Here is a 144179-nt window from a genome sequence, read left to right on the forward strand (position 1 = left end):
GATAAGCAATGCTTACTGTCCACTAGGCAGTTTCATAGATATCCTATAGACCTTGTATTTGTATCAGGGATAGACATTGTAAAAGGAAAATTAGCTGGGCCCAGAGCTAAAAAGGAAGTGGTAAGCAGAATAAGTAGTCTTTGAGAAACTGGGCAGAGATTTTAGTAGTTCTAAGCTTCTTCCTGAAATAAAGATCTGTATTTTTGTTTTTTTGTTTTTTTCTCAGCAATGAGGGTTAAGTGACTTGCACAGAGTCTCACAGCTAGTAAGTGTCAAGTATCCAAGGCCAGATTGGAACTCAGGTCCTCCTGAATCCAAGGCCGGTGCTTTATCTACCGTGCCACCTAGCAGCCCCAAGATTTATATTTTTAACACCAACATTCTTCAAAAAATGTTGGATGACTGTGAGTTAGGGAGATAGGTCTTTGTTTCAGGAAGAAGCTTGGGGTCAGTAAAGCCCTGCCCAGTCTTCCCAAGACCACCTGGTCTGCTTATCTCTTCCTGTTCTACTCTGGGTCTGGCTCATTTTCCTCATTGTGGGAAGTTCCTTGATGGAAGTAACGTTTTAGGAAAATTACTCTGCTATGAAGGATTGATTGGACACGGAAGAGACTGGAGACTGGAAGACCAGTTAGTTCATTCCTTTATTCATTTGACAAACATTATTTACCTGCTTTGTGCAAAGCACTATTGAGACTAGGTAGAAGGTTAATCAATCCAGTTAATCAGTCCAGGTTAATCAGAATAGCAATGAAGTTAGGTTTGGAATAGGAATTGGAATAGGAATTCAATGATATAAAGTCCAGTGGACTCATCAATGAATCTATTGTTAAGTAACTACTAAAAATGCAGGGTCCTGTTCTTGGTGCCGAGTGGGAGGAGGGAGTAACACTAGAGAGAGACAGTGATCTAAAAAAAGAAAAGAGCACCAATAAAACATTTAAAAATAAGAGAAAAAGAAAGGATCTGGAAAACTCATTGTCACTAAGGTATATATGATTGATAAAAGTTTTTTTTCTCATGCTCATCCACTATCTTTCAGGGAGATTTGCATTTTATTTTATTTTATTTTATTTTGTTGTTGTTGTTGTTGTTTTGTGGAGCAATGAAGGTTAAGTGACTTGCCCAGGGTCACACAGCTAGTAAGTGTCAAGTGTCTTGGGCTGGATTTGAACTCAGGTTCTCCTGAATCCAGGGCCAGTGCTCTATCCACTGCACCACCTAGCTGCCCCTGAGATTTGCATTTTAAAAGGAATCAAAACTTTATGAGACAGAGACCAGAGGATCTTGGGATTTAGACATGGGAGGATGCTTAGAGATGATAAATGAATGAATAGGGGCAGCTAGGGGGCACAGTGGATAGAGCACCAGCCCTGGATTCAGGAAGATCTGAGTTCAAATCCGACCTCAGACACTTGACACTAGCTGTGTAACTCTGGGCAAGTCACTTAACCTCAATTGCCTCACCAAAACAAAACAAAACAAAAACCCCAAATAAATGAATTAATAAGTTCTTACCATGTTTCAGGCACTGTACTAATACATGGGAGTACAAAAGTTAGACAGTACTTGCCCACAGGGAGATTCTACTCCAATAAAGGAAGGTTATACATATAGGAGACTGGTAGCAAGGAGAGACTGATCTGGGGAGTCAGAGTGATGTTCCAGAGCCCTTTCCAGAAGCTGTAGTTGTACTATGTGATTCTTATTCCTAGAGCAAGAGGTGGAAAAATGGGGGCAGGGATGAAGGACCCAGCCCAGCAGGAAGGCACGGAGCATGATGACCACTATGGATAGCAGGATGGGGTGTGAAGCATGGTCTGGGACTGGCTAGATTCAGAGGGCTAAGCAAATTTGTATTCACTTGCTCTCTCACTAAACAAGACCTCTCAGGCCCAGGGCAGGAGTTCCAAAGATGAGTGGACTAATTTCCCCCAGGAATTCGGGGTCCAATTTCTGAAGCTGGGCCCAGTTGGAAGAGCACTGTGCCAAGGAGAAGTGGGCACCCTCCCCTCATTTTGCAGATGTTAATGCACATTGACATAGAACTTGAAAATTAGCAAAGAGATTGACTTACATGCATTATCTCATTGGATACTTGATACAATCTTGTGAGGGAGGAGCTATTATTATCCCCATTTCCTCATTTTACAGATGAGGAAACTGAGGCTGTCAGGCTCTGAGCTAAGCATTGGGGATATAGAGAAAGGTAAAAGTTCTCAAGGAGCTCATAATCTAATGGGGAGGGGGACAACGTGCAAATAATTATGTACAAACCAGCTATAAATGATAAACTGGAAATAACCAGTAGATGGAAGGCATTAGTATATAAAGAGGGAGTGGGAAAGGCTTCTTGTGGATGGTGCGCTTTTAGTCGGGACTTGAAAGAAGCCAGGAAAGGCTGAGATGAGGAGGGAGAGGATTCCACACATGGGGGACAGACGATGAAAATGCCCTGAGTGCAGAGGTGGGTTGTCTAATGTGAAGAAAGGCAAAGAGGCTGGTGCCCCTATATAGAAAAGTGTGGGAGGAGCAGAGAGAGAAGTCTGTCTATAAGAAGACTGAAGAGGGAGGGGGCAGGTTGTGAAGGGCCTTGAATGCCAACTAAATGGTGGATGTTTTATTGGATCCTGGAGGTAAGAAAGAGCCTCTAGAATTTAGTTAGCAGGGGAATGACATGGTCAGACCTGTGCTTTAGGAAGATCACTTGAATAGGTGAATGGAGAAGTTAAGTGACTTGCCTATGGTCACACAGATAATAAGTTCAGAGGTAGGATTCAAACCCAGGTCTTCCTGACTAACACCTAGGACTCTATCCATTATCCCACACTACCTATCTCAAGCAGGGACCTACTCAAACCCCAACCCCCCCCCCTTGCCTCTCCCCCCCACCAAGTCCCATCTAGCCATTTGGGCCCAGGGTCACACAGCTAGTAAGTGTCTGAGGTTGGATTTGAATTCAGGTCCTTCTGACTTCAGGGCCAGTACTCTATCCAATATGCCACCTAGCTGCTTCCCCATCTAGCCATTTGTGTAAGGATGGCCGTAGGGATGTACATAATCTTCTCATGAGATTCCCTTTTCCTGCCAGGATTACTAGTTCAGGTCTTATAGTTAGGGAGGGCTAGAAAAGGAAAGGCTGGGACTAGACCCAGAGAGTTTCTGGAATTTGAGAGAGAAGACACTAGAGACACACCCTGAACAGGCTTTGGGTGTGGGGCTATAGTACTTTGAAAGAATATATTTTTTTAAATTAGCTACTATAATTATAATCAGTCTTACTCTGAAAGCTCTGAGTACAGGAAAATACAAAGACTAGCGTCTTCCTCCAGTTCTTTTCCTCTGAGGCCTTCCAAGAAGCTTCCAGATGTTAGCTCCTTCCACCCTCAGCTCCCATGAGATTAGAAGTTATAGGTCACGGAAAGAGCACTGAACTGGGGCCGGAAACCTGGGCTTTCAGCCGAGTTCTGACATGAAGTCGTTCCGTGACTGGCCAAAGCTCCGTGGGTCTCAGTTTCCTCACTACAAAATGAGGGGCTCCTTACTGCTCTGACAGAGAGCAGCAGAGTGGCTGCCCCAGACATTCAAGCATCTTCCTTCCTCCTGTATAGTGTCAAATGAAGAACAGAATTTGACTATAGGTGGGAAGCAAATCCAGACCTGGTTCGGCAGAGAGACGGTGGGCTGAAGCCTTAGCGACTGTAGTCTGCTCTTCGACATACCAAACAAGTATTTAGACCCTATGGGGTCGCAGTTCTTGAGGTCTTGGGAGCTTTTGCTCAGATTCCCCCTTTAGAAATTGGAAGATGGGAGAAATCTGACTGCAGTCCATCTCTCATTTCCCCAGCCCCTAGGTTTTTTACCTGCCCCTACAAAGCATCAAAATACTCTATCACTCCCTTATGACTAAAGTTTAGCAAAATGCCTTTCACAGAATTGTTATTTAGTAAACACTTGTTGATGTTGAACCTGCCCATGCCCAGAAATGGTCTTCCTTTTTCTCTCCTTTGCCTACCAAAATACCCATTCCTTCAGGAAGCCAGCAGAAAAGAATGAGGTTAATAATGACTGGCATTTATATAGAACTTCAAGGTTTACATGGTACTTTACATACCTTATCTCATCTCCTAACAACAACCCTCTGAGACAGGTGTATTGTATTGTTCCCATCTTGTGGATGAGGAAACTGAGACCTGCATGGGTTGAATGACTTGACTAAAGTCACAGGGCTAGTAAGAGTAGGATACAGGATTTGAACTCAGGTCTTAACTGACTCAAAGTCCAACACTCCACCCACTGGCTATGTAGGGTCTTATGGACAATTTCACTAACATGCACATGACTAGAAGGTACAATTATGTAGTTTCACTAACATGAGAATAACTAGAACTAACTGAATGCATTATTCTTTTCAGGGTTTTTCTGATACATATATCTGATGACAGAAAAAGCAATAACATGTTTAATAATACAAACCCATTAGATTGTGAACTCTTCAAGGGCAGGGACAGTCTTTCGCCTCCTTTTTTTGTATTCCCAGTGGTCAGCATAGTGCCTGACACATAGTAGGTGCTTAATAAATGTTTATTGACAGACATGAGTTTAAACGATGTGCATATATACATATAAATTGTATCTATATCATTTAAGAATGAGCCATTTATGAAACCATTTATGGGACAGTTCTCTACATAGTAAAACTAGTAATTGCTAGTTTTATCCCTTCTTCCCAGGGATATTTGCATTTTAAAACAGAACTCATTCAGCATGAACATCTAGTGGGGATATTTCAGGCAATATAACAGGCAAGTAGGGGGAGGTTTGGGGAGGCAGGCAGTTTTCCCTAGCATCCTTCAACTTAAATCATGTGGCTACTTCCTATTCATAAATTTGGCTCTGACTAGAATACCCACTCACTCCTCTGTGATTTTATTTGTTTTAAAACCCCATAGACTGACTTATAGAGGTGGTCAACTCCATAGAAAATCAAAATGATATTTCATCAAAATGAGCCTGAAACTAGGGACTGAGAAGCTAGAAAACAAATCCTCCCTTTCCATTGTGCCACCTGGGACCCCCATTCTACAGTTAACAAGCTCCCCTTTATCCTAGCTTTCTACCCCTCATTCTTTTTATACTCATAGGTAGCGAGCAAGGTGGTGCAGTGGATAGAAGCACCAGGTCTGGAGTTCAAATCTGAACTCAGATACTTACTAGCTGTGTGACCCTGGGCAAGTCACTTAATCCTGTTTACCTCAGCTTCCTCGTCTGTAAAATGAGCTGGAGAAGGAAATGGAAGACCACTTGAGTATCTTTGTCAAGAAAACCCCAAACAGGGTCATGAAGAGTCGACACAACTGAAACAAGCTGGAGCAATTGAATCACCTCCTTTCCCCCCTCCATATATATAATATATTATATTCTATATTAATTAATAATATATATATAAATATATCCCTAGAGTGCAGAATGGTCCCTTCTCCATTACTTCTTCTCTGACTTCACTTTCTTCTCCACTTTTCCACCCCACAAATCTGGGTCATCCATTACAGATGCCTTCTCCATTCCTATAGGTTACAACTTTGCGGTCTGGATCTACTACACATTTAAGCTTTCTAATCTTAGGTGGGGTGACCTTATAGCACAGCAGTCTTATTCTTCCCTAAGTGACTTTCTCCCACATCCCTATAGCAATTGTTTCAAACCTCCTTCTCTCTCCTCAAGCCCCACAAGTCACTCCTCCCTTTTTTCCATAGGGAATCTAATTTTCTCCTTATTAAGACAGCTGCATAGAATGGCAAGTAAAGTGCTAGATCTGGAATCAGGAAGCCCCAAGTTTGAATCCTGCCTCAGACACTGGCTGGTTACATGACACTGGGCAAACCATTTAACCTCTCTGTGCCTCAGTTTCCTTACATGTAAAATGTTGTTGTGAGGATCAAATAAGATAACATATGGAAGACACTTTGTAAACTTTAAAGGGCTAGTTATTGTTATTACCAGATGAGATGCCACATTTAAAGTGCTTTATAAAATTTAAAGCACTCTATAGATGCTTGGCTATTATTTTTATAATATTATTTTCATGATCATTTCCCTGAGAAAATCATAGCCATCCATTGTAAGCTCTATCTTTTCCTAACTCCGCACCACAAAACCCTCTACTTCACTGCCAACTCAACCTTCCTTTGCTGCAGGTTGTGAAGAGGAAACTTTACCTTATCAAAACCAACTCCTCTATTTATACCTTTGATAAAAATCCCTTTCTAGCTCCTCTGAGAGCTTACCCTTGCTATCTCTTTCTCATCTTTAATCTTTCCTTATCCACTAGCATATTTCCTGATGCCTTCAAATAGGCCTAGTTCTCCTCTGTCCTAAAAACAAATAAAAAATTTTAAAAGCTTTTGCTTTAGCCTATCATCCTCTCAATGAACAGCTTGTATCTTTCCCCCCCTTTCACAGTCAAGTTCTAGGGGGGGGGGAAATGTCTACACTCATTTCCTGATCTACTGCTCACTTCTCAATCCCTCCAAGTTGGCTTCTGACTTTACCACTCTACTGAAACATCTCTCCAATGTTAGCAATTTTTTTTTTGGTATTTTTTCCAGTTACATGTAAAGATAATTTTCAACATTCATTTTTGTAATATTTTGAGTTCCAAATTTTTCTCCCTCTTTCCCCTTTCCCCTCCTGAATCCAGCAAGCAATCTGATATAGGTTATACATTACAATCATGTGAAATTTATTTCCATTTTTGTCATGTTATGAGAGAAGAATCAGAACAGAAAGGAAAAACCACAAGAAAGAAGAAACAAAAAAACAACAACAAAAGTGAAAATAGTATGCTTTGATCTGCATTCAGACTCCATAGTTTTTTTTCTGGGTATGGAGGGTGTTTTCCATCATGAGTCTTTTGGAATTGTCTTGGATCATGGTATTACTGAGAAGAGCTAAGTCTGTGATGATCTTTTAACTACTCAAATGTGATGGTCTGTTCTCAGGCTTTCTCCTACTTGACTTTTCTGAAGCCTTTTGCACAGATGACCCCACCCCACTTCCTAAATACCTTTTCCTCCATTGAGTTCCATGACACTGTTGATTTTTCTTTCTAACTAAGCATTCTTCCTCAATCCCCTCTGCTGAGTCATGTCCACTTCTCATTCCCTAGATTCTGTCTCCCCGCAGCCATCACCCCAAGGCTCTGTCTGGGTCCCTCTTCTCGCTACACTCTCTCCTTTAGTGATCTCATTCATTCCTGTGAGTTCAGTTTCAATCTCTATGCAGGTGGCTCTCAAATCTCTGTGACCATCAAGATCCTCTCCTGCACTTCAGTTCGGCATCACTGACTGTTCGACATTTCCATTGGAATCTCAAACTCCATGTGTCCAGACGGAACTCATCTTTTTCCTTAAACCTAGCTCTCTTGCAACATGGAATTAGGCTGGTGTCTTCCATTTCTGCCAACCCCCTTATCCAATTAGTTGTCAATCCTTGTTTACACACACACACACACACACACACACACACACACACACCAAAACAAACAAAAAAACAACTCTCCCTTGTGTTTGCTTCTCTCCTTTCACATAGAGAAGTTGCCCACTACCTTAGTTCATACTGTTATTGCCTCTTGCCTAGATTTTCACAACAGCCTCTTAATTCAGCTCCTGGTCTCCAGCCTCTCTAATCCATCCTCCACACATATACCAAAATAATCTTTCTGATTCATGTCACTTCTCTGTTCAAAAATCTTCTTGGCTCTCTACAGCCTCTAGGACAAATTATAGACTCTTTAGCTTGGCATTTGAAGTCCTCCATAATGAGTTTCTAACCTACCTTTCCAGACTTACTTCATGTTTTTTCCCTTCACTCATTCTACATTCCAGTCAAATTGACCTGTTATCTCTTCTTTGAATTTAGTAGTCTATCTCCCTTTTCTATGCCTTCATGTTCTTGTTGAATTGTTTCGGTCACGTCTGACTCTTTGTGACCCCATTTGGGGTTTTCTTGACAAAGACACTGGAGTAGTAAGCCATTTCCCTCTCCTGCTTATTTTACAGATGAGGAAACTGAGGCAAATAGGGTTGAGGGACTTGCTCAGGATCCCGCAACTAGCATCTGAGGCTAGATTTGAACTCAGGAGAATGACTCTGGCCCGACCCTCTATCCACTGCACCACCTAGTAGCCCCTAGCAGCTCTGTGCCTTCACATAGGCTATCTTGAATGCTTGGGCTGAGTTCTCACCTCGCTTCTTCCTCTCAGAATCCTTACCACCTTTCAAGGTTTAGTTCACATTCCACCCCCAGCAGGAAGCCTTTCCTGGACTCCTCCCCCCAGTTATTAGTGGTCTCTCCTTCCTTATCTTACCTTGCATGTATTTATTTGTAAATGTATTTTGTCTCCTCAGGAGAATGTATGTATGAAGGAAAAATATGTTTATTAAACTTTGTGTCAAATCCTGGAGATACAAAGACAATCTCTGCTCTCAGGGAGCCCACACTCTAGTTGGGGGAGACATGACACATTCAATAGTTTAATTGTGGGAAGGATGAGAGGCCCCAAAGTAGTCAGGGTTCACTAAGTCAAATGGGAGTGTCTGAGGGCTGCTGCTAAGTCTCAGAGAACTTGCAGTTATAGTGGCTAGACAAATGGTAAGACCTGGTGGTCCTCCATCCCATCAGAAGGACTTTTATCCTACCCAAATGCAAAAGAACAATCATTACAGGCCAGACTGATCAGCAATGATGGGGCCTGAACATTGGGATGGAGGGAAAAAATGTTCCCAATTGTAGGTCTTCCCACTGCCTGGGTCTGAACACTAGAGTTTGGGTGAAGGAAGGAAACGTGGGGAGATTAAAACTTTTTTTGTCTTTATATCAAAGTACAGTGACTTGTTTGTAGCAGGTACTTTAAAAATGTTCAATTAAATGCATGGAGTCACAGAGTTTGAACTGAGTTTTAAAATAGTGTACCCTTTAAGAAGGATACAAAACATTTATTTAAAGGAAAAGATGATTTCATGTGGTAATACCATCTGATAAAACAAAACCAAACTCATGTTGGACTGAAATCTGCAATTAAAAAATAGAAATGTGTGCATGTGCAAATCTATTTATGTCCCACTGCTTAGCTAAACTCATCCATTCCCCCATCCTGTCCCATCCCATACACCCCCTCAATCCACAGTAGTCAGTGTTCTGGGGCTCCAGGCATTGAAATGAATAAGCCAAAATTCAATTTACTGCCATGGCAGGAGACAGGGATAGAAGGAAGAATAATGGGAGAGAGGAAGTCAAAATTCAATACAGTAACATTCCAATTATTTAGAGGTCAGACTTCTAGCAACCTCCACTGTCAGGAAGCCATGCCCTCGAGTTTATGCAGTTTACTCATGGGAGAGGTCTTGGGCAATCATTGCCTCCTTAATAACTCACACTTGAGACATCATTCTAACCAGCTTGGTTATCTGCTTTCCGGGTGCACAGCAGATAAGAAAAAGCAAATTGGAAGATAGATAGGAAGAGCTACCAGAGTCAGGCACACTGACAGCAGAAGGAAATAATAGCAGACAAGGAAGAATGAAGAGATTGTCAATCCTCATGCTTTTCCCACAGTGCATTCCTGGAAACTACACCATTGAGCAAATGGTTGAAATGCAAATCACAGTCTACCTTAGAAATCACCTGGACCGTTGTCTCTCTGAGCTCAGCTAAGCTAATCCTTGGATGACCCACACTCAGTCCATTGCTGGGCCTGGATATAAATCTCTAACATTTTGATGGAATCTTCCACAGCATTAGCTGTTATAGCACTTCTTTAAAAACTCATCATTACCTCCATACCATGAAGAGGCAGTGGAAAAGGATGTTAATGCAGGAACCTCCTATGACCCAGCACCACAAGGTCTAGGTTTGCCTGGACTGGGTTCGGTCTCTAAATTCTCTCATTGGTGATCTCATTAGCATCTGTTGGTTCAATTATTATCTCTATGCAGCGGATCTATTTAGCTTCTCTCCTGAGCTCTAGTCCCATCTCACCAACTACCCATTGGACATCTCCAACTGGATTCTTGCAGGCATATCCAACACATGTCTAAATAAGAACTCATTACCTTTCCCCCCAAACTTGCCCCAAGTCTGAGCTTCTCTTCAAGTGCACCACCAACCCAGTTGCCCAGATTCGGAACCTCAGTTTCATTCTTGACTCATCTTTCTCACACACCCTACATGTTCAATCAGTTGTCAGAACTTGCAATTTTTTCTCTACCACATTTTTCATATACATTCCCTTCTTTCTACTCATTCAAATACCACCCTTATAATTTCCTGCCCTTACTATTTCAATGGCCTTCCCCTCTTCCTCCTTCCTTCAGATGAAGCATGTAGAAGGAGCACAGATGTTCCTCCACATTGGTGATCAACCAATTAGACCCAAGTCACCTCTACAGTCATTCTAAACAAGTTACAAGTATCAGACTTGAAATAGATGATCTCACCAGTCTCCAAATAAAGCCAAATGGTTTACTCTGATGAGAGAATCTGGGTATTGATAGATGCAGGCATCATGGTCATCAGATGGGAGATGCCCCCCATTCCCACAAAGATCTTTCTTATTGTGTGCAATTTCTTTTTTCTTTTTTCTCAGATGCAATGCAACTAACAACAGCAAAGCTGCCCTTGGTGTCACACACCAGTTGGAAATGTTCACCTGTTTTCTTAATGCTGATGACATCCATAATGGCAGCAGGTGAGGTCATATCCATGTAGACCTTACTTTCAATTTATGTTGATTTTCTTTTTTTTTTCTTTTTTGCAGGGCAATGAGGGTTAAGTGACTTGCCCAGGGTCACACAGCTAGTAAGTGTTAAATGTCTGAAGTGGGATTTGAACTCAGGTCCTCCTGAATCCAGAGCCAGTGCTTTATCTACTGTGCCACCTAGATACCCCTATGCTGATTTTCTTAATTAACCTCATATCCTCTCAGGGAATTCTTGAATCAATTTAGGGGGAAGATGATGAGTCCCCTGACTTTCTCAGTTTTGTGTGTGTATGTGGGGGTGGGGAATGTCTATGGATAGTGTAGAAGTAAACATTCCTATTAATTTGTCCAGAATATAGTCCTTGGAGGTAGCCATCAGCTTCAAGTGCTTCTTGGGACCATGAGACACGACTGCATCATGCTGGGGAAAAGGCATAACCTTTTCATTGGATTATGTGCCTCAAGTCTCTCCCAGCTGCCAAAATAATTTTCTTTAAGCTCTGATTGGATCATCTGACTCCCTGTACAATAAACTACACTTGATCTCTATTAACTTTAGCATCAGATATAAATGCCTTATTCTCCACAGATGCAGGTAATGCAAGTACTCAAGTTCAGTCCAAAGAAGTTGGAAAAAATATATAAAGGACTTGGCTGCCCATAAACAAGTGACCTAATTCTTCTACCCATACATTGAATTCCACCACCACTTCATGCCCCATATAATCCCCAGACTCTTTACACTGCTGTGTGGCTTGGACTCACCCTCCAAGGGAAATTAATTGGAGATAGCAGGTGGTACAGTGGATAGGGTGCTGGGCCTGGAGTCAGGAAGACTCATCTCCCTGAGTTCCAGTCCAGCCTCAGACACTTACTAGCTGTGTGATCCTGGGCAAATCACTTAACCCTGCTTGCCTCAGTTTCCTCCTCTGAAAAATGGTAAACTACTCCAGTATCTTTGCCAAGAAAACTCCAAAAGGGATCACAAAGAGTCAGACACAACTGAACAACAATAAAAAGATGAACAACTCCTTGACACTTGTGATAGAACCAATATCTATCAGGTTCTTCTCTCACCAACAAGGGTTAGGCTAGATTGTCCCTAAAAGGTAACAAAGGTGAGATTCATTTGGCCTAGGCGTGACATGTAAGAAGCTGTCTCCCTTGATGCAACTTTCTGGTGGCCTCCAGATGTGTTATCTTAACTACCTGATCCCTAGGGACATAAAAGATACCACCCACATAGAGGGCCATGCCTCTCTGACTTGGTGGATATCTGAAGACAGGGCTCTAACTGGACCTTGAAATGCTCAGTGTGATCATTTACACTTCAGAAATCAGCAATACCACAAATCAGGGCTTGATTAATTGTTTTGTTGATTGTCTGGACTGAAGAAAGTATTGCTAATGCAGAGTAAACTTACAAGTGCATCTGGTGCAGTGGATAAAGCACCGGCCCTGGATTCAAGAGGACCTGAGTTCAAATCTGACCTCAGATACTTGACTCTTACTAGCTGTGTGACCCTGGGCAAGTCACTTAACCCTCATTGCCCTGCAAAAACAAACAAAAAAAAAACCCAAACAACAACAACAACAAAAAAAGTGCATCTGCAACTATTTCTGCCCCCAAAGGATGGTTAAACACTTGCCAACACACCCGTATTGCTCTATAAGCATTCTTTGAACTCATTGGGAGTGTAGTAAATGGTTCAAAAAATGCAGTCATTACCAAACTGGAAGCCTGGGTGAATATAGGCCAGTAATGATGGTGGTGGTGGTGGTGGCGATGATAGTAATGACAATGACAACGATGACAATAAAAATTGGAATTTATGTAATACTTTAAGGTTTGCAAAGTACTTTAATCCAGTATCTCATTTGAGCTTCACAACAACTCATGAGTCACATGCTGCTAAATAGATGTGTTTCCCTATCCAGGCAAGAAGCATGGTATCCTTGTTGCTCATCTTTGCTGTATTAGGAGTAAGTAAACCTGCTTTTGTTAAATATTTAATGACCTACGAGCACCTCCTTTCATTTAACATCATACCAGGGTGCTGGCATCAGATCCACTCCTATGGACCTTTTAGTGAATCTCCACTCCCCTCTTCCCTCAGCCCCACTCTCCTAGGAACCCACATAGACCTCTGGCCTTATGTTACTATTTTGAGGGTTTGGCAACTACCTGGCAGGAAAATAAGCTTAACCACTTAGATTGATAGAAATCCAACTCTTTCCACTGAAACTGCACATTAATTGGAGAGACAAAATCCAAGTCTTTTGCTCTTCCATGTTTTGATTTAGCTCCATGCTGCTCTTATAACTGGTCCCATGAGCAAAATCTTCTCCCCAAGAGGCTACCAAAACACATGTGTGGTCTTGGGCAAGTTACTTGCCCTCTCTTGGCCTCAGTAAAATGAGGTTTGGACCAGATAGGTGCTTTTCAACTCTACATCTATGACCTTACGAATACATTTATTAAGCACTTACTGTGTGCCAAGCACTTCACAAATCTGATCTTATTTTATCCTTACAATGACCCTGGAAGATAGGGGCCATTACTGTATCCATTTTATACCCAATAGGCAGACCTCACCTCATCTTCAGCAGGAACAGAAGCAATCAATTCCTCATCTCTCAGATGGTATCCATATGTTTCAAATATGACTAACATAGGCAAGACATTTCTTATGTTCTTATATGTTATGGTAACCCAGACATGAACATGTATGTTCCTGTGGTGATGGACCAAAGTGTTATTTCAGTGTTTCTGTATTCCCCTAGATTGACCCTGGTGCTAGGTCTAAATACTGAGTTGGGATTGTGCAAAACTCACAATCTTCTATCCCTGGGGGGCTGGAAGGAATTAAAGGCATTTGTTCAGAATTGGGGGAGAATTTCTTGATCAATTTTTTTATTCACAATGCTTGCAGTTCAAGTAAGTTATTCTATTTTTTAAACCATAATATGAGATCTAAGTAACTCTTCATGGCTGGATTTAAGTATAAACTGTTTCCAGTGGGTGGGGCAGAGCCAAGAATATGAACCCAATCCCAACTAGACTCTTGGGGAATAATAGGAAGAGAATTCTAAAGAGATTTCCCACTAACACTACACTTGTTAAATAAGCATGCATGAAAGAATTCTTACAGTACTTAATTCTGCTGTTAAGTCACTCTTTCATACATGAATGTCTTAACTACTTCTGCAGAGTGCAGAACTTATTCATTTATTTATTCACTTGTCCCACTTTTTTTTTTACCTACGCTGCTGAAGAAGGTTGGAACAGACCATCATGTCAATCACTCAACAAGTATTTGTTAAGTACCTACTATGTATCAAGTACTGTGGTAGACACTGGAGATATAAATGCAAAGAATGAAATAATCCCCACTTAAAGTGACTTACATTCTAATGGAGGAGGGAATAAAGACATATGTAAGTGTATACATAATAAATATATAGAGAATAAATACAAAGTCATTGAATATATGCTAATTTGAAAGGGAGGGCACTAGCAGTTGAGGACCTTGACAGGCTTCAGGTGTTTATGCTGTCTTTTAAAAAAAATAATAAACATTTTTATTTAAAGTTTCGAGTTCCAAATTTTATTCCTTCCTTCCTTTCCTCCCCTTCCTCCCTCCCTGAGGTGGTAAGCAATCAGATATAGGTTATACACATGCAATTATGTAAAACATTACCATATTAGTAATTTTGTATAAGAAAACTTTAATAAAAGAAAAAATGAAAGAGTGAAAAAAATAGCATGCTTCAGTCTGTGTTCAATCAATATCAGTTCTTTCTTTGGAGGTGGATAGTATGCTTCACCATTGATCCTTTGGGATTGTCTTGGATCACTGTATTGTTGAGAATAGTTAAGTCATTCATAGTTCTTCATCAAACAATATTGCTGTCTCTGTGCACAATGTTCTCATGGTTCTGCTCACTTCACTATACATCAGTTCATGTAAGTCTTTCCAGGCCTTTCTGAAATCATCCTGCTTGTCATTTCTTAAAACACGATGATATTCCATTACCATCGTGTAGCACAGCTTGTTTAGCCATTCCCCAGTTGATGGCCATTTAAGTTGTCTTGAAGGAAGAGAGGGATTCTATGAGGCACAAGTGAGGAGAGTGTGCTTCAGACATGGGGAATAGCCAGTAGAGGATAGACATAGAGATAAGAGATGGAATGTTGTGAGTGAGGATGAGAGAAAGGCTGGTTTGACTGGTTTGCAAATTGGAGGAGGAAGAGTAATGTACAATAAAGCTGGACAAATAGCTTGAGGCCAGATTACATAGGGCTTTAGAAGCTAAGCAGAAGAGTTTGTATTTGATTCAAATCAGGATCAAATGAAATATTTGTGAAGTGCTCAGTACAGTTTCTGGAACATAATAGGTATTTTGTAATAAATGCTTCTTCTCTTCCTTTTTGGCTATCCCTGAAGCACCTTTTCTAAAAAATAAAATTACTTGGATATCGTTGAGGTGTTTCAATTCTTGGTGACCCAATTTTGGGTTTTCTTGGCAAAGATACTAGAGCGGTTTGCCATTTCTTTCCCAAGCTCATTTTACAAATGAGGAAACTGAGGCAAACAGGGTTAAGTGACTTGCCTAGGGTCACACAGCTAGTAAGTCTCTGCGAAGTCAAATTTGAACTGAGGTCCTCCCAGTGCTCTATCCACTAAACCACCTAGTTGCCCCAACATGAGTCATAAATTTTGATAAAGTGTCCTTTCTTCAGCCCACCCCTATGCAGCTCATAGCAGAAAGAGGTACATAACTGTACAATAGAAGTAACAGTATTGAATACATTGTAAAGAGCTTCATTGAGAAGCCTTTGGAAAAAATTAGCTGGTCATTAGATTGTATTTTGTTTGTTTGTTTTTTGCAGGGCAATGGGGGTTAAGTGACTTGCCCAGGGTCACACAGCTAGTAAGTGTCAAGTATCTGAGGCCGGATTTGAACTCAGGTACTCCTGAATCCAGGGCCGGTGCTTTATCCACTGCGCCACCTAGCTGCCCCCTATTAGATTGTATTTTTAAAAAGACCTTCAGAAAAATATCTTTCCTTTATATTTACGAGGACAAGTATAAGTCTGAATTCTTTAGGGGTTAGGAAGATGTTTCTTCATTATTCATGTGGCAAGAGTGGAGAAGTGAAATGCTAAAATGTGGAAGGGACTACTACTACCTGTATTGACTGAGCAACTACTTTATGCTTAGCCTTGTGCTAGCTGGTGTGTAGGATATGCGAGAAAAGAGAATTCCTAGCCTCAAAGAGTTGGCTTGGGGAGGATAAGACTAACACTATATAGTTATTGAATAGCCATGTATAACTAATAATATATAACAATATATTATATTTTGTGTAATTATCTATAATCTATAATATATTATGTAATTATCTATAATATATAACAATACACTGTATAATTATAATACATCATATATTATATGATATATCATTATATAAACTACATATTATATATGATATTACATATCATTTAATATGATAAATGTTAAGTTGTTCAGTACAAATAGAAATTAGGATAGGATATAGTAAGGCACTGACCGAGTGTTACAGAAAATCAAAGCAGAAGAGATTGCAGAAAAGAAAGGACAGGGGTTGATGCAGTCCAAGAAAGAGATGGTCTGGTGTTGTAGATTAAAATATCATTTATTGCTTTGTCTTTTCATGTGGGATCTGGTCTACTTGTATTTGGCCAGGTTTACAAGATTTAAAATTTTTAATTTTGCTTCATCTTTGGTATAGCCCAGTGACTCCATGGCTACAGGTAAGACAAAGCAGAGCTTACTCTCCTCCTTTTAATAGTTGCTGCATTTTGTGCCCAAGGCTTGATTTAGATTCTTCCCAGAGAAATCCAATTTTAGCATTTTAGAGTCTGTGGGGATGAGCATGGCAGTACGAAGAAAACCTTCAATGACGTGTTCATTTGCATGATTTTAATTCAACCTGTCAAAGGAAAGTGAAGTTTCCATCTGCTGAAATTTTTTTTTCACAGTTTTCCTTACTTATTTAAATCTTTTATTTCAAGACACCCATGTAGAGCTAAGTAAAGATACTCTAAGCTTAGTCAATTTTAACTTCTTCTCTATTATTAAACATGGACACATTCCACATTTAAACTTTAAGAAGGAGGGACCGTTTATCTGTAAATCTATTACATAGCTGTTTTTTGGTTTTTGTTTTTTGTGGGGCCAAGGGGGTTAAGTGACTTGCCCAGGGTCACACAGCTAGTGTCAAGTGTCTGAGGCCGGATTTGAACTCAGGTACTCCTGAATCCAGGGCCAGTGTTTTATCCACTGCACCACCTAGCTGCCCCCTACATAGCTGTTTTTTAACCTAAATAATTTAATGATTGTCTTGTTTGGAAGTAAGAACATGTCTATACTAGCATCATTTGGGAGTCTATAGGAGAAAGGGGCATGGGAAATGGAACTTGTTTCTAGTCTTGTCTTTATAGTTGATTGTCTGTGTCATTTTGCTTTTTAGTATGTCAGGACAGAATCATTTGGTCTCAGTTTCTTTACCTGTAGATAGCACAGATGTGCCCAGTGTGGTACCATGCCCTAACACTTTCTGAGTTCTCTCTTTTCCTAGCTTGGGGCTAGCTCACTCGTCCCACCATCTATGGCTAGTGGGTCATGATGGTTCCCTGGTGGGGTAACCATGAAACTACAAGTCATTCTCAGGATCCTAGTGGTAACTCTAGTTTGGGGAACATGCACCTTTATACTCATGACTGTAGCTCCTAAGCCACTACCAGTGTGCTTACCTTTTGTACAAGTCACAACATTAGTCCAGCCATTCTAGAAAGCTATTTGGAACTATGCCTCCTAAAGTTACTAAATTAAACTATTGCTGAACCTTTACTTCAGGCATCAAAGAAAAAGGAAAAGGGCCTGTATGTACAAAAATAGTTATAGTAAATCTTTTTATACTAGTAAAAAACTGGAGGGTGATCACCTATTGGGGAATGGCTAAACAAATTATGGCATATGAATGTAATGAAATATTGTTGTGCCATAAGAAATGATAAAATGGACAATCTCAGCAGAAACTGGAAAGATCTCTATGAATTGATGGAGAGTGAAGGGGGCAGAACTAAGAAAATAATTTATAAAATGAAAATATTATATAAAAAATTATAAAGTAAAACAATTTTGAAAGACTTTGGGATTCTAATCAATGAAATAATAAATTATAAACCCAGAGGGTTGAATATGAAACACACCACAGGCCTCCTGCCAGAGAGGTGTTGTGCTTAAAATACTGAATGATACATATATTTTTGGATATGAACAATGTGGAAACTGTTTTGCTAGCCTATGTGTAATTCTTATGAGGAATTTTCCTTTTTTAATAATTCAAATGGGGGGGCATTAAAAGAAAAAAATAAATGCTTTTAAAGTAAGGAAGACATTTAAAAAGCCAAATCAATATCAATAACATTCACTTAACATGAAGCACTTACTAAATAGAAGGCAAAAGCAAGGTTAACAAAAATATAAAAGTCCATCCAAAAACCTGAGCCCCACTCCCATCAAAGTGCACAGTATCTGAGGGAAGGGGAAAGCTGGCACAAACCTACAGAAACCTAAGAATGAGACACACAAATAAAGAAACCTATGTACCTGGGGCAATTCACAACACTGGACTACTAGCTGAATGTCTGTATTCTCTTTAGAGAACAGTCTGAACTAGGCATCATCTCCTGGGAAGGACCACTCCTCTTCTGGGTCTCTTCTCTTGCAGGATGATAATGCTTCTCTGCTATTCCTGTTGGCTGAAGCAGGGCTAAACTCTTTTAACTAATAGTAATACTAAGTCTAGGGTATGCCAAGCTTCCAAAGTCTGCTCCATTACCTGTATGTCAAAGTAGCCTTTCAGTGAAAACCAGTTCCCTTTAATTCTAGGATCTACTAAGTTATTCAGTTCTGTTCTCTGTGAGCTTGAATAATTTCCCCCTGCTACAGAAGACAGTAAAGGACAATACAGGCAAATCTCTGAGAGGTTTCCCCTCTCTTGAGGTAAAGATGGTGTAAGAGAACAAAGCAGCCTTGTTCCAGGTAGTTCTTCAAATAGGATATTGCTTTCTCCAATCAGCTCTCAGCATCAGGGATTTCCTCTAACTTGATCAACTCCTTACTTCTTCTGCAGAGTGTCTGTCACTAGTCATCTGGTCTGAGCTACACTCACCTTCTGTCAGTTTTTCAGCACCATTGACTTCTGTCACCTTCTCTCAGCTTCTCTTTTTCTGGTTTCTTGGCTCCATCACTCTCTGTGTTTTATCCTCTTTAAGTAACTTCTCTTGGGTCTCCTCAACCAGTGTTTAAGGCCTCAAATCAGGGCCTCCTCATATAATCATCCACTTTTTTTTTTGGCCAGGCAATGAGGGTTAAGTGACTTGCTCAGGGTCACACAGCTAGTAAGTGTCAAGTGAACTCAGGTCCTCCTGAATCCGGGGCCAGTGCTTTATCCACTGAGCCACCTGGGTTCATTTCTCTATGTTCCACACACACACAAAAAGGTCCTTTTCTTGTCCCTTTCAGTAAATAAAATGTCCACAATAATAAAGGAGCAGTACCTTGACTGTAAAATGGGAAAGAGAATTCATACCTTATACTACATGGACATTTTGTATCTAAATAAGATGCAGTTTATAAAATGCTGCAAAAGGCGAGAAAACCAGGGAAGATAAATCATAAATACTAAGTCTGGCCACAGAGTCTCTCTTTACATATAAGAAGAAAGCTATTCATGCAAGGGAAAGAAATAGTGAAAACACATGAAAACCTATGTGGTAGCTAAGTGGCACAGTGAAAACAGTGCCAGGCCTGGAGTCAGGAAGACCTGAGTTCAATATGGGCCTCAGACATTTCTAGCCATGTGACCCTGAGCAAGTCACTTCACCCATTCTGTAAAATGGGCTGGAGAAGGAATATATCCAATATCTTGGCCAAGAAAACCCTAAATGAGGTCACAGAGATTTGGACACGACTAAAATGACACAACAACTTCCAACAACTTTGGAAACACTAAACCATCAGCAGAAAGTAGACACCATTTGGGTCTTTCTCTTTTAGCATTAGGAAATCAAGAGGCAGATGCCTCAGCACAGCAGGGCTGATTCCCAGAATCCTGCTGGGTCTGGCTTCTTCCTCCTCAGTCCTGTTTCTGGAAACACTCATGGATTCCAGCAGCTCAAGCATCATTGAGACATTTTCCTTTTCCTTTCATCCTCAGAATCTTCTGTGTCTATATGGAGCAGGACAGAAGCAGAACATTCTCCACCAAAGCCATCAGAAGAGGCTTCTGGAAAAAAAAAAAAGATGCTTCTGCCTAATTATAATATTCTTAAGCTGGAAGTGATCTCCAAGTCCAAAACTCAATTCATTCTCTTTTCCCCTAAGCCCTTCCCTCTTCTTAATCTTACTGTTACTGCCCAGGGCATCATATCCTCCCATTCACCAAGACTCAACAACTTATATGTCATCTTCAACTCCTCACTCTCTCTCACCTTACCACCCCCCTCCTTCCAAATCTGTTATCAAGTCCTTTCAATTCTATCTGCCCAGTATCTTTAACACCTGCCCCCTTCTCTCCTCTGACACGGCCACCATACTCATCCAAGCCCTCATTACTTCAGTCCCAGACTATACATTACTGGTTGGTTTCCCTTCCTCAAGTCTCTCTCCCCTCTCTGCTTCATCCTCCACTCTGTTGTCAGATTAATCTTCCTAAGGTGCAGATCTGAACATGTCTCCTCCCCCCTCTCCCCAATTCAGTAAACTCCAGTGGTGTCCTATTGACTCCAAAATTAAATGTAAATTCCTCTGGCTTTCAAAGTCTATCATAACCTGGCCTCTTCCTAACTTTCTAGTCTTCTTGCATTTTATTCCCCACCAAGTAAGTACTCTTTTTTTTTTTTTTTAGTGAGGCAATTGGGGTTAAGTGACTTGCCCAGGGTCACACAGCTAGTAAGTGTTAAGTGTCTGAGGCCGGATTTGAACTCAAGTACTCCTGACTCCAGGGCCGGTGCTCTATCCACTGCACCACCTAGCTGCCCCCAAGTAAGTACTCTTTGATTCAGGGACCTGAGCCTTCCTGCTGTTCCTCACACAAGACATTCTGACTCCCGACTCTAAGGCATTTTCTGTTCCCAGTGCCTAGAATTTTCTCCCTTCTCATCTCTGTCTCCTGGACTCCCTGGTTTTCTTTGAATCCAATCTCACCTTCTACAAGAAATTTTTCCTAATCTCCCTTAATTCTAGTGTCTTCCTTCTGTTGATTATCTCTAATTTATCATCTATCTATCCATTGATCCATCCATCCATCTACCCACCCATCCATCCATCCATGCATTCATCTATCTCTTTTTTGTACATAGTTATCCCTTACACATTGCGACTTTCCCCATTGTGGTTTCAACATATCACAGGTGGGCATAAGAAATTAAATGGGACTTTGGGGGGAGTTTTGTGGAAGTCACAGATGACACCTGCAGGCCAGCAGACAACACAGAGCCTATGACCAAATTCTTAACCCAAATTTTACGATAAGGTAATGTAAACACCCCATAAAAGAAAAAAAAAATCCAGACTTCTCTGGCATTAAGAGAGGGCCAAAAAATTTTACCTAGGTTTTCCAGATCACGGGGCACCATGCCCATAACCCCCATGATGTGGAAGGGATAACTAAGTATTTACATGCCTCCATTATGTCTCCATTAGATTGTGAGTTCCTTGAAAGCAGGGACCTATCCCCGCCCCCCCCCCGCCTTTCTTTGTATCCTCAGAGCTGACACAGTGTCTGAAACATTGTTGTTGTTATTGCGTAGTCATTTTCAGTCATATTTGACATACTGTGACTCCTTTGGGGATTTTCTTGGCAAAGATACTGGAGTGGTTTACCATTTCCTTGTCCAGTTCATTTTACAGATGAGGAAATTGAGGCAAATAGGGTTAAGTGACTTGCCTAGGATCACACAGATAGTAAGTTTCTGAGGCCAGATTTGAACTTGGGTGGGTCTTTTTGACTCCCTAACCACTTCCTGGCACTCTAACCACCATACCACCTGGTTGTCACTTCCTGGAACATGTAATAAGTGCTTATGCTTTGTTTGTTTTTTCCGTCTCATTTTTCTCCAATAAAGAGAGGAAAAAATAGAGACGACAGGGAAAGGAGCAACAGCCAAGCCATCTGCTCACGACTTCGTGTTGACCATAGTATGGAAAGGAGGCCTCTGGTGCCGGTTCTGCCTCCTCACCTAGAGGCTTATCTAAGAGTGTGCTGGTAAATGTTTAACAACCAGTTTTCCACAGGGAAAGATGTATTCTTGGTGCACTTTTAAGTTTCATCTACATCATTAATGTGTTCTCCATCACTTTCTTAAGTTTAATCAATAAAACAATGAATTAGGCCCTGATTTGTAGCATTTGCTGATTTCTGATATATAAGTACTCATCCTGAAATTTAAGCTCTAGTGAGCTTATGCCAGCTAGTACCAGCACACCCCTGGGGAGAGCCTAGGTTTCATGCCCCTATGTATGTCTTTTGTATGACCATCTGGCATCAGCTCAGCAACAGATCCAAAAGGCATAGACTACCTGCAGGTGCTCCAAAGTGGGGGAGTTGTGATGAATGAACAAAACAGGACCTTTCCCTGATGCGTGCCCCAAAGCAAATTCACCTAGTCTCAATATACACACATGTACTTTCTTTCTTTCTTTCTTTTTTCTTTTTTGGGCAGGTCAATGAGGGTTAAGTGACTTGCCCAAGGTCACACAGCTAGTAAGTGTCAAGTGTCTGAGGCCAGATTTGAACTCAGGTCCTCCTGAATCCAGTGCTGGTGCTTTATCCACTGTGCCCCCTAGCTGTCCCCACACACATGCACTTTCATTGGCCATTTCCCCCATTGTAGCCCATTGCCTGGTCATCATTTGCCATGATTTCCCTCTCTCTTCTATCAAAGGCATTTCCCCCTTCTCTCTCCTGCCCCATCATGGTGTCAGTTCTTTGAGAGCTGAGATATGACATGTGTGTATCATGTCTGTCTTTGTACCCCTTGGTCCTTGTGCTACATATGGAGCTGTGGATAGGATGCAGCCTCTCTGGTCTTGGCTTCTTCTTCCTTACGATGAAGGCATTGGATTAGATGATCTCAGAGGCTCCCTGCAGGTGTAAATGCACATCCTATTACTTTAGTAAATATTTGTTGACTGGAACTGAGCTGATATATTTGAAGGAATATTGGACTAAGATTCAGACAACCTGGGTTTGTAGACCAGTTCTACTTACTGTATGAGCTTGGATGAGTTCCTCCAACTTCTCTGAACCTCAGTTCTTTCATCTATAAAATGAGGAGATGGGATCAGATGACTTATAGCCTCTCCCAGCTCTAAATCTGTTTTCCTTTGAACTGGAAGGGGTCATTACTTAGAGGCCATTTTCTCTCTCATCCCTTCATAGGACAGAGAAGGAAACTGGAGCTACAAGTGGTCACATGATCTAATCACCGTCAAATAGGATTCAAATCCAGTCTCTTCACTCTGAAGCCAGTGTTCTTTCCACTTCATCACATTGCCTTCTAACATAGGATGTTTTCAGTCACATCCTTTCAAAAGACATGAGGTCTGGCCAAATGCTTCAATGAGCATGGTCAGCATTAACTTACCTTTACAATTTTCACTTTTTAAAAGATTTACAAAATTCTTTTACTATTTGCTAATGGGAGCAATGGTTAGTGTGTAGATTTATGGCATTTATCCGTCATTCAGAAATCCCATTTTCCTTACTGCCACCCCCATCCTCCATGCTTTGAAAGAGACCATTTCTTTATATCTATATATCTATATCTATATCTATCTATCTATCTATCTATCTATCTATCTATCTATCTATCTATATGGGGATGGGGCAATGGAGGTTAAATGACTTGCCCAGGGTCACACAGCTAGTGTCAAGTGTCTGAGGTCATATTTGAACTCAGGTCCTCCTGAATCCAGGGCCGGTGCTTTATCCACTGTGCCACCTAGCTGCCTCGACCATTTCTTTTTGATACATTCTTCCCTCACTCCTCAATTCACAGCCCGTCGCCATCAATTTGTTACAAGAGAGGAAAGCCAAGCAAAATAAATCAACACATGGATCATGTGAAAATGCATGCTTTATTCTGTACCTCTGGTCCACCACCTCTTTACTAAAGGATTGAAGTATGTGTTACTATTACTCTCCTGAAATCATTATTGGTCCTTACATTAATCATAGTTCCGAGGTCTTTCTATGTTCTTTTCCATTATATTTGTGAGGTCCTTTGTGTAAATTGTTCTCCTGGTTCTACTTTTTTCACACTGCCTGAGTTTACACAAGTCTTCCCAAGTTTCACTGAATTTTTCAGACTCATCCTTTTTTATAATTTTATTTTTAATTTATGGAATAAAACAAGCATTGCCATAACATGGTACAGTAAAAAAGATGATAGCACAGGAAACTGCAAATCGACTACACACAACAATAATATCCCATTATATCCCTATATGATGACCTTTTCGGCAAAATGTATTGTATTTTTTTGCCAAACTCTTCTTTTCACTGTCCCCTGAATGCCACCATGACTTAAATCCATCATAGGAAGGTAGGGGTGCTTTACTGTCTCCTTACTTTTTTTTTTTGGCAGAGCAATGAAGGTTAAGTGACTTGTCCAGGGTCACACAGCTAGTAAGTGTCAAGGGTCTGAGGCCAGATTTGAACTCAGGTACTCCTGACTCCAGGGCCGGTGCTCTATCCACTGTGCCACCTAGCTGCCCTCCTTACTCTTTTTGAGTATCGACAATATTAGCCATTTCTGTTCTATTTCCAGAACAAAAAAAGGTAATTTAGACTTTTACCTGTAAATGTAATTTTCCTTTGCAGAAAAAAACAAACAGAAAAAAAAGAGTTGAGCTAAAAAAAAAAAAAGAGTTGAGCCATCCTTTTCTCTGTATCAGTTATCACCAACCCACTCATCCCAAGGTAGGATGCTCTTCTTTCCTTTTCTCCCAATACAGATAAAACAAAACAAAGCAGGGGGCAGCTAGGTGGCGCAGTGGATAAAGCACCAGCCCTGGATTCAGGAGTACCTGAGTTCAAATCCGGCCTCAGACACTTAACACTTACTAGCTGTGTGACCCTGGGCAAGTCATTTAACCCCAATTGCCTCACTAAAAAAACAAAACAAAAACAAAACCCAAAACAAAGCACAAAAGCAAAAACCACCCCATTTGTTGTCCTTAGCTTCCCTTGCCATTCTCATTTCTTTCTGCATTTTAGCATTCCTGAATATTTACATCAGACCATTCCACACTTTTATTCACCTGCTACTTCCTTTCTTCCTTCCGTTTTTCTGAACATTTCTCTTTAAAAGCAAAGTTGATTGGCAAGTTTCCCATGCATCCACATCTGGCTCTTCTGAATATTCCAGCTTTCCCTCCTCAATGGTATTGTCCCCTTATTTGTCTTCAGAATTTCATTCTTCAGCATCTTCCATCCTTCTTTTGCTGATTTCCCCCTGAAGCATGTTATATTATTCTCTCTAAACCCTTTGAAATCTGCTCTCTCTAAATCCAAGGTATGTGTCAAGCTATGCCTTGATTTCCTCTCCTTTATCACAGACTCTGTGATGGAATAATCCCTTCCATCCCTTTCACCAGGATTCCTATCATTTCTAGCATAACAACCGGTTCCTCCTGCTTAATAAGAAGGGGAAAATGCACACAGAGTTGTGTACAAAAATACAGTCCACTTAACAGGAAAACAAGAGGGGAAGCAGAGAAAGGAAAGGGGGAAATAAGAGGAAGGATAGATAGTCTTAAACAAAACAAACTCTAAGAATCTATAAAAATATTTATAGAAGCTCTTTTGTGATGGAAAAGAATTGGAAACTGAAGGAGTACCCATCAACTGGGGAGATATGTATGATGGATACCATTGTATATAAGAAATGATGAAGGGGATCATTTCAGGAAGATCTGGGATGACTTGCATGAACTGATGCAGAATGAGGTGAGCAGAACCAAGAGAACTCTTGATAGATGATAGATAGATAGACAGACAGACAGACAGACAGATAGATAGATAGATAGATAGATAGATAGATGGATATACATACATACACACACACACATATATATAATAACAATGATATTATAAAGACAACTTTTAAAGACTTAGGAACTTTGATCAATGCTGTAACCAACCATGATCTCATCTTCTGTAAGATATCTTTTCCAACCCCTCTCAAGTCTAATGCCGTCCCTCTCTTACTTACTTCCTATTTATCCTACAAACAGCTTGTTTGTACATGTTTGTTTGCTTGTTGTTTCTCTCATTAGATTGTGAGCTCCTTGAACTCTTTTAACTCTTTTTGTATTCCTAGCACTTAGTAAAACAATGCCTGGCACATAGTAGGCACCTAATAAATCTTTATTAACTAACTGACTGATCCCAGAGGACCAATGATGAAACATACTACCCACTTCCTGAAAGAGAACTGATGAAGTTAGAGTGCAGATTGAGATTTTTTTTTAACATGGCCCATCCAGGAATTAATTTTGACCGACTACACGTGGTTATAAAGGGGTTTTCTTTTTCTTTTCTTCTCAATTGAAAAAAAAAGTGGTGAGAGGTGGGAGGGAGAGAAGACAAATTGTTGTTTGAAAAATATTTAATTAAAATTGTCATAATTGAAAGAAATGCTATATTTTACTTAGAGATTAGTAAAAATAAAGATGTAGGGGCAGCTAGGTGGTGCAGTGGATAGAGCACCGGCCCTGGAGTCAGGAGTACCTGAGTTCAAATCTGGCCTCAGACACTTGACACTTAACTAGCTGTGTGACCCTGGGCAAGTCACTTAACCCCAATTGTCTCACTAAAAAAAAATAAAAAAATAAAGATGTAATTTTTTCCTATCAAAGCTCATGGACCCCTAGCAGCTATCCACAGACTCCAGGTTAAGAATCTTCTCTGTTGGGGCAGCTAGGTGGTGCAGTGGATAAAGCACTGGCCCTGGATTCAGGAGTACTTGAGTTCAAATCTGGTCTCAGACACTTGACACTTACTAGCTGTGTGACCCTGGGCAAGTCACTTAACCCTCATTGCCCCCCCACAAAAAAAAAGGAAGAAAGAAAAAGAATCCTCTCTATTGTATCTAACCTAGAGTATATACATAAGTAATCTCTATTCCCTTTTGATTAGATTTTTCAAGACACCTGGCAAATATATTCCTACCAACCTTTGCCAGGTTTACTCCGTCTCTGGTCAGGAATCTGTCAATCCTATTTTGTAAGCTATGATACAGAAATACAAATTCCATTCTCAGACAACACCTTCTTAGCCAGCTGTCCATTTCCTAAATTAATTTTTCTTTTCTGCATCTCTTACCTTCAGTGGGCAACAGTGAGGAGAACACAAACTGTATCCCTCTGGTCTTCAGTTTCCTGACCAAGATTTCATAATCATTGACAAGTCCTTTGTGCCCACATGCATCACCAGAAATGGATAGCTGTCATCCATTTGGGGAAGTTTGCTGATGTGTTTTAGATATATTCACCAGGAAGACAATCACCTACTCTATTGTTATCAAATCAATAGATAACTGCATACATACCCCCCTGATCAGGGAATCATCAAGTACCACTACTCTTCTCTTATTTCTTTGATGCTTATTAGATGACCTCTCCCTGGACAGTACTAATTGTATCGCTTCTCTTTCTTCTCATGATACCACTTCAGGTTGCTCCACCATACTGACAAGACACAAATCTCTCTTCTTCAACTTCAGATTCCTTTCTTTGGCATGGAAGCCTCACTTCTGTTTCCTTTAAGAAGTTTTCATTTTCCCTAACAACCTGGAGTGTGGAAAGGTATTCTTTGAATCCCTTCACCTTTTCATCCGGGAGGGAGAGCAGCCTACCCTTGGGACACAGATAACAGTCACCTGGCTGAAGCAGAAATACAAATTTCTCACACTCAATGAAAGCCATACACAATTTCCCCTACTATCCATAATGGTGGAGATTTTCAACCTTGTGAGTGTTTACAGCTCCCTAAGCACTTGGTTAATAGTTTTTTGCAGACGACTATACTCAGATCCCTACCCTTTTTTTCAAAGACTCCACAGCTACATAGCAAAACACTTATGTGTTTCACCTCCATGCCCCTTCCCCATCAGTTTATTAGGGGGCAGCTAAATGGGTTAGTGGATAGAATGGGAGGTCTAGAATCAGATAAGATTTATCTTCATGAGTTCAAATGTAGCCTCAGACACTTGCTGTGTTACTCTGGCAAAGTCACTCAACCTTGTTTTACCTTAGTTTCCTCATCTGTAAAATGGGCTGAAGAAGGAAATGGCAAACCACTCCAGTATCTTTACCAAGAAAACTCCAAATGGGGTCACGAAGAGCCAGATATGACTGAAAGAACTAAACAACAACAATGAATTATCCCACTTACCTTTTCTTACTTGCCTTGCCTTGTCTTGATTCTTCCTTATCATAGTGAAGTGTGCCTCTTCAGGTTCTAGTCCTCAAAAAACAAGAGGGAGTGGGGAGGGAGGAAAGTTTTCTACTTTGGGCCAGAATGACCTCCTTATCACAGGGCACACATATATTCTGTTTTGGACCATCTGTCACCTGAATCCACATCTCCCCATGGTCTTGCTTGGCTCCATTCAGAACACCCTCATAAGCTTCTGCTGCTTATTCTCCTCCACTGGAAAATTATTCACTCTCTGTTCCTCGACTATCGTTACCTGGAATCTCTGTGGCCACTGTCTCTTGCTGTTGCCTTTTTTTTTTTTTTTTTTTGCGGGGCAATGGGGGTTAAGTGACTTGCCCAGGGTCACACAGCTAGTAAGTGTCAAGTGTCTGAGGCCGGATTTGAACTCAGGTACTCCTGAATCCAGGGCCAGCACTTTATCCACTGCGCCACCTAGCCGCCCCGTTGTTGCCTTTTTTTTTTGGCTGAAGATGCACTCAAAGTCAAGCTCTTCCTTTCCCTTGGTGATGTTGGTAGTGGTCGTGATGGTAAGGGCATTTCCATCACCTTCCCCAGAACCACTCCAAGCCAGAAGTGGTTGCAGAGCAAAAGTTCATGGGCCTTGTCCCCTCTGCATTAAAGCCCTTGCCAGGCTCTGGAAAGGTTGTTACATAGATCAGCTTCTTCCCAGAGCCCTTTTCTCCCTTTAAGTTGAAGGGCAGTCAGAATCCTGTGTCCTCCTTCCAATCTGGAAACCAGAAGGCTTAGATCTCTCTTCTCACTCTTACCAACTCTCACCAACTCTTATTCCACAAGGCTCTGAAGCACTGAATAATTAATTAATTTCCTTCAGTGAGGAGAGTCCAGTGCAAATTATTTTTGAGGCAAGGGTTAAACATATAATACTAGGTACTAAGAGAGGAGAAATACACTTCTCAACTCCATTGGAAGAAAACATCCTTTAGTTTCTTCTAGACACAACTGGTTAGCTGTTCAAAGAGCTGTTTCTGAGTTCTTTATACTCTAGTTGATAATAATAGTCCCCACCTCCCAGGACTGTTGGGAGGATCAAGTGATATAGTATTTGTAAAACACTTAGCACCACATCTGGCATATAGTAGGTATTTAATATATGCTTGTTCTTTTTTAAAAAAATTAGAGAAGGGCCAGTTAGGTGGCTCGGTGGATAAAGCACCAGCCCTGGATTCAGGAGGACCTGAGTTCAAATCCGGCCTCAGACACTTGACACTTACTAGCTGTGTGACCCTGGGCGAGTCATTTAACCCTCATTGCCCCACCAAAAAAATAAAAATTAAATTAAAAAAAAAAACAGAGAAGATAAATGCAGTTTACTTCTCTAAGTGCCCCCCCCCTTGCTGGCTTTCCAAGGAGACAAATGCCGGTATCACCTATCTTAACAAGAAAAAAAAATGGAAGCAAAAGTGATCATAGGGATTCTGGTATTTTTCTATTATCAGTTAAGATAGGTCTTCCTTATCCAGCTTAGAAATGAGAAGGTAATTGGAACCTTTTTAGCTTGTGATCCAAACTTGTTTAATGGAAGAAAGGCAGGCAACAGTAGATGAACTCACTTAGCCTGAGGGAGGAGTGGCACAGGAAAGAAAACAGTGCTCTGGAAATCAGAGCCATGCATTATTAATAGAAGACTGCAGTCCTGGGCCTTAGGCTATAAGAAATAACTAAATATCCTGGTAGGAGCCTTATCCATAAGTCCCCTTAGTCCATGCCCCTCCAAATCTTCCCACCTGCTTACAGATGGCCAAAATTGTACCTGAGTGTCATCCCTTTAAGACATTGATCCTTGTTGAAATTAACACCCTCTTCCCCTAGTGAGAGTTTAAATTGTTATTGGACATCGAACCAGATGCTTTTGTGAGAGTAGGTTTTGAGAAGGAAGGGCATTGGATGCCTCAAGGAGAAGTGAAAAGGAAAAGGAAGAGAAAGTAATGGGGGAGGGATTGCAGGTAGAAGAGAGCAGGATCAACTTTCCTGGTTTGTTTGGTGTAGGCACTGAACTCAAAGAGTTCCACAAATGGAAAGGGCAATAGATTAGGTGTTGTTTGCTCTCCTTTTTGGGGAAAAAAACTTAATTCCTCAGGAAGACACCAAAGTCAGAGAGGAAAAAGCCATCATTGGAATATCCTTACTGAGTAGCAAGGAGGCTGTGAGTATTGGACTCAAACTGTAGTCAGGAAGTTACTGTTGTTCAGTTGTTTCAGACTCAGTTTGAGCTCATTTGGGGTTCTCTTTGCAAAGATACTGGACTGGTTTGCCGTTTCCTTCTCCAGCTCATGAGGCAAACGGGGTTAAGTGACTTGCCCAGGGTCACATAGCAAGCAAGTCTGAGGCTAGATTCAAACTCATGAAGGCAAGTCTTCCTGATTCCAGGCCCAGTGCTCTATCCACTGTGCCACCTAGCTGCCCCCCAGTCCTTAATTATGCACCAATAGGCAGGTCACTGAATTCTCGGGGACTGGTCAACTTTCTAAGACTTTATTATTGATCTATTGCTATTTGCATTTGCTTATAGATTAAGCTGTCAACAAGCTCACAAATTAAAGAAGTAAACTCAATTCAAGGAACATTTTTTTTTCAGGGCAATGAGGGTTTAGTGACTTGCCCAGGGTCACACAGCTAGTAAGTGTCAAGTGTCTGAGGCCAGATTTGAACTCAGGTCCTCCTGAATCCAGGTCAGGTGCTTTATCTACTGTGCCACCTAGCTGCCCCATCAAGGAATATTTATTAAACTCAAATAAGAAAAGGCATTCCTGCTCTCAAGAACTTGTGTTTTCCTGAAGAACTCTCCTTGGGAAGAAGGAATCAAAATTTTTTAAGTATTTAGTATGATTTTATAATTTATTATAAATATAAATTTATAAATTATAACTACGTATATCTTTATAATTTTGTAATTTAGTATTTTAGTCTTTGGAGTCCCTCCCTGCTCCTAAAACATTTCAGGGCAGGACACAGAACTATGATGGTTTAATTCAATCCAATGCAGTATAATAAATTTTCACTGAATACTTACTGTGTGCCTAGCCCTGTACTGGGCCTTATTGCGGAGACAATACAAGTGTGATGGGGATGGCAAGGTGGCGCAATAGATAAAGCACCAGCCCTGGATTCAAGAGGACCTGAGTTCAAATCTAGCCTCAAACACTTAACACTTACTAGCTGCGTGACTCTGGGCAAGTCACTTAAGCCTCATTGCACCCCCCCAAAAATTATGAGAAGTGGTCTTTGTCCTCAAGAAGTTTCCAGTCTAGCTGAGAGAAAAATAAGACTAACAATACCTAGATTTAAAGCTGGAATGGACCTCAGAATTCATCTAATCCAACCACCTCATTTTCTTAATAAGGAAACTGAGTCTGAGAAAGAAGAAACTTGTCCAAGGTGAAAAGGGGCCTGAAAAAAATTAAGAGAACAATACAAGGCAGTCAATGACTAACTGGCAATATGGGTGGTATGGACACTAAGCACCACAGGAGACCAGAGAAGGGACACACACACACACACACACACACACACACACACACACACACACACGCACAAGAATTGGAATCCAGCATGCAATCTTAGCAAGATGTTTTCAGTAATAGGCTCATGTGGTATGGATTTAACAATTTTATAGTCTGGCAGTGGGTATGTTTGTACTGGATGGATTTCCCAGATATATTTTCACATTCTCTATTCCCTGCCCTATTCTTAATGAAATGTTGCTCCCTTCCTTCTTTCTCCTGCTCCCTTCTCCTAAGCATCTCCAAACATTCTTTTGGTTATTTTAAGTCTCTGCCTGTGGACACACAGCTAATACCTGTAAAAGCCGGGATTTGAGCCCCGGTCCTCTGATCCTCAGGCCAGTGTTCTTTCTGCTACAACAAATATTTACTCATCTGACCGCCTTCCTTAAGCCACGTCAACTCAGTTTTCTCATTTAGAAAATGTCAAGTGATAGCTTTCCCTTCGATACTTCACATGGTTTCTGTGAAAATGCTTTGTAAGCTTCAAAAACAATGATCAGAGATGGAGTGGCTAGAAGTGTTTGGGGGGAGGTAGGGGAGATTGGGGAGGGACGGGAAAGTGGGGGGAAGTTATAGGAATGTACCACAACAAAATCAGGTCAATGAAGTTAAAAGAATATATGCGTGTATAAATATATACATGCATGTATACATCCACATGTGTAGACATGTATACACATGCATGTGTATACCTATACATGTGCATACATACACATGCATACATATATACATACACATACACATAGGGTGGATCAAAAGTCATGATGTTTCAATAACTTGGAAACTTTTTTCCTTTATTTTTTGCCATTTAGGATTTGATTTTTGATACATAATATAAATTCATTTACTATATATACTGTATATGATGAATTTAAAACAAAAATAGTTATAAAACCCCTTTGTGACTTTTGGCCCACCTTTTATGTGTGCATGTGTATATACACACATATACATACACACGCACACACATATACATACACACACATACATACATGTGTGTGTGCATACAGATACATATATACACATATACATACACACATATGCCTAGGAGCAGCCCTGTAAGACCTCTCTCAGTGATAAATTAATCAATTAATTGACAAGCATTTATTAAATGCTTACTATATAACAGACAATGTGCTCAGTGCTGAGGATCCAAAAAGTAAAAACAGGGCCTGCCCTCAAGGAACTTACATTCTAATGGGGAAAATAACATGTAAATAAATGTCTAATGATAGCTAGCATTTATAGGTTGCTTTTTAAGGTTTACAAAGATCTTTAAAAATATCTCATTTTATCCTCACAACCCTAGGAAGTAGGTTCTATTATATTTTCCAGATACAATAGAGTATTTTACAGATAAGGAAACTAAAGCAGACAGAAGTTAAATGACCTGCCCAGGGTCACCCAGCTAGTAAGTGTTTAAGGAGGCTGGATTTGAAGGGACTTAGTACTTCATTCACAAGGTAACCTCAGAGGGGGTGGCATCAGGAGCTGGGGGGTGGAGGTGGGGGGGTGGGATGGGAAAAGATCTACTACAAAAGGGGGAGCTCGAGACATGAATCTTGAAGGTTTCTAGGGCTTCTCCTGCATGAGAGGTAGTCATTGTAAAGACACAGGAGACGGATTGTTGTGTATGAGGAACACTCCGAAGGCCATACATAACATGAAGAAGAAAAGAAAGAGAGGGAAGGAAGGAGGGAGGGAGGGAGGAAAGGAGGGAAGTAGAGACCATATTAGGAAGAGCTTTAGAAGCCCAAAAAAGGGATTTAGGTTTGAACCTAGAAGGAACTACATTAGCACATATTCATTAGCAAATTAACTCACTCAGAGTCACCTTGGTCTAGGGTTTGAGAGAAATGATTATTAATTAATGATTGGGGAGATCCAGGGTTGTTTCCCTTCTTATTTCCTCATTCTCTCCTAGGTCAAGACAGCATCTGAAGGACATTGCTGATCATGAGATTGGATTGACTCTCTCCTCAATTTTATTCAGACCCCACCCAAGTAGGGAAACCCATTGTGTCCTACTCAGTTTTGGGGAGGGGGAAGATCCTTTGTCTAGATCAGGGCTTCTTAAAAATTTTCCCCTTTTTGCCCAAGAAATTTTTATGTGAATCTGGGTATAGAGATATATAAAATAGGCATACATAACCATTTACTGTTGCCAAATTTTTTGTGACCCCCACATTCAGTTACACAACCTCACATGGGGTTGAGACCCACAGTCTAAGAAGGTAGGGTCTAGATTGCTCAGTCTGGGAAAACTCTGAGAGCAAGAGTGATCAGTCACATCCTTCAGCCCCTCATTAGAATAGGTCCACCTCTCATTATAATATTCATTCTCTCTACTTTATAACCAATAAGAGTTGCTTTCTACCTTCAGGAATACCCACTCTTCCAAGGGCATATAAGCATTGAGTGGGTTCCATGAGGAGTCTTTGGCATTCAAGAGCGCCACTGACCCCTTTTATTAATTACTCACTAGCATAATTAATAAAATGATTAATTACCCAGAAACCATGTCTCTCAATTTTTTTTACATCACAGTTAATCCAGGTCTGCAGATGCCAGGTTTAAGCCCTCTGCCCATCAGACTACACTGTTTCCCCATTATGTCAACAAAGTGGCTCTGATTTTGTTACTCATTGTTATTGTATTATTGTTCATTTACTCCATTGGAGCCAGGGCTTACATTCTTGTACTGATTTTCCAGGCTGAGTTGTCTATGAACATCAGGAACAAAATGCAATGCAGACACAGTCATACTGCTCATGAGAATAAGCTCCCACTGCTCCCTCCTTTGATCTCCATCTGCACAAGCAAAACCAAAAATCTTAAAGAACTTCAAACTTCCAAGGAGACATCAATATCAAGAAATTTTCCCTAATCATCAAATGGTCTTTTCCTTCCTGACATCAACTCATCCTTTGTTACTGATGATCGTTCTCTCTTCTCTAGGTTTTCATGACATACTTTCTCCTGGTTTCTCCTCCTACCTTTCTCACGGCTCCTTTTGAGTTTCTTTTACTGGATCTTCATTTGAGTCATTCCCACCATCCATGAGTATCTCCCAAGGCTCTGGGACCTCTTCTCTTCTCCCTTTATTTTTTTCACTTAGTGATCTCATTAACTCCTATGGTTTCAATGATTTTTTTTTTTGGTGAGGCAATTGGGGTTAAGTGACTTGCCCAGGGTCACACAGCTAGTAAGTGTCAAGTGTCTGAGGCCGGATTTGAACTCGGGTCCTCCTGAATCCAGGGCCGGTGCTCTATCCACTGTGCCACCTAGCTGCCCCTCAATGATTATTTTTTATTCAGATGATCACAAGATCTATTTATCCATCCCTAACCTCCAGTCTTCAATCTCCAACTGGTTATTAGACATCTTGAATTGCATGTCCCATGAAGATTTCAAACTCAATATGTCATTATCTTCTCCCTCCATCCCCTGCTCCCTCCACCAACCCTCACACCTTCCTAATTTCATTATTGCTGTTGAGGGCATGGCTATCCTCCAAGTCACCTATGTATCCTCCTCAACTTTCTGTTTGTTTCTTTGTTTGTTTTTAGTGAGGCAATTGGGGTTAAGTGACTTGCCCAGGGTCACACAGCTAGTAAGCGTTAAGTGTCTAAGGCTGGATTTGAACTCAGGTACTCCTGACTCTAAGGCCAGTGCTCTATCCACTGCGCCATCTAGCTGCCCCCATCCTCAACTCTTTATCCTCTCCCAGATTGCCCCTCCATTCAAGCTGTGACAAATTCCTGTTGATTCTACCTTCCCAACATCTCTTGCATATGTCCCCTTCTCTCCTCTTACACTGACTCCACTCTGGTGAAGACCTCCATCCCCTCATGCCTGCACTATTGCCATAAACTGCTGGTTGGTCTCTGCCTCATCTCTCCTGCATGTGTCCATCCCCCACTTAGCTGTCAAAGTGATTTTCCTAAAGCATAGGTCTGACCATGTCACTGCCCTATTCAATAAAGCCAAGTGGTCCCTTATTACTTCTAGGAACAAATTTAAAAATCTTCTGTTTGACTTTTAAATCACCTGGTCCCTTACAACCTTTATAGCTTTCTTATACTTTATCCCCTACCAAGTACTTTGTAGTTCAGTAACACTGGCTTCCTTGGTGTTTCTAGCATAAGACACTATATTTCCCAACTTTGTGTATTTTCACTGCCGGTCCCTCATGCCTGGAATTCTCTCCCTTCTTGTCTCCACCTCCTGCCTTTCCTGGCCTTTTTCAAGTCTCAGCTAAAATCTCATTTCCTGCCTTTCCCAAGTTCCCTAGTGCCTTCCTTCTCTTATTATTACCAGTTTATCCTATACATATTTTGCTTATACATAATCATTTTCATGTTGCCTTTCTCATTAGACAAGATCCCCTTGAGGGTGAGGAATATGCTTTTGCCTCCCTTTGTAACTCTAGTGCAGTGTCTGGCATGTAAGAGTTTAATGAATTTCTTATTGATTTGTTGACTTAAAATTTTTTTTCAGCATCTCAGATATTATCTCTTTGAACCGAGGAACCCAATTTTTAAAACTTGCCCCTTCCCCAAATTGCCAATATTTATGAATAGGTTTATTGACATCAGAGAAGTGAAGTGCTTAAAAGGTAGGAGTAGCAAAATGCCAATTATTTAAATCCTTCAATGGATCCATGATCTCATGGATCTGGATTTTCTTTTCAGGGGTGCAGATAGCAACCCATCTACTCCTTATCCGGTGCAATGCTCATTCATGTCTTCTTGTAAATCTGCCAAAGGGGATCCACCCAAAATGGAACATACCTCTAGATCTTTTAACAATGTGTAGATACTAATGGGCTGTGTAAGCTGCCCGTTTGTTGTCTCTTACTCTCTTTCTTCTAGAAAAAACTTTTAAAAATTTTAGTTTATTCATCACTGTCACTTGGGGATATAATCCCACATGTGCACATCCTAGAATACAACCTATAAGCAGCTAAATGAAAATAACCAATATAATATCTGTTGCTGTATACAATCCTCTGCCCACATAGTCCTCCACCTATCTGCCAAAAGAAGGGAGATAGGTTTCATTAATCATCCAACCTCTGGGATGATTATTGAATTTTTAATTACTCAGAAATCAGCTTCCCCTTTAGTTATCTTTTCATTGTATTCATTATGTACATTGCTCTTCTGATCCTCACTCTCACTTTAGGACTGTCCACCTCTAAAATCAACACTTTAGTGGCCTGAAATCATGAAAGTCATAGTGTTATAACAATAACAACAACTCACCTTTTTTTGTTTTCGTTTGGTTTTTTTGTGGGACAATGGGGGTTAAGGGACTTGCCCGAGGTCACACAGCTAGTAAGTGTCAAGTGTCTGAGGCCGGATTTGAACTCAGGTACTCCTGACTCCAGGGCTGGTGCTTTATCCACTGTGCCACCTAGCTGCCCTTAACAACTCACCATTTAGAGTACTTTAAAAGATTTACAAAGTGCTTCCATCACATCAGTCCTGGGAGGAAGTACAAGTATGATTAGCCCCATTTTATAGATATGGAAACTGAAGTTTAGCAAGGTCATGTGACTTACTCATGGTCATAGTAAAATGTTGGCACCAAATTGAGTCCCAGTGTTCTCACTCAAAGTAAAGTGCTCTTTCTGCTATTTAAACTATTATATCTATGGGTTATATTTTTAATGATTAAAGTTACATTAATGGTCTTTGCCATCCTTAAAGTCTTTATCAATTTTTTTCAGGCCCTGAGTAAATTTGTGGATATGTAACAGAAGAAGGAAGAATAAGGTAAATTTCCATTTTTTAAATAAATATATTTACCTACAAGGTACATGTAATTATATAACCTCATTGCTATGTCTGAGTCTGTTGTATTCATCATAGTATCTCTAATACAAAGTTGATTCTATTTTTATCATGCTTCTGAGGTAAACCACTTGGAAAACATGTTTAAACTCCCCCTCTATTTATTGATTCACACTTTTAGATATTGCAACGAATGTCTGTCAACCAATAATCATCTATCCAAATGGACGATTAATTCTATAAGATGAAGAATAACAATATTTGCTCTACCTGCTTCTTAGAGTTGTGAGAAAAGAGTTGTATAAACCTTTGGTTTTGTAAAGCTACATACATGTCTTGACATTTACAACCTGTGTGTGACTTTAGGTGGTATAGTGTCTCTCAGTCTTAGGTTCGTCATCTATGAGATGAAGGGACTCCATAGCTATGACCCTATGTTTATTTGTAACTTGTAAAATTCTCTCTATATACATGAATAATAATAGTCTTTGTTAAAATTAGTAATTATGCTATTCTATCTCTTCCCAATCTCATGTTTTATTGAATTTGATGCTTTATTATTAGTGGCTCTTAGCACATCAAAAGAGAGGGCAAAAAAACCAATTATCCTGGGGAATACAAATAGATGCAAATATGCTTTTTCATTTTGTCAGAATAAAAACAAAATTTGAATGCCCAGCAGTTCATAATGAAAATAGCAATCATTAACTAAATGAACAGACCATCAGGTTGTGTGCAGGTATGTAGACACAGGCATAATCTACTCACCTGCTTATCATCGATCCACAGTAGTACTAGGGACATGAAGGAGGTAGAGGACAGGGCTCCACTCTTTGGAAGCCAAAGACCTAGGTTTATATTCCAGCTCCAATATTTCCAATGGTATAACTCAAGGTAAGTAGGATAGTAAAAAAAAAGTTTTCTTTCTCTCTCTCTCCTCTCTCTCTCTCTGTCTCTCTCTGTCTCTGTCTCTCTGTCTCTCTGTCTCTCTCTGTCTTTCTCTCTGTCTCTGTCTCTCTCTGTCTCTGTCTCTCTCTGTCTCTCTGTCTCTTGTCCCTGACATCCATAGCTTTCCCCTGGAGTAGGTTGCTTCTGTTCTCATTCCCCGCTTTTGTGGGAAACTGCTATTTTCCATGCTTACAAAGCCAGGGTCTCCCAGGCCAAACCCTAGTGTCTCCTTGGCTGCAAAATCTTAGAAGAAACCAATCAGAGTAACAATCTGTCCTCTCCATTGAAAACTCAAAGATTTCTGATTTCTTTGCTTTGTGGTGTGTGTGTGTATGTAAAGATAAAGGTATCCTACACATTGAGTAGGAATGATGAGAGCTAAGTAGACTCAAGGTGTACCAATTCAAAACCCACAACTAATGCCACCATTTCCCCACAATGTCACCCCCTATCCTGTTTTGACCTGAAGATCACCATCCCAGAGCACCTCGTAACCTCTCAGGTTGTATTCTCTTGATTTTCCCTCCTACAATCCTGCCCCTACTACCAAGTGCCTCACTTTAAGTCTCAGACCTAAAAGGAAAGAAAAAGGAAATGAAAACTATAAGCATATGCTTTGATTTCTTCAAAAGAAAGGTGATGTATGAAAAGAAAATAGATTTTTTTAGCTTTAAAAAAACCGAGCTCCATTTTAGGAAGTCTTTTACAATACTTGCCAGTTCCTTGCTATTCATAATGACAAAACTTACATATATAGACCTTTAAAGTTCATAATGCACTCTGCAAGCCCTTATAAACATTATTTTATTTGTTTGAGTTTTGTAACAGTCTTGTGAGGTACCTCATTTTATAGATGAGGAAAATGAGGCTCAGTAGAAGATACAAATACAAAGAATGAAATATTTCTGACTCTTGAAAAGCTCACATTCAATCAGGGGAGACAGTATGCATGTACCCAAGAAAGGAGGCAGCTAGTACAAGGGTCCATGCACCCTGAAGCATGGCCCCTTGTAGCAGAGACCTTTGCTAGCTATGAACACAAAAGAAGGATCGCCAGGCCCCTAAATTACCAGGGTTGTGAGGTACTCCTTTGTTACATATGCCTTCTATACATGCACCTTGCTTTTATTGTCCTTTAAGTCTGCCTTTTCTCTGGACACGTATTTTTAGGAGAGTGTAGGGAAAATGTTTTGTAACAACTATCCTTATTATACTATTTTATATTATCATTATAATATATGTGTATATGTATATATTATTGTTGTTTGACCTTCATTCTCAAAGAGGACCATGACATCAAGAGGTGATGTCATGACTTGCAGTGAATTGGATTTAAGTAAGGGGGTGCTGTGCAAGGTCACCAGCCTCGCTCTCTCCTCTGGAGCCATCTGGGTCCAGTGGCAAGATATACATCAGAATGACTAGAAATGGCCCCAGATGTTTAATGAAATTTGGGATTAGGTGACTTGCCCAGGGTCACACAGCTAGTAAGTGTCTGAGGTGAAATTTGAACTCAGGTCTTCCCAACTTCAGGGCCAGTGCTCTATCTACTGCACCACCTAGCTGCCCCATATGATATCATTAAATAAAAAATATATAGTATATATGTAACTACACACACACATATAATAAAAAGCACACCAGTGAGGGCTTATGAGTAACAATGCAAGAAACCCAGCATCTCAAGGTTACACCTAAACTCCTAAGAGCAGCAACTCCCCCTCTCAGGAACCCTAAACATAACTGCAAGTTCTGGGACCCTCCCAAAAGAGCTGCTACATAGGTATGTACAGAATTAAAACAAGGGAGTAGAGAGGGAAGGCACCAACAGCTCGGAGAATATTCAGAAAGGCTCCACGTAGAAGATGTTGCTTTGAGCTGCACCTTGAAAGAAGCAAGAGATTCCATGAGGTAGGAGTAAGAAGGAGTGCATTCTAGGAAGGGCAGGCCAGTGCGAAGGCACAGAGACAGGAGACAGACTGCCTCCTCACATCAGGAGGTGAAAGGTCAGATGATGGGAGCATTGAGTGCTTGAAGGGGAGTAATGCAAAATGAGGCTGGAAAGATAGGTTGGGGCCAGGTTTTGGAGGACTTTAAAAGACAAAGAGGAGTATATATTTTATCCTAGAGGCAATAGGAAGCCACCAGAGCTACTGAGTAGGGGAATGTCATGATCAGATCTGCGTGTAAGGAAAATCACTCTGATAATTATGTGGAAAATGAATTGGAGGCAGGAGAGAGTAGAGGCAGGGAACAAACTGGGATACCATGAGAATCATCCAGTTGAGAGGCAGAGGGAAAGAACTGGAAATCAAAGGAATGCCCATCAACTGGGGAATGGCTTAACAAGCTGTGGTATGTGATTGTTATGGAATATTATTGTGCTACAAGAAATTATAAGCAGGGTGATTTCAGAAAGGCCTGGAAAGAATTATATTAACTGATGTATAGTGAAGTGAGCGGAACCAGGGGAATGTTGTCCACAGTGACAGCAATATCGTTTGATAAAGAACTGTAAATGACTTAATTATTCTCAGCAATACAATGATCCAAGACAATCCCAAAAGACTAGTGATGAAGCATACTATCCACCTCCAGAGAAAGAACTGATATTGATTGAACACCGACTGAAGCATGCTATTTTTCACTCTTCCATTTTTTTCTTTTATTCATGTTTATTTATACAAAATGACTAATATGATAACATTTTACATAACTGCACATGTATAACCTATATCTGATTGCTTACCACCTCAGGAGTGAGGAAGGGAAGAGAGAGGAGGAGGGATAGAATTTGGAACTCAAAACTTTAAATATGCTTATTATTTTAAAAAAGAAAATAGAGAGGTAATGGGGGACTAAACCAAGGTAGTGACTTGTGGGTAGAGAGATGGGGTCAACTGCAAGACAGGGTACGGAGCTAGAAGTGGTAAGACTCGACATATAGGATGAGTGAAAGTGAGGAGTCAAGGATAAGGCTGAAATTAGGAATGTGGAGACTGGAATAATGGTGGTATCCTTGACAGAAGTAAAGAAGTTTGGAAGAGAGATAACTTTGGGACAAGGGGGTAGGTGGGTGGGTGATGAGTTCTGATTTAGACCTGTTGAGTTTGAGGTGTTTCCAGGACAGCCAGTCTGAAACATCTAACAGAAAGCTGGTGATGTGGTACTGAGGCTCAGGGGATTATGGGGATGGATCAATAGCTTTGTGAGTGATCTGCTGAGAGATCAAGCCATTGGGAGCTGATGAGGTCATCAAAAGGGTGTAGAGAGAAATGTAGAAAGGGATTATATGATCAGCTCATGGCCAAAGCTAGGATCAAAGGCAGGGAAAAAGGTTTTCCTGGTTCCCCTTAATGTTAGGACCTTACTTTTGTCAATCATTGTTGTTCAGTTGTTTCAGTTGTGTCTGGCTGCTCATAACCCCATTTGGAGTTTTCTTGGCAAAGATACTAGAGTGGTTTGCCATTTCCTTCTCCAACTCATTTTATAGATGACAAGGTTAAGTGCCTTGCTCAGGGTCACACAGCTAGTAAGTGCCTGAGACTGGATTTGTACCCAGGAAGATGAATCTCCCTGACTCCAGACCTGAAACTCTATCCATTGCTACCTACCTAGCAGCAGCTATCCTCTAGATATCTTGGTCCATACTTTTTTTTTTTTTTGCATGTCGTCTTTCCCATTAGACTATGCGCTCCTTTAGAGCATGAACTTCTATTGCCTATCTCCAGCATTTAGCTGAGTGCCTTGCATGTACTGGGCATTTAATAAATGCCTACTGATTGATGGATTTTGGGTCAAAGGCTGGTTTTGCTAGATTCCAAGGCAAGTAATCTTTTCACCATATCATTACATGTCAAACATCTTCTGTGTTTTCCACATGCCAAAAGCTTGCATCAAAACCTCACAATTGTGCAAATATTAGCACTGTTTTCTTTCAACAAGGTGTAGGGCATTGTAGATTAGATTATATTACAAGATTGCTTTTACTGGCTAGATAAAAGCTAGCTAGTTTCACAAACTCCAATTCATCTCTAACCCCATTGGGGTACTTGCCTAGTGGGGTTTTTCCATCTTTTTCCCCTAACACTATGTCTTCTTGGTTAAGTATTAGTCCAACTTCATAGTGGCAAAGTTATAGAAGTTGTGTCCTTTCCTCTTTCATAAAACTGCCTACATGGAACTATCATATAATTTCTTTTAGACATTCCTCTAAAAGATCCCATTCCTGCATCATATGCAATCATTTCAGCTTTATTTGTGGAGATGTCCAAGGTCCCCTTAAGTCTCTCCACATTTTAAAAGTGTGTGTATTAGGATCAAAACTACCTGTCCAGGGGCAGCTAGATGGCGCAGTGCATAGAGCACGGGCCGTGGAGTCAGGAGTACCTGAGTTCAAATCCAGCCTCAGACACTTAACACTTACTAGCTGTGTGACCCTGGGCAAGTCACTTAACCCCAATTGCCTCACTAAAAACAAACAAAAAAACCCCTACCTGTCCACTAGAGATTAGACATGCTTCTGACATGCTAGAATTTGATGAAAATGCAGATGCAAAAGTTTGCCATCTTGGTGGTAGGGGGTCCTTTATAAAATCTAAAATCTTGATCCCATAACTGTTTCCAAAGAACATCCTGAAAATTATGATGGAATTTTTTTCTAGCTTTAAAAGAAATCTATGACTTGAAAGTTCTATACTTTTAAAGAATTCACTTCAATGAAAACATGTATTAAATGCTTACTACATGTCAGGCACTGCTCTGGGTGATGGGGATGCAAAGTGAAAACTTCCTGCAGAAATTTAGATTCACATTTTCACCTACTTAATAGAATCTGTAGCTTCCTTCAAAGTATAGCTTAGATACCACCGCTATACTTTGAAGGAAGCTACAGATTCTATTAAATAGGTGAAAATGTGCTGAACTGCTGGGCAGAGTGGGACCAGTTGACATTGTCCATTTGGGGAGTAATCTTCCTGATAACAGTTTGCTCTCTTAAGAGCAATTTTATTTTTGTAATCCTAACAGTATATAAAGACTGAAACCTCGATCAAGGTGTCAGTACTACATATTTCTCAACACTCATACTGACTTCAAGACAAGGCAGTATTTTGGTATTGCCAGGTGAATAGAAACCAAGGGAGAAAAATGACATCAATTGGAAAAAGGCTTTTCTTTTGAGGTTTCATTTATTTATTCCCTCTTCTCAAAAAATTACTGAGAGTGTGAGGACTCCCTCAACCTATTGGTCTTAGTTATCTGAAATTTAGAAGTATTAAATAACTTGTCAATATGAAGAAAGCTAGTAAAATGGCAGAAACAGGATTTTAACTTGTCTTCCTTATTCCAAGTCCAGCACTAATTTTTTTTTTAACTTTCTGGATAGATCTAGGAGTGATTAAGATTCATACAATTATACCTTTGTTGCCTAGCTTTTGGGGACATAAGGGTTTCTTTGAAGAATAGTGCTCCTTAATTTTCTTAAAAAACAAAAACAAAATAAGCTAAGCACAGAATGTTTAGAGCAAAAACAAAACAAAAACAATGAAAGTGTAATGCATACCTATAACAAGTTAAAGAAGCTAACAGCTCATCATTTTCTTTCATTTAGAGCATCTACCCCAGTTGTGAAATGCTGGGAGCTGATCTTCCATCCCCTACATCTTGTCACTAAGATGTGCTGCTTTCACAATGCCTCTTGGATTCTTCTTTTCTATATCAAAGCTAACATCTATCTTATCCATTGATTTCTCCCTGATCTGTTTCTCCATTCAGCTTTTGCTGACTTTAATCCATCAGACTTATATTTGCTAGAACACTTCCTCAAGCATTATACTCGTAATTCACTCCTGTTTGAGAACCTCTACTTAAAAAATATCAGCCTAATAGTGAAACATTTCAACCCTTCCTTTCCATTTATCCAGCTTAACTTCTCATTATATCCTAATTCACCCTCTCCAATAATAACTACTTTAATAATAGTACTTTTATGGTTTACAAATAACAATGTGGGGGAGGTAGTTAAAAATATTACCCTTATTTTACAGTTAAAATTGGGCTCAAGTGACTTGCCCCAAGGTCTCATATGGGAAATACCAAAACCAGGACTGGAACCTAGGTCTCCCAATTCCATATCCAATGCTTTCACTACCCTAATCAATTCAACTAAGTCATTCTTATGTCATGCAACAACTTATTTCTCACCCTGGCCTAGACTTGTGTATGCTTTTCCCATCATTGCAGAGCCATCACATTCTGCACTAGCCTAACCTTACTCTTCCTGCACCTACTAAATATTCATGCAATCATTTTGGAATTTATCATTGTGCAACCTTAAATCATTAAGCACACATTTTGTTTTCCCTAACAAGTTCATAAGCTCTATAAGGGCAGAATTCTTATCTTCTACATTTTTTATGGTATTTTCCCTGCAGCACCTAAAAGTTGGATGTATAATTACCAGCTCTGTGGGTCTAATCTGTTACAATTTTTTTGTTTTTTTGGGTTTTTTTGCGGGGCAATGGGGGTTAAGTGACTTGCCCAGGGTCACACAGCTAGTGTCAAGTGTCTGAGGCTGGATTTGAACTCAGGTATCCAAGGCTGGTGCTTTATCCACTGCGCCACCTAGTTGCCCCCTAATAATGTTACAATTTTAGTAATTGTCAACCACCTGAAGATTTGTCTCTACTCAATAGCATGGCCTAAATGACTGACCTAGAAATCAGCCAATACAACTAGTTATTGTATTTTAATACTTGATGTTAAATATGCAAAGTCTTGAACCAAAAAAATTACATGAATTCAGTAACACTTGCCCAATGCCATCTTAGTCCTGGTTGGATGGTAAAAAAAATGGGAAAGAACTAAATGGTAAGGGACTAGGGGGCAACTGTGAAGTACTCTAGCAGTTCTAGTAAACTATGCTTTTTAAACACAGCACAAGAGCTTTCTGTGCAAGAGATGTCAAATTTTGCTTTATCAGAGGTTTTGGGCATTCACTGTCACAAGTGTAACTCAATTTAACCATAAATGTCTGTTATGATGCAGATTGGATAGCTTTCTCAACATGCATTTATTATTTTAAAATATTAAAATTTGACTATAGCTAACAAGCTTTATAAGTTTAATATCACCACTAAAATTCTATTTTAAAGAACTTGTTTGGAAAGTCATCAATAGCTTCTATGTGAATAAGTATATTATGACTTAATGGCAATTCTAATCTTTTAATCAAAATGTGTATGGGTCATCATTTGTACTAAAGAATACCTATATTAATAAGATAGGTTCCTCGAGGCATATATATTGAAGTATTATTAAAATTCTTTATTTTCAAAAGGCAATTTGAACACTGTTGCCATGGATATTTGTAGTTAAATGTTTGTTTTCTATGTAATAAATGAATTTTCTAGAAATTTAAATGCTGTTTGATGGGAGAATTACTATAATTTCAATGGTGTTAGGGTCTCCAAATAGTAAGAAAACTCCCTTTACTAACATCTCATCTCTATAACTTATTGTTTTAGGATTGCATAGAACACTATTGTTGTTTTTCATTCTCGAAGACCATGACATTGGGTGATGTCATGACTTGCAGTGAATTGGATTTAAGTGAGGGAGGGCTGTACAAGGTCACCAATGTCACTCTCTCCTCCAGAGCCATCTGGGTCCAATGGCAAGATATACATCAGGATGACTGGAGATGGCCCCGGATGTTTGAGGCAGTTGGGGGTTGTGACTTGCCCAGGGTCACACAGCTTATTAAGTGTCTGAGGTGAGATTTTAACTCAGGTCCTCCCAACTTCAGGACCAGTGCTCTATCCACTGCACCACCTAGCTGCCCCATGAGAAGTGAAGTGACTGGGGGCGGCTAGGTGGTGCAGTGGATAAAGCACTGGCTCTGGATTCAGGAGGTCCTGAGTTCAAATCCGGCCTCAGACACTCGACACTAACTAGTTGTGTGACCCTGGGCAAGTCACTTAACCCTCACTGTCCTGAAAAAAAAAAAAGCCCATGTCTAGAGTTGTTTCCAAAGGCGTCACCACCTTTGTTTGGGAGAAGCAGGCTGGTTGGTCCTCAGGTCCTCCCTGAACTTTACAATAAATGACATATCCCTAAGTCTTCGCTGTGAGCTGGGAACATAGACATCGGTGAGATCACATATTCATTTAAACTCATGAAATCTCCATCCAAGTTACAACTCACTCCCTTGGCAGAAGTCTGTGCTTGGTGCCCATGGTCTCTAGTGTTAACTTCGATTATTACACAGGTATGGAAGTGAAAATAAGTAGTAACAAAAGAATGTGAATATATGGAAGGGGAAATTACATTTCTTTGGTAGATGTTTCTATGAGGTTCCAACAATTACATACTTTTACCATGTGTCAGCTTCTTCGTAAGAGCACGTCTATTTTTTTCAGCTTACTTATAGCTGATAAATGTAAATATAATCATGATTTTAAATACTTACTGCATCTAAATAAGCAATCCCATTCTAGAAGAAAACCGGATCATGTTGGGCTAGAAAGATACTAAGGAATGATTTACCTCTCTAATGCACTTTACTGCAAATATAAACCAGAATTAAGATGAGGACATTATGAAATCACTGAATGTTTATATAGTACATAAAAATTTCTTACATGTTTATATTATTAAGGCCTCAAATGATTCTTATATGAGATCTGAAAAATCTATTATTTGGCTAAGTCTGCATCTATAAAACATTTTCACAAATAAAATGTCAGGATTAGCAATTTGTCTCAGATGTGGTATTCCTCATTTCGTTAGGAAATGAAATAATTTACATTTTATTGGACTCTAGGAGGTTTTTGTCTGCTCTTGCCCTAAACCAGGATTCCATATTACATTCAGGGCATTTCCAATCCATCCTACTCACTCCTTCTATGGGCCCCTTCCCCCTTTCTTCCCCTGCATGTGTTGTCTTGCCCCATCAGAACATGAGCTGACAGGACCAGGGAGACTGTCCTGTTTGGATTTATATCCCTAGTGATTACCTGGTACACAGTGAGTGCTTAATCAACTTTTTGTCATTCTTCAATCATTCTTAATTGAAAAGACATATTTTCAAAATAAAAGTCACTTTAAAAAGATCACAACCCCCAAATCTGATTGAGAAGCTTCAACAGAATTCAGAGAGAGAACACGGTGAATATGAACATAGGTGCAACTTCATGCTGGTGATGCCTTTTTCTTTCTTTCTTTTCTTTAATGTAATGTAAGCAGCTAATATTTAGGAGAATTTTTAAAACAAAAAGTTGCATATTAATATTTATACACAAAAACTTAAAACATAGGTGACATTAGCACACATACATGCTTACATAAACTCAAATATTTACATTTTTTAAAAAATTTCCATTTAACATATGAAATTCTTTAACACATAAAACCATTGAGAGCTACTACAAAACAACATAACTAGAACATCAGTTTGCTACAAGCATATAAAAACATACATTAAGTGATTTCTTGGAGTTTCAAGTTACCCCTTTATAATATGATCTTACTTGCATATAGTCCTTTCAATTATTATTATGGACTTACAAAAGAGGTTTAATTTATTTTCCAGGTACATCACGAGCTCAAGAAAACGGACCCAACAGTTAGGCGATAGAATTATGCTGTAACAACTTAATTGCACATAATGCTTTAAAGTAGGTTTGGATGAAGTTCTCAAACACTTTGGTATATATCACTTAGGGACCACCATTAGATGCAGTAGGTATTACAAAAGTCCCTTCATTCCCCATTTTGCTTTAAAATGGACAAGTCTTTGGTAAAAGTTCTACATTTTGGGCATTTAGTATCAATTAAAATGGTCCCCAAACCAATAAACGATGCTGCTTTAATATTATTAGTTCATAACAAAACTTCATTTTACCACCGCTTCTGAAGCAATGTGGAAATATTGATATCATTTTCCAAAAAAAGATAGAACATTAATAGTTTCAGCCTTTTACCTGTAATCAGCAGAGGAATTGATAGGTTTAGCCAAAATTTTCTGTTAATCCTTTATCTTGTAAAAACTCAACTGCATAGTCCATAATTTGCAGTAACTATAGACATCATTCAACATCATAAGTGATCATGGTTGGTTGAAAAAGATGTGTGACATTAAAGTCAGAGAGTTACTTTCCTCTGATAAGCCAATATCAACTGCACAGTTTTTCTGTATTAACTACACTAGTTACCAGGTAAATCTCATTAAAAACCCCAAATGATTCAATTTGCTACAAGATAAATTGTTGCAAATGTATAAAACAGCAGATATACAAGGAGAACACCAAACATACTTTATTAGCACAGAAAGCAGCCATAACAAGGCACAGCAAGCAGAAACATACATCCACAATAAAAGGGTTAGTGTTGCATACAAATATAACTTTTCTTGTATTTGTAGCCTTGGCAATTGCCAGAGGGGTAGAAAATAACATTTTGTAGCAGCAGGCAAAGAAACTAAGGAGCACTCACCATTGGTACAGAGCACATTAACAAAAGACACAAGTGTGGAGAGTCAACTATCTTAGTGCAAAATGTCTAGGACAGAACTGTTCATTCAGTCCGATACTAAGAAACAAATACTAGAACTTGCTATTACTTCCAAAATAGCTCCCTCAAGTAGTATCGCATACTATTCTAAGTGACAAAAAGGTGCTAATGTAGTTATTTACAGATATGATGCTTGTACATCCTTTTACATCTGTAATTTAGCTTTCCGATTTTCCATTAAAAATTAACTCTATTGGAACACTATAAATTATAATCAGTGACTCATATTTTACACCAAAGAGATAAATACTGCCATTCCAAACCATTAAATGCAGCTCACCTTCGGTAACCACACTAGTTATTAACTAACTAGTGTCTGGGCTGCTTCTATACACTTTGCTTCTCATTTTTCCATGGTTCAAAAACTGATTATGGGCATGAGAAATGATCCAGTTTCCATGAATCAAAGTTTAGATTGCACGTCAGCATTGAAAAATTCACATGCAGCACTAAGTGGTCAGCAGCTATTCCAAATGCCTGTTCAAGTTAAAGCACTAATCAAAAATGTTCTCTCTCCTCTTTATGGTCTTCAAATAAAACTCTACTACCGATTACACATGAATCTAAAGTTTTAAGAACTATTCTTTAGAAAACCTGGGATTGGGATCCTTTGTAAAGGAGAAAGGGAGATTACAAACAATACCAACACTGAAAAGTGGACTGCACAGTGCCCTTGTGGCCAGAGCTTTTCATTTTCTAAAAGGCAGCAGGCAAGCTAAGCCATCTGACATCTTGGACTTCAGAACCTTGATTGAGAGGAACTACAAACGTTACAACTTTTGTAAGATTATAGAAAAAATTCTTAGAAAAAATACTCATTTCAAATATTAGTCACACTGTTGAAATGCTCACCCAATAGTAATCATTTGTTCTTCAGTAGGAAATAGAATATCATAGCAAATGCCCCAAAATTGCTTCATCCTATTACTACAACTATTAAAAACCAAACATTTAGAAAAATCAGCAACTGTGTGTTTGTGTAGGGGTAGGCCTTATTGAACATGTGCAGCTTTGTCCTCTACTAATTATTTCAATAGGCACCACAATTATTTGTATAAGTAACAGCAGAGAGCATCTGACAGATACTAAAACTAAGATTAGGTACGATATTTCAAAAAAACTAATACTGGTACATGTGCTTGCTATTGGTACACTGTTGGATGCACATAAAAGCAAATCTAATAAAAGCCTCCTTGGGGCACTGAATGGAGTTTACTTTGCCTTGACTGGTTCTCGCTCTAACCAGCGCACCCTAACTTTCTGTTTATAGTGATATTCCTTTAAAAAGTCTTGTAACATTGATGGTAAAGGGAGGCCATCAATCCCATCGTATGTGGTGCACCTACAGATCACCGCGCGGCAGATATACTGCAGGCTGAAAGGAAAAGTCCTATTCAGTGATACAGTAAGCAACGGTTCAAAAAACATGCAAGAACTTGGGTCTTTATAATGCTCGAGGAGCCCTGTTACAGTAGAGGAGTGAAACACGCAGGGATCGTGGGCATCGAAGCTAAAGTTGTGGTTCCACTGCTCAATGCGCGCGTGCAGGGACCGGTTGTAGCGACGGAAGCTCACGGAGAAGAGGTAGTCCTCTTGCGCAGAGTCCCTGAGCAAGAAAGTGCCTTCGGGCTTCCCTTCAAGGAGGGCCTCCGCTTCGTAACGGTCCATCACGCCCCAATAGCAGGGATTCCCCGTGATCTGAAGCAGATCAGGCACGAGGCAGTGAATGTAGTCGATCTGCGTGTGAACCTTCCATGCTCCCTGGCGGCCAGCGTGGGCATGGGTGTGGCTGTCTCCAGAGCCCTGGCGCTGTTTCTGCCTCCGGGCCTGCAGGCAGAGGGTGGTGGCGTCCTCTTCTGAGTCACAGCTCCCCTGCGGGGCGACAGCATTTTCTCCAGTCATGTCAGTCATTCCTGGGGCTAACTTTGGTCCCAGCTTATATAAGGGATTAACCTGTGCAGTGGCCTCAAACGTATGTATTTGTGCATTGGGAGGAGGATCCACGCCTTCTTCAATACTAAGCCGTCTTCTTTCCCGAAGCCGATCTTCTTCATCTTCAGTAGAAACCAAAGAGGGATCAAAGGTATCAAAGAAGGTTGAATGTGGGCTCACGGGAGCCGTGTGCTGCTTAATCAAATGCCACTTCTGGGCTAGATCTGATCCAGCAGGAAAAGGACATTTTTCAAGCATTAATTCAGAAAGGTATATTTTTCTTTTATTAGAAAAGAGGGGTTTTGCTTGTTTATTATAAGTTCTCATGGGAAAGCACAACCCAACAGTGTCTTGCAGCCTCTGCCTCAGAGATCGACTTCCCACCGTCCTGCTAGAGACACTCTCCATGTCATGGACAGAGCTCACGCCATATCGTCTCTCTCTTCTCTGCAGACCGCTTCGGGTCCTACCAAACCTTTTCTCAGTATCTAATGAACTTTGCGTCTTTGTAGAACAGGAATGTTTCTTCTTCCCACCCCATGGAGCATGTCGTGAGTAGGAGTCTCTCCGCGCGAGTCTCGTTCCCGTGGTAGTGATGCATGAGTCATTTTCCTTCTCAATGCTTATTTCTACAATCTGAGGGATTTCAGTGGCACAATTTTGGTTTCTCCTTGAAGAATTCTTTGAAGGGCTTAATTCAAGTTGTAAGGCAACATTCTCTCGTAAGGGACTGCTTTGTTGCTGAGGAGCCAAATCCCCTATGCTGATGTTCCTTTCTTTGACAGATAAACATCTATTGGAGTTCACATCTATATTTTCACTGCTGTTTCCCCCTTCATGGTTAAAAAGGTTCTGACACCTGTATTTGAAGTTGTTCCACATCTTCCCCACTTTATCCATTGATTATGATATCTAAATTCAAATGAGGAAAAACATGAGTTAGTTAAGGTGCTTTATGAAAATCAGACAATTCCTCCCCTCCTGAAAGTGAAATGCCTGAGAAATAGTATGCCAGCAATGTATACTTTAAAAAAAAGTTCAAACTAGCCTTTCCTCTTGTGTAATGGGGGGGGGGGGGGAAGGAAGGCGGAGAAGGATTCTGTTGAAGGATGGCAAAGCCATTGGATCAGTTTAATGCTATCACAGAATGAATATTCAAAATTCTGTTCATGGCTATCTCTTCACCCAATCCCTAGCTATCCTTTCTTTCTGTCATAGAGGATACTTAGACTTGTAGGATCACAGGCTCATGGAAGCAGAGTTACAAGGGACCTCAGAGACTCCTTTTTCTAATGAGACAGACAAAGCTCATGGTAGTTATAACTTGCTCCAGATCACACAGGGAGTAAATATAAACCTAGGTCCTCTGACTCCAGAGTCAGTGGTCATTCTATTGTATCTCTCTGCAAGTTTTTGAAATTATGTAACTCTGAAGGTATCTGACACAAAAAAACCTAAGGAAATACCTCTTAATAAATCCTTGATTAACTGAATATGATTCATATGGTAATATTAATAAAGGAGCCTTGTAATTGGATAGCTGATTCATGTGAAAGCAGGCAAAGAGCTGAAGTGTTTTAGCACATGAAAACAATCACTGTGAGAGCCCCCAAAATCTGTTTTGGGGGCCTGAGAACCCATAGTAGAACACCGCACAACTCTTCTTCCCTTTTCTGGAAACTTCCATGCCCCATGAATGCTGTCCTATTTAATTAACCAGCTCCCTCTCTGTGACATAAACAAGAAATAAACTAGATTTTTTTGAAGAAAAACAAAACCCCACCCTCTTCCTATAAAACACATTGCCTTCACTGCCTAAGATAAGGCAAGATAGCACAGAGCTTAGTGAAGCTTAGGGAGTTCAGTCCATAGGCAGTGTCTCCAAGACCTCTTCCTTGGGCTCCAGTACTTACAACTTGGCTGTATCCACCTCTTCTAATGACTTCTATCTGGCTGCATTGGCCCTCTCCAGCTGCCTCTACACATCTCCTCTCTCACTTCTATCCCGATAATCTATGTCCCAGGTCTTGTGTTTTAGGTCCTGGACCTTTCCCTTGTGCCCACAACAAAGGTTCTTGTTCCTGACATTCTTTCTCAACATGACTTCACTTTTACACTAGAAAGTTTCCTATGAGAGGCAGGTCCCACATTTGGCACTTTGGTGGCAATGTGGAGGAGGACCAGCCAAGAAGAAGATGCACCTGTATAAGGTAAAGAACTACACTGTGCCGGGCATTCCAAATGGGAATCATGATAGAAGGTGTAGGTGGGGATGATGGCAAAGGTTCCACCAGGAATGTCTGTTAAAAGTGGAGGAGAAAAGGCACTGGGCCTGGAGTCAGGAAGACCTGAGTTCAAGTCTGACCTCAACCACTTAAGAGCTGTGTGACCCTGAGCAAGTCACTTAACCTTTATTTGCCTCAGTTTCCTCAACTGTCAAATGGGGGGTAACAAGAGCACCCAACCCCTCATGAGGTTGTTGTGAAGCTCAAATGAGATAATTATAAAAAATGCTTAGCACAGTGCCTGGCACATAGAAGGTTACTACAGAAATGCTTATTCCTTTCCCTAAATGTAGTCTCTCTTGACAGAATGTAAGCTCCCTGAGAAGGACTGCTTCTGTCTCTCTGTCCCCATTGCCTGGAACAAGTAGATACTTGTTTTTGTTCAGTCATTTTCAGTCGTGTCTGACTCTTCATGACCCCATTTGGGGTTTTCTTGGTAAACATACCAGAGTGGTTGGTCATTTTCTTCTCCAGCTCATTTTACAGATGAGGAAACTAAGGCAAACAGGGTTAAATGACTTGCCCAGGGTCACACAGCTAGTAAGTGTCTGAGGCCAGATTTGAATTCAGGATGATGTGCCTTCTCAACTCTGGTCCTGGCACTCTATCCACTCTGCTGCATTAACAAACACTTACTTATTCTCTTACATACAGAAACTGAAGCTATCTGGATGAGCTTGAACAAGTTACTTAGCTTGCCTGAATCTCAGTTTCCTCCTCTGTAAAGTGAGAGGGTTGGAAAGGATGGCCTAGGGGTGTACCTTTTACCTCCAGATCCTATGGTATTTCCCAGCTAATTCTCAACATCACATGCCAGGAAAGATGAGATGAAACTCAAAGATAATGTCCCACAGTATTTTACTACTTTGATAGCATCTCTCTACAATATTTAATAGGGCTATTAGAAGTAAATTTAATGTTTATGCTTTCTTCATGATACTTGGCAAGTTACATTAGGCAGACAGAAAAGGCTAGAATTTCCATGAGAGCCCTTGAAATCAAAAGAATTCTACCAATCCTTGTGTTTAATCCTTATTGGACCTATTGATGATTGGCACATTCAAAAATACCTGAGCTCTGCTTACATTAACCCTAGAATAATGAATTTCTAAAAGATTCCAGTTCCCTTTGTCTACAGCAGTATAAAACCTCCAACTGCCTGAGGCCATTCATCATCATTATAGATACCTGGATAATTCTGGGTTGCAGTGATATGTGTGTGGTTTCATTTACAAAAATAACAAGACTGGAGCCCAAGGTGAAAAAGAAACACATCTCTCTTATTCATCTTTTTTGATGAATACATTTTTCACTGATGGTTTGTATGCTATTAATAATCCTATAACTATTTAGAAGTGGAAGGTTAAAATATGAACTCCCCTCATTTGGTTTTGAAAGTCCTTTAGAACCAGGCCCCAGCCTGTCTTTCCAGTCTCCCTTTCCTCACTGCAACCATCTCAGCCAAACTGGCCTTTTCTACATTCCTCACATATACACTACTGTGCCCATGCCTGAAATGCACTTGCTCCTCACCTCTGCCTCTAAGAATCCTTAACCTCTGCCAAGGCTTAGCTCAAGCACCACCTTCTTCATGATGCTTTTCCTGATTCCCTTGGCCAAAAAAGATAATGTGATCCTAGGGCATACTGATGGCAGAAGTTCCCACTGTGTGTGACTCTTCCCTGATGACATATTGTGTTCAGTTCTGGGCACTGACAAGCTGAAGAGCTTTAAAGAGGCCAAACAAGATTAGTCCATACAGTCAGTACTGTATGAGGGTTCAATTTAGCTTGGAAAAAAGACTCAGGGAAATCCTCAAGCATGTAAAGGACTGTCATGTGGCAGAAGGTCTAGACTTGTTTTTCTTGATCCTAGTCTACAGGAGCAACAGATGGAAGTTACAAAGTAGCAAGTTTATGTTTGATATAAGGAAAAAACTTCCTAACAGAGCTATCCCAACAGAGAATGGGCCTCTTCAAGACCCGGCTGAATGCCCCCTTTGGAGAGATGACCACTTGTGAGGTATGTTGTAGTGAGGAGTTTTCAGGTATGGAGCAGACTAAACAGCAAATGCAGTCCCTCCCAACTATCACATTCTGGGATTAAACCCTTAAACATTACTAGAAAGATGCTAACTATTATTAGGATTTGAAAAATTAATGCCCCATAAGCATATTTGCACTAGAATTTACCTTTGTAATTTTAGCATAATGTACAAATACCTAAGAAGCACCATTTTGGTTTTTGTACCCCTTTTTCCTCATTTTCAACTCTTTCCAAAAAGTATTGTAACTTTCTATTCACAGAACTGTCCTATCTCAGTAAAAATCTCAATCATCTTTATTTTTCTGTCTTGAATAAACATTAGAAAGTACTCCTTTTTACAAAGATTGGGAGGGAAATTTCTAATACTCCTATCACGAAATCAGCATTTTTAAAGTACAGAAATAATTAATACTTAAAGCTTGTATGTGACACTTCTACAAATAAGCCTGATTTGTTCTTCATTTTCATTATCACTACAGCATTTATTCCCCACTCCCCTTGCCCATATCACTCCACACATGCAGAATTAAAAAAAAAAAATTCTCTCACACAATTCTCCCATATTTTCTTTGCCTGTGCCCCCCCCCAATCCCTTTACTTTTGTTTTGAAACACTAACCACAGCTGCCAGATGGGGCTCTTTAGGAGCTTTCAATCAAGAAGTCAGCTGCTTCCCAAAAGCCAGAAGGGAAGGACCACTATACTCCCATGTCTGCCTACTTCCCTCTCTACTTCCTCCCACTTCTGAGCTGGAGGGCTGCAGGTGCCTGACTTGGTTAACAATGAATTGTGGTACATGTCAAGCAGTAATGAAATTTGTTTAGGTTTCAAATGACTTTCACTCTTGAGATGAAGGCACTGGAGTAGTAGTCAAGAATTACAGCAACTGTCCAGACCTCCTCCTATTTGACCAAAGGTTCATAAGACTGAAGTGTGAAACTAGAAAGAAAAGAAGCTCTAGAACATAGATATTTTTATTCATTGTGCAAACAATATTCCAATGTCTGTCTTTCACTCACCTAAAACCAATGGCATCTACATACATCTCCCATCAAACAGGCTTCATTATGGGAATGTTACTAGAATAAAGGAAAGAAATATTAGTTAGCTTCCAATTTACTTGATCACTGATTAATATGCAGACATTAAGGCACATGATTTTAGTCAAAAATAAGAATTTCTAAGATTAACAAAAACTGCTACCATATATACAAATAATTCTCCTCCCTTTTCCCCAAGGAAAATAGTGGGCTTGAGAAAGGAATAAAGGTAAGATTAAGGAGGGAGGTTTACATAGAGTTAACCAAGTAGGAATAGAAAGCCAATGCCAATGCTCTTCTCCTACCATGTGGCAATGACAAGTAGCATCTTTACGGATCTCCTTTGGCCAATGGCAAAGAATACTCATGCAGTTTAAAGACTATTCTGGCAATAAAGATGCTTTTTTAAAGTATGAGAAAAAGGAGTAAGAGGTAGGGTCATTCAGAGAAAATATTATTCTTGACTCTTTTCTAAGATATTTTCCTCCCTGTATATGTCTGTTCCACAACATCAGAAAAAACATCATCTAAAAATTTACAGAAACACGATGAAAAATGATAACAGCTACTATGGGCACAGTAAAAACAATGAACTTGGAGTCAGCTTCCTGACTCTCACACTCTGCAACTCTGACCATGGGTAGGTAATTCAACATAATTTATATGAAACTCAGTTTTCTCATCTGTCAAATGGAAAGAATATGACTTCTATTATCCCCAACCTGACATGGTTATTGTGAGGAGTGCTCCATGTCCTTATTTCTTAACACCTGACTTCAATCAGGCATTTAATGTTTGTTTACTCTGTGCAAGTGACTGTGCTAGGCAGTGGGCACACAAAAATAGAACTGTCTCTGAATTCCAGCAGCTTCCATTCTAAAGGGGGAGGAGAGGAAGCCAGGAAGAGGTGAACAGAACATCTGAGGTGAATAAGTAAAAACAAAATACAAGAGAATTAGAGATGAAAGAAAGCATGAACACCTCAGGGGTAGGAGATCAAAGGAGATCAAAGGATATCAGGGAAAGTGATACCTGTAGTAAGCCTTAAAAGAAGAGAAGGGGGCAGCTAGGCGGTGCAGTGGATAGAGCACCGGCCCTGGATTCAGGAAGACCTGAGTTCAAATCTGGCCTCAGACACACTTAACACTAGCTGTGTGACCCTGGGCAAGTCACTTAAAAAAAAAGAAAAAGAAAAAAGAAGAGAAGGATTCCAATGAGTAGTAATGAGAGGCAGGGATCAGAGTCTATATCAGGCACGAAGGGTGGCTTCTGTGAATGCATAAAGTTAGGAGAGAGTATTTTGGGTTTGGTGAATAGTGACACAGTGGGCAAAAAGATGAGGCATATAAAGGAAATTTGGCAAGGTGGTTTGGAGTCAGATTTTGAAGGGCTTTGGATTCCAGGCAGAGGATTCTGTATTTTATCCTTTATCCTTTATCCTTCATCATCATCATCACCACCACCACCACAGCAAATATTTACAAAGTGCTTACTATGTACCAGATACTATAAAATGAAGTGCTTTACAATTATTATTTCATTTGACCTTCGCAACCACTCTACATGGTAGGTGCTATTATTATGCCTATTTTACAGATGAGGAAATTAAGGCAAACTGAAGTTAAGGAACTGGCCAAGGATCTCACAGCTAGTTTTTGAGGCTACATTTGCACTCAGGTCTTCCAGACTTCAAGCCCAAGGCTCTATCCATAGTGACAGCTAGCTTCGATTAGCAGCCTAAAGCCAAAAGGAAGTCACTAAAGATCTTGGAGTCGGAGACTGATATGATCAGATTGTCCCTTAAGAAGATAATTTTGGCAGGTCCATGTTGTTCATCCTTTGTTTTGAAGACCACCAATACAATCAAGAGGTGATGTCTTGACCTACGTAAACTGGCTGAAGTGAGGCAGAGTTGCACCAAGTCCAGAGTCCAGTAGTGAGACAAAAGTCAGGATGGCTGGTGACGACCCGGGATGCAGTGGAGGACTTCAGTGTCTGACCAAGCCCTAATTGCTCCACAGTGCCTGCTCTAGCCACCTTCATGACAGCTGGAACAAACTGTTCTCATCTGCCCCTTCTACCAGGGGAAGTCTTCTTGTGTTTGCTGTCCATGTCCTTATTTCTTAACACCTGACTCCCAATAGGTTTGAGAATATTTATAGCAGTGCTTTGCTATTGTGGCAAAGAACTAGAAACAAGATACATGCCCATTAATTTGGTAATGGCTGAAAAAACTGTAGCAAATGAATGCAAAGGAATTTTATTGTAGCATATAAATAAGAAAAATATTTAAAAGACTATATGAATCTATGGATAGTGAAGGAAGAAGAACTAGAATATAGGTACTACTCAGAAAAAAATGTAAGTAGAAACAATTCTGAAAGATTCCAGAACTTCAATTTAAACAGTAATCAATCATAAGATCATAGATTTATAGCTGGCAAGGACTCAGAGGCCATGAAGTACAGATAAGGAAACTGAGACAGAATTGAATAGACTTAACTAGGGTCATACTACTATAGATGGTATTTAAGGTAGAATTCAAACACAGGTCTTCCTGACTCCACATTCAGTTCTCTATTCACTGTGCCATTTCCCTGTCTCATGACTTAAAAAAAAAAGTGATTAAGCCTATCTTCTACTTCTTGGAAGGGATACAGCATCAGACATGCATTCTCAAATATGGCCAATATCTTGACTTGTTTTGATTTCATGTATTTGTTATAAGAAAGGGCTACTACTTGAGGGAGAAGTGATGGATATTGGAAAAATAAAAATAAAACATCTTTAAACCTGTACAGAAGGGGGATCTGGGAGGTGCAAGAGAGAGTAAAAAATAAGAGTACACATTTTTCAAAAACCAAAACACTGTATATAGAAGTTCAGTTTCTCATATGGGCCTCTTTCTTGTTTCTTATGTCTTGAGATTTTATTTTTTATATTCACAATTAAAAAGAAAAAACACATTTAAAACAAACAAAACACATAAATCAAAATATATGAGTAGAAGCTGAGATACTGAAACAGGCCGTGAGCAAGTCACTGAAGTTAGAAGACAGAAGATTCCAGCAAGAAGGTATGAATTAGGAGATACATTCAGATGGAAAAGAAAAGGAAAAAAGGCTGCCAAGAGGCAAGAGACTGCTTAGAAATGGCAACGAGGCACAAGGAACATATCTGCTTCTCTTTCTGGTCATTATATTGGGGTAGAGAGGATGGCAAGGCATGGAGGGTCTTCTAGATGGTCAGGTGTATCCCATTTGTGCCAAATCATGCATGTATGTGGACAGATATCAAGAGAATTCATCTTCGGCTCCTGCCTTTGCTGCTTGCCACCCTAGGTAACAATCACCACCACGACCACCACCACGGGCATTTTGCACATATTATCTCATCTGAGCTTCATAACAACCTTCTGAGTTAAGTGTTACAGCCACCATTATTCCTATTTAAAGCCTAGGGTCAGAGAGGCTAAGTGATTGCCTAGAGTCACACACATCTACTAAGTTTCTGAGGTGGGATTTGAACCCAGTTCTTTTCTTCCCCTGTCCAGAGATGTCACCTTTCTGCCTTAATAAATGACAGTATTTCCTTGTTCCCCTAATTCAGAAGTTCGGACAGGGAAGAGTTCTGCCCCAGTAACAAAGAAAGCAGAGGCCCCCTTCAGATGTAGGACTCATGGCTGTCGGGGAAGGATCTCCAGGAATAAGACTGAATTCAAGGACAGGGAAACCTCAGGCAGTACCTATATTTTGCACATCTGGAGTTGCAGATGGGGGGAAACAAACACTGTAAAGTGAAAAGAGCACATCAGGCCGGCCAAACAAATGTACTTTAGGGAGTTAAAGCTGAGCAAATACCTGGAGCAAAACCTGACATCACATCAGTTAGGAGGAAAGAAATAAGAAAAAACAAAGCCTAGTAGTACTTTTAGTATACAGGATCAGAACTGACCCAAAACACAGAATCAGCTACTTAATATCTGTGCAGCCTTGGGCAGGTCAGAGACTCTCTAGAGTTCTAGGTGATACTTTTTGGGCCTCAGTTTGCTCATCTGTAAAATGAGGTCTAATTATGATCCTTTAATGTTCTCAATTCAAAGGTCCTGCAAGTTGATTAGGCAAAAATAAACTTCCACCTGATAGCCAACCTTTAGGTGCTGAAACTCTCTATACAGAATTAGGAAGGCCAATAGAATATAGAAAATTCACCATGCGTACCCGCCAGAAACAAAATACTTGTAACAAATAAGTATAGTCAAACAAAACAAATACATACATTTGCAATGTTCAGAAATGTCTCTTTCCATGCTTTGGAGGTGGGTAACAACTTTCACCATCTGTTCTCTGCAGTTATGGTTAATCATGAGAATGATCAGAAATCTTAAATCTTTTAAGGCTATTTTTCACTACCATGTTACTGATAAATTGTTTTCTTAGCTTTACTCATTTCATTCTGCATCAGTTAATACAAGTTTCCCTTTAGTTCTAACAATATTCCATCATATTCATGTGCCATAATTTGTTTAGCAAAGGTCTAATTTATAGATACCCTCTTATTTTCTAGTTCTTTGCTTAAAAAAAATAATAAAGAGGGGCAGATAGGTGGCACAGTGGATAAAGCACCAGCCCTGGATTCAGGAGGACCTGAGTTCAAATCTAGACTCAAACACTTGACACTTACTAGCTGTGTGACTCTGAGCAAGTCACTTACCTCTCACTGCCCTGCAAAAAAAATAAAAATAATAAAGAAACTTTGGGTCTCTTTAAAAAAAAAAAAAAATTAAAAGATTAAGGGGGCAGCTAGGTGGCACAGTGGATAAATAAAGCACTGGCCCTGGATTCAAGAGGACCTGAGTTAAAATCAAGTCTCAAACACTTGACACTTACTAGCTGTGTGATCCTGGGCAATCCTCATTGCCCGCAAAAAAAAGAAAAGAAAAGAACTATTATGAATGTTTTTGTACACGTGGTACTGATATTACTCTGTCAAAGAGTATGAACAATTTAGTAACTTTTGGGGTTAGGTTCCAAATTGCTTTCTAGAATGGTAAGGCTAATCCACAGTGACACCAACAGTGCAATAGTATGTCAGTCTTATTCCAGTCCCATCCAAACCCTTTTTTTTCCTTTCCATCATAGCCAATCTGATAGGTATAAGGCAAAAACTCAGTTATTTTAGTGTGCATTTCTCTATTAATGATTTAGAGTTTTTTTGCATGGCTGTTGACACCCTCAATTTCTTCCTCTGAGAACTTTGTTTTCATATGCTTTGACAATCAATTAAGGAATAGCTCTTCTTATATATTTGAATCAGTTCCTTTTATATCTTGGATATTAGACTATTATCACAGAAACTTGCTACAAAGATTTTCCCCACCTAATGGTTTCTTTTCTAATCCCCCACCCCCACCCCGGGCAATGAGGGTTAAGTGACTTGCCCAGGGTCACACAACTAGTAGGTCTCAAGTGTTTGAGGCTGGATTTGAATTCAGGTCCTCCTGAATCCAGGGTCAGTGCTTTATCCACTGCACCACTGAGTCGCCCCCTTCTTTTCTAATTTCAACTCCATTGATTTTGCATGTTTAAAATGTTTTCAACTTCATGTAATCAAAGTTGTCCATTTATCTTCTCCATCCCATGTCTAGTCACAAACTCCTTTACCTAAACAGTTTCAACTCGGGGCAGCTAGATGGCACAGTGGATAAAGCACTGGCCTTGGATTCAGGAGGACCTGAGTTCAAATCCAGCCTCAGCCACTTGACACTTAACTAGCTGTGTGACCCTGGGCAAGTCACTTAACCCTCATTGCCCTGCAAAAAACAAAAAAACAAAACAAAAGGTAATTTCTTCCTTGCTCCACTAAATTTTTTTTTTAATAATATGACCTATAATGAATGAGAACTTGGTCTAAACATAGCATCTGATACAATGCTTTCTAGTTTTCCCATCAGTTTTTGTCAAACAGTCTATCCTTATCATAGTATTTAGGGGCTTTGGGTTTACTGAAGACTATGTTCATTTGTTTCTGTAGGTTGCACACCTAATCTTTCACACAGATTGAAATTTAAATCTTTTAACTAGTACCAAATAGTTTTGATGATTACTGCCTTGTAGTACAATTTGAGAACCAGAACTACTAGGTTTCCTTCCTTCCCACTTTTCTGCATTATTCCTTTTGAGAATCCCAACCTTTAATTACTTCAGATGAATTCTACTATTATTTTTTCTAGCCCTCTAAAGTAATCCTTTGGTCATTTGATGGGTATGAAAATTAATAAAGTTGTAACATCATTTTTACTATATTAGCTTGCTCTACACATGAGCAAATATAATGATATTAGTTAATATAATAACATTAACATACTTTAATATTAATTACATACTAATATTTCAATATAATTACTATAATAATAATAGCACCCAATATCTAAATACTACTATGCTATAAGAAATGACAAGAATGGTTTTGAAAAACATTGGAAGACTTAAGTAACTAAAGTGAAATGAACAGAACACTGTATATAGTAATAACAGTATTGTGATGATGATCAACTGTGAAATAATTAGCAAGGATCCCTTCTTTTATTATTATTTTCAAAGTTTACATAATATTAGGATTGACTGTTCTTCGAATATTTGATAAAATTCATTGTAAATCCATCTGATTCTTGCTCCCCCCCTTGGGAATTCACTTATGGGGACTTCAAATATTTGTATTTGAGAATTCAATTTCTTTTTCTGATATTGCATTATTTAAATTATCTATTAATATGAATCTTATATTTTTTGTAAATATTCATTTATCAGTTTGGGGGCACATATTTAGACAAAATAGTTTAATATCCTTTATTTCTTCATTTGTTAGTTCTTTTATTTTTGATACTCTCAACTTGTTTGCCTTTCCTCTTTTATAAAATCATATGAGCTGATGCTTTATCTGTTGTCCTGAGTTTTTAAAACAACTTTTAATTTTATTTATCAATTGAATTTTTTGTTTTTAATTTTGTTAACCTATTCTTTGACTTTAGGAATTTGGGGGGGGGGCTGGGCAATTAGGGGTTAAGTGACTTGCCCAGGGTCACACAGATAGTGTCAAGTGTCTGAGGCCGCATTTGAACTCAGGTCCTCCTGAATCCAGGGCTGGTGCTTTATCCACTGCGCCACCTAGCTGTCCCCAGGAATTTCTATTTTAATGCTTAGTTGAGATATTTTTATTTGTTAGTTTCCTAACTTTCTTTTTTTTCAGTTGCATGCCCAATTAATTGACTAGTTCCCCCCATTCTTGATGAAAAAATTTTGAAATATACATTTTCAGGAAAATCACTTTGGCAACATCACTAACAAGTGGTTCTACAACATTCTTGGAAAAGTAGTCTTCCAGTCTCTACTTGGAACACTTCTAACAAGGGAAGTCCTTACCTAAACAAGACAGCTCATTACATTTTTGGAGAGCTGTTATTTTTAGGAAGTTCCTCTCTTTATATTGGACAGAAACTTTCCTTTCTATAAAACCAACACATAAAACTTACACATAGACAAGTCTAATTCTTCTTGTTGTTTTATTTTACTTTGTTTTTAAAAAGCATTTTATTTTTTCCAATTACATGTAAAGATAGTTTTCAACATTAATTTTTGTAAGATTTTGAGTTCCCAGTTTTTCTCCCTCCCTTTTTTTCCTCCCCTCTCCCCAAAATGGCAAGCAATCTAATACAGATTATACAGTACAATCATGTTAAACTTATTTCCATATTAGTCATATTGTGAAAGAAGAATTTAAAAAAAAAGGGAAAATCCACAAGAAAGAAGAAACAAAAAAGCAACCAAAAAAATGAAATTAGTATGCTTCTATCTGTATTCAGACACCACAATTCCTTTTCTGGATGTGGAGAGCATTAGGAGTCTTTTGGAATTGTCTTGGATCACTGTATTGCCGAGAAGAACTAAAGTCTATCATAGTTCATCATCACACAATGTTGCTATTACTGTGTACAATGTTCTCCTGGTTCTGCTCACTTCACTCAGCATCAGTCCACTTAAGTCTTTTCAGGTTTTCCTGAAATCTGCATGCTCATCATTTCTTACATCACAGAGTATTCCATTACGTTCATATACCACAACTTGTTCAGCCATTCCAATTGATGGGCATCCCCTCGATTTCCCTTTCCCCTGGAAATGTCAATGTCCTTCACAAAATGTGATAACCAGTATTCTGATATACAGTGAAACCAAGCATTCCTTATTCTGGTCCTCTTCTATACTTTCAAAGGCAACATGGCATAATGGATAAAATACTGAATTTGGAGTCAGTAAGACTTGGGTTTGAATCCTACCTCATACTCTTCCTAGATATGTAAGCCTTTGGCAATTTACTTAACTTCTCTAAGCTTCAGTTTCCCCATTTGTAAAATGGGTACAACATCTGCCTCATAGGGTTGTGAGGATGAAATGAGACAATAGTTTGGTTTGCAAACATGCTATGTAAATGAGCTATTAATGTGAGTTATTATTAATGATCATAATAAGGTTTCAGCCTATTTCATTTCCTGAGTACAATTCATATCTGTTTCACATGAACTGTTCTTTCATCCTGTTCCCTCCTAAGTGTACATTTGATTTTTTTTCTTAATCTAAGTGTAGGTCTCCATTTATTCCTGTTCAATTTAATCTTGTTAAATTCAGTTTGCCTTGTTACAGCACGTAAAGATTGTTTGGATCCTGATCCTGATATTAGCTATCCTCAGGTTTCTGTCATCCAAAAATTTTATATGAAGAACTAGTCTTCATTGAAGTTATTGATAAAAATGCTGAAAAGAACAAGTCCAAAGTCAAACTTATTCCCCTAGGCTGATACTGGTTCATTAAGAATACTTAATATGCAGGGCAACTAGGTGGTGCAGTGGATAAAGCACCAGCCCTGGATTCAGGAGTACCTGAGTTCAAATCCAGCCTCAGATACTTGATACTTACTAGTTGTGTGACCCAGGGTGAGTTACTTAACCCCCATTGCCCCGAAAACAAAACAAAAACAAAAACAAAAGAATACTTAATATGCCAGGTTGTTTAACAGTCAAATTAAACTAAGTGCACCATCATCCTACTTAAAACTCTGTATTATTAATAATATGACCTGTTCATACTTTATTAAAACTTAATCACTGTACATATATAACCTATATCAGATTACTTTCTGTCTTAGGGAGGGGGGGAAGGGAGGGAGGGGAGAAAAATGTGGAACTAAAAATCTTATAAAAACAAATGTTGAAAACTACTGTTACATGTGTGGAGCACTGTGCAAGATGCAAAGTTTAGATAAGACAATGTATCCACTATCCAATCCTGAGCTCACATTCTAGCAGAAAGGAAAGGCACAAAAATCTACTGGATCTTCCGTGAAACGCGTACTAGACAATTAACCAAGTGCTGCGAGAAGTTTAAGGGGCCAGTTTGTTAGGGTGGGATGGGGAGAAAGTAACAGTTGGGGTGTATTTTAAAAGATGGAAAAGGATCCAAGAGGGCAAGTAAGGGAAGCATTCTGAGCATGGGGAGCACTATGAGCAAAGACTCCAAGTCAGAAAGGTTCAAGGTCACTTCCTGAAGTGTCTTGCATGTAAAAGGCACTTAATATCTGAACTGAATCATTCGACCCAACATCCATCTTACTATCTTCCCCTGTAAAGTTTTGTAGCAAATCATTCTTAAAACAATTCAGCAAGGTAATATGTTGCTTTGGGAAAGAGGGGGAAAGGAAACTTTGAGCTGCACAGCCCTCCTCCAACCGTAACTAGGCATCAGGGGAAAGAGGTGGCACTGAGAAAAAAAAAAAAAAAACACATGTTCTGGGGCTTACTAGTATACAAGAAGAGTAGGCCCTATAGAGCAGAGGAGTAGTAATCTGAAAGGTGGCAAGGATATCCCCCAAAAAAATCTAGCCCTTTTTTATCCCCCATTCCCTTATGTTAGTGAAGATTTCGTTCTAAGTTTTTACATTCTCTCAATGCTTACACTGTCTGGAACATAGCAGGCTTTCTGCTTAACTAAGTGCTGTGTAGTGGTTCAAAGACCAAGAGTAAGTGGGATTGGTTTTTTTCTGAATTTTGGGTTTCTTACTTTTAAACTTTACCCATTCAACTGTAACTTCTAGTCCAATTTAGCATGGGCATTTATGCTTAGCCAACAGTCCCACCCCTGTCACAGCCAATAAAAGCCTTCAGTTTTTGCCTAAATTTAAAAATAACACAAAAGTCTTAAACTGTGGCATAACTTCTGTGCCACAACTGGAAATGTCTTCTCATATGTAACATCTGTCCAAATGAATATTTTGTGAATCATTTGAACTCTTGTACTGTTTCCTAGGAAACACTTTGGGAATTTAGATGTTCAAAACAGTCTGCATTCCTTGGTTCTGGCCAGCACAGTACAGATTAGCCATGCTTAGTTTATGTTGTAGATTAGCTATAATGTCAACTATGTTCATGGGGTTTTTTGGTTTTTGTTTTGCTTCTAAATTGTTTCAGACAGACTGATGTCTCAAATTTTCAATTTTCTCCTATATACTACATACCTCATAATATAAAATTCTAATGTTATGTTTTATTCTCTGACTAGATAATGCATTTTACAGTACTATACTGATTAGATGTTTTTATTGAAATTGTTTTGATCTGGCCAGCTCCACTAGAGCCTGCTTCAGTCTGATAGCCCGGCATGACATTATATACAAGAAGGAAATAACTGGTGGCAACAAGCAAAAAGTAGGGTCAGGATATTTTGACATTTTCATTATGTCAATGGTGTGGATATTCGTATCAACTGAAGTGACTACTCCTTCATGCCTTACCCTATACATAAATACAAATATATAAATATACACATAATTCTTGTTCATGTCTTTTATTATTTATTATTCCAAAGAAGATGAACCTACTATCCCAGAGATATTACTCTTATATCAATATTCTCTGTATATGACTAGACCAACCTTTCTGGTCATACTCACCCCCAGACAAAGTATGCAACCTGTGGCCCTCAAGTCATTGTTGTTTATTTTCTATAGAAAATAGTTTGGGAATCACTATAAGTACTATGTAATTTCACAAATATGATCTAACCCAATTTCTGCCTCGAATCTGGGCCCTAATCACTGTCCTTATCTAGTGCCTATCACAAATACTAAGTGCCTTCTACATGCTAGGCCCTGTACTACATGCTGATGATATAAATCTAAATCTAACATGTTAATTATGCGCACCCATACCCATTACTTTGATGACCCTGTGAGTTTATGGACTTGAATACTCCCTCCAACAATGCAAATCAAAACCCATTCATGCCTTCCTATCCTGGCAACTCTTGGCCTCGTTGTCTCCATAACATGCTGAGGCTTTCTTCTAAATCTCCACTCTGTATAGGTAGCAATAGAACAAAGAGCTGTCAGTCAGGCACTCCCCTGATCTTGCTACTTGATAGGCCAAGTCTTCTTTTTCAGCTATTTCTTTTTGATAGGTAAACACTATGGAAGGGAGATGCAAAAGACTAAGGGCCATGTTGTATTTTTCTTTGTGACATTGGGAAAGTCACAACCTCTTTATGTCTCAATTTTCTTTTCTGTAAAATGAGACAACTAGACTAACCTATCTGTAATACCCTCTTGAAGACTAAAATCCTGTACGTTTCATAAATTGCCATGGCCAAAAAAATCATCACCTAGTAGCTAGCCTACCAGTGCTGAGTCTCTCCTTACTTACTAGGCTGGTCCTCAAAAAACAGATTGTTGCTAGAAATGCCCCTGAAACAGTACAACAAAGCCAGAGAGTGGCAGAAGAGATATAAAAACAAAACCAATTGTTCTGTTTGTTTCAGGTTTTTCCCTTTTGTTCTGATTCTTCTTTTACAACATGACTAATGCAGAAACATGCTTGATGTGATTGTACATATATAACCTATATCAGATTGCTTTCTGTATTGGGGGGGAAGGGAGAGAGGGATAAAGAAAAATTTGGAACTAAAACCTTTATGAAAACAAATGTTGAAAACTATCTTACATGTAACTGGAAAATAATAAAATACTTCTATGATTAAAAAAAATTAAATTTAATTAAAAAAAACCCCAAACCTCCAAAGCTATTGTTTACAAAAAACATATAAAACAAACACACAGAGAATCAAAATGGGAGCCTCAGGTGTTCCAAAAAAAAAAAAGAGTTCCAATCATGCTATCACATAGAGTAAAAATAAAAATTCATAATATTAAAAATAAGGAAATTACATTATGTTTAAAGGAATCATAGGCAACAAACAAATATGAATATTAAATATATGGCATAAAAACTAAGTTCGTGTAGGAAAAGCAAACTGAGTTGCAAAAAGATGGATAGCAACACAATAATAGTAGGAAAATTTAATGTATCTCTCATATCTTAATCTAAAAAAGATTAATAACAAAGAACATAGAACAAATAAACTGTTGGAAAATTTAGAAGCAAAAATATTTATGGAGTCATCAAAATTGAAACATTAAGGAATATAAATAATTTTCAGCACCATGTGGCTGTGCACAGATAAATTATAAATAAATAGATATATTAAACACATATATACTTTTACAGACCATAATTCAATAAAAATAATAATTAATTATGTAAAAGGCAACAATGAGACAGAAAGCAAAGTTTACAGAATGAAACTAAAGCTAGTATCATTGGAAAAATTGTTGCTAAAACATAGTAACAAAATAGAAGTCATTTAATGAACTGAATGTTCAACTTAAAAACAATAGGGGGCAGCTAGGTGGCGCAGTGGATAAAACACCGGCCCTGGATTCAGGAGTACCTGAGTTCAAATCCGGCCTCAGACACTTGACACTTACTAGCTGTGTGACCCTGGGCAAGTCACTTAACCCCCACTGCCCCACCAAAAAAAAAAAAAAAACCCCTAACAAACTGAAAATAAGCACAAGAGAACACCCTTAAAATCAGAAGAAAAACAAATTGAAAACCAAAAGACTATAGAAATTGTAAAATTAATCTAACTCAAAAATGGAAAATGAAGTAGCTGTAAAGGAAGACCACTATTTTGTATGAATTTACAAGAGAATTCTATCAAAATCTTAAAAAACAGTTAATAAAATCTCAACAGTTTTATGAATCTCTTTTATGTAGTTTGTTTTTTAAAAAAAATTTAAAACAGATAGACTAACACTTCCTTGATCATCTAGGCTCTCTTCTGAACTTCTTTCCGCTCTCCCTTTGCATATTTTTCTCTCTCTTCCTTCTCCCACCCCTTGAGAAGACAAAAAATACCAAATACATTGTGAATATAAAGTCATACAAAGCAAATTTCTGTATTAGTCCTGTTTGGGGAGGGAGAGGGGAAAGAAAAGAAGAAAATAATGCTTCAATCTGTACTGCAAATTCATCAGTTCTCCATCTGGAGATGGGCAGTATTTTCCGTCATGAGTCTGGAACTGTGGTTGGTCACCATGTTGATCAGAGTCCCTAAGTCTTTCAAAGTTGATTATCTCTACACAACAATATTAGGACCTTTGGGTTTATCTAACACTAGCTTACCTGCCTTGTTGTGGTATACTCTGTACCTAATCTGTTGCACTAATAAATCTATTTTTTATCTTGCACCAAATTGTTTTGATGGTTACAGCTTTGTAGTAAGACATCTTTACTGCCAGGTTCCCTTCCTTCCAATATTTTTTTCATAGATTCCCTTGATGTTCTTGACCTTTTGTTCCTCCAGATGAATTGTTATTTTTTTTCTAGCTCTATAAAGTAATTTTTTGATAATTTGATTGAAATGGCACTGAATAAGTAAATTAATTTAGGTATTAGTGTCATTTGTTCCATTGGTTTGGCCTACTGATGAGCAATTAATATTTCTTCAATTATTTATATCTGTCTTTGTGTGGGTAATGGGTGTTAGAGCTGCCAGATGGCACCCATTCTTGCTCCCAGTACTAGTTCAGGGGTCCCCTGGGGTTTTCTTTCCTTCTATCCCAGTAATTCCTGTCCTGGTGCTCAGTTTTGGCCCCTTGCTAGAATGCTGAAGGCATTGCTGCTGTATGTTTCCGGCTGGTCTCTGCCCTAGTGTCCACAGACCTTTCTGTCTTTATAAACTATCCTGGTTTGGAAAAATGATTCATTATTACTTTGTCTTCTTGCTTAGAACTCAGTCCAGTGTATTTTCTAGGTTACTGTGGAAGTTTGTTGATGACATGATATACTAGATAATACCAGATAAGCAACAAAGAAAATAACTGAGACCATTAAAGTAAAAGTAAAGTGGTAGTTATGAAATAGATCCACAAAATTTAATAGCCTTTCTAAACAGCTATAACAAAGTCCAGGAATAAATAACAGAAAGGGAATTTTCATTCAAAGTAATTACAATATTCCTAAAATATTTGGGACTCAATCTACCAAAGCACACTTAAAACCCATAGAGAGAAAATTTTCTTTTAAATAATAAACATTTTTATTTAAAGTTTTGAGTTCCAAATTCTACCCTTCCTCCCCGCCCTCCCCTCACCCTTCCCAGATGTGGTAAGCAATCAGATGTAGGTTATACATGTGCAATTATGTAAAACATTACCATATTAGTCATTTTGTAGAAAAAAACTTGAATAAAAGAAAAAAATTAAAGTGAAAAACACCATGCTTCAGTCTGTGTTCAATCAATATCAGTTCTTTCTTTGGAGATGGATAAGTATGCTTCATCAACAGTCCTTTGGGTTTGCCTTGGATCACTGTATTATTAAAAATAGTTAAGTCATTCAAGGTTCTTTATCAAACAACATTGCTGTGACTGTGCACAATGTTCTCCTGGTTCTGCTCACTTCACTAACCATCAGTTGATACAAGTTTTTCCAGGCCTTTCTGAAACCATCCTGCTTGTGCTTATAGCACAATAATATTCTATCACAACCATATAACACAGTTTATTTAGCCATTTCCCAATTGATAGGGAACTTGATTTCCAATTCTTAGCCACCACAAAAAGAACTGCTATAAATATTTTTGTACAAATAGGTCTTTTTCCAGAGAGAAAATTACAAAATGCTCAATAAATGAATCAAGAACCCAGTGAATTTGGAATGCAATTTTTAAAAAGATCTAGGAAACCAATACATTTTTTCAAAATCCAATTAACCACAAAAAAATTAATTGTGAAATTCAGATTAACAAAATTTAAAAGGACCCCATAACACTGAATTGGCACAACACTAGGATATGCTTTTTTAAAATGAAACAAGACAATTAAATAAACAAACCATTAGCTAATTTGGTTTATTTAAGAAAGAGGAAAACCAAATTACCAGTATCAGTGAAAAAGAATTCACAAAAAAGAAATAAATTACATTATTAAAAATGCCTTTGCCCAGTTTTATACCAATTAATGGAACAGATGATTATTTACAAAAATCTAAAGTGCCCAGATTATGAGAATGAGAAATAGATAATTTAAATAAGCTAATTTTAGAAAAAGAAATTTAATAAACCATAAGAGAGCTCCCAAGGAAATAAACCCTGGGACCAGATGACATTACAAGTGAGTTCTGCCCAACAGTTAAATCTAGTATTGACAAAATTAAGAAATTAGGAAGAAGAAGGGATGCTACCAAATTCCATATATGATTTTGACACCTAAAAAAGGAAAATCAAAACCAGAAGGGGGGAAAAAACTACAGAACAACATCCCCAATTGATACTGATGCAAAAAATTTAAACAGTAGCTAAGAGTTACATCAACATATTACAAAGATTATACACTTTGGCCAGACTGGCTTTATACTAGAAATGAAGAGTTGGTTCAATCTTAGGAAAATTATTAATATGATAGACCAGGTTAATAACAAGAACTACAAATGGTCTATTATCTCAATTGGTGCAGAAAATGCCTTTCATAAGGTACAACCATTTAAGCTATATATTTAAAAAGCAGCACTAGAAAACAGTAAATAAGTGGAACTTTCTTTAATCTGTTAAGTAACATCAATCTAAAATCAAGTTAGTTATTACATAATAATGGAAATAAACTAGAGGTCATTTTAATAAGATTAGGGATAAAAGCAAGGATGTCTACTATCATCATTACTATTTGATACAGTGTTATAAATGTTAGCTATAGCAATAAAACAAGAAAAAGAAATTGGAAAAAGCACATAAGCAAAGAGGAAGTAGATAACAGTTGACTTAAAGAACAATGGAGAATCAACTAAAAAATAAGTGAAACAATAACTTCAGCAAAGTAGCAGGATAAAACAAAACATCAACACTTCCATATGTTGCCAACAAAATTCAGCAGAAAGTGACAGAAATTCCATTTTAAAAACTTACACAGTATTTAAAATATTTGGGAACCTTACCTACCAAATCATAGGGCTATGTGCTTTACAAAAATAGACAAGTAATAGACAAGCTAGGTGGCACAGTGGATAAAGCACCGGCCCTGGATTCAGGAGGTCCTGAGTTCAAATGCGGCCTCAGACACTTGGCACATAATAGCTGTGTGACCCTGGGCAAGTCACTTAACCCTCATTGCTCCGCTGTCCCCCAAATAGACAAGTAACTGAATAAATATTAATTGTTTGTGGGTAGGCTGAGCTAATATAATAAAAGTGAAAATACTATCTACATTAATTTATTTAATCAATGTCATACCAAAATACTTTATAAATTTAAAGATTACTATACAGAGCCAGAAAAAAAAATAATAAAATTCATCTGGAAGAATTAAAGATGATCCTCAAGAGAAATAATGGGGGAAAAATGGGAAGGAAGCCCAGCAATATCAAAAACCAAATTGTACTGCAAAGTAGTAACAATCAAAACAATTTGGTACTGATTTAAGAAATAGAGGTTGATCAGTGGAAAACATTAGGTACATAACATACATAAACAATGGGGAAACTAAGTGCAATAAATAGAGCTCTAGACTTGGAAATCAGGAAGTCCTGAGTTCAAATCCAGGAATTTCCTAGTTTTATAAAGATGAATAAATCATTAAACTCTGTCTACTTCAGTTTCCTCCTCTATAAAATGCTGATAATAATAGCACCTACCTCTCAAGGTTGTTATGAGGATCAAATGAGATAATAATTGTTAAGCACTTTGTATATTAAAACCTTAAAGGATAATATAAATGTTAGGTATTATTTTAAGCAAATAAATAGCAGCATAGTGATTGATAAACCCAAAGATCCCAGCTACTGTATGATAAGGACTCACTATTAGACAAAAACTGCTAAGAAAACTGGTAAGTAGTCCAGTTAAGTAAGAAGCCAGGTATAGACCAACATCTCATATCACATGATAAAATAATTTCCAGGGGCAGGTAGGTGGCACAGTGGATAAAGCACTGGCCCTGGATTCAGGAGGACTTAAGTTCAAATCCAGCCTCAGACACTTGACGCGTACTAGCTGTGTGACCCTGGGCAAGTCACTTAACCCTCACTGCCCTGCAAAAAACCCAGTAATTATCATAATAATTATCACAAGTAATAATAATTTCCAAATGGATATATGCCTTAGACATAGAGGGATGTCATAAACAAAATCAGAAGAACAAGGGAGTAACCACCTTTTAGATCTATCAACAGGGGAAGAGTTCATAACCAAACAAGAAATAAAAAGGAACACCCAAGTTAAAATGGACAGTTTTAATTCCATAAAATTAAAAACAGTAATAAAGCAGTTATCAAAACAATCTGGCAGTGGCATAAAAAACTGAATAGTAGCCCAACGGAAAAAACTACATAAGAAAGAATCAAGAATAATTCATTATATTCAACAATCCATCACTAAATGGCTAACTACACAAACAAAACCAATGTAGCTTAAAAAAGTAAAATAGGTAACTTAGAAAAAATCTTCACAGCAACTTTTGGTTAAGTGTCATTTCCAAGATACATAAGGACATGATTGAAATTTGTAAGAACTAGAGCAATTTCCTAATAGATAAAAGTCAAAGGACATTTACAGGAAATTCTCAAGAAATACCAGCAATCAACAGCCAAATGAAAATATGCTCTAAATCATTCATAACTTTAGAAATGCAAGTGAAAATAACTGAAGTTTTACCTCATATCCATCAGATTGGCAAAGGTGACAAAAAAAGGAAGACAGCAAGACTGGGGGAAATCAGGTAAATCCTGGCAGAGTTGTAAATCAGTACAACTGTTATAAAAAGAAATTTAGAACTATGACCCAAAATATATGAACTCTGCATTCTCTTTGACCCTAATAGTGGTATCATTACTAAAGAAAGGGGGGAAGAAATCATATAGATTCATAACAGCTGTTTTTGGCAAAGAACTACAAACTAAAGGAGGATCTATCAACGGGGAATGACCAAAAAAAATATGGTATATGAATGTGATGGAATATTAATGTACTCCAGGAAATGATGAAAGAGATGGTTTCAGAGAAACCTAGTAAGATCTATATGAACTGATACAGAAAGAAGCTAACAGAAAAAGGAAAACAAAATATACGATGACAATTTTGTAAAGACAAATAGCTCAGAAAAACTTAAGAATTCTGATCAATACAATGTTTCAGAGAACTAACGGTACCCACACCTCCTGACAAAGTGCTGCAGAGGGGGCAGCTAGGTGGCTCAGTGGATAGAGCAACGGCCCTGGATTCAGGAGTACCTGAGTTCAAATCCGGCCTCAGACACTTAACACTTACTAGCTGTGTGACCTTGGGCTAGTCACTTAACCCCAATTGCCTCACTAAAAAAAAAAAAAAAGTGCTGCAGAATGAGATACTGGACATGGCTGCCATAGGAATCTGTTTTGCTTCACTGTGCATACTATCAGTTACAAGGGTTTTGTTTTTCTCTCTCTTCTCCCCCTCCCACACCCCCACGGGGAAGGAGAGGCAAGAGGGAGAAAAAATAGATTTCTGTTCATTGAAAAACAAACATTTTAAAAAGAAAAAGCATCAGAACTATTATATTGGTCAACCACAAAACAGACCAGAGGGTTTTTCTTAACTGGCAGCTACTGTGATCCACTAAATGACCTTTTATTTGAGGTTTCCACTGTATTATCTCTAGGGATGAAAGAAGCAAATGGTCTGATAAAATCTAGTACAGATTAAAGCAATGGGATATGACAAGAAAGAGATTAACACAATAGAGAGTTATATAGTATCATTTATCCAGTGCTTAGGTCTGGCCCATGTCTATATAAGTGAAAAAACTATTGAAGCTAATTTGCAAACTGAATGTCAAGCCATGTGAACTATCAAGAAAGTAACTTCAAAGTTGGATAAAATAAAATTAATTTTTAAAATATCTAGACTATCAAGAAAAATAATTTCTTAAAAAAGTAGAAATGAAGTGGGAATAGCACTTCTAGACTTCAAACCACCTTATAAAAGCGGTTATTATCAAAACTATCTGGTCCCAGATAAAAATTGGAAAAGTAGTGTAATAGAACAGACTAGATGAGGAAGAACCAGAAATAAACTCAATAATCCACTGTTCAAAAATCTTAAAAACAAATTGCACTTAGGAAAGAATTCACTATGTAAAAAGAATTGAAAGGAAAATTGAAAAGAAGTTGACAGATACTAGGTTTAGATGAACATCTCATGCATTTACACAAAGATGAGCTGAATAATAAAGATCATATTTAAAAAGTAGTGGCAGCTGGGTGGCACAGAAGATTGAGCACTGGGCCTGGAATCAGGAAGACTTCGGTTCAGATCCAGCCTCAGACAAGACCCTGGGCAAGTCACTTAACCCTGTTTGCTTCAGTTTCCTCATTTGTAAAATGAGCTGGCAAAGGAAATGGCAAAATCACTCAACTATCTTTGCCAAGAAAACCCCAAATGAGGTCAGGAACAGTTGGACACAACTGAAAAACAACTACACAACAACAACAAATTAGAAAAAAACCTGAGTAAGTGCCCTTCAAAATTACATGTAAGGGGTAAATTCTTAATCAAAGAAGGAAGAAAAGTGGATAAAACAGATTCAAATTTTTGCATGAACAAAAATTAAAATAACTAGGATAAGAGGGAATCAGCTGACTGGAAGAAATCTTTATGTCAAATCTCTCTATTAAGGATCTGATATGCAAGATGCATAGACAACTAACAGACACATATATGATCAAAAGTGGTTCCCCAATAGATAAATGGTCAAAATATATGAACAAAGTGTTCTCAAAAGAATTGCAAACTAGTAACAGCCATATGAAACAATGATCCAAATCACTAATAATAAGAGAAATGTTAATCAAAAGAACTCTAATATTTTAGCTAATATCCAGCAAATCTGCAATGATAACAGATAGGAATAATAAATGTTTAGAGGGGATGTACAAAGTCAGAAACACTTATGCACTGTTAGTGGATCTGTGGATTAGAATAACCATTACAGTAAGCATTTTGAAACTATGCTAAAAGTGACTAAACCATCCATACTCTTTGATCCAGAGATTGCATTAATGGGCAAAGATCCCAAAGAGAGAGTACCCAGAATACACCAAAACACATATAGCAGCACTTTTTGTAGGAACAAGAAACTGAAAACAAAGTAGGTACCTATTGATTGGGGAATAGCTGAAAAAGTTGTACAACATGAATATAATGGAATATACTGTGCTGTAGAAAACAATGAACATGACATACAGAGAAGCATAAAAAGACTTATATGAACTGATGCAAAGTAAGCACAACAAAGAATATAAACAAAAAACAAACAGTTGAAACAGCATGTTCTGAAATTATAATGGTCAAGCTTGGCCTCAAAGAAGATATATGAGGAGCTATCTCTACCCTTCTTTGAAGAAGTAGGGGACAATGGGAATGGAATATCATACATATATTTTTCCAATATGTTGGTTAGTTTTGCTGAAATTTTGGGGGGGGAAGAGGAGAGGGACAAAAGCATAGAGAAATGTGTTGTTAAAAATTTGAGGGGCAGCTAGGTGGCGCAGTGAATAAAGCACCGGCCCTGGGTTCAGGAGAACCTGGGTTCAAATCCAGCCTCAGATACTAGACACTAGCTGTGTGACCCTGGGCAAGTCACTTAACCCTCATTGCCCTGCAAAAATAAATAAATTAAATAAATTAAAAAAAAATGAGGGGCAGCTAGGTGGCGCAGTGGGTAGAGCACCAGCCCTGGAGTCAAGAGTACCTGAGTTAAATCTGGCCTCAGACACTTAACACTTACTAGCTGTGTGACCCTGGGCAAGTCACAACCCCAATTGCCTCACTTAAAAAAAAAGAATTATAATAAAAAATTTGAGATAATACAATTTTTTTTTTAAATCATCAAAGAACTTAGTTGGAGATCTTAAGGTGCCTCTTCAAGAATTAGTTGAGACTAACAAGATATAAAAAATAATTTAAAGATTTGAATTAAGTGTTAGTAAAGTTAGATTTATCTCTGGTTATTATTAAATGGAAATCAAAAAGATACAATCAATCTTCAACATTCCCATTTAACTTCTACGACTTCAAGCATCCACATAATTCTATTAGTAACTTCATTTCACTTTTGCATTGGAAATTTGTGGTATCCTACTAGGACACATTGTTTCGACGTGGTGCCTCCTCCAAAATCTCCAATGTCATCCACCAGCTATGAAGGGACAATGTCAAAGGTGATGCTGAGACATTGCCAGTCTCACTGCTATCCAACAGCAGCAACTGAAGTCCTGGCAACCTCTCCCTTGGTTTTCACAGGGTGACCAAGGTAGAGAGGTTTTACAGTAGTATAATGCCCTCACACTGCTATTTGACACAATGGGAAGTAAGATTCAAGTTAAAAAAACATTTGTTTTAAGAATTTTATTTGCTGTACAGTATTTATGGTACTGTAAATTTCATGTGTTATGAAAAGTGAATATTGTCTGATATCAATGTTTTGGGGGTTTTTTTGCAGGGCAATGGGGGTTAAGTGACTTGCCCAGGGTCACACAGCTACTAAGTGTCAAGTGTCTGAGGCCGGATTTGAACTCAGGCACTCCTGAATCCAAGGCCAATGCATTATCCACTGTGCCACCTAGCTGCCCTGATATCAATGTTTCTTATTGTGATGTTAGTGCAAAAGGTCACAGAATCCTAGGGAATCACTAGTGAGAAAAATGTTTTGCATATTATCAGTTTTATTTTGTGTACTACATTTTATGGGTTATTTCATGCTTACTATATTAGGAAAAGTGAATATTACCAGAAATAATGTTTTGTTAAAAAGAGCTGTATAGAGAAAAGTGTATTTGCAGCTATCTCTAGTGAAAGATTACAGTTTTTGGCGCCTCTCTTTCTCATAGGTTCAATGTATCAGCATTTGAGTTTTTATTTTCATGCCATTTCTAGGAACATTATACCTCCAAAAGTTGAGGACGATATGTTTCTCAACTATTGATGGCACCTTTGAAAAAACTGGTCATGTGCTACACGCATGAAGAAAATAAAACTTAAATAGGATTTAAAAACAGAATCTGAAATAATGCATGGATCAAAGAACAAATTTTTAAAATAGACAAGTTAGGGCAGCTAGGTGGCACAGTGGATAGAGCACTAGCCCTGGAGTCAGGAGGACCTGAGTTCAAATCTGTCCTTGGACACTTAACACTTACTAGCTGTGTGACCCTGGGCAAGTCACTTAACCCTCATTGCACCACGAAAAAAACAAAACAGAACAAAAAAAAGACTAGTTGATGAAAGTGACAATGATAAAAAAAATAACAAAAAACTTTTGAATGCAGGCAAAGTAGTCCTTGGGGGATGGGGGACCATCACTTTGAGCATTCTCATCAAAAGTGAGAGAACAAATTAATGAACTGGGCATGCAACTAAAATAACTAAAAAAGCAATAAACCAAAACTCTTTAAGTCTAGCTCCCAGCAAGTAATATCCTTTCAAATACTTGAAGACAGTTATAATGATGCTCTCAAGGCTTCTCTTATTTCCTTCAATTAATCCTAATATGGTGTTGTTTCTATTGTTCCCCTCATTTTTAAGAGGGAAATTAAATAATGATGAGACAGGCCTTAAAAACTTGAACATGACTCATGAAAAAGCTTTATTGGTAGATACTTAAATTAAAGAGTCTTCAAAGGTGGAGAGAAACAAGAAAATTATGGGTCACTACCACTTAACATAGTGGCCAGACAGATCCTCTTCGATAACAGGTGGAACAATGGAGCAATGGACAAGTCATTATTTCCTAGTGAAGTGATCAGGCAGAATCTTTTCCATTATATCCCTTCTTCCCTCTACCTCACTAACACATCAAAGTAATATTTTCCCCAATATATCCCCATTCTCCATCATCTAACCTGGAAATCAGTCTCATATTTAAAATGAGGGCATAATGGGAACAGATAACTCTTGCGGTTCCTTCTAGGACAAAATCTATGATCCTATGATCCCAACTACTTTTAAGATAAAGTCAATTCAAAGTGTTTACTATGATCCCAGGTCAAAAGTGATATCCTTATATGATTATCAAGACCATTTTTTTCTCCTTCTAGAAATCATGCCTATAATAAAAAGTTTTTCAATGAGTATAAGAGTATAAGAGAACCAAGGTGTACTCACTGGGGAGAAGTACGTCTTGAAATTTTCATCAATGTTTTCTGAACAGTCATACTAAAGTTTTTCAGAACCTGAAAGAAAAAGTATCTTGATAAACTCCCACTTTACTACATTAAATCCTAGCTACATGACAATTTCATAAGTGATTCATATGCCTCATTATCTTTGCTGATTATATAGTAAACTCATATTTATGGCTAACAATTACCACATCTAAGGTACCAATTTAAAAAAAATTTTTTTCAAAGTTTATGAAGATTACACTCAACATTATTAATCTCTGATGAATCAGAAAGTATTCCTGAATCTTACAGCATATTAGTCACTGAACATCATCACTGTACAATACTGTAGATATAGAAAGTATATAAAAGGTGTAGGGGGCTTAATTTCTCCCACTGACTTACCTTAGAGGTAGAGTGAAAAAGGATAAGGGAAATAAATTATGGCAATTTAAAAAATTTTTGAGAAAAATACAGAATGTTCTATATTTTTTCTTAGACTAAGAAAAACATAAAGAATAATGTTAATAAGAAAAAAAAAAACCTTAAGTGCTATGCAATGTCTACCTTTTCCCTCTGCAGGGAAAGGCAGAAGAAGTTCAACCTCTACTTCCCAAAGTACCCAAAATCTAACTCATTCATCAATTATGTATACCTTAAAAAATTGCTATCTTCTCTGATTATCTATATATCTATATATAGTTCTGTCCCATTTAGATAGGGGTTTTCTCAGAAGCCTTTTCAGATTCAGAAAAATAGCAGTTAGATGGTACAGTGGATATAGTCCTAGACGTGGGAGTTAGGAAGTCCTGAGTTCAAATTCATCCTCAACCATTTACTAGCCATATGATCCTGGGCAAGTCATTTAAATATCTCTATGTTTCTACCTCTGTAAAAGGGGGATAATAACAGCATCTACTTCCCAGGGTGTGAGGATAAAATGCTAGCTATCATTATTTGGCTTGAAACAAGGTATTCATACCTCTCTCTTTGGACCGGGTGGATTCTCAATGCCAAGTAAAATTCAATGCATAATACTATCTATATCCCTTAAACATATATTAAGGAAATGAGCAAAAGGAGTTCTTAACCTGGGATCCACAGGTCCCTAAGAGGTCCACAGAGATATTTCTGGGCATGAATGGGAAAAGGTTATTTTCATTAATTTCTAACTGAAATTTAGCATTTCCTTCTATTATGAATGTAAATAAGCAACCACAGTAGTAGTATTATCAGTACCTATGACTTTTTCCACTAATAAAAATCACAGGCATTTTCATATTACATTACTGTTGCAGATCTCAAAATAATATTTGTATTTCATTACTTCAGAATTACTATAGTTACAAGATCATGTGCTAGACTGCGCATGACCAAAGTCTTTCAAAGTCCTCAGATTATATTTCAATATAATTATTTTCCTTTGCAATCCTAGTATTTTATTTTATGCATTAAAAAACATTTTGAGGGGGCAGCTAAGTGGCGCAGTGAATAGAGCACCGGCCCTGGAGTCAGAAGGACATGAGTTCAAATCTGCCCTCAGACACTTGACACTTACTAGCTGTGTGATCCTGGGCAAGTCACTTAATCCCCAATTGCCTCATCAAAAAACCAAAAACATTTTGAGAGGGGGTTCATACACTTTACCAGACTATGTCCAGACTTGTGTCTGTGACACAAAAAAGTTAAGAAATCTCTTTGTAAACAAACACCATACCCTATCAAATATTTCATTGTCACTATGAGCAATATTATTACTATTTTAAAAGTTTCTGTTTTGGAGGATGCTATGGACCAATTCCCTCTCAGCTTCTGTAACACATTTTCCAAGTTCCTCACTGACATCTATATTAAATACTCTTCTGGCTGCTCAATTGTACTTTGGACATACCAAAAGTACACACACTTCCCCTCTGTGACCAGCCAAATGTCTCCAAAGTTCCCTAGCTTCACAGATCATAGATTTCTTGTTACCCAAACTGGAAACTTTGGAGTCACCTTGAAACCTCCTTATTACCCTCTAAATACAGGGGAACACCTGTTGATTTTGCTTTCAAATTGTCTCTGGTATCCATCCTAATTATTTCATTCCCATAGAACCCACCATAGTTTGAAAACTCATCATTTCACACATAATTTTATTACTTCTAAACTAGTCCACTTCCATGCAGGTCCTTCCAAATAATATAACTTTCTCTAAAAGCCCAATTTCACATCCTTCCCCTGCTCAAAAGCTTCTACTGATTCCCCATTTACAACAGAAGCCCGCTCCCTGCTCTCACCACCACCACCACCACCACCACCACCACCACCAATCTTTCCACAACCTGATCACCATTCCCATTCACCCAACCTTTTTAAAGGGCCAGGAGAGAGGGAGCGTTTCTGGGGACCAATAGATCATGTCTTATCAAAGGGACTTTCCTCTAATGATTAACAGTACTCTAAAAGAACTGCAGTAAGAAATCTTGTCCTTATGCAACTATTTTCCAATTCAATGCATTTTTTAAAACCACATCTTAATAATCTTTGACAATCACTTTGCTACAAATGTCAACATAAACTAAGAGGATCCAGACTTCTTGTGTTCAGAGAATTATTTCCTAGCAGAAGGAGCTCAACATGGGCTGTTTTTTCCTCCAACAGACCAGTCGCTCACACACCCCAAAACTCAAACATAGAGAGACACTTGTAACAAATGGAGTTTGGTTTGGTTTTTAAACTACAATGGCTCTCGAGTCCAGCCCAGCTGGGCACTATCGTTTTGAGTTATCCAGGGAGAGAGATAATCTTGGCATAGCCTATATCTTACCGAAATTTCCACCAAAAAATGCAACAAATATTCAATCATATTCCAATGGATAACTTCAAATAAATGCATGTTTCAAAAGTCATCTTTTGATATTGGCATGGAAATACAAAGTGGGTTGGATTTTCAATAAAAAGGTATTATTCAGCTCTAACAGTTAATGATTCTAAAATATTCTGCACTAAAGAATTGTTCTTTTCACTTAACTCTGGCAATACAATTAGCTACGTGTCCAGGTTGTCACTATAAGTTTACATTACTGAGTGATGTAAGAGAAATTATGGTTTTTATACTTAAAAAATACTTAAACTTCTTTTCCACAAGATAGTAGAACTAAAAGTTTAAATGACTAATGAATACTCCACAAACAGCTCCAAACTGAACCACAGAACACAATCACAAATCTTTTTAGTGCTTTTAAGTAACAGTGATAATACAACTAAGTATTTTAATCCCAACCTGAATGAATTCATGTCAAAGAAGGCAAATGTAAAAACACATGTTGAAACAAAGGCTTATGATGTCCTCAAAACTTTACAACTCATTTTTAACATTTCATTTTATTGAATCAAATGTTAATGTTTTATATAGTCAGTAACGCATACATAACAATAACTACAATGGAATCTTATATTCTATATTCTCTACAGCTTTTGGTCAATCATATGGTGGGGGAAATAGGGGGCAGGGCAATGAGGGTTAAGTGACTTGCCCAGGGTCACACAGCTAGTTAAGTGTCAAGTGTCTGAGGCTGAATTTGAACTCCTGAATCCAAGGCCAGTGCTTTATCCACTGCGCCACCTAGCTGGCCCCATAAACATTTTATAAGAATGAGAAGTAGTCATGAGTAAGTAATGTTCTCTCAATTACCTACTTCTTCCCTTTTTTGGAATTATTGTGGTGTGATTTTTATATTGTTTTATGTTACAGCTATAGTTATAATGATAGGACTCCAATATAGAATCACTTGGGCTAAGTGGTTCTAATGCTCATAATGCATATATGCAATGACAAACAGTTTTGTACTTTTTTCCACTGCCGTGACCTATTTTAACCCTCTGTCAAGCAGTTAATGCTCAAAGATTCTGAGTGGATAAAACTCCTGGCTAAACTGCAGCAGTCTTTAAGCTACTCCTTTCATGCTGCTTCACAAACCCAATTCAAATCCTCACCCAATTTCTGGTCCAATTAAACAAACTTCCCTCCACCCAAGCCTGGTATCAATAAGTGACCCCCCTAGGAATTTCTCCGCCACATCTGGGTCTGATTAGGATTGTCCTCTCCCACATCTGGCATTGATTACCTATTCCCAATGAAGTCTATTTTCAGGGTATAAAACTTTCCTGATTGAACCCCAAATGTGAGAACATACTTTCCCCCTCACACTGGGTGAATTTCTTGCATTCAGGGAGACAAACCTATGTCTGTCTATATTCCCACAGAATGCATGTGTGTGCTTTTTTTTTTTGTCAGCTTGCTGTGTAACATAATAAAAAAAACTCATGTTTGTACTAGCTTCTCTAGTGCCAATTTCCTACAAATCCCTAACCTAAGTCTTAGCTTTAACCTAAGCCATGAAACCAAATAAAGCAATTATTAAAGTCCAAGATTTTTTCCCCCATGTCTTTGGTATCTTATCTTCCCTTCAGATATCTTGAGAATTTATCCCTCAAAATTCTGTCACCTCTAAAACTGACTTCCTCTATACAAATGTTTTCGCTCTGTTTGGGTTTCCCCTGCAGTGTGATTTCTATTTCCTCATTCAACTTATCTGGGACTGGGATACTGAGTTTAAAAGCCACGGCTCCATTGTTCTTGATGGTGAAAAGAATTCTGTTATAAAATCTGTGCAGATCTTTTCTATCTTTTGTCTGTTTGATGCCTTTTTTCCAGATATGCTTAAATGCCTTTGGAATTATCTGCTTAGGTCTCTCCACAAGCTTTCTTTAAATTAATTTTTTTCCTTTCCCATATTCTTGCTGTCCTATATCATCATTTCTGCTCACATTCTTCTACTTTCCTTCTCTATAATACTTTATAAATTAGTTTATACTCCAAATTGACATTGTTATTGGCTTCTATCTTTCTGTGGCTGGCAAGTCAGTCAAGTGTTTTCTAAGCCATTTTTGGGCTCCTTCTGGCCTCTTTGTTACAGCAAATTATTTCTATCAGTTAAATTTCTAAGTTAAATCATAATTAGTGTTGGTGTTCTTAGTCATCCATGTCCTATGTTGCAGCACGAATATCTTGTTTAAATCAATCAGACTGGAGTTGTTTTAATAGCATGCCATATATTCTCCATTATAGTTTTGTATTAATTTTTGATCTCTGCTCTAACAAGCTGGTTGTTTAACTACAGACAGCTGTTTCAGGAATGGTTCCCCTATCAATAAACAAGCCATTTCCTGTACGTTTAAATATACTGGGGGGGGGGGGCGGCGCACGTGGCGGCTAGGGTGGCACAGTGGATAAAGCCCTGGCCCTGGATTCAGGAGGAACTGAGTTCAAATCCGACCTCAGACACTTGACACTTACTAGCTGTGTGACCCTGGGGAAGGCACTTAACCCTCGCTGCCCCATAAAAAACAAACAAAATATATTCTATTACATTTTCAGTAATGTTTACTGACAATAATGTTCAGTGCCTCCTAAATCTTATCTGGGAGTATTTGTGATGTAAAAATATGAGGCTTCTGTGAAATCTATAAGATTTCTAGATTTGAAATGGAATTTAATAGGGAAAATATAAAAACATAGTATCAATTTTGCATGTACAAGATGGGAATGCATGGCTAGACAAGTTCTAATGAAAAACAAGGGGAATTTTTGTGGACTGAAAGCTCAGTAATGTGCAATGGCATGAAAAAAGCTAATGTGACCTTATATAGTTTTCAGGAATAATAATGTGAAAGAAAAGGACATAATGAAATATTAATTGCTAATGGTTTGTCTGTACAAATAGAAAAACAAGGACAATATGACCTAAATAAGAATTTGAAAGTTCCACTGTACTATGTTTGCCCTGGTCAGACTACATGTTTTTCACTGATAAGCTGAAAAACATCCAGAGAAGGGCAATGGGATGGTGAAGAGCCTTGAGTTCATACCATATGATCAATTAAAGGAGGTAAAGGATGGTAACTCTGGAGAAGATTCTGAGGCACTTGGATAACTGCCTTCAAGTACTGAAAGGCCATAATGTAGAAGATGGATCAGACTTGCTTTGCTTGTCCCCAAAGGGAAAAAGGTAGAAATTGCAAAGAGCTAAATTCATGATTGGAATCAGGAGCTATTCCTAAGTAGAATAGGCTACCTCAAGCAGTAGTTTCCTTTCACTGGATGTCTTCAGACAAAGACAAGATGAACACTTACTCAATGTTATACAAAGGATTCCTATTCAGACACAGGTTGGACCAGAAGGCCTTTGAGGAACCTTCCATCTCTGAAGTTCTGTTCTTATTGATGGCACTGTCATTCCACCAATAACCTGTCTTTATATTATAACTTCACAGTCATCTTTGAAATTATTCAGTGATAGAGAAAAGAGTCAATCAGTTATCAACGACTATTTATGCATATCTGTTCTTGTACTACAGCTATGTTTTGCTCTCCTGGTACAATGGAAAGAGCACTGAATGTGGAATTAGGGGACCTGTGTTCAAATCCTACCTCAGTCACTGAACTTTCTGGCACTTAGTCATGTAGAATTGTAAAATAAGGGAGTCCTACAATCCTATGACCTCTCTAAAACCTTATTTAGGCGTCTGCCTAAGTAGCCTTTCTAATGATTGGTTGTGGTGTCACTTCGAGAGCTTTCCAATGTCTACCAAATCAAACTTCCTGATCCTGGTATTCATGGCCCTCTACAATTTGGCTTCAATATCTTTCTACCTTTTACTCTTCCCTCATAATCAGAGCTTGTTCTTATTCTAATCTGTTCACACTGGTTCCAATACATGAAATGCCTTGATCTAGTTTTAGTTTTGCCTAATTCCCTCCCTTCTTTCAAAGTTCAATTTAGGTGCTCCCTATTCCATAACATCATCAATGATCACTTCCCTTATCACCAGTCTCTACTTATAGCACTACCCTCCAATCCCTCCCTTTTGCATGCTCTCCCTTATATCAGTTACTTGGACACATTTCCCCAAACCCACTCTCATCAGATTATAAACTCTTTGAGAATAGAGTTTATTACAAATCTATCAATGTGTCATAGCACAGTACCTTTCACCAAAGAGGTACTTAATAAATATTTGTTGAATAACTTAATTGTATCAGTTATATTTTGTCTCCTGGACTATAAGATCCTTGAGTAAAGAAACCCCATGTTATACTTTTTGTATTCTCTAGTCCTGTGCATGTAAAAAAGGTCATCAAAACTTGCCATTTGGGAAGGGTTGGGAAAAAGATCTATTAGAGACAAAGTTTTTCTACAAAAGTGTATAGGTATTGGCTTTCTGAGGAAACTGAATAAAAAGAGCCATACTACTTGTTGGCTAGTATAATTGACTCACTACCCTATCCAACAGACCAACAAATCTGATTTAGCAGCAAAGCTCTCCAAGATTCTGTTTACAGCACTGAAATAAGGGATTCCATTCACAAATATGATTCTTTAAGGATAGTCCAAAAAGGTTTTATAGAAATATTTACTGTTAATTTGAACTATGTGTACCTACTGACCCAAGCCTAGAGTCAGCATTCTCTGGGCACCTGGCAAATTATTGGAAATCAAATATTTAATAATGCTTCCTAAACTACTTTTGAAAGCAAGAATAATCAAGTGGCAAGAGTGGAGTCAATATTTTTTTAATAGACTAATGGAAGAAGAAAACAAGGAAGAATAAGAAATAAATGAACTCAATAACTTAGTGTTGGATAAACTTGAACACAAATTATACAGGAAAGAACTTCATATTTGACAATATTTGCTACAAAAACTGAAAAGCAGTGTGGCAACAATTTGGTTTAGAATATCTTACAGCACATACCACAAGAAATTAAAAAGAAATACATGACCTGAATCTTAAAAGTTCATACTATAAAAAAAATTAGAAGAGAACCAGATCAAGTACCTTCTTCAGTAATATTTAGGGGGTTAATTCTAAATTAAAGGAGCAAAAATAAAGATAAAATAGAAAACATAAAATTGAAGAGTTTTTGTATAAACAAAATTAATGCAACTGGGATAAGGAAAGCAGTTAAATTGGTGAAAATATCTTTGTGTCAAGTATCTCTGATAAAGGATTGATAAAGATAGAGAGCATAAATATTTATCAAATATATAGGTTATCAAAGAATATGAACAAATAGTTTTTTTAAATCTGTAAGCTATTAACAAACATATGAAAGAATGATCCAAACCATTAATAAGAGAAATGCAAAACAAATCTGAGGTTTTACCTCATACCCTGAAAATTGGCAAAGATTTCTAAAGAAATGAACAATTAAGGTTAGGAGGAGTTGTGGGAAAATGACCATATTAGCACATCGTTGGTGGATTTATGAACTGATCCAACCATTCTGAAAAGCAATTTTGAATTATGATAAGAAAGTAATTAAAGTGTCCATATCCTCTGACCCAGAGACTATATTGATGGGCAAAGACCTCAAACAAGTCAATGACAAAAAGAAAAATATCCCTTCCTTATACACCAAATATTTATAGTAGTACTTTTGGTGGTAAGAAAGAACTGGAAAGGGGCAGCTAGGTGGCTCAGTGGATAAAGCACTGGCCCTGGATTCAGGAAGACCTGAGTTCAAATCTGACCTCAGATACTTGACACTTATTAGCTGTGTGACCCTGAGCAAGTCACTTAACCCTCATTGCCCCACCAAAACAAACAAACAAAAAAACTGGAAACAAAGCAGAAGCCCATTGCTGGAAGAATGTCTAAGTGAGAAGTTCTTAACCCATTCTTGATCTGAACCCCTTTTTGGCAGCCTGATGGAACCTAAGGATCCTTTCTCAGAATAATGTTTTTAAATACATAAAATAAAATAGGTAGGATTACAAAGGAAACCAAATATCAAGATATTTAATAAGAATAGAGGCCAGTTTCCTGGGCTAAACAAACTTTGTTAGATGAATATAATAGAATATCAATGCTAAAAAACTATAAATATGATCAATACAGAGAAGCAGGGAAAGATTTATATGAACTGATAAAGTAAAGTAAGCAGAACTAGGAAAATAATATTAAAAAATCAATGCAGGAATGTAAAGGGAAATAACAATCACAACAAAATAACTGAAACTGAAGGCTTTGAAATGCTGACTAAGCTTGGAAGAGTTTTAATAAGAAGGCACCTCTCCCAACTCCTTTGGTAAAAGTGAAGGAGGGACCATATATGTAGAATACTGCATGTCATCACATTTTTTTTTTAACAGTTTAGCTGCATTTTGTTTCTTCTTTTATAAGGCTCTGGAATAGAGTAGGGAGAGATTTGCAGTGGGAAATGTTGATGGTGTAAAATTTTTTAAATGAATAAAAACCATTTTTATACTGTCTACTAATCATAAAGCCCAATTTTTAATAAACAAAATTTGTAAATTTGTGTTTACCAATGCACTCAAATAAAATTGAGAATATTGTGTGTAAAACATGCAAACACTCAATAATTTGTTTGGAATTCTCCACTCCATCTCTTGTTCCTATCTTCTAGATTCTTTAGCGAGCTAACTTCAGCTTACAAATTATGTTTACAAGTTCCACCAGACTGTTAGGAGGAAATGGGGCAAAAATAAAACCATGATCAAATTCTTGTGCTTCTACAAAAATCAAGGTGTCAAGAATTATGTTGTAATTGCTAAGCTTTTATGCACTAATATTTTATTTTCTTCACTTTACTTATCTGCTTCCAGGATACAACATGTACATAGATAAGTAAATATACTGAAAGTAATTTCTGAACTTAAGGGAGGACACAGGCCACTGTAGGTAGGGAAAATTCTGGACAGACTCCACATAGGGAGTGGCACTTGAGCTAGGCCTTGAAGAAAATTAGATATTCTAAAAGACTGAGGGGAAGGAATACACTCCAGGCATGGGGTACAAACTGTATAAAGGCTCAAAGATGCAAGATTACAAAGTCCTGTACAGGGAACAGCAAGTAGGTCAGTTGCTGCTATGTAGAGTTCCTAAAGGGAAGCAATGTGCACTGAGCCCAGAGCCATACCCAGACCCTGTAGAGCTTTAAACCCCCAACAGAGATGTTTGTACTTTATCCCAGGGGCACCAAAGAACCACCAGAGCTTCCTGAGTAGGTATGTGGTACAATTACAACTGTGTGAAAAATGGATTAGAGAGAGAGAGGAGAGAGACTGGGGGAAGAGGGCCCAAGTAACATACTATTTATTACAATAGTTCAAGCAAGAGGTGATGAGGGCCTGCATAAGGGCAGCAGACATGTGAGGGGATAGAAGGGGCCAGATTCTAAGGGAAGTTGTGGAAGTAAAATTGACACAACTTAGCAATTGACTAGATACAGGGGATGGGGGTAGAATGAACAGTTAAGGATGAAGAAAGGAAAGGAAACAAACCTTTATTATGTGCTAAGTATCTTACAAATATTATTCATTTGATCCTTATAACAACCCCAGAAGTAGGTAGTATTATTATCTCCATTTTACAGTTGAGAAAAGTGAGGCAAGACAGAGGTTAAGTGACTTGCCCAGAAACACAGTTAGGAAGCCACATTTGAACTTGGATCTTCCTGATTTTAAGTCCCACAATCTATCTACCTTGCTGCCTCTAAGGTTGTTAACCTGAGTAAGAAGGATTTTAAGATGCAAATAGTTTAATTAAAAGATAGTAGGATCAATATGTTTAGTTGATTAACCTTAGATGCAAAAATCAGGAATTTACAAATTCTAATGTAGCGTAGCATTGCCTCCTCTAGTGTGACCATTAGAAAATCATTTTTTGTTTCCCCTTTGGTCAAGCTAAAAGTATTCTGATTTTACTAATTAGAAATGTTAGGTTTAGTAAATGATGGGAAACATTATTCCAACTTTTAAAACTGTCATTCTTGGTTTCATTGTAATATAGGTATATCACAAAGCCAACATAAATGGCTTAAGATGATAGTGACAGCTTGAATTTTCCTCTCGTTAATGCTATCATGCCTTAAGAAGATTTGAGTTTTTTCTTCCTTTTAAGAAATGGATGGGGAAAAAAAAAAGAAAGAAATGTATGGTTGACCATAGCTCTGCCTTTGCTGCAGCTTCCTGCTGTTCTGTACATCCTTAGTTCTGTAGGTTCTTATTTTAGTTCTTCCTTTCACTCTTCACATCAAAATTGTATCTTGTTACTCATACCTGAAGCCTTAATGTAATCAAATGTAATATAAAGTAAGTACAGCATTTTGCACACCAAGCATTATATAAAAGTGAGCTATTTTTATCTTTACCAAACAGATGTTTTCTAAATGAAGCAAAGATCAATTTTCCAGCTACTCTCTAACTGTAAATGCCAAATTACATATAGTGTGTCCCCTCATACCTAGTTTTGTTGTGCAGATTTATAATGGATGTGTAGTTATGTCTAGCAAAATGCTTTGCATATAGTAGGTGCTTAATAACATCTATCAGTGTGCTAACCCCTGGCTAAAGCAGAATGTAAACTAACAAAGAACAGGGGGGGAGAATATGGGTTTTGACTCTGAGAGCTACTTAAGTGTCTTGGTTTTGCTTCTTAGAGTACTGTGGGCTCATTTTATCAAACCCTTCAAGACTCAAACTTTGCACTTTGTACCTTACCATTTCCTTTATATATCTTTGAAATTTCATTCACTCATTCAGCAATTAATCATCCAAAGAAGATAATCAACCAATAACTGAGGAAGAGCTACACAAAATGTGGCGCAAGCATGTAACTGTGGAAATGAATATGAAGAATCTAGAGAAACATGTTAATAGTTATATGGTGTAAGGAGAGTCTGGAAAACAGTATAATCAATGACAACAATATAAATGGAAAGAACAACAATAAAATTAAGCTGAAAGCTGCATGAACAAGAAGCTCCTCATGCTAGGCTAATCATCCAGCTTTGAAGAATGGATCCATTACAAAGTTATTTCTTCTAAATTCAATTCACTGTTACAAAGCAATCCTTCAATTCTTTTATTCTTCCTTGATTGGCCTGATCACACTCCCAAAGGCTGATCAAATACTCTTCTTCTTCAAGGCATATACAATACACCATCCTTTCTCCCATTCCTCTCAGAAAACAACTCCTCTCTTTTTCCTTGAGAATAATCATGGGCACTGACACTGAGATCTTTCTTCTGCCTAACTGTATACCAAAAAACCGCTCAACATCATTATCCCTCCAATTCCTTCTTTTTCTCCAGTTTCTAAAGAGGTGCCCTTTCTTACTAACTTCTATTTGTGGCCCTGTATCCCCACCCCTTTCCTCTCCCCACTAAGAGCCTCTGTCATTCATCTTAAATGCATCCTTATCTATTACCTTCTTTCCTACTGCCTAGCTCATCTTCCCCATCCTCAAAAAACTTTCACTGAACCCTGCTAATTCCTCAGGCATTCATCTGATATATCCCCAATATTTCACAGCAAAATTTCCAGGAAAACTATAGGTGTCTCTATTTCCTGATCTCCCACCACTCACTTCTCACCCCCTTGAAATCTAGTTTTTAATTCCATCATTGGCCTGAAATTGCTCTTTCCAAGTGGTCTAACTGTTAGATATGACAGGCTTTTCTCATATTTTATTCTTCTTGATGGCCTGGTAGTTTTTGACACTAGAAGAGCTAGGTAACACGGTGGATAGAGTGTTAGGCCTAGAGTCAGGAAGATCTAAGTTCAAATTTTACCTCAGACATTTACTGGTTGCAAGATCTTGGGTAACTCATATAAGTTCTGCCTCAGTTTCCTCAATTGTAAAATAGGGATAAGATTGTTGTGAAGATCAAATTAGCTATCTGTAAAATGCTCACTTAGCACATAGTAAGCACTTAATAAATGCTTGTTCTTTCCTTTCCCTCCCCTGCTGACTACCTCTTCCTTCTTAAACATACTCTTCTCAGGGTTTCATGACACCCGCTCTCCCCTGAATCATCTCTTATCCATCTGACCAATCTTTTGCTCAGTTACCATCCAGGTCACACTATTTAAGTTTCAGTGTATTCAGGGATCCAAAACTGAGCCTCTTCTCTCTCACACACCCAGTCATCTAACCAGCTCCAATGGATTCAATTGTTTCTATGTGAATTACTACATATCTCACCCTCATCAATTTCCTGAGTTCCATTTCAGCATCAGCTGTGTCATCTGTCTCCAAGCCCAAACCCAAGCTTATCTTTTCCCCTAAACAACACCCTGCTTTCTAACTTTCTTACTTCTGTAGAGTGTTCCACAATGCTTCTGGTCTCTTCCAGGTTTGTAATCTGAGTTTTCGCTGACTCTTCATTCTTCCTGACCCCCATCTGCCATATTAAATCACATTTTCTTAACTTGCATAGCACCTCTCATATCCATCCTTTTCTCTCCACTCACAAAGCAACCACCCCCATCTAGGCCTTCAACACTTGTACAATATCAAGCACTTTTAACTGGAAGGCAAAAGTGGCTCTTGAATCAAAGTTCCTAGATTTGAATTCCAGTACAGCCCCCATTTTGAATGTCTAATATAAGTGCTATTGCCAGGTAAGCATTACTTTTAAAATAGTGCTAAGAGAAAGTAAGTCTTATTCTAAGTGGGAAAAGTTCTAAAATTAAACTTTGTTATTTAAATAATTTGTAATCAATTGGAGCTTTTCTGAGAATATAGTTATACCTTTTGTCTCTAAATTCCACCTGATTGACACTCTTCCTCTACAGTGGTTTCCCCCACTCCCCTCAACCAAATGTGGATAAAACATAGAATCCAGTTAGGGCAAAAAAGGCCCTTGATCCATGCAATCATTTCCCAATGAATGAAAATGGTCCATAAAACATCTCTATTAATATCATCAAATCATTTTAAAATATTGTAAAAACAAAGTTAGTTATGAAACACCTTTTGCAGGTGGCTTCAGAATACTTGAAATTATATTCATAAGTAACTTTAAATTTCCTACTCAATTTAAAAATTCAACCAGACTCTATCATACTAAGGGGAGGAAGATGTTTAGGTGGTACAGAAACAAGAGGATCAGTAAAAGGCATAGTCAGTAATAATAAAACAGCTTCTTGTCAAAACCACTAATAATGGGTAATTCTTACAAACAAACCAATCAATTAAAAATACTAGTAGAGAACAAACAAAATAAAGAACATTTCATATAGATACTAGGGGTTATCTTTCCAAAAGATATTTTTTCACTTTTGAATAGAACTCTAAAATCCTGGCAACAGATTTAAAAGAAAATCCTTATGGACACATCAATATCTATAGTATGTGTTTGTTAGCCAATCAGTAATTCAGTGTTTGCAGATACTGAACTTACTAATACCATAGCTGGTAATAAAATACTTCTCTCACCTGTCCACTCAATTTCTTAAAATGCTTATCAAAAGTCAAAAGGCAGTCACATAGCTGGGTTTTCTAAGACCTTTGGAAGGTTTTCCTTGTGGAGCTATACACCAAAATAAGCCTCTTGAGTCTGCCTAGGCCTTGGCCCCAAGCCCTTGGTACAGAGCCAGAAATTAATTTGGAATATGAGGTTATAGGTCACTTATACTATGAGACAATAAGGATTAGAAAGAGTATTGATTGGGTAGTTGCCCTACAAAGAGATGTCTGCTAGCTATGCCACTCACATTACTGGTTCACCCCTTCTATACAATGCCACTTCATTCCACTGCCACCCTCAACTAGGTTTTAAGATCTGTGAGGATGAGAACCCTGTAATTTATATTGATATTTCACTATATAATCAGTATAGGTATTCTTCATCTATTGGACACTCAATAAATATTCAAGGAATTGTACTACAGAGCATCAATCCATGATCTCAATGACATGACTATCCTCTCTAATGGTACAATCACAACCCATTCACACCTTCTTATACATGGTTGTCTATGTCTTCTCATAAATACTCTACAGATGATACACTGCAATGTACTAATGGTCTTCCTCAAAGTCTTTTAGCATCATCTGGGTGCCAATGCAGTACTCAGGAGGTCTAGTTCATCTCCTACTTCCAATACTAGATTTTCCTGAGTGAAATCCTTTATGTCATTGGTAATATATGTGGTTGTCTACTTACACCCACCATGTAGCTTCTCCATTTCCTTTTTGGTCATGGGCAATTCTGTTTCTTTGAAGACTATGGTTTTTTATGATGCATATAGCATCACTAAAAGAAAAGTGAGATTACTTTCCTTCTCTCAGGACAGGTAAGGAATTACACATATAGAATGTTGCATACAATGTTAGACAAGGTTCTTAACAGGTGGTTACTATTTACATTTTTTGACAAGAGTTCAATGAGGGGAGATATACTAGGTAATGTCTGTGAAATTAAAACAAAAAGAGCACCAGTATTAAAAAAGAGGAGTTTATATGTTCAGTTTGAGACAGCTGAAATAACTTTAATTTCCCAAATGCAACCTAGCCCATATGTCATACTCTTCTCTTTCAATTCTGTGACTGGACAATTTTATGTAGAGTCTAGCAGGCAAATCCAACACACACACACACACACACACACACACACACACACAGCCTGGGCTAATAGATTAATTTAATGAGCCACTCATCCAAATGCATGTCGTAGTCTGGACTATAGGCATTTTTCATCCATGTGTGAAAATTCCTAGTATTATCTCAAGTGAACTTGAGTAGTTACAGATTTCATTAATAAATCCTTTTATTCTGGAGCTCGATGCAATCAACATGATGCCATCTGCAAAGAGGAACATCAGAAAGACCTCATCTTCTATAGTAAAGACCTTTTCTATTTGGAGATCCTCCATGACAGTGGCCAACATATGGCTGACTATTTATGCCTTGTTTGATGTGTATAATCAGGAATGCTGAAAAAGAAGTTCCCTCTATGGATGTGTGGAACAAAGACTCTTGTATGATCTTAAAATAAGTACTGTTGAAGTACAGCCTTCAGAGCCATATTTTGTTTTTAAAACTTTCTGTAAAAAAAAAAAATCAATATAGTGGGATCTTATGTTTCCTAATACCTTGCATTCAATTACATTACTGTGAAGATCTAGTTTGCTATAGAAAAGTTTTAGGAAGCTTGCCTGTTGCCCTCTCATATTTTCATAGAAGGTATTCTCAATATATTTGTGGATCACTCTTATAAAGTAGGCATATAGACAAATAATTATTGGTGATCTTCATTTGCTTTCTTTGGTAATAATACAACTATGATAGTCTCCAATTATTTGCAACATTCCCCAATTTTAGGTCTCAAAAGAAGCCTCCCTGATGTTTTAAAAATAAAGCTACACCCTTTGAATGCATCATACGATCAAGCTGTTCTTTACATCTTTATCCCCTTTAGTGCTATTTCCACTTTCTTATCCAACACATGGAACATCTAGAGAGCATAGATTTAAAGTAGGAAGGTACCTCAGAGGCCATCCAATCCAATCCTCAATTTGCAGAGAACTGAAGTGTTTAGCAGTGGTGTCACTGTAATACATGCAAAGAGTTGTAGAAAAAAATGACCAAACCCGTTATTTTTTGGTCTACTTGTTTGCCTTGAAATATTAGCTATCAAATGCTCTCAGGACAGAACATAGTGAAATTATAATCTCCACAGTCTGGATCGCTCTGAAGCCCAAGACCACTTTAGCTTTTTTGGCTACCATATCACACTCTTGAAAAATATGATCTTTATTTAACAGTTTGAGAAAGATGGTCATGTCTTTCCTATCTTCTACTTGTGAAGGTAATTTTTTAAATAAATTTCATCTTTTTACATTTGGTCAAATATTCTAGGTTATCGATATTTTTGGATCCTAGTTCTATCATTCAATATTTGAGCTGTATTTGGCAACATTTTATGTAGGAAGAATAAAGGAACCTATGCCTTTATTCACTGGGGAAAAGTTATACTTCCAAGGCCAAACAGATCCCTGGGATAAACCAGTGAAGACTTTCTTCCAAACAGAGAGCAGGCTATTAATGACTATTCTTTTTGCCTAGCCACTCAACCAGTTCTGAATCTATTTAACTGTACCTACCATCCAATAGTCCAAAAGAACATCATGAGAGCCTTCCATATACATGTTATCTCCTGCTTCTGTGCTTCAGCTCAAGTCGCCCCCACATCTGGAATTCACACCCCTTCCCCATTTCTACCTAGAGCTTCCAGGAATTTTCAAGGTTCCATCAAAGCAGAGTTCAGGCACTTTTCTTTCCACCTAAAACTACCTTGTATTTACTTACTCAGTATGTGTTGTTCCCCTCAAAGAGATTTTAAGCTTCTTGGGAGTAAGGAAATAATTTTCCCCCAATCTTTTTATCTCTAGTATCTGCCAGAGCCTTGCACATAGTACGTACTAAATTTCAAGTGTTTCCCTTCTTTGATGCTTCTCTTTGGCCCAATTTAGCATAAAAAGAAAATAAAATATTTTAAATTGTCACTATTTCTCAAAAACCGCAGTTCTACTATGGTACAGTAGAAAGAATAGTGGATTTGAAGTCAGAAGACCTGGATTCATATTACAACTATGCCACTTATTACCTTTGTGACCTTAGGCAAGGCATTTATTTAACTCATTTACAAAATAAAGAGAGCTGGAGGACTAGATAGCTTCTAAGGTGCCTTCCAGATCTAAGTCTATGATTCTATGTCAGCTATACCTCTTTGCTCTCAAGGAGCTCACAGCTATATACAAATAAGCATCACAGGATATGGAGGTAGTCTCAGAGGGAAGGCACTAAAATTAAAGACTAAGAAAGGATTCTGGCAGAAGATGAGATTTTTAGGTAGGATTTGAATGAAGCCAGGGAAGCCAAGTGATGAGGAAGAAAAGAATTCCAAGAATAGGGGATAGTCAGAGAAAATGCCAATAGTCAGAAGAGGAAGTGTCTTGCTGACGAGTACTCAGTGGAGTATAAAGTATAAGAAAATTAGAAAATGGGGGGCAAGGAACAGCTTATAAAGGGTTTTAGATGTCAAGCAGAGGATTTTATATTTGATCCTAGAGGTGATAAGGAACCACTGAAAGTTACTGATTAGTTTATTAGTAAAGCTCAATTTCTTCTTTTTTAACTAAAATACAAACAGAAGTTCTATTGTATTTTCTTTCCATACCCCCAAATGATTACTTTGCATACCTTATTAAGAAGATCACCATAATTGTGTACCTGTCTTCCTACAGCCCTTCCAACATCAACTTTTCTACCTATAATCATTTGTTGATTTGGTGAGTTTTCATTTACATTTCTCTAATTATTAGTGATTTGGAGCATTTTTTCCCTATGGCTATGAAAAAAAATTACATTTCTTATGAAACTCTTCATAAATCCTATGGCTATTAACTATTGGGGAATAGTTCTTCATCTCATATACTTGTATTAATAATTCCCTACATACCTTATGCAGTAGGAGTATTTTTTTAACCCCTTCTCCCAATACAGACTATTGAAACTATCTTAAATTTGTGATTGGCTCAAGAAATTAAAGGCTTAAACTCTTTTTCCCCCCCTGAGGCAATTGGGGTTAAGTGTCTTGCCCAGGGTCACACAGCTAGTGTCATGTGTCTGAGGCCGGATTTGAACTCAGGTCCTCCTGAATCCAGGGCCAGTGCTCTATCCACTGCGCCACCTAGCTGCCCCAAGATTTAAACTCTTGACATCATTTCCTGGTTGCCCAAGTAAAGCCAAAAGAAGCTCCAGGCTCTCTCAGATGCTCGGCAGACAATGATGGTCAACTCAAGCAAGGAAAGCTTCATCAGCTGAATAAAAGGTGTCCTCAGTGCATATCCTTCTCTTGCTATGGCTTAGTAAACCTCTCTTTTCTTCACCTGATTAATGTCCTGTAAGGGTCACTTTGTTTCAGTATTGAACCCCAACTACCACAGAAGTGGTATACCTTGGATAGTAAACTTTTATCAAAGCTATTTAATGCAAAAAAAATTTTTTTTAATTGTCCAATTAACCACCTATCTCTTCTGCTTCTAATGTTTTGGGAATTGATATATTTACTCTATTTAGTCTTCATGACTGAATGATATTGATCACATGACTTTCAACTTTTGTCTTCCTAAATCAAAGAATTCTAATTTTAGTTTTAGGAAAAAGAACAACTCCCTAAATATCTGGATCATTATGGTTACCCTTATCTGGACCTATATCTTATGCACAACTACTAAAAAAAGATCTAAACATTAAAATGGCCTATGATCTCATTAATGTGGATATTTGCTCCAAAGAAGCAGGTTATAACTTGCTCATTCCTGCTTGTCCCATGTGACTCTTGTCAATGTTCACTCCTAGAGTTCCACCCAATGTGCTGGGAGCCATCCTCAATTTCTTAAGCTCACAGGATTCAGATTCTAAAGGTAGAAGGGAATTTCAAGATACAATTTACTCCAAACCCCTCATTTTACTGATGAGCTAAGTAACTTTCCCAAGGTCACAGATCTTGAAAGTTGCACAGCCAGGATAACGGGAGTCATCCGATTTCCAATCTGGTACTAATGAAAAACACAGATCCTCCATGGTCATCCATTACTCATCATGACCAAGGGAGGATAATATTTTCTATTTTGTTTCCAATACTGTTCCTGATCAAGGTCAACACTTTCCTAACTTTTTAGACTCAAGAAAACTAGAAAAACATTCAAAAAGGTTTACCGTGACTCTCAGGTCCCTTCCCTAGGTCATAATGAAAAATCTATAAGTAGTTTGAATTATTTTTTCCCTAAGTGTATTATTTTAGGCTTGCCAATCAATAATGAAACATATAAAAGATAATCCTTTATAGTTTGTCCTCATTTTTATTTTTTTAAGCTACCAGGAAAAGTATAATCCCTTGTAAACTTAATGAATATCATTCTAAGTGGTTTAGAAAAAAAGTTAAAGGATATGAGCCTTGGACCCACAATGTGCATATTACCCCAAACAGAGGAATGTCAGCTATTTCTAACTTTGATTTTTGTTTCTTTGCTAATTCTACTATCTTCGGATTGTTAAAAATTAATAACACTTCTTAATTTATTTTATGAAAGTATCTAAATCATATTCACTTGTTCAAATTTTAATACATATTTGCTCTTCAAAAGAACTCTTTAAGAGAAAACATTCTTGTTTTCCCCTAATAGGGTTTCTTTGATTAAGTTTTCCATCATTTTATCCATCAATACAGACAGTGGGGTATAGCATAAGCAGCACTGGACTTAAAGTCTGAGACACTTGTGATGAGTTCCAATTCAGACAATTACTAGCTGTATGACCATGGGCTGCAGCTAGGTGGCACAGTGGATAGGGCACTGGGCTTGGAATCAGGAACTCCTCTTCAGGAATTCAAATCCAACCTCAAACAATTCCTAGCTGTGTGACCCTGGACAAGTCACTTAACCCTATCTGTCTCAGTTCCTCATCTGTAAAATGAGTGGGAGAAGGAAACGGCAAGCCATTAGAGTATATATACTTACCAAGAAAACCCCAAATGGGGTCATGAAGACTGGACACAACTGAAACACTTTAACAACACCACAACCATGGGCAAATTACAATCTCTTGGGAGTTCTCAGTTTCCTAATATGTAAAATGTAAATCCTATGTAATAACTTCAAGAAATAAGTAGACATGCATGTGCTGTTAGGTAAGAGATTATCTGATAAGGCATAAGGGTAAGTTAGTGACTCACTGCTAAGAGGTACTGAGGTAGCTATTTGTCCACATAATAGAAACAACAGATCAGCTGTCTTCCTGGGGCACACCAAATGTAAAAGAGAACAGACTTGTCACAACAACTGACTACTACCCACCTCTGAATATTCACTTGAGTACAAACTATACTGCTAGAAGGAACCTAGAGAGTGTTGCCAAAGAGTACTAAGTCTTAGGCAAAAAAATCTAAAGACAATAAAGATGTAGGTAGTGTTCTCTTTACTATTGCCCATCTAAGGCAAGGGATGAAAAACAGAAAAGTACATTTGGGAAGTAAACAACGGGTTAAGAAGATGCTATCTGAGAAAGAGGATTTAAATTTCTACAGTTTGAAATATAGGAATGACAGGGATGGAGTATATTTAACAAGAGGTGGTAAGAATCTATTCTACCGTCTTGAAAATCTAATCAAAATGACTTTAAACTTAAAGGGAAGGAGTAGGGAGGAAAAAAACCTCAAGATTAAATACCAAGCTAAAAACCAAAGAGAATCACTACAATGTAGGAATAGAATTTGTTACACCCCAAAGCTCACAAGATCACAAAATACCCCCCAAAAAGGAGTAAAAAACCACGGTCTCAAAAAAGAGCAAGGGGGAGTACTATAACTTGGAGGCCCACACTCTTCTCCACCCTGGAATTGTGACCAGGGCCCCTGCTCCCCTGAGACCACAAGTACTACTGCACCTCTTCATCCTTGAACTATGACTTGAAACACCTATGGACAATGTAACAATGTTTGCACCCAGTGTTAGCAAAGCATCCCTCCCCTGTAATCTCTTTCAGACCAGTTCTGGACTCCCTTACCATCTCTGGGCTGAGAGTTTCCTGCTGCCACTGTCTCAGCTGTGCTGCTGGTGGTTCTGCCCCATGCTGCATGCCAGTCCCTGCTTTGGTGTCACAGTACTCACTTGCTGACTTCCTAAGTTATCTTGGGCTGAAAAATGCCTCACCCTAATCTTTATTGATACTGCCAGTACAGAACTCGATTTGAGGTGTTATTTTACAGTTGTTTGGAGACGAATATTGGGAGAGTTCAGATGAGTTGACGCCTCTTCACCAGCTTGGCTCTGCCATTTGACTTCTTGATTTGCCTTAATGATTATTTTGAGAGAAATTAATGTTATATTATTATATTAATAACTATTCATTTGTGACCCAATCTTGTCCTTTTATTTCTTGAAAAGGTCAGTCAGTCTCTGAAGGGCATGGTTGAGTGACAAGATTTACTCCTAGCCTAGAATGCATTAGTTAACTTTGGGCAGGACCCCCCCCACACACACACACACACACACTCTACCACCACCACCAACTAGGAGACCTAACTTCTGTTTAGAATATCAACAGAATCTAGTCTGGGCCAGCCATTGCCTGGGGAAGGAACCCCCTGTCTGTGATCCCCTCCATTAGAGTTTAAGGCAACCCAGTTCATGAGGGAGAAAACTAGCCAGAGAGGTCTGGGTGGAGATGCCTTGAGGCTGCTGAATCTTATGATCAAGCTATATTCTCAGCTGGAAGAGCTAAAGACTTTTAGTCCGCCTCTTCATTAAATGTCCACCAATCAGGGTTGATTTTCAGGGGAGTTACTTTCAGAAGGGATTTAAGGCATTTCAGGTTCTTCCTTGCCATCCCTGGTTACCAAGGGAAACCAGTGACCATCACCTTACTGATAGCTGGCTAGCCAAATTAATAAATTGATTATTAATTACATAAACTCTTTCTCAGGGTTTTTCTTTCATCACAATTTCAACCCTCAAAATACAGAGGAACCAACAAAGAGAAATTCTATTCTATATTTGATTCTCAATGACAGGAAAGGACTGGTCACTTTAGTGGAACTAATGGGAACCTGGGTGAGGAAGTGAGTAATCATCTTAGAATATATGGCAGAGCAGAAAATCAGATATATTATGGCATGTACCCTAGATTTAGTAGAGCAGATTTCAAAGGGTTGAGAGGAAAGAAATATAAAATGGGCTAAAATTCTAGACGGAAAGCTCAATAATGAAAGCTTGAAAACACAAAGAGAAAGGAAATTTTGATAAAGACAAAAGTGTCTGAAAAGACCCCAATATGAATGCAAAAATAACTCCATAACCAACTTATATTAAGTCATGTATAGAAGATGGAAGTAAAAGCAGATAAAGGATGAACACAAAGGTATGACATAGTACTTGTGAGAAGAATGTCAGGGTTGCTAAAGGCTGATAAGGGAAGCTAAAGGTAACAAAAATATTTTTTGTTGTCACTTTAAATATATTGGGGAAAAGAAAATGAAGAAAAGATAAGGAGAATTTTTGTTCAGAGTTAAGTAGTGCCATGATCAACAGATGATAGAGGGACGGGTCAATGATTTACCAAATATTTTGCTTCTGTTATCTTTTCCAAAGAAAATGAACCTATTATAGATGTAATGATTGGAATGACGCCACCTACTGGAGACTTGCTGTGGGAAAGCTCCACCATGAGGAAAATGCCTCAGAGGCATTGTGGCTTTTCTTTGGAGTCAGGAAATGACGTTTGCTCATGGGTGCTGTCTATCAAGGCTACCAGCCAATCAACTTGAGGAGCCTCCTATGGTCTGGGAGGAGACAGGAAGGAGGAAAGGGAGCCTGCGCAGAGAGCGCTGGGGCTTTTTGGCTTCCTGACTTGATGGTGGTGGCGGCAGAGGACTTCACAGGAAATTTGAGGAAAGATAGTAATGCCAGGCTGTTAGAACTCTGTTCTCAATCTTTTTCTTTCTATTTTCCAATAAACCCTTAAAAACCTAAACTCGTTTTATCAGTGATTTTTAGTCAGTTTCCCCCAAAACTGGGGGAACAGACTAGAATCCACATTTAAAATCTTAAATTACACATAGAACAGGATAAAAACATCTGTGATCTGGTATGTGTGAACAGGAAACCAATAGCCAAAGGAAGGAGTAAAAAAAACACCTAACTGCCCTGAATGAATTCAAGTCATCTGGTCCAGACAAACTATACCCTCAGGTAAGGCACTGTCAATGATATATGAAAGGTGTGGAGAACAGGAGGAGGCTGAAGGACAAATACTTTATATCTCCATTCAGACCAAATGGAAGTTGTGGGTGAATTTAAGCTTGGTGTCAGGTTGTATGAACTGATATAAAGTCAAGAGAGCAGAATCAGGAGAACAATTAGTACAATAACTAAAACTTTTATTTTTAAATGGGAGCAGGGGTAGAGAAGGGAGGAAGCAAGGATAGACAGGATGATCCTCTCTCCCAAAAAAGACAACAGAACAGATGGAAAGGCAAAGGGATTACAAGTAGAGCCACGCTGAAATTTACAAGCTAAATTTATTGGAAATTTTTTAAAGCAAGGTATACATAATGGGGATCTGCAGTTTGACAAACAATCCTCTCCTGTTCTTAAATGTATTATGGAAATGCTTGTTTCTGAGGGCTTAAATTCAGGCTAAAAGAAATGCTTTTTCAAAACAACAAAAAAATAGGTAGTTGGAGATGGCTGTCAAAACATTAAGAGGAGAAGAAATTTCCAAGGCTGTTAGCCACAAAAACTACCAGAAAGAACAAAGTCTGTCAGTCAATAAACATTTATTAAGAGCCTGCTATGTGTTAGGAACTGTCCAAAGTGCTGCAGATATAAATAGGAAAAATATATTCCCTGCTATCAAGGAGCTTACAATCTAATGAAGTAAGAAACACAAAAAAGCTGAAAAGTGGGGGACAGAAGAGGGTACCCAGGCAGCACAGGAGTAAGGTGGAAAAGTCCAAAGAAGTTCAAAAGAGTATAAGGAGTTAAAAAATAAAGAGATAGGGGCAGCTAGATGGCACAGTGGATAGAGCACTGGCCCTGGAGTCAGGAGTACCTGAGTTCAAATCCAGCCTCAGACACTTAACACTAGCTGTGTGACCCTGGGCAAGTCACTTAACCCCAATTGCCTCACAAAAAAACCCCAAAACAAACAAACAAACATTAAAGACCTTTTAAAAAAATAAATAAAAAATAAAGAGACGGGTAACCTGGGCCCCCTCCTAAAATAGCGGTTTTGTCTTTCATTGTTACATCTTCAAAGCAGAATACTGATGAAGTATTGAGTACTACGCTGATCAGATCTTGCAAAATAAAGAAATTTCTCAATGCTGAGGTTCCAGGGAGCAAACTGAAGAAATCCAAAGGAGTCCAAAAGAGTGAAGCCTGAACAAAATGAAAAGATTACTGAACTGGTAGTCCTCCTTCAATGGAAGTTTTAGAGTCCATGTACCAAAGATTTTCCTTCCAGGATATGAAAAGAATAGATAACTTTGTTGTTGTTCAGTTGTTTTTCAGTCATGTCCAACTCTTCCTGATTCCATTAGGGGTTTTCTTGGCAAAGATAATGGAATGGTTTGCCATTTCCTTTTCCAGCTCATTTTACATATGGGAAAACTGAGGCAAACGGGGTAAAGTGATTTGCCCAGGGTCACACAGGTATTAAGTGTCTAAGGCCAGATCTGAACTCAGGAAGATGAGCCGTCACCCCTATTTGTTGCCCTGAGCAAATCACTTAACCCTGTTTGCCTCAGTTTCCCCATCTGTAAAATGAGCTGGAAAAGGAAATGGCAAACCACTCCAGTGCCAAGAAAACCCCAAATGGGCTCATGACTGAACAACACAAAGGAACCCTGTAGCTCTAAATTTATCAAACTACTCTATATTACAGCCAAACTGGATTATCACACATTCCCTCAATGAAATCTACAACCTCCTGTCTCCATGCATTTGTACAAGCAATACACTGCCCTCCCCCTTTCCCCGGAATGTATTACTTCCTCATTGCTACCTCTTAGAAACTTCATTTTCCTTCAAAATTTGGTTGTGGCTACCTCCTCTACAAAGCCTTCCCTGAACTACCTATAGTATCTTCCCTCTCTCTTCTTTGGAAAAAGAGACTCCCTTTTTTGCCATTGTATCACTATTATCTAGTAAGCACTTAATGTTTGTTGAACTACATTACTTAATTTGTTAATTCCTACATTACTTAATTTGTTATATGTGAGTACAAAAAATTTTTATTATTATTTTTGGTCATGTGAATTAATTTAAAAGTTTATAAACTAAGGATATAAAAGTCTCTGGACACTATATCTCTCTAAACAGATATTTTATTGAAATAATTATGCATTAGATATATTACAAAACCAGCTCTCTCCCCCTTAAAGTGTATGTCCTTACATAATACTCACTGATAATCAGTTCCCAAATCATTCCACCATACAACCAACTAATACAGTAGATCTCTAAAACTCTATTACTTCTTCCAACTCAGAAAAAGGTTCCTAGAAGCCAGAAGTACCCACTCTTTTCTGAAAATACTTTGAATCTCTACAATAGTTATTTCATCAAGCATTTAAGTATTATCTATAATTTACCAGGCACAGTGCTAGGTATACAAATATAAAAGTGAGACAATCCCTATCCTCAAGGAGCTTAGAGTCTACTAGAGAATGAAATATATTCATAGATAAATCAATACAACAGACCAAATACATGGTGGGGATAGGGAATTAACATGGGAGAAATCAGAAAAGGTCTCTTATAGGTGACACTTGAAGTGAACACTGAAAGCAATGCAACATTTGTTGAATGAATTCCTTGGATAAGCAGGATGGGAAAACTGACAATATTTGGTTTTTGTAACATGGTTTTATTCAAAATAAGATTAATGTGAGTATACAGTAGTAAAGTGCTATACAAACAGAAAGTATTCTTTATAATTTCAAGAACAGATACATCTGGGACTGCTAGGTGGCGCAGTGGATAGAGCACCGGCCCTGGAGTCAGGAAGACCTGAGTTCAAATCCGGCCTCAGACACTTAACACTTACTAGCTGTGTGACCCTGGACAAGTCACTTAACCCCAAGTGCCCTGAAAAAAACAAACAAACAAAAAAAACATACATCTGAACTCAAAAAAATGCATCCAAATACCACTTCCATATAGCTTTGGAATTATTTTCATCACTGTTTCCCCTCCTGGGGTTAGGCAAGAAGTGACTTTATGATTTATCTCATCAAATACAAAAAATGTTGATTTAATTTTGAATTTAAATAGTCTATAAACTAAATCCTTAAAAGACTCATTACAGTGTCTATAGTAAGAGATTACTACATAAACATAGTAGACAATTCGAGTTGGCAAGGCCAGGGTATCACCTTAATTTAATTCCAACAAAGTTTCCAAGCTCTTATTAAAGATAAGGCACTTTTGGGGAAACTAGGTATTGCAGTGGATAGAGCACCAGCCCTGGAGTCATAGGACCTGAGTTCAAATCAGGCCTCAGACACTTGACACTAGCTGTGTGACCCTGGGCAAGTCACTTAACCCCAACTGTCTCACCAAAAAAAAAAAAAAAAAAAGATAAGGCATTTTGCTTGGGAGGAATGGACATACAAATGTGGGGAAAAAAACAACAATCACTAATCTTAATGAGTTTACAATCTAGTAGGGAGAATAAGAATAACAACAGTAAACATCAAGGATCTGTGATTCTACTAAGTGTAAGGGTTCTTTATCTGGTGCCAATGAATTTGTTTTTAAAAATATTTTGATACTTATATTTCAGTTTCCTCTTCTGTAAAGTGGGGATAGAAATAGCGCCTATATTGTGAGGATCAAATAAGATAATAACTGTAAAGCACTTAGTGCAGCACCAGGCACATAGTAAATGCTGTATGTTAGCTACTGTTATTTTATTTTATGCATTTTAAAACATTCTGAGGTCCATGAGCATCAAATTGCCAAAGGGATTCATGGCACACAAAAAAGTTAAGAACCTCTGCATTAGTGTGAAGCAGACACAGCAGAAGGTGTTAAGTAATGGTATCTTCAGGGAAAATATAGGTTTCAATTACTTATAGATGGTAAAAGGGACATATGGAAGATCTCTAAAAGGTGCCCTGGACAGAGACTATATACATTGAACTATCAATAATTATAGTGGGCATTCAAAAGGCTAAGAGGACACCCAATGTTGGGTGAGTCTCTATGCTGTTTCTATGAAATATTAATGTGTTCATGTCACAGAGTATAATAAAGCCTTGGTTAGGCACTTTTGGAGAAAGGACACACAACAAAGATAACATCTCAGATTCACTAAAGTACTTAATAAATGTTTATAAAATGGATCAAAATAGGGGCAGCTAGGTAGAGCAGTGGATAGAGCACTGGCCCTGGAGTCAGGAGGACCTGAGTTCAAATCTAGCCTCAGACACTTAACACTTACTAGCTGTGTGACCCTGGGCAAGTCACTTAACCCCAACTGCCTCACCAAAAAAAAAATTTTTTTTTAAATGGATCAAAATGATGAAAATACAAAAAGAATTAGCAAGAGGAAGGAATTTACCCAGAGAGGGATTTTAGATAAGAAGCAATAGTGCAGGAATTTGGAAAGTAAATTGGAAGAACTTACTAGCCATAAGGCCAGGTAAGTCTCTGCTTTATTTCTTTTGAACATTTTTTTCTTTCACTGGTAAAATTTAAAGCTGTTGACTAATTTTTCAGTAAGAAGAATTAAAATGCAACTTTCCTTAAGACTAATATGACTAAGCAATTCACAATAACTGCCCTTCAAGATTATTTGTTCTAATCAACCTCAAAAATTATGTTGAAAGGAAATTTAAGGTTAAAATAAAATGTTTCATCATGCATATCATATGAAACCAAAAACTTTAAAAATCATATCAAGTTTAGTCATATCATATCCTAGATTATCAAGCAATAACCCTAACTCAGGAGGGTACAGTCCCAATAATTTCAAGTTTTATACCCATATGGACATACAGACCATTTCAAATATACTGTTTCAATCTTCATTCCTAACCTCCATATGCACATTTGTCCCCTCTTAATTATGGAAAGAGGCACACTTGGATAGTGCTTTTTTTTTTCCTTCCAAAATAAATCACTAGCAGCTGGCTAACCTAAAGAAAAAGATGAAGTCAGGTAGGATAAACAATGTAAAACATTGTTCTATTAAAGCACAATGAAATCAACCATTTAAAAAAATATTCCAGGGGCAGCTAGGTGGTGCAGTGGATAGAGCACCGGTCCTGGAGTCAGGAATACCTGAGTTTGAATCTGGCCTCAAACACTTAACACTTACTGGCTGTGTGACCCTAAGCAGGTCACTTAACCCCAATTGCCTCACCAAAAAAAAAAAAAAAATTTCCATCCCTGATCAGTCTATGTATCCATGACTTTCTGCATGGCTAACAGACTATCTACAAGACAATAATTATTCTTGAGGGCAGCTAGGTGGCGCAGTGGGTAAAGCACTGGCCCTGGATTCAGGAGTTCAAAATCGGCCTCAGACACTTGACATTCACTAGCTGTGTGACCCTGGGCAAGTCACTTCACTCTCATTGTTCCACATTAAAAAATATACATATATATATATATATATATATATATATATATATATAAATAATTATTCTTCTGTTTATCTTTTTATGATAAACCATACAATATGGTAAAAATTGGTTATAAAGTAATTCATTATACCCTGGATATTACACTTCAGGCCAGAATGAGTCAACTTATTGGGAAAATGAACTCTGTATAATTCAATATAATGTGGTACTACTGGTGTCTCCTAAAACCCATATTTAACAAGCTTCTAAAACCTCCAACTTTTATGTCACACAGTTAATAACCTAGGTTCCTCAAAGAGAAGGAATCTTCTCTTTCCTCAGCAAAATGCCTTGGGGTAGTGTCATCAAACTTGCTGATATTTAATAATCAATGGGTCATAAACTACAATAAAAGTGTAACCTTTAACATATGAATTGTAACATGAGGAAGGAGTTCATCACTTTTCAGTTTAATTAAACAAGAACTCATTTAAATACCTGATATATCCAAGGCTGGAACATAAATACAAAAATTTCAAAGTTCCTAACTTCAAGAAGCTTACTTTATACTGAGGAATACATGTCAACTGATAAATCAAATATATTCTAAAGGAGAGATCCACTAACAACGAGGGTAATTAGGAAAGGCTTCCCCACAGGATGACATAGAAGAGGCAAGCCTTAAAGGAAATTAGGAATTCTAAAGGATATTTTAATCTTAGAAGTCATAGGAAGCCACTGAAGAGTCTTAAACAGGGAAATAACATGCTTAAAATTAAAACTATGTTTTTGGAAATTTTATTTTGACAACTAGGCAGAGCATAAAATGTAAATGAAAGAAAGTAAGGCCTTGAACTAGAGCAATGGTCCATTTAAGTGGAGCCAGATTCCAGAAGTTGTGAAGACAGAATCAGTAAGACAAGGCAACTAATTAGACAGAGTATATCTGTGTATGTGTCATTGAATGTAAATTCTTTGGAGACAGAGACTGTTTGGGTTCTGTCTTTGTACCATCAGGATCCAGCATGGCTCTTTGCATATGGTAGGTACTAAACAATGCCTTTTGAATTTAACCAAGAGAAACTGGAACTCAAGAAAGAGACTAAGACTAGATATATAGATTTGGGAGTCAGGTGCAAAGAGATAATTATACGCACAGAAGGAGATAAGAAAACCAAGAAAGAAGGCATCTAGAGAGAAGAGGGCCCAGAACAAGAGAATGACAAAAGTCACTAATAGCTAGCCAAGGACACTGAAAAGGAACAGTCAGAAAGGAGGAGACTCTAGAAGGTTGAGAAAAGAGGGTGGTTTATTTTTCATGAGGAGGGGCAATGTACACACCACTTGCCATTGTGGGTGGACAAGTCTGTACCTAACCTTTTTGTCTCTTTCTCCCTTCCTCCCTACTCTTAATACCTTTTCCATCTCTCTTTGTGTCCTACTCTCCTGCTTATGCCCAAGAGAGGAATCCATGAGTAATGCTTAGTTTGTCTGGTGTCACTTAAGACTAAAGGGCTATTCCCTTGCTAGTTTATCAACATTTATAAACATAATGTTTTCCTGAGCCCAGAAACAGATATAAACTAAAACTGTATTATTGATTTTTTTTCCATCTCTTTCTGAGTAAAGGCATAACAGAAGTATTAGAATTGGAAAAGACAGACAGTGCATTCATTCAAGGACAGCAAACATCAAATGAACTCAAAGAAGTTCCTGCTATGGTATGTTACAAAGAACGAGTTAAAACTAGGAGCAGGCAATTCCAGCATAATAGCTCATATTTAGAAGGCGCTTTAAGGTTTACTTAGCATTGTACACATTCTTTATCTTGTTTCATCACATTAGGCATACATATTAAGGTTTTAGATATAAGAGAAACAAAATGATAAGAAGTTCTATGTAGAGATAAGCAACCAAGGGTGCAATGTGAGTGAAAGGCTGAGAGGAAGGGCTAAAATAAAGAGTGCAAAGAACCAAGGACCAGCAGTAGTAAAACCTTAAAGAGCAGACAGACAGAGACTTATTAGAAAAGAAACTGGGCAGCTAGGTGGCGCAGTGGATAAAGCACTGGCCTTGAATTGAGGAGGACCTCAGTTCAAATCCAGCCTCAGACACTTGACACTTACTGTGTGACCCTGGGCAAGTCACTTAACCCTCATTGCCCTGCCTCCCCCCCCCATTCCCCCCCCCCCCCCCCCCCCCCCGCCAAAAAAATTATCATGAAAAGAAACCAAGGCTTCTTTAGGCAATATGTCATTAACCAAAGAGGCAAACTCAGGCTGTCGCCACCATCATAAGCTTTTTATGGCTATGACATGGTGATACACTTATAGTACAAATGAATCTAAAAGCTACATGTTTTTTTTTTAGTGAGGCAATTGGGGTTAAGTGACTTGCCCAGAGTCACACAGCTAGTAAGTGTTAAGTGTCTGAGGCCGGACCTGAACTCAGGTACTCCTGACTCCAGGGCCGGTGCTCTATCCACTGCGCCACCTAGCTGCCCCTAAAAGCTACATTTTTAAAAACTGAAAGAGCATTCCGTATTACTAACATATGATCAGTAAAACCAGAATAATTTCAGCTCAACAGGAGACAAAGTTTGATGATTTTCTAGCAGTCAACTTTAGAGAAATAATGCAGCCAACATTAGAATTTGTATATTCCTGGGGCAGCTAGATGGCGCAGTGGTTAAAGCACCGGCCCTGAATTCAGGAGTACCTGAGTTCAAATCCGGCCTCAGACACTTGACACTTACTAGCTGTGTGACCCTGGGCAAGTCACTTAACCCCCATTGCCTGCAAAAAAAAAAAAAAAAGAATTTGTATATTCCTGACTTCTGCAACTGAGTTTAATCAAATGGACTTCTTACTACCTTTTCTTTTATTATACTATTTTCCTCTTTTAGCTGTTACATATCCTTTGTTCACCTAGGTTCATAACCATGGAGTCATCTTCAAGTGTTTACTCTCCCTCACCCCCCATATCCAATCAATTTTCAAGTCTTGTCAATTCTATCTCCACAGCCCCTCTTGCCTCTTACCTCTTATGTGTATTCACACTGCTAACAGTCCAGGGCCTTATCACCTCTTGCCTGGACTCCTGTATGTCTCCAGTCCACTGTCCATTCACAGCTGCCAATCTGATATTCCTAAAGTACTGGACTCTGCCTACGCCAGTCCTCTACTCAAGGAGCTCAAGTGGTTCTGCTGCCTCTAGGATAAAATACAAATTCCTCATTTGGTACTTAAAGCCCTTCACAATCTAACTCTAGCTAACCTTCCTCGACTTATTGCAAATTAATCCCTTTCAGTAACTCTACATTCCAGGCTAAGTGACCTACTTGGTGTTCCCATACAGGACATTCAATCTTCCACCTCTGCCTTTGCAAATGTTCTGCCTCTAGCTTGGAACATATCCCTCCTCATCCCAGCTTCTTAAACTCCCTGTCTTTCTTCAAGGCTGAACTTAAGTATCACCTTCTTCCAGGCCTAGTCCCCCACTGTTAGTGGCCCTCCCTCCAGCCCTTACCCCAGCCCCCCATCATCCAAACTAGTACCTTCGTGATTATTTTGCATATATTTTGTAATTATATACACATGATTTTCACCTCTCCTTTCTTCTCTTCCTTGTAAGCTCCCTAAGAGCAGGAGTTTAGAACAAATTGTTTTGTCTTTTTATCTCCAACATTTAGCACATTACCTGGCATATACTAGGCCTTAATAAATTTTACCAAAGGAACTTAACTGACTTACAAAGTGCTTTATATAGTGCTTAAAGGTTTAGAAAGTATGTTCTTCTCAACCTCATGAATAAGTACAAAACTTGTTCTCATTTCATATGTAAATAAACCAAAGCATGGAGAATGGAAGTGACTTAACTGTGATCCACAAAATTAATGTTTGATTCTATAATAAAACTGCTACAAAAAGCTTTACCACAAAGACAGGAAACACTAAGGAAAAGGGACACAAGCTGGCTCAATAAATAATCCTAAAAGCGTGTAGAAACAGAAGAGAAACACGAGATTTTAACATGTATGGATATGTGTTACTAAGTAACAAGCACATTATATTCTATTAAATAAAAATAAAAAGAAACCCATCTAGGATGCTGTAATTAAAGGTGGCTAATGTAACTAATAAGCCCAAACACAGCATAAGCTAAGTAAATATTTATTGAATGAATGATTTACACATATATCTAAATCAACTGAAGGAAATGAGAATTGATTCATCAGAATTAATCATGGGATTGTATCATACTTCTTAAAGGATGACTAAAAATCCATTTTTTAATTACTAAATTTTCTTTTTTATTATGAGGGGCAGCACATCATAATGTTAATGAAAGTTAGCCTTGTCAGGAAGACCTGAATGCAAGTCCCACTTCTGACAAAGATTGTGTCACTCTGGACATGTCACATAAATTCTCTGCTCTAGGCAACTCTTTGGGACTTTAAATTGCATTGGCAAAGTGGATAAAAATCCACTTTAACAACATAAGCAAAAAACCTATAAGGGCTTTAAATGTCAAAGAATTTTGTCTAGAATGAAATTTTAAAATAAGAATGAAAAATCAGGAGTCCTTCCAACTAAAAAAAAAAGTAGCTTTAAATGACAGATACAGATGATACTTAAATGATATTCTTTCTTCAAAAAGAAGTACTTAGGACAAGTTCTTTAAGTAGTCCAATTAAAGATAGTCACTTTCATTCTCATTTGGAAAATATTATAAATCAACTCCATAATTCTCTAATCGAGATGAAGTGGTGGTGGCAATCCAGAATAGAAAATAATCCAAACATATTTTATAATTGATTTTGGAATACATTTTACACATGAATACACACAGAGGAAAGGCAGGTCTAGCATCAGAATATCAGCTTTGTCACTCTGTGACCTTGGCTAAGTCACTAGATTGTGAGCTTTAGTTTCTTCATCTGTAAAACTTTAGCACTGAACTGATCATCTCTGAAGTTCAGTTCTAACATGCCGTGAATTTATCTTTAAAATGCTTGTAATTACCTATCTTGCAGTGTTATGAAAAGAAATTAATGTAAAGCATTTAGTATCAATAAAAACCCCTATGCAAAATGTAAATTATTCACACAGGACATTTGCATGTATATATATATATATGTGTGTGTGTGTGTGCATATGAAAATTTTGCTGCATGTGTATATATGTGTTTATATACACATGCAATAAAATTTATATACTCTCATTAATGTTTGCATATTCACCTTCACATTCTGAATAAGTTGTATGCATTCCATAAGCAGGAACTTTCCTGGCAATTGGCTAAGTTTAGCTGAGAAAAAGTACAGAAAAGCACTTTTGCTTCAGATAAGCCTCAAAGTAGAATGCATAAGTATGAATATATTATTGTTCAAGTCATTTTAGGACACTGTTCTATGTGCCAGAACATTCTCCCTAAGAAAAACTAAAGCTAATTTTTAAGTAGGGTATGGAGAACAAAAAATAATCTGCTAATTAATAATTGAAGAAATAGGAAAATGTCCATTGAAAAGCAACCACCAAACCTTTGTGGATAATTTTGTCAGACATAGAAAAAAATCTGTAAACTAACTTTTTCCTCAAAAAAGTTTTACTTTTATAGTATTCAACTAACTTTTTGGTTATTTCTTTATGTTATGCATATATGTTCAAAAAAGCATAATGACTTTCTAGCTTGCTTTGTCTTAGTGAAATTTACAAAATTAATGGCAGGCCATTGATTCTTGTGTACATTTTCTGTTGCCTAATCCAATTTTTAAATGACTGTTTTATAAAAGCAAGATTATTATTATTATTGAGATAAGCTCTTGACGTTACCATCCCCTAGTGTAAGGAGACATTCATTCAACCTCATTTTAGAAATGCTTTCTAGGGTACTCGGCTAGCACCATTTCCCTCCCAGACGTTAATTATTTTACATCAAGCAACTAGAAAAAATGCTTAAACCTATAGCCTTAAAGTAGCAAAATGTGATAAAGTGTCATTCCAAGCACATTTAAACCTATTACGGATTAATTGCTAAGAAGATTTTTTTTAATGTAGGAAGAATACAGTGCAAATGTTAAATTGGGAAGTAGCTGAGCAAGTTACTGAACCCCAGGAGTGTTAGTTATTAGAAAGATGTTCCCATTTGTCACAAAGTGATTTATATAAAGGCAAATGCAAACACATATACAATTTTTAAATAACGAGCGATGGTCTAGCTCTTCAATGAGGAGCTTCTCTGTTGGAGAAGCATGTCCAAGCGTAAAATCCACCTCACGGCACCAAACCCGCCTCTTAAAAGTTTGGGGCATTAACTCAGATTTATGGTTAGACTGTTTCTAAGATGCAGTCTCTAAATGCAGCCCCCTTCCCGGGCACACCAGGGCTTTAGCCGCCCCCCCCCCCCCAAAAGTAACCCTTCAGACAAATGCAGCGCAGAGTCCCCTACACTGACTGCATCCTTCGCCAACCAGGGTCAAACATCCCTTTCTGCTCGCCTTGGCTCTGCAACCTGGAAGGCCAGACTCGAGACTCCCTTCCTCTGCTCATCCAAGCCAGTCAACCCGCCCTCCCTCCCACCCACCACCACTACCACCACTACCACCACCACCACCACTACCACCACCACCATCATCACCACCACCGCGGCCGCTGCGGGCCCGGACCCTCCCCGACCTTCCCGACCCCGCGCTAGGGTCCTGCCTGCCCGGAGTCCCCCGCCAACGTGACCCGTCCAGCGGCCCGGGCCCCCAGCGCCGGGGCAGGCGAGCCCCCCTCCCTGACCCACTGCGCCCGGCCGGCCTCGCTCTCACCTCCTCCCCGTGCCCGGGCACCTCCGGCAATGCCATCCACAAGCCGGCCCGTAAGGACGCCGCGCCGGCCCCAAACCCGCGGTGCGCTCCCGGAGCCGCCCATCCCGGCCCCGGGGGGCCGCGCCGGGAGCGCAGGCGACACACGCCGATGCGCGGGTACTAAAGGGACGCGATCGGAGGCGGCGGCGGCCCCGGAGGGACGAAACCGGCGGCCGTTAGCGGCGGCGGCGGCGACACTAAGGGAAGGAGGCAGCGAGGCCGGGGCCAACGGGCGGCGCGCGGCGAGCGAGAGCGAGACTCACCGGCGGGAGCCCCGGGGGCGCGGGGCGGCCTCCTCTAGGGGCACCTGCGCCCCAGCAGGACCGGTCCAGGAGCCGCGGCCAGGGTGCGGGCGAGTCCGGCTGCCGGCCCCGTCCCGACTTCAGTGACCGCCAGGGCGCCTTCCCGCTTCCTCCTGACGGAGCCTGGGGGCCCCGGCTCCACCGGATACCCCCCTCTTCCTTGGTCACCTCCCCCTCTCCTAAGGCCCCCCACTCCCTCCTCAGCCTTTTCCCCTCCCCCCCAACCCCCACCGGAATGGAAAATACCTCCCGGGGCTGAGGGCGGGGGGGAGGGGCGGGGGGGGCGAGTATGGGAAGGGAGGGAGGATTGCTATGAGGGGCAGCGCGCCTCGGCCAATGGCAGGGGCCACTTTAGAAGGGCGGGACTGTTCCCAGCCAATCGGGAGGCATGAAGGTGAGGGCCGAAGAAGAGACGGAGGGAGGGAGGGGTGGGCGGGCAAGGGAAACGAGGAGGTCCGGCAGCTCGGGCGCGCGCAGTAAGCGGCTGCCATTTTGGAATCGGGCAAGGGGCAGCTGCAGCCTGGTTCGATCCCCGAGAAAAGGGAGGAGCCAATCGCGTTGATGGACGGGATCACGTGAGACTGAGAGGCGGACTCTGGCAAAGTGAAAATGGGAAAGGGGGAGAAAAAAAGGATCGCGAGTCACGTGGCATTAATGAAGTGTCACGTGGTAGGGCGGAGTCTGTCAGCTGGCGAAGGGGTGGGAGGTCAAGCAGAGGTTAGAGATGGGGGAGGGGAGGAATGGCAGTCCCTACCTTGACTCTTCTGTGGAAGGGAAAAGGCAAGGGAAGAAGCGTGTATATAGTCTGTATAGCACCCACTATGTGCCAGGCACTGTGCTAAGCGCTTTTACGGTGATCTCATTTGATCCTGACAGAAGTCCTGGGAGGCAGGTGCTGATATTATCCCCATTTCACAGTTGTGGAAACTGAGGCAGAGGTTAAGTGACCTATCCAGGCTAGACACTTGTACTAGCTGTGTGACCCTGCGCAAATCCCTTAACCCCCACGTCAGTTTTCCCCTCTGTAAAGTGGGGGTGATGATGATAGCACCAGGGTCGTTGTCAGGATCAGATGAGATCCATGTAAAGTGTTTGCACAGTGCCTGACCTAAGGTGGTGGTGGCAGGGCTCAGGCCTTACTGCCTCCAGACCCTGAACTCTACCCCCTCTGGGTCTGGGGCAGAAATGAAAAGTCATCGTATCCAATGGGTGTCAACACCCTTTGGAATCCTACAAACTGACCCAGGGTTGGTCTGGCTCAGCCAAGTCTCCAGACTCCTAAAGGGGCCCATCGGAGATAGAGATTTCCTTACTCCTGCCTGACACCTGCACCCCAGCTGCGCACAAAATGGCCTGTGTGATGTTTGTTGTCCTGCCCCCCACTTTGGGGAAAGGCCAGCAAAGGAGAAATGCCAGGAGAGCAGAGGTCACCTCCTCCTCTGCAGCTCCCATCCCCTGGGTAACGGGGTTCATTCTTGGACCCACCTGGATTTTGCAGCCATCGCCTTGCCAACAACAAATGTAACTGGAAGGCCCGATGTGCCAGGCCAGGAGGACATAGCACCCCGAGGCTGATGGGCCTTATAAGCCACGTGTCACCCCAAGGAAGACTGGAAGAAGAAACCCTGACTCCACTAAACTAGCTGCCCCAACAGGTTGTGGTCTCTCCTTCCCTTAAGAAGAACCATCAATCACTCCTCTGGGCCGCCTGGGTTAGGTAGCGATTGTGCCGGAAGGCAAGAGAATAAATGAAAGAACCGCTGGAATTCCCTTCCAGGCCTAGGAATCCATGGTTCTGTACCTCCCACATGTGGTGGCAGTTGCATGGCAAATATGATTTCACTTCATAATGACATGCTCACATGGGTACTTAAAGTACTCTTTGTTTCTGATGATCATTGAAAAGCCCAAAGAACTCTGGGTAAGTTGCCAGGATAGGCACCACAGGGGAAGGTTGCAGTCCCAGTTTCATTTGTTTCCAGGCCTCTGGGTGTTGTACCCCAACAGGCAAGGAGCTGGTGCCAGTTCCTTTCATATTCATTGTAATTAAGTCCAAGTTCTGGCAAAAAGTAGCACATAATTATGAAGCATTATTATGGTTTTTATTATTATTAGGCACCCAGCTGCCCAACCCAGGAAACCACAATAGTAAAACACTGAGAAGCCAAGCTCTTCTTCCCAGGTGGCATGAATTGATACCAGGTGTATTGGCATGTCATCCTAAAGTGGCACCATTGATCAGATGAGACCTAGAGTCCTCTCTTTTTTGGCAGGACACATTTTCAAATTCATAAAAAAGATAGATGTGAAAGAACGTTTTAATAGCCCTGAAATATTTCCCTTCATTCACATTCCAAATAAAATGTACAAATAAACATAATATGAATTAAAATGAGAAAAGAGCATAGTAGATATCAAACAGAAGAATGGGAATTGAAGGGAAGAGGGATCTCCTTTAGCCATGAGGTTTAACCTCACTGAAGAAGTGGGGGGAATGCCTGAGCTACTCATTAAAGGGAAGGATTTCAGCAAATGGAGAGATAAATCAATGAGCATTTATTAAGAGACTATGGGGGGGGGCACCTAGATGGTGCAGTGGATAGAGCACCGGCCCTGGAGTCAGGAGTACCTGAGTTCAAATCTGGCCTCAGACACTTAACACTTACTAGCTGTATGACTGTGGGCAAGTCACTTAACCCCAATTGCCTCCCTAAAAAAATAATTAATTAATTTTTTAAAAAAAGAGACTATGAATATGGTGAAACTGTCCCTGACCTCCCGGGATGTTCCATTCTAACAAGGAAGACATGATATACCTAAATAAGTAAATATTGAATATTTAAAATCAGTATAATATAGGAATGGGAAGGAGTAGAGAGGCAGCTAGAGGAATCAGTAAAGTTTTCATATGTCTCTTGAGCTGAGTCTTGAGAGAAGCCAAGGATTCTGAAGGATAAAAATGTGGAAGCAGTATGGGGGAGAGTCATCATAAAGGCTTGGCACAGGTAGCTCAGTATGGCTGGATCAAGAGGAGCTGGAGGTTATATCCCAAAGACATTCCCCCAAAGAGAAAAAGACCTATTTGTACAAAAATATTTATAGGGGGCGGCTAGGTGGCGCAGTGGATAAAGCACCAGCCCTGGATTCAGGAGTACCTCAGTTCAAATCCAGCCTCAGACACTTGACACTTACTAGCTGTGTGACCCTGGGCAAGTCACTTAACCCCCATTGCCCTGCAAAACAAAACAAAACAAAACAATTTATAGCAGCATTTTTGTGGTGGCTAAGAATATTGTGCACAGAAACAGCAATATTATTTGATGAAGAACTGTGAAAGACTTAACTATTCTCAATACAATGATCCAAGACAATCCCAAAGGACTATTGATGAAGCATACTATCCACCTCCAAAGAAAAGAACCAATATTGATGGAACACAGAGTAAGGCATGCTATTTTTCACTTTCTTTCATTTTTTTCTCTTATTCAAGTTTTCTTATACAAAATGAGTAATATGGTAATGTTTTACATAATTACACATATATAACCTATATTCAATTGCTTACCACCTCGGGGAAGGGGAGAGGGAGGGAAGGTGGGATAGAATTTGGAACTCAAAACTTTAAATATTTTTTTTAAAGAGGAGCTGGAGGGAAGTAATGTGTTAAGAAGACTTAAAAAGTAGGAAGGAACCAGATTAAGAAGTCCTTTAGGAGGCAGCTAGGTGGAGCAATGGATAAAGCACTGGCCCTGGATTCAGGAGGACCTGAGTTCAAATTCAGCCTCAGACACTTGACACTAGCTGTGTGACCCTGGGCAAGTCATTTAACCCTCATTGCCCAGAAAAAAAAATCCTTTAAATGCCAAACAAAGGAATTTTCTTTTGATCCTGGAGGTAACAGGAAGCCCCTGAAGTTTAACAGATGGGAAACAATGTTCAAATTAATTATGCTTATCAAATTTTAGAGATAGAAAAGAAATCTATCATTTGAGAGATGAAAAAACTGGGACTAAGAGGTTAGGTGACTTCCCCAAGGTCATTCAGATAGCTAGTTGTCAGAATTTAGGACTAAAACCCAAATGCTTCCACTGTCCCCTCTGCCTCTTTTCAAGAGAATAGAATCTTCCCTACCTTTAATTACATATGGTGCTAGTAGTATTTATTTTTTCCTGCTCTGATTTGTGGTTTCACTGGTGTAGGGAATTTCTAAGGAGAAAACACATTTTATCAATGTACAGCAGTTCTTCAACTTTTAGTCTAAGAGAGTTGCCTGGGCACCAAGAATATGTGAAGAAGAGAATGGGTGGGAAGACTGGAGAAATGTGAAAGGACCAGGCTGAGAAGAGAGTTCAATGTCAAGCAGCCCAACACCTGAACCCAGATCTTTCTGTGTTCACCCCCCTGGTCAATGAACTCTAGTTTAAATCAAAGACAGATCCCCTTTTGGAATGACCAGTTCCTCAAAGCCTGTGCTCTTTCTTTCTCTCCAATCTTGCACATTTCTTCTCTCCACACATTCTACACAGCTCAACAATCTTAGTCTATTCGATGTTCCACACATACAACAATCGATCTCTGTTGTCTATACCTTTGCACTGACTATCCCCTATGATTGGAATGTTCTCCCTCTGCATCACTGCCTCTTGGAATACCTAGTTTCCTTCCAGAATCAGCTCAAGTACTCTCTCTCCTCTGCAAGAGACTTTTCCTGGTTCCCTCAGCACCCAAAGTAACTTCATAAATGCTTTGTATGTGCATTGCACATACCCTGTATGCATGTCTTTTCTTTAGAACATAAGCTTCTTGAAGGCAGGGACTAGCACAATGCCTAGAATCAAGCATGTGCTTGATTAGTGTTTGTTGACTCATTCAGGCTGGCTCTCACTAATAATATAGTCATCTGGATTTTATATGTAGTTTTAACTTCTCTATTAATAAAAATAACTACCACCATTGCTTAAAACCCCTATCCATTCCCTTATCTCAGATATACTATTGCTATTTTTAGGTGAAAAGAAAATATAGGAAGAAGCAGTAGGGATCATAGAACCAGGTTGAGAGGAAAGGAGGTGGCCAAGCAAATTGGAAGGGGAATGTCTGTGCGTCTGCTTCTACTTATCATTCCCCCTACACACATCCTACAGACATATGCCTTCAGCTGATATCAGGAGGCAGCAAGGGGGAGGGATCCAGTGTTCTTTTTATGACTAGACCCATGACTTTTACCTAATTGTTATGTGGTAGTTGAATCCCAGAAATCTGAGATTCTTCTGCCAAAGTTTTTTGATAGAAAATTCTAAAGGCATTTTCTGTCATGGTATGACTGCATTGGTAAATAAAAATGTTGTCTTTGCAGGGTTACTGAACATGTTCCAATAAGAGCAGCTGTTCATTGTGTCCCATAAATTGTACCTTTAGGCTGTGAACAGGCTTTGAATTTTCCATAAGCAACTCCCCACCTCCCTGAATAATAGCAGTCTGCTTAATCTTTAAAAAAAAGAAAGAAAGAAAAATGCAGCACATTCAGATAAGTGGCTAGCTCTAAAGAGTAGTCCAGTTTTGGTCATTCGCAGTAGGGTAGCAGAGGTTCAGAGCATCAGTTGGAGGTTATAGATTCCAAGTTGTAGCCCATCATACACAGTCTTAGTACTCACATCTCCATCAGCAGTCCAATCCAGGTGTCACAAGAACCTCTTAAAATTCCCCATTAATGTCCTCCTTGAATTTTTCTTCCCAGGGATCCAGCTTATTCATGCTTGCCTATGGAGAATGGCCTTTTGAGGAGGGTGAACAGGAATTTATGTCTGTGGTCTCCAGCTTCTCCTCCCACACATACATTTTACTAAGCCCAGGAAGTTTTTTGTTTTGTTTTGTTTTGGGGTTTTTTGGTGGGGCAATGAGAGTTAAGTGACTTGCCCAGGGTCACACAGCTAGTAAGTGTCAAGTGTCTGAGGTTAGATTTGAACTCAGGTCCTCCTGAATCCAGGGCTGGTGCTTTATCCACTGTGCCACCTAACTGCCCCCAGCCCAGGAATTTTTATCAGTTGATTTTCCCTCTGACCCTCCAATGAGAACAGGGAATTCCATGGAGAGCAGTGGATCAGGAGCACCATTTAAAATTAGATAGTGTCAGTGAACTAAAATTAGGAGACTTTTTAAGGCTTATCGGCCATATATAATAGAATAGTCTATCTTTACTCCAGAGCATTTAATTATAGCAATGGAAAAAAAGGCATTCAAGGTTAGTAAAAGAGTAACATGTAGGAACCCAGAAATCTTTTATTAGCACTAACTTCTTTCCCAGTGATCATAAAATCAAAGCATTATAAGACTGAAGGGGAACTCCAGAGGTTTAGCTTCTCTTCATCCTCTTAGCTCTAAGTAGGATGAAATGTCCTAAACCATCACAGTCAAAGAAAAAGATTTTTCCTCCAGGCTCGGAGAAGATGGAGACACAATCACTATCTTCAAGTATTTAAAGGGTTTTAAAGTTGGAAGAGGGAGGTTGTCCTGCTTCAGTAGTACGTGGAAGCTACAAAGGGGCAACATCAGGCTTGATATAAAGAAAATTTTTCTAACATTTAGAGCTATCCAGAAATGGGATGGGCTGCCTCAGCAGGTAGTAGGCTCCTCCTCCCTGGTGTGTATGTGTGTATGGTTTTGTTTTGTTTTTTTAATTTTTGCAGGGCAATGAAGGTTAAGTGATTTGTCCAGGGTCACACAGCTAGTAAGTATCAAGTGTCTGAGGTTGGATTTGAACTCAAGTCCTCCTGAATCCAGGAACAGTGCTTTATCCACTGTGCCACCTAGATGCCCCACTCTGGTGTTTTCTAGATAAAGGATTGGTTGATCACTTATCTACTTCCCTATTGGAGGAAGTCTTCACATGCCTGGGGTAGACACTCCTCTAACTGACTGACCAGTTTGAGGCCTGTTGGTCACTCTCAACTAGTTTAGGCTATGTGCCAAGACAGTTTTACCAGCTGTGGCTGCTGTGTATACTATAGCTTCTTGTAACCACAGGAGAGAGTTGGATGAAAGGTGGGCACCAAAGGTGGATGAAAAGCCCTGAAAAGGGCTCATCAAGCACTCACACCAGAGGTACTAGCCCTCCCTCAACACCCAATCAGATATCAAAGATGCCAAGGTCATTCACTGCATCCCAAGCCATTAACAGTCATTCCAGCCTTTTGTCTTGCCACTGGACTTTGATGCCCCTGGAAGAGAGAGCGAGGCAGATGGTTTTGTGCAACTCTGTCTTACTTAAATCCAATTCATGTGCAAGTCGCAATATCACCTTGTGATGTCATTGGTCCTCTTCAAAAATGAAGGATGAATAACAACCTCCATGAGGCCAAAAAGAGTGTTTTAGTGATAGATTTGGAGTCTGAGGGGGTGGGTCCTAATTCAAACTTTGCTATTTAATAGCTTTATGACCTGGGTTATTTTGCTTAATTTTCTGTGCCTCATGCATTTCCTTATTGCTAAGTAAGTCATCGATCGAATGGTAGTGTAACGATTGGAATGACACCACCCTTACTGTAGAAATGAGGTGAACATCTCTGAGGGCAAGACCATGCATCTTTGGTGTCGGGAAGTGATGTTTGCTGGTGGGAGGAGGAAGGGGGAGCCAGGTGCTCTGTCTCTCTTTCCTTTGGACTCTGGTGGAGAGCGGAGCTAGAAATGTGCTCTCCCTTTAATAGATAGATGAATGTAGGCCTTTCTCTCTCTCTTTACCAAATTCTTATTCTCCTTAATAAATGCTTAAAAGCCTAACTCTTGCTAAAGCTTATAATTTATTGGTGACCACTTAGATATTTTAGACAGACTAGCTAGAATTTTAGCCTTTAACAGTAGCAACTTGAGATGGTGGTAGATATTTCCATACCAGGATGGTACCTGTAGTAATGAAATCACAGGTTGTTTTTTTATATTCAAATATATGACGCCACATCATGCCATGTCATATAACACATCACAACATGTCATGTGTCAATTGCATCACTAGCATGTCATGATACATGATCATCTTTCATCACGTGTCACTGGTCATCATGCCAAGTCATCATGTTACCTGACATCATATGTCATCTATCATAAAATGCTGTATAATACCATCTTGTACCATCACATGTCAAAGTGTCAACACATGCCTCATGCCATTGCCATGACATTTTATTCACAACATGTGAGTCATGTGGCAAGAGTAACATGTAATACATTATGTCATCATATTGTGACATAAAATTGCTGATACATGGTGTGCATGACATCGTGGTGGTAATTGTGCCATGTGTTGCACAGCATGATTGTTTTATTTTGTGATATGTTAATATATTATTTGTGTTCATCATATTATTCTGATTCCATGCCCAGTGCTTTTTCTAATACCCTGTACTCAGATCCCATTATTCGCCTACATTTTGTTTGGTCAGGTAGACTGTTACATATCATATCATATCATATCATAACATTGTACAATTTCATGGAAAAGACAGATCTACAGAAAATAGCAGCCCTTATTTCACTGAGGAACCAGATACTTATGAATCTGTTTGGGGGTACATGATGGGCCCTCAGGGACACACTCAACCATTCAGTATTTCACATCTTGCTTCTAAAAATACTAATGTAGTCATAGATTGCATTCATAGAAGTATAAGATCCAGAACAATACTAATGATGGTAAGACAATGAAACTGTAACATTTGAAGACTGCTTGAAGAAATTGGAATTGTTTAGCCTAGAGAAAAAAAGACTATCTTTATGTAGTGAAGGTTGCCACGCAGAAGATAAATTAGATTTCTTTTGTTTGGCCCCAAAATACAGAACTAGGACAGATTGGTAGAAGTTGTAGAGAGGAAGAATTTGGCTGATTTGTAATCATAGACAGAGCTGGCCCAAAGTGGAATGAATGCCCTACTTTGGAATGCCTCACTGGAGTTCTTTAAGGGGAGGTAAGGAGATCTTATAGAAGGGATTGCCGCTCAGGTGTGGGTTAGAATGGTTGGCCTCCGAGATTTCTTCTTACTGAGATTCTATGAGTCTAAGAACTTCCATGGAAGCTTAGTGTTATTTTAAAAGTTACAATTACACACATATGTATTGTGTACATGTATATATAAATATATAAAATCCAGAAAATATGTGTGTATATATATGCATATATGTATATGTGTGTGTGTGTCATTGATAGTGTGATATAGTGGAATGTACACTAGATTTGGAGTTAAAGAACCTGGGATAGAATCCCAGCTTCCTACTTAGCATGTTTGTGACTTAGGACAAATTACTTAATATCTCAGAGTCAAAATTTCCTCATACTGATAAAATAGGTACAATTTACTTTCATCGTCTACTTCATAGAGTTAGTTGTAAGAAAAGCACTTTGTACACCTTAAATTAACACAACATAAAAATAAATTATGATTTTCATCATTCAGTTGTGCTTTTGAATAAGCATGGAACCTTTGGAAATCATTTAACTACATCAAGTCTTAGCTTTATAAATTGAAAATCACAACACCTGCTAACAAGCCCCTATGAAATTGATAAATAAAGTATTCTGAAACTCTTCAATGAAAACATGTTGTTCTAGACACAATAACAGAACACCATCATCAGTAATCACTATTCTACTGGCACAGTGCAAATGTTGGTATTTTAAAATTAAAGCCAACTATCAATGCCTCAAAATTCACTTTAAAAACTATACACTGGGGGCAGCTAGATGGCGCAGTGGATAGAGCACCGGCCCTGGATTCAGAAGTACCTGAGTTCAAATCCGGCCTCAGACACTTAACACTTACTAGCTGTGTGACCCTGGGCAAGTCACTTAACCCCAATTGCCCCGCAAAAAAAAAAAAAAACTATACACTGTTAGTGTTATTTCAAAATTAGAGAAACCTTATTATTTTTTTTTCTTTTTTCTTTTTTTTTTTGGTGAGGTAGTTGGGGTTAAGTGACTTGGCCAGGGTCACACAGCTAGTAAGTGTCAAGTGTCTGAGACCGGATTTGAACTCAGGTCCTCCTGACTCCAGGGCCGGTGCTCTGTCCACTGAGCCATCTAGCTGCCCCGAGAACCCTTATTATTAAAAGACAGAATTTTATAAATATATTTCTTTATAAATTATTAAGTAATTTAGAGAACATTGTGTAATATTTAAAATGATCTTTTTATAAAGATTTTGTATAGAAAAAGTAGAATTTATGATACTGTTCATCGTGGATAAAGTCTATCTTGTATCTTTAAGATTAAGTATAATATTAATTATCCTATTGAGATGATGATTCTTATAAAGAGGATGTAACTATATTACACATTTGTTCACACTGAAACTAAGACTCAACCATAATCAAGATTGATTTTGTTTGATTTGATTGATAGGATATGGGGAAAAATTCCCACCAGTCCGGATGATAATGGACCTGAATCAGAAATGATTTAGGAACAACTCCATTCACTGCTAACACTAAACTAGTACTGACACCCTAAAATAAACTGGCTCAGTTCCTTGTAAGAGGAATATGGGTAAGGCCATCTGTTCCTTTCTTTCTTTAATTTTGACAGTGCTCACTAGACAAGCACAAGCACTGAAAGAGTTACTGAATAGAAAAGAAAAAAACCTTTGCCTGCCTGGGCATGCAGTTGTGCTGCAAATGATAAAGAACTATGCAAAATGGAAGATGAGGGAGACTTTTGGAATTACCTAGAAAAATATCCAGATCGCCATAGTATTACTGGTTGCCATTATCATAACATTCACTATTAAGTAGAATTCTTATCATGCTGGATATCTCCACCATCACAGGTGTCTCAAAATCACCATATCTAAAATTTGATTTATTATCTTTGCCCCTAAACCCACTGCACTTCTTCAGTGCCCTGTATGTATGGAAGGCATACATCATTATCTTTATTGTCACACAGGCTTGCAACTATGCAGTCATCTTTAGCTCTTAATTCCTCCCCCCACCCCCATCTCTTTGTTTGTCTCTATTCTTTGTCTCTCTCTGCCTCTCTGTCTTGGGTCTCTCTGTTTCTCTTTCTGCCTTTGTCTCTGCCTCTCTATCTCTGTCTCTCTGTCTCTCTCTCTCTCACACACACACACACACACACACACACACACACAAAACAGCCAAGCAATTGCCAAGTCTTCACAATGCTGGGAGACAGCTCAAGACAGTAGAAAGAGCAAGAGATTAGGAGTCTGAGGATCTGGATTCAGATATCACCTCTGCCACTTTACTTATTTAAGCAAGTCACAACTTCTCTGGGTCTCACTTTTCATCCCTACAAAATAAAGAGGTTGGGGCAGCTAGATGGCGCAGTGGATAGAGCACCGGCCCTGGAGTCAGGAGGACCTGAGTTCAAATCCGGCCTCAGACACTTAACACTTACTAGCTGTGTGACCCTGGGCAAGTCACTTAACCCCAATTGCCTCACTAAAAAAAAATAAATAAATAAAGAGGTTGGCCTCTAAATCCATGATCCCTCTGCTTTACTTCCCCTATTTAATCAGTTGCCAAGCATTACCAGTTCTGTTTCTACAACATCTCTTGCATGTCTTTTCTCCACTCACATGGGCAATACTCTAAAGCCCTGTCACCTCTCACTTGGATTGTTTCGATAGTGTCTTAAGTGATGGCCTTGTTTCAGGTCTTTCTGCCCTCCAATCAGTCCTCTACCCAGCTGCCAAAATGAGATTCCCAAAGCACAGGAATGACCATGTCTACACACTAAAGTTCAGCGTCTCCCAGTTGTCCCTGAGATAAAATACAAAAACCCTCATTTTGGCTTTAAAGACCTTCACGATTTAGCTCCAGCCTGTCTTTCCAGACTTCTTCCACATCACTTCCCCTTGTATACTCTGTATTCTAGCCAAACAGGTCTGCTACTTCTTTCCTCATTTATGAGCTTCCATCTTCCACCTCCATGATTGTACATAGATTGTGCCCTCCTGCCTTGAATGTTCTCTGTTCTCACCTCCATCCTTTTTAATCTCTGGCTTCATTAAAATTTAACTGAAGTTCCAATTCCTACCCAAGTCTTTTTCTCTCTCTCTCTCTCCATATGTATGTATGTATGTGTATATGTATATATATGCACACACATGTATGTATATATACATGTTTTTCATTTTATCTATGGATGTGTTGCTTCCTCTGTCCCCTACCAAATCTTTACAACATAAGCTCCTTAAAGGCAGGGATGGATTTCATTTTGGTCTTTTTATTCCTTGTGTCTAGCACAGTGCTTAGTGTGTTCTTTTTTCTTTTCTCTAATTTTTGTTTAGGCCTGTGATTTTATGGGTATAAGAAGCTTCCAATCAGAAAACCCCTTCTACCAATATAGATCTGCAGTCATTCTGTACCTTTTAGTCTTAGAAGGTTGCTGGGGGCACTGAGTCACTTGCCTCAGGTGACATAGTTATTATGTATCAGAGGCTGGAGATGCATTCAGGTCTTTTTGACTTTGAGGACACTTCTCAATAGGACACTTATTAAATCAATTTGAATTAAATCCATCTTGGACTTTATTGAAGACTGCTTAGATGTTGAAGTTTTAAAAGGATCTCAAAGGATCTAGCTTTATTCTAGATCATTTTATTTGAATCAATTTCTTTGATGACTAAATATTTGTTTAGTTTCTTTCTTGATGTTTCAACATTGTAATAACTTGGTCCTACTCGGAAATATCTTACTAGAATGCAAATGAGTCTTTAAAAACTATTCCATACAGGTCAGTGGATTTAATTTTAAAAGAATTACCCCATATAAATACCACAGTCTCTGAAGAACTGACATTCAAGATCACTCAAAGGTCAACAGCATAGGCAAGAGTAAGCTATAAAACATTCCAGGGGCAGCTAGGTGGCGCAGTGGATAAAGCACCGGCCTGGGATTCAGGAGTACCTGAGTTCAAATCCGACCTCAGACACTTGACACTTACTAGCTGTGTGACCCTGGGCAAGTCACTTAACCACCATTGCCCTGCCCCCCCCCCAAAAAAACAAAAAAAAAAACATTCCAAATGAAGAATTTTACAGGAAAAGTGGCATGAAAGATATTATTGAGTTAACATGCATTTATTAAGCACCTACTATGTGCCAGGCACTGGGATAAGTACTGGATATAGAAATAAAGGCAACCCCCCCCCAGTCCCTGCTTTCAAGGACTTCATCTTCTAACAGGGGGACAACATAAAACAATTATGTACAATCAAGCTATGTATAAGACAAACTATTGGAAGTATATCTGAGAGGGAAGACACTAAAATTAAATGAGATGGATAATGGATTGTCTTGTGTGAGGAACAGTAAGGACAACAATATCATTGGATGATAGGTATATGGAGGGGAGTAAAATGTAAGAAAACTGAAAAGGTAGGAGGGAGTGAATTTATGAAAGGCCTTAAAAGCCAAATAGAGAATTTTATATTTGATCTTAGAGGTAATAGGGAGCCACTGGACTTTATCGAATGGCAATAGGCATGAGAAGGTGACATTGTCAGACCTAAGCTTTAGGAAGATCACTTTGATAGCTAAGTAGAGGATGAACTTTAGTGGAGAAAGAAGCAGGGAGACCAACCAGAAGGTTATTAAAGTAGTCCAGATATGAGGTGATGAAGGCCTGTACCAATGTGGTGGCAGTGTCAAAGGAGAGAAGAAAGCATATCAGAGAGATGTTGGGAAAGTAGAATCAGCAGGACTTCACAACAGATTGTAAGGGGGAGATGAGAGAAAGTGAGTTGAGAATAACACCTAGGTTGTGAGCCTTGGGTAACTGGGAGGATGGTGGTACCCTTAATAGTAATAGGAAAGGGCAGCTAGGTAGCACAGTGGATAAAGCACTGGCCCTGGATTCAGGAGGACCTGAATTCAAATCTGGCCTCAGACACTTGATACTTACTAGCTGTGTGACCCTGGGCAAGTCACTTAACCCTCATTGCCTCACCAAAAAAAAAAATAGTAATAGGAAAGTTAGGAAGAGAGGACGGTTCATCAGAGAAATGTATGGCTGGGGGAAAAAAAAGAGGGACTGGTCTGATAGGGAGTTGAAAGGATAATTGATATATAGACCACATTTTCCATTTAGTGTCCATGTGTTATCAAGAGAATTAGAAGTCCCCTCTGAGCCCTCTGTGGTAGATTTATAAGAATTCATTGACAAGAAGTCTTGTAGAAGGTACAAATGGTTGGAATTTGCATAGGTAGAGGCAATACCCACCTTGATGAGATCAGAGATTCTTTGAAGTAAGGAAGGTACTACCTCTCCTATTCTTCAGGACACTTGCAAAAGTGCTTAGGTGCTGGGATTGTATTGTGGGTAGGGAGTATGAAAAAAACATAAGACATAGTAACAATTTCTACTTATGTCCATACTTTGTATAACACTTCTTGCATATGTGAATGTAAATAGATGGTATGCTTTGACAAGATGATAAGAAGCCCACTGGTAATATATGTGGGCAAACATACCTCCACAGACTAGTGGGTTTTAAAAAACTTGTTTGTCATGTATATGTGCATATTAATACCTTTTGTTCTACTCAGAAATTCCCACTTGCACAGACAATGACAAGAAGAGGATGGTCCAATATTTGGTCAATTTAGACTATTTAAATGGCCAGAACAGACAATTTGTCCAAAAGTTGGTATATTCCCCATATTTGTTACCTTCTAAATGTGGCCTACAAAGGTTTTTGTTAATTTCACTCTTCCCCTGACCTTGTGTCATTTAAAGTAAAAATTGAGTTAAAACCTCTTTATTTGATCCCACCAAGAAATAAATGCTGTTATTCTTTTAGCATTAAAGTCATATAGTTTTCAGGAAGAAAAATTTGTGTTCTACAAGATGGCTTGGATCTATAGAATTTAGATTCTCTAGTCCACCATTTTCTGGTTGTGATAGAAAAGGAATTTTCCAAGTAAAGGCCAAAGAAAAACTAATTTGCTTCTGTTCTTTTGTTCTTTTAGAATCTAAAATTAACCAACATCTGCAGTGTCAACAAGGGACTCCATATGTCATTCAAATTCATGTTTTTCCCCAAAATGCATTTGAGGCAATACAATGTGGGTGGAACTCTAAGATAAGCAGAAATTCTAGCATAAACTTATTGAAAAACTGACCATTAAAATCAATGAGCAAAATGGCCTGTGGAACTTCATTGTATATAGTATCCAGTAAAGAAAACATCATGAAAATTTTCTGGCATTCAATGCCAGAAAGTAGAAGTAAAACGTGCATGTTTTATTTCATATAAAGGTAAAAAGTAGGTTTGCAGAATTTGATGGATTTCATATATACAATATTCTACCAAAAGATTTACACAGAGATTCATCTGATTTCTCTTATGACTTCTTATTTTACTTAGCCAGGAGACTTCCTATCCCTGGATTTTTTCTTGTAAAGCTGCACCTCATAAATCCTTCTCTTTCCTGACATTTTGTAGTCCAAACTTAAGGCTGTTTTCTGCAGAGAATTCAGTGGTAAAGTTTTCTTGCATAAGATCTTCCAATTAAGAGTGCTTTCCTCAAAATAACAAATTGTATTTTGCTGCTATATGTCTTGAACCATATCCTTTGTAACCTAAAGTTAAATTTCTTAAAATATATATATACCACAGCTTCCCCTGAGAATTCCTGACACAATGAAAAGTTGTTTAAACTTAAAGGATTTGTCAGGAAGATAATTTATGAATTATTACCATCAGATTTAAAGGAACTTAATAGCTTTTTTACAAGTATCAGCAGACTTACTGCTTATCAGCAAGTTAGAAATTTCTATTAATGTGGTTTTAGTATCTAAAACTGAAGAATAACTCAATGATTTCCATTTCTAGGGGTTTTTTTACAAAAATATTATAAATACTCAAGTTATTGTAGAAGAGGAATAACATTATGAGGTGATTTATGAAAAAGGTACTGGCTCTTTCAAAAATGATGAGCAATTTTCAATGACAGCCAGTGATAACTCCAACAAGAGGGGCTCTGGGAATAAACTCAGAAAGAGGGGTTGACAACAGGAAGGAAAAGCCTGAAAACATTTATTAAGAGTTGATGTACAGGGGCAACTAGGTGGCGTAGTGGATAAAGCACTGACCCTGGATTCAGGAGTACCTGAGTTCAAATTTGGCCTCAGACACTTGACACTTAACTACCTGTGTGATCCTGGATAAGTAACTTAACCCTCATTGCCCTGCAAAAAAAAAAAAAGAGTTGATGTAGACCCTAACAATTATGGGACAAAGTATACTGAGTTAGAGATGGGAAAATGTGAATTTTATAGAGGGAGTGGTAAAAAGATTGTATGGAACAAAAAAAACTCATAACATACCTCATAAGATTGGGAAGGCTGTGATTTTTTCCTCCTTTAGTTATTTTGTTTTTAACTTTTCTTAAATCAGCATCAAAATTTGGTAAGATATAAATAGGCCATATCTTAATGCTCTATCCATTCCATGACCAGGATAAGTGAAAGCATTTCATCTTCCATAAGGTTATAGAAAGAATGTTCCAGTCATAAACATACTTGGATGTGGGAGTGATTAAAGGAAACTTAGGGGGAAGATATAAGATGTACTTGGTCAGAGATGACTAGAATAATGAAAGGACATGAAGGAAGAGATGGAGAATACAAATATGAGAGCCTTGAAATTGAGAGGACATTTAAGTCTGATTCAGGAAAGCAGTAAGAACTCTGCCAGTGGGGGAATTGGGAATGATTTTAGCAGTGGCACTCTGAACTAATTGGAATGAAGAGGGCTATAGACTGGGGAGACCAAAAAAGAGAGGCTTTGGAGTTGAGACAGGAAGGAACACCAAGCAACAACTTCCCTACCCAGAGTTTGTTCAAAGATAGTGTTTTCTCACTGTGAAGCCATTGTTCTTTTTTCTTCTATAAGAAGCCCTGACCTTCAAGGCTTAGGTTTGTCAAGTTTAAAAATGGTTTATTCAGTAACTGAGGTACAGGGACCCTAGCCTGATAATCATTTTTAGCAATGACTTTAGCACAAATCAGTCAAAATTGGAATTCCCAATCCACACACTTACAAACCACAAAACTCACCTCTTTGTCCTGAAACCAAGCAATACTGTCCCTCCTGGCTGTTCTGCTGCTGATTAATGGGTTGTGCAGAAAAATGTTTGAAGAGCCATTACAACCACCTCCCTTCCCTCTCACAAAGTACAACATATCTCTGCCAGATTGGCTGAAACATGTGTAGTTGATCATTTCAAACCATTCTGGCCAATACCTGTATGGTCTGGCTAAAATATAACACAAGAAAGTACATGCTGTTCTCTTGGAAGTACTACTTAAAAAGAATAGCATAGAGAGTTTGACTGGGTCTATATCACACAAAATAAATGGAAAATTCAGTATGGACCTGTCTTGCCAACATGAAGATCTCATTTCCTCACTCTTATGCTAATAATTTTAATATCTATTCTGTGTTCATTTATGTTTTCAATCACGTGTATCTATCTGATCAGCCCAGTTAGCATGTAGAAACACGAGTAGTAGAATGTCCTTTTTTCCTACTGGGGGAGTTACTAATCTAATCAGCTTACACTTTCCTTCCAACATCCTTGTGAAAGAGGAGGTAAAAGTACAATCAATCACTCTGTTGTATAAATGCCCAGCAACTGACCCCTCCTCTATTTGTTGTCTCTTTTAATTTACAAGGTGAACTCTTTGAGAGAAAAGACTTGCCTTGGTTTTCTATTTGTATCCCCCTAAGTAAACACTTAACAAATGCTTTTCCATTCTATTCCATATACAATGCTTATATCAGAGTCTCCTGAAACAGGGTACCTGTATACACTTAAGGGAATTTTCTCATTTGTCTTGGCTCATAGTCAAGGAAATTCAAGAAAATGAATGCATGGTACCTCCAACTTGCAAGTATGGCGTTCACAGTATTTAAGAAAAAACATTTTTCATTAAAAGCAGGGGGGAAAGCAGAAATATTTGAATGAGCATCCTATAGTTCAAACTTGTACGTAAATTTCTAAAGTCAATTGCAGTCCCAAGGATGAGACAGGTCTTTGTTAGAGTCCTTTTCTTTCCCTAAGCCTTGTCTTGACCTCCCTCTCTCCATCTTCTAGCTGTTCCTTATGCTGCTTTCCAGCTCTGTAGCTCCACTAGCAGAGCCAGGCCATCCATTTCTAAGATAAAATGAGGAAAAATCGCATTTTTCTGTGCCATCTCTCCCTAAAAAATAAAGGAAAATCCCTACAAGCATTGCTCTCCTCCCTAGGTGCCATTTTTATCCTAAAGGTCTTTCTCTTTTCAGTTTTTCTTTTCTACCAGTTACCAATCCCATCCAACACAAATGCATATATTTTTGGGGGGGGTAGAGAAGGGACACTTTACAGGTTACAGAAGACATCATCTTGTACAACCTACAGATGAGGAAACAAAAGCCAAGAGAGAAGTTAACTAACTTGCCAAAGGACACACAAGTATGTAGACTCACAGGAGCCGAGCCAAGATCCAAACTCAGGTCCTCAGCTTCAAAATACAGCACTTTTTTCTATTGTACCATGATGTCTGCCATTATTTTTTCCATTTACTCAGACAGGAAAAGAGGAAGAATGGGGAAATATCAGCACACTAAATACATATACACAACCACCTTGGAGTGTCTGGTAGATGAAAAGAGACTCAGGGAGGCAAGAGGAGGCAGCTTTTCTAGCCAATGTTCAAAAGATGAAACAGACAAATACACACCTCCACTCATCTTAAAACACTTCCCTCCCTCTCCCCACCAACTTGCCAAAGCAAAATAGATGGAACATCCCCTCCTTTGTACCCACAGACACATCATAGTCTCCTTTGGTGCCTTTCTTTCAAAGTTGATGTTGATTTTAGCCTGATTTTGTAGGCACAAATAGAGCATGTTGGTCCCTAGAAAAGTTGCCTCAGATTTCAGAAACTCTATCGATTAGTACCCACTCAAAATCATAGCTTATGAGCCTCTCCTGGTCTTTACTTTTTTAAAAATAAACATTTTTATTTAAAATTTTGAGGTCCAAATTCTCTCCCTCCTTCCCTCCATCCCCTTACCCCTCCCTGAGGCAGCTAAGCAATCACATTTGGTTATCCATGTGCAATTGTAAAACATTACCATAGTAATCATTTGTATAAGAAAAATAAAAGGAAAAAATGAAAGAAAGTGAAAAATAACCTGCTTCAGTCTGCGTTCAAACAATGTCAGTTCTTTCTTTGGAGGTACATAGTATGCCTCATCACAAGTCCTTTGGGATTATTTTGGATCATCGTAGTGCTGAGAATTGTTCAATCATTCACAGTTCTTCATCAAAAAATATCACTGTCAGGGGGCCTCTAGGTGGCACAGTGGATAGAGCACCGGCCCTGGATTCAGGAAGACCTGAGTTCAAATCCAACCTCAGACACTTGACACTTACTTACTAGCTGTGTGACCCTGGGCAAGTCACTTAACCCCTGTTCCCCCCCCCCCAAAATATTGCTATCCCTTTGCACACTGTTCTCCTGGCTCTTCTCACTTCACTACACATCAGTTCATACAATTCTTTCCAGGCCTTTCTGAAATCATTCTCCTTGTCCTTTCTTATGGCACAATAATATTCCATTACAATCATATACCACAACTTCTTTAGGCATTCCCCAATTGATGGACATTCCTTTGATTTCCAATTCTTAGCAAACACAAAAAGAGCTGCTATCAATATTTTTATGCAAATAGGTCTTTTTTCTTTTTTTTTTTTGGAATGTCTTTGGGATATAAACCTAGCAGTAGTTTGTTATTGTTCTTTGTCCTTCATTCTCAAAGAGGACCATAACATTGAGGTGATGTCATGACTTGCAGTGAATTGGATTTAAGGGAGGGAGGGTTATTTAAGGTGATCAACTCTACTCTGTCTTCCAGAGCCATCTGGGTCTAGTAGCAAGATATACATCAGGATGACTGGTGATGACCCCAAGGATGTTTAAGGCAGTTGGGGTTTTGACTTACCCAGGGTCACACAGCTGAGTAGAGATTTGAACTTTGGTACTCTTGACTCCAGGGCCAGTGTTCTGTCTACTACACCACCTAGCTGACCAAACCTAGTATTGCTGAATCAAAGGGTATGCACAGTTTTACAGCTCTTTGAACATAGTTCCAGAATGGTTGGATCAGTTAACGACTGCATCAACAGTAGATTAGTGTCCCAGTTTTCCCACATCCCCTCCAATACATAACATTTCCTTTTTTTTTTGTTTTGTTATATTTGCCATTCTGATAGATGTGAGGTAGTACCTCAGGGTTGTTTTAATTCTACTCTTTATTTTTACCAGTCAGCCAAAGGATACATTAGTTCAAAACAAAATACATTTACTACATAAGGATAGCATAAAAAGTTACAATAAAAAAAATCCCCAAAGATAAGATTTACACTTTCCCATGAGTTACCACACTACCAGTATGGAAGGGTTTGTACTCAGGGAAAACATGTAACCAGGGCACATGCATGGATGTGAGCCAGGAACTAATAGGACCAAGACACAGAAATGTAGAAGACATGTATGACCAAGGGAACTCATACTTCTGATTCTACAGAACTGCTAATATACATTTATCATGTTAGCATGCTATACTTTGCTGGGTAGCTCATCTCTAATGGTCCTGTGATTGCCAAGTTTCTTCTCTCTGGCACCATTTTCCATGCTTCAGGTTTTCAGGGCTATCTGCTAAGGTATAATACCTAAGGCAGGCTGGTAGCTTTTTAAGTATATAACTGAGGCCAGGAGTCCCCAATCCTAATTAAGGTGAGCCAACAAAAGCCAACAATAGTACTCTAGGCTAAGATTATTTATTATTTTACTTGCTTGTGTTTGGTGCTAATAATGTGAAGTCTACAGAACCAGACAACTATGTCAACTATGTGACAAGGTTAGAAAATTCCTTTAAATCAGAGATTCTTAATATTTGTGTGTGTGTGTGAGAGAGAGAGAGAGAGAGAGAGAGAGAGAGAGAGAGAGAGAGAGATGGACCCCTTTGGAAGTCTCTTTAAGCCTTGAATCTGCCCCTCTTCCCTGCCTTTTTTTTTTTTTTTTTTTTGAGCCTGGGTCTCCATATCTCACCCAGGCTGGAAGTATAGTGGCTACTCACAGGCCTGATCCCACTGCTAATGATCATGGAAGCTCTAACTTGATTTATTTATGACCTGGGCTACTTTGTCCCCGCTTAGGCAGTCTGACAGGCCCCTGCTCCCTGGGATTTACCACACTGGTGCAGGGCTTTAGCCATACTGCAGCATGGGACTTATGGATTTAAGAGATCTACCAGACTCAGCTTCCCACTAATAGCAGGAATTACAAGTGTGTACCACCACGCCTAGTTATGGATTCAATCTCAGAAAAATGGTTTTATTTTAATTGAAGGAAATGCTAAATGTAGAATTTAGTGAAAATAAAGATGTAATTTTTCCCCATCCAAGTTCAATGATCCCCTTGTGTAATTTAAGATTCTAAATGTGGGTTCTAATCTGTTCCCCCAGTTTTGGGGGAAACTGACTAAAATCACTGATAAAAACGAGTTTAGGTTTTTAAGGGTTTATTGAAAGGTAGAAAGAGAGAGATTGAGAACAGAATTCCAACAGCATGGCATTCCTATCTTTCCTCAATTTTCCTGTGACTTCCTCTGCCGCCACCACCACCACCATAAAGTCAGGAACCAAAAAAAGGGAGAGACCTCTCTGCGTAGGCCCTCCTTCCTCCTTCCTGTCCCCTCCCAGAAAATAGGAGGCTCCTCAAGTTGATTGGCTGGTAGCCTTGTGCAAGCGTTACTTCCTGACACCAAGGAAAACCCACATGGTCTTGCCCTCTGAGGCGTTCTACTCATGGTGGATCTTTCCTATAGTAAATCTCCAGTAGGTGGCATTATTCCAATCATTACACCCTAAAATCTACCCACAGATTCTAAGTTAAGAACCACTGCTGAAAACTCTTCCTTGTCCCCTAATAGGTACCCTTCACTCCCCCAAGTTTATCACAGACACTATACTCCCAAAACCCACCAGAGGCTCTTTGGAGACTGGGTCTAAAAAGTCTCCATCATTATCAAAATACTCAATAATAACATGCAGATGAACCTGAGGAAGACTTTTTTTTTTTTTAGGCTGCTGGTAAAACAAGACAGCAATCTGGTAGAAACTAGGTCTAGGCCAGCATCTCACACCATAGACCAAGATAAGCTCCAAATTATAGTATATTAATATAATGTAACACTATTATGCCATTAGAGAAGAGATGGCATCACTCTTCTTTAGGGATATCCCTAATCCCCCAAGGTAGGGAAATGTAGCCAGACTACTATGGGCTACACCATCTTTGACCTCCCTGATTTATTTGCCTAGTAGAGTTTCATATGGTTTTTTTGTTTTGTTTTGTTTTGTTTTGTTTTGTTTTGTTTTGTTTTGTTTTGCAGGGCAGTGAGGGTTAAGTGACTTGCCCAGGGTCATACAGCTAGTAAGTGTCAAGTGTCTGAGACTGGATTTGAACTCAGGTCCTCCTGAGTCCAGGGCCAGTGCTTTATCCACTGCACCACCTAGCTGCCCCCTGAGCTTCACATGTTTTCAATTGATTAGGCACAAGTATCCTTCATGATTAGAAAACTTCAAAGGGTGGAATCCTTGATAGAAGAGTAAGTGCAAAGATTTAAGACCAAGTTCCATCATTTATTTTTTCATTCAACAAACATTTATTAAGTGTATATAATGTGCAAGACCATGAGGAAAAAACAAACTTTCCTCCTAGAACTCATTAATAGCTTAATAAAGAAATAAGATGTAAGCACAGATAACTAAAATGTGATGATACATTGGTGAATAAATTAAGAGGGCAAAGTAATTAAATCCATTGACATATAATAAACCTTACAACTTTTTACATGTTTTGTTTTTTGTTTTTTAATTCTGAACTTTAAAAAAAATCACCAAAAATATAGCATTTCTACATACATGGGGGGGAAAAGGATAGTATTGTGCATGAAACTATGGTTCTATTATGTACAGATTGCTTTCTTCTAAATATATAACATATTCAACAAATAAATTGCAAAGGTGTCTTACTTGTTTATGATCCTTTCTGAACTTCCTTCTGTTCCCTTCTGTGCATTTTTAAAAAATGATACTTCAATGATGTTCTTTTCTTTCTTTTCTTTTCCTTTTTCTATTTTGATACACTATTTCTATCCTTCCTCTTTCCCTTCCCACACTCACCCCCATTGGGATGAAGACAAACAGGAAAAAAAAAAACTTTCAATAGATACATGGAGTTAAGAAAAACAAATTCCCAGATTGTACATATGAAAATTTACATTACATAATCTCAACTTAAAGCTTAACTCTGCTCTCACTGCAGGAGGTAGTCCTTTTATACCTCACTAATTATACCTCACTATGCTGCTCATCACATTGGCTTTTCCAAAACTTTTCATCCCTCCTCAAACTTCCCATGGTTTCCTCTCTTCCCCACCCTTTAAGCTTAGAACATTACCTCATATTTCACTGAAAAAATACTAGCCATTTTCCAAGTGCTCCTTCTTTATCCAGATGCCTTCTGCCACTGTCTGCCTTTACCCCTATATCATATGAAGAGATGGAGAGAGAATAGGGATGATAAAGGGGGCAATCTGCTAGAGAAGACAAAATGGAACGGGCTCACTTGAGCATGTAGAGAAGACCCTTTCAATTAGATAGATAGATAGATAGATAGATAGATAGATAGATAGATAGATAGATAGATAGATAGATAGATAGATAGGTAGATAGGTAGATAGATGATAGGGTTGATCATAAGGAAAACAAACTCTAAGCTTAGAGTAGAGAATTATGAAGAGGGTTGTAAAAGGAAAGAAAGAAAAGGTAAGAATCTGTTATTGGGGTCTGGGTGAGGGAAAGAGAAGAGAGTCAAGGAAGCAGATACTCATCATATCAGCCACAGAGCACTTTTATTAGACACTCTTCTCCCACTATCTTCTTCTTTTAAAGAGGGCATGGGGAGTAAAGGGAAAAAATATAAAAGAATAAGATGGAGAGAAGTACATAATTAATTATCATAATTATAAATGTAAATGGGATGGATTCACTCATAAAATGGAAGAAGATAGCAGAATGGAGTGAAAAGCAGGATCTGAAAATATATTGCTCACAAGAAACATGCTTAAAATATAAAGACACAAAAGAAATTTAAAATAAAGAAGTCTTGAGCTGAACTCCAAAGAGGTAATAATCATAATTTTAGGCAAGGCAACAACAAAAGTAGGTGATTAAAAAATAAAAATGGGAAACTATGTTTTGCTAAAAGATATCATACAGAATGAATTCATATCAGTACCTAACATACATAAACCGGATAGAATAACATCTAAATACTTAAGGAAAATATAAATGAGTTCTAGGGAGAAATAGTAAAACTGTAATAATAGGATCTCAATGTACCCCTTTTAGACCTTGATAAAACTAATTTTCAAAATTAACAAGAAGGAAGTTAGGACCTGAATAGAACTGTAGAAAAGTTAGATAAAATAGGCCTCTGGTGATTGTTAAATGGGAATAGAGAGGAACATACTTATTTTTCAACTGTGTACAGCACTTTTACAAAAATGGACCATTTATTAGGACATAAAACCTCACAAAGAAATGAAGAACAGCAAAAATGTCAAGCACAAATTTTACTGACAGGAGACAATAAAATGTTATTCCATAAAGGGCCACCAAAGAAAGAATTAAAATTAGAGACAATAACTTAACACCAAAAACTGAATGGTTCAAAAATATATTATAAAAATAATAGACAATCTTATTAAAGAAAATGAAAATGAAATAACATACCAACATTTTGGGGCATGCAGCCAAAAAAGTTCGATGGTAAAATTTTATAATGCTAAATAAACACTTTCATCAATAAGAGAGAAAGAATAGATCAACATATTGGCATGTAACTAAATAAAAACCTAGAAAAGCAAGAAATGACAAAAATTAATAAAATAAAAATTCTAAAAAGCAAACAAAATTGAAAGCAAAATTACTACTTTGAGAAATCAAGTTAGGAACTCTCTTTTGGGGGGAGGAGGGCAATAAAATAGATAAACCATTAGCTTATTGGATTTTTAAAAAAGAGAAATGGAAGTAAGCATTATCAGAAATGAAAAAGAATTCACAAGAAATGAAGAATAAATATATAAGCAATTTTTTTTGGTTTTGTGGGGCAATGAGGGTTAAGTGACTTGCCCAAGGTCACACAGCTAGTAAGTGTCAAGTGCCTGAGGCCTGGTTTGAACTCAGGTACTCCTGAATCCAGGGCTGGTGCTTTATCCACTGTGCCACCTAGCTGCCCCCCCAAAATGAAGAATAAATAAAAGAAATTACTAGAAATTATTTTTACTTGAATATGTCAATAAAGCCAACAGCTTAAATGAAATAGATAGATCTTTACAAAGATATAAACTCCTAGATTAACAGAAATAGAAAACTTAAATAACCCAGTTTCAGAAAAAGAAATTCAACAAGCCATAAATGAACTCCCAAAGAAAAAACCCCCAAGACTAGATAGATTGTCAAGTGAATTATAGCAAACATTTAAAGAACACTTAATTCTAATACTATATAAGTTGTTTGAAGAAAATAGGAAAAGGAGTCCTATTAAATTCCTTCTATGAAATTCCAAAACTAGTCTTGACACCTAAAGAGTCAAAACAAAAAGCGTAAAATACAGACCAAAATCCTTAATGAACATTGAGCCAAAAATAATTTAAGTAAAATTTTAGCAAGGAGACTGCAGCAATATATCATAATGGTTATACACTATGACCTATACTAGGAATGCAAGGTTGATTCAATATTAGGAAAGTTATAAACATAATTGATCAATAATATCAAGAACAACAAATGTTATGTTACTATATCAATAGATACAGAAAGTGCTTTTGACAACATGCAAACACTCTTTCCTGTTTAAAAAAAAAACAAGTTAAAAGGCACAGACATAAATGGATCTTTCCTTAATATGATAAATGCTATCTATCTAAAAACAAGAGCCAACATTATCTGTAATGGGGACAAACTAGAAATCTTTCCAATAAGATCAGGGATAAAGCAAGGCTATCTATTTTACCATTACCATTCAACACATTGCTAGAAATGCTAACTATAGCAAAAAGTCAAGAAAAAGAAATTGAAGTAATAAGCATAGGCAAAGGGAAGACACATTTTTTTTTGCAGATGACATAATGTTTTACTTAAAGAATCCTCGAGAGTCAATTAATTGAAACAATTAACAATTTCAGCAGTTGAAAGATATACAATAAACAGATATAAATTATCCACATTTCTACATATTCCCAACAAGATGCAGGAAGAAGAGGTAGAAAAATAAATTCCATTTAATATAACTACAGAAAAATTACTATAGAACTACAGAAACTACAGAAATATGGTAGAAGACTACCTGAAAAGAAACACATGGGAACTATAAGAATACAACTGCAAAAGACTCTTTAAAGAAAGACAATGAAATAATTGCAGAAATGACCATTTTTCATAGATAGGCTGAACCAATATAATAAGAATGACAATACTATGTAAATTAATTTACTTATTCATTGTCATTTCCACTTTTAAATGGCAGAGGATTATTTTATAGAACTAGGAAAAATCGTAACAAAATCTATCTATAAGAACAAAAGTTCAAGAATCTCCAGGTCAAAAATGAAAAAATGAAAAAACAAAAAAGGAAGAAAACAGGCTTGGCAGTTCCAGATCTCAAACTATAGGATAAAACGATCATCAAAAATAAGTTGGTACCAGTTAAGTAATAGGGAGGTTGATCAATTGATCAATAAAATAGATTATGTATATGATGTATAGAAATAAACATAGTAGACTATTTAAAAATAACCCCAAAGCTATCAGCTATTGCTGTAAGAGCTCACTATTTGACAAAAACTACTGGAAAAATTGTACACTGGTCTGGCAAAAACTAGGTATAGACCAACATCTCACACCATATAATAAGATACGCTCTAAAAGGGTACATGCCAGATAGAAAAGTGACATCAAAAACAAGTCAGAGGAGCAAGGAAGAAATTATCTGAGATTTATAGATAAGGGAAGAGTTTGTGATCAAACAACAGATAGGATCACAGAAAATAAGATGGACAATTTTGATTACAGAAAATTTAAAAGTTTTTGTGCTTTTTGTAGAAAGAAAATTAAAGCAGATAAAATTAGAAGAGAAGCATGTGAATGGGAAAACAATCTTGAAGCAAATTTCTCTGATTAAGTTCTTGTTTCTAAGGTACATAGGAAACTGATTCAAATTTATAAAAATAAGAGCCATTCCCCAATAGACAAATGGTTAAAGGATATAAATATGAAGTTTTCAAAGGAAGAAATCAAAGCTATCAATAACCATATGAAAAATATTCTAAATCATTAATAATTAGAGAAATACATATTAAACTAACAACACCCATCAGATTCTCAAAGTTGACCAAAAGGAAAAATGAAAAATGCTAGAGGAGCTAACTGAAAATGGATATATCAATGCACCATTAGTGAAGCCTTTCTGGAAAGAAATTATGGACCATTTTCCAAAATTTATTAAATTGTGCAAACTTTTTTACCCATTGATACCACACTAATAGGTCTAAAATCCAAAGAGATAAAGTAAGGAGAAAAGGGACCCATACATATAAAATATTTACAGAAGCTATTTTTTTTTTTGCAGGCAATGGGGGTTAAGTGACTTGCCCAGGGTCACACAGCTAGTAAGTGTCAAGTGTCTGAGGCCGCATTTGAACTCAGGTACTCCTGAATTCAAGGCTGGTGCTTTAACCACTGCGCCATCTAGCTGCCCCGAAGCTATTTTTTATAATGGGAAAGAATTGGGAACTGAGGGAGTGTCCATCAGTTGGGGAAATGGATGAATGTGACAATACTAACCTGGGAAAACTTGTATAAAC

General features: G+C 38.5%; 1 protein-coding gene across 4 annotated transcripts; it reads right to left on the minus strand.

The window, feature by feature from the left end:
• Positions 1-48511: 48511 nt before the first annotated feature.
• SOCS5 (suppressor of cytokine signaling 5) lies at positions 48512-116395 on the minus strand. 4 transcript variants are annotated; one of them, XM_043986612.1, is made up of 4 exons: positions 116147-116395; positions 80035-80102; positions 56442-56501; positions 48512-52004 (listed from the first exon to the last, which is right to left on the minus strand). In XM_043986612.1, exon 4 carries the CDS (start codon positions 51990-51992, stop codon positions 50373-50375), a length of 1620 nt encoding a protein of 539 aa, XP_043842547.1. In that variant the 5' UTR covers positions 51993-52004; positions 56442-56501; positions 80035-80102; positions 116147-116395; the 3' UTR covers positions 48512-50372. The 4 variants fall into 4 exon arrangements, with proteins under 4 accessions (XP_043842547.1, XP_043842548.1, XP_043842549.1 ...); XM_043986613.1 differs by lacking the exon at positions 116147-116395 and adding an exon at positions 115845-116034; XM_043986614.1 differs by lacking the exon at positions 116147-116395 and adding an exon at positions 112071-112149.
• Positions 116396-144179: the final 27784 nt, after the last annotated feature.

Source organism: Dromiciops gliroides, chromosome 2 (assembly GCF_019393635.1).
Source record: "Dromiciops gliroides isolate mDroGli1 chromosome 2, mDroGli1.pri, whole genome shotgun sequence".
In the NCBI taxonomy this organism is placed as follows: domain Eukaryota; kingdom Metazoa; phylum Chordata; class Mammalia; order Microbiotheria; family Microbiotheriidae; genus Dromiciops; species Dromiciops gliroides.

What these genes read in the sequence shown, in the direction of transcription:
- SOCS5 (XM_043986615.1), bottom strand. Translation starts at nt 51,992, where the DNA reads ATGGATAAAGTGGGGAAGATGTGGAACAACTTCAAATACAGGTGTCAG.